Source organism: Notothenia rossii (assembly GCF_949606895.1).
Source record: "Notothenia rossii genome assembly, chromosome: 3".
NCBI lineage: Eukaryota > Metazoa > Chordata > Actinopteri > Perciformes > Nototheniidae > Notothenia > Notothenia rossii.
In genome coordinates this window covers 88345008-88488556 of record NC_136901.1, presented here as the reverse complement: position 1 = coordinate 88488556, position 143549 = coordinate 88345008, and the positions used below count along the sequence as shown (strand labels likewise).

At 40.0% G+C, this 143549-nt stretch overlaps 11 protein-coding genes across 14 annotated transcripts in view; 6 read left to right on the top strand and 5 right to left on the bottom strand.

The window, feature by feature from the left end:
• Positions 1-15391, bottom strand: part of afg2a (AFG2 AAA ATPase homolog A) — a 128139-nt gene extending 112748 nt beyond the window's left edge. Inside the window, exons 1-10 of the mRNA XM_079669511.1 lie at positions 15155-15391; positions 14044-14168; positions 13703-13860; positions 12317-12375; positions 11505-12149; positions 11082-11211; positions 10900-10956; positions 10357-10480; positions 7384-7485; positions 6867-7020 (exon numbers count right to left, since the gene is read on the bottom strand). Coding sequence (XP_079525637.1) covers positions 6867-7020; positions 7384-7485; positions 10357-10480; positions 10900-10956; positions 11082-11211; positions 11505-12149; positions 12317-12375; positions 13703-13860; positions 14044-14168; positions 15155-15329 — 1729 coding nt within the window. The 5' untranslated portion in view covers positions 15330-15391. The remainder of the gene's footprint in view (positions 1-6866; positions 7021-7383; positions 7486-10356; positions 10481-10899; positions 10957-11081; positions 11212-11504; positions 12150-12316; positions 12376-13702; positions 13861-14043; positions 14169-15154) is intronic.
• Positions 15392-16207: 816 nt separating this feature from the next.
• On the top strand, positions 16208-29794 carry nudt6 (nudix (nucleoside diphosphate linked moiety X)-type motif 6). Its single transcript, XM_079669946.1, has 5 exons — positions 16208-16535; positions 17672-17875; positions 23495-23550; positions 27892-27946; positions 28769-29794. Exons 1-5 carry the CDS (start codon positions 16298-16300, stop codon positions 29149-29151), a joined length of 936 nt encoding a protein of 311 aa, XP_079526072.1. The 5' UTR covers positions 16208-16297; the 3' UTR covers positions 29152-29794.
• A 141-nt stretch (positions 29795-29935) lies between these two features.
• fgf2 (fibroblast growth factor 2) lies at positions 29936-41221 on the bottom strand. Its single transcript, XM_079669947.1, has 3 exons — positions 39133-41221; positions 35262-35365; positions 29936-30890 (listed from the first exon to the last, which is right to left on the bottom strand). Exons 1-3 carry the CDS (start codon positions 39308-39310, stop codon positions 30633-30635), a joined length of 540 nt encoding a protein of 179 aa, XP_079526073.1. The 5' UTR covers positions 39311-41221; the 3' UTR covers positions 29936-30632.
• Positions 41222-42694: 1473 nt separating this feature from the next.
• On the bottom strand, positions 42695-45593 carry bbs12 (Bardet-Biedl syndrome 12). Its single transcript, XM_079669945.1, has 2 exons — positions 45444-45593; positions 42695-44762 (listed from the first exon to the last, which is right to left on the bottom strand). Exon 2 carries the CDS (start codon positions 44748-44750, stop codon positions 42828-42830), a length of 1923 nt encoding a protein of 640 aa, XP_079526071.1. The 5' UTR covers positions 44751-44762; positions 45444-45593; the 3' UTR covers positions 42695-42827.
• A 41-nt stretch (positions 45594-45634) lies between these two features.
• On the top strand, positions 45635-52585 carry cetn4 (centrin 4). Its single transcript, XM_079669948.1, has 5 exons — positions 45635-45764; positions 46499-46654; positions 47327-47455; positions 47651-47788; positions 52327-52585. Exons 1-5 carry the CDS (start codon positions 45762-45764, stop codon positions 52414-52416), a joined length of 516 nt encoding a protein of 171 aa, XP_079526074.1. The 5' UTR covers positions 45635-45761; the 3' UTR covers positions 52417-52585.
• A 4456-nt stretch (positions 52586-57041) lies between these two features.
• On the bottom strand, positions 57042-108609 carry LOC307033613 (uncharacterized protein). Of its 3 annotated transcripts, XM_079672151.1 has the most exons (5): positions 108493-108609; positions 100048-100238; positions 58388-58434; positions 57691-57718; positions 57042-57605 (listed from the first exon to the last, which is right to left on the bottom strand). In XM_079672151.1, the coding sequence occupies exons 1-4, from the start codon at positions 108566-108568 to the stop codon at positions 57715-57717; spliced, it is 318 nt and encodes a 105-aa protein (XP_079528277.1). In that variant the 5' UTR covers positions 108569-108609; the 3' UTR covers positions 57042-57605; positions 57691-57714. The 3 variants fall into 3 exon arrangements, 1 of the variants encoding a protein (XP_079528277.1); XR_013806573.1 differs by lacking the exons at positions 57042-57605; positions 57691-57718; positions 58388-58434; positions 108493-108609 and adding an exon at positions 101166-101668 and having other exon boundaries at positions 98751-100238; XR_013806574.1 differs by lacking the exons at positions 57042-57605; positions 57691-57718; positions 58388-58434; positions 108493-108609 and adding an exon at positions 100564-100704 and having other exon boundaries at positions 98751-100238.
• LOC307031299 (uncharacterized protein) lies at positions 63163-66900 on the top strand. Of its 2 annotated transcripts, XM_079668264.1 has the most exons (7): positions 63163-63554; positions 63682-63760; positions 63849-63890; positions 65980-66081; positions 66192-66227; positions 66333-66413; positions 66546-66900. In XM_079668264.1, the coding sequence occupies exons 3-7, from the start codon at positions 63861-63863 to the stop codon at positions 66567-66569; spliced, it is 273 nt and encodes a 90-aa protein (XP_079524390.1). In that variant the 5' UTR covers positions 63163-63554; positions 63682-63760; positions 63849-63860; the 3' UTR covers positions 66570-66900. The 2 variants fall into 2 exon arrangements, with proteins under 2 accessions (XP_079524390.1, XP_079524389.1); XM_079668263.1 differs by lacking the exon at positions 63163-63554 and having other exon boundaries at positions 63587-63760.
• On the top strand, positions 86882-88436 carry LOC307030924 (uncharacterized protein). Its single transcript, XM_079667561.1, has 3 exons — positions 86882-87206; positions 87489-87536; positions 87975-88436. Exons 1-3 carry the CDS (start codon positions 87042-87044, stop codon positions 88188-88190), a joined length of 429 nt encoding a protein of 142 aa, XP_079523687.1. The 5' UTR covers positions 86882-87041; the 3' UTR covers positions 88191-88436.
• LOC307033900 (uncharacterized protein) lies at positions 90483-98700 on the top strand. The gene is made up of 4 exons (XM_079672538.1): positions 90483-90868; positions 96943-97036; positions 97144-97238; positions 97573-98700. Exons 1-4 carry the CDS (start codon positions 90676-90678, stop codon positions 97887-97889), a joined length of 699 nt encoding a protein of 232 aa, XP_079528664.1. The 5' UTR covers positions 90483-90675; the 3' UTR covers positions 97890-98700.
• On the top strand, positions 103275-104699 carry LOC307033951 (uncharacterized protein). The gene is made up of 4 exons (XM_079672585.1): positions 103275-103444; positions 103534-103572; positions 103872-104018; positions 104119-104699. The coding sequence occupies exons 1-4, from the start codon at positions 103331-103333 to the stop codon at positions 104224-104226; spliced, it is 408 nt and encodes a 135-aa protein (XP_079528711.1). The 5' UTR covers positions 103275-103330; the 3' UTR covers positions 104227-104699.
• A 991-nt stretch (positions 108610-109600) lies between the features above and the next one.
• adad1 (adenosine deaminase domain containing 1 (testis-specific)) lies at positions 109601-120583 on the bottom strand. The gene is made up of 12 exons (XM_079672014.1): positions 120541-120583; positions 120257-120394; positions 119031-119189; positions 118843-118914; positions 117837-117962; positions 117399-117522; positions 116399-116569; positions 115091-115166; positions 114780-114936; positions 112462-112696; positions 111633-111765; positions 109601-110303 (listed from the first exon to the last, which is right to left on the bottom strand). The coding sequence occupies exons 2-12, from the start codon at positions 120276-120278 to the stop codon at positions 110190-110192; spliced, it is 1389 nt and encodes a 462-aa protein (XP_079528140.1). The 5' UTR covers positions 120279-120394; positions 120541-120583; the 3' UTR covers positions 109601-110189.
• Between the last annotated feature and the right edge of the window lie 22966 nt (positions 120584-143549).

Sequence of the window (143549 nt, the reverse complement as noted above, 5' to 3'; positions counted from 1 at the left end):
AATGGAAACGTAGCATAAAGTGAGCCTGGCCTAACGAGGCCGAACTATACCGTACTAAGCCGAGCAAGGCCCTGCAGTGGAAAATGGCCATTAGTGAAGATGTTGGGCTTTGCTCAGCTTTTATGCTGATTTTGGTTTATTAAATTGCAAAAGAAAAACATTATTGTATACCAATTAGCTTTGCAGACCTGCATCATACAATCACATCTGGAGTAAGCATTTGAAGTCAATTAGGTTTCATAGTGGAGAATCACAAATGTTTCTCAGATGTTTTTTCATAACTTGCTGCATCATTAGACCCTTAACCTGAAAAGCAACATAATCGTAAAGCTCTAATGCTAACAAACAAATAAAACCTGACTGAGACGATGTCCAGTAGCAGAGTGCGTGCAGCCACAGGTCTGACAGAGCGCAGTCACAATGACGAGGAGCTGCATCAGAAACACAGGAAGGCCTTCAGAAAGCTTTATAAACAGAGTTACTGGCGTGCAGGCTGTACATTTTTCTGCTGTGACTAACAGAGTCCAGCACATCATCTTAATGTGTGCATAAATCTGTCAACCTGCAGAAAGCATGATGAAAGCCATGTCCACTTCACACACGGTAACTGAGACAGATGGAGTTCAGAGGAAGAGGAGGATGAGGAGGAGGAGGAGGAGGGAGTCTTAAACAAGTTGAGCATCGACAACACACTTACTGAGATACGTGATTTGATTGTTACGATATTTACGAATAAAATAGAAATAGAAACGGAACATGATAGGAACCGTGCAGAGTAGTCTATATACAGTAATTGGAGTATTGATGATATATGAGAGTTGCAAACAGATGAATGTTAAGTATGTTCTTTCAAAATAAATATACGACACTTCAGGAAGGAAAGGGAAAACCACAATAGGGCCTCTTTAAAATGCTGACATCGATTCAAATATGGTATAATAAAATGAAGAAGAATTCAGAGGAGTATTTCTATCTGCCTTCACGCTGACATTCACCCCTCGCAGCTGAGCCTGTTTACCCCCCAGCAGTAGAACATGTTCTCACTAGAGGCCTTCCTTTGAGGTTACTACAGTTCATCTAAAGGGTCTGAACCTTCTATCTGCAGCAGTGAGAAGTGAAGCAGTGATTCAATCTAATCATACACTTTGAATTGAGTTTTGAGATTAAAAACTACGCTGCCAACACGTTTAATACGGCAACTATGTATTCACTGAACATTATCAAACCAATCAGACGTTATATCAGTCGGTGCTGAATCTGTCTCTGCGGTCCTGCCTGACTCATCGTACTACTTCCCTGATGGCTCCCACAGGATTGTTGACATCCTCGTGGATTAGTCTTCTTATTACAGACACATGCATTCCCAAACATTTGGTCTACCTACGCTGTAAAATGTATTATCTCTTTGATTTACACACGGCATCTATTGCACGTCTGTCCGTCCAGGGAGAGGGATCCCTCCTCTGTTGCTCTCCCTGAGGTTTCTCCCATGTTCCCCTTTAAACTGTGGGGTTTTTCCTTTTTTGGAAGTGTTTCCTTGTACGATGTGAGGGTCTAAGGCACATGTGTCAAACTCAAGGCCCGGGGGCCAAATCAGGCTGGTGGATTTCATTTCTGCCCGCAGGATAATTTCTAATTACTGTTAGATCTGGCCCGCCGGTATATTGCACGCACACCTTCACTCCGAGGGTCTCCTCAGCTCAGAGCCTGACCCCAAACATTGATGACCTTGCACCCAAGATGAGATGCCAAGTATCTGAACTAGCATCACAGAGCAGCAACCTGAGTTTACATGGATGTTTCCTTCTGCACTTTCTTTCTCACAACAACAGGGCATGTTTGGTTTGTTCTTTGAGGGGAAATAGTTTTGTTAAAGCTGTTGTTGGCCTGTGGAGAAATGTAATCATAAGAAATGACTCTGGAAAAGCTGCAGATAGAGCCATAAGAAATGAATGAACTGATTATTTAATGTTTAATGTTGTTTTTATAGGTAATAATTGAAGCTTTGTTAGTTCCAGGTTTAATATGTGCAATAAGTTCATTTCAATAAGTTTTGCAATAAACATTGAACCAGTCCGGCCCTCGACTAGTACCCGTTTTTTTACTTTGGCCCACTGTATTTGAGTTTGACACCCCTGGTCTAAGGACAGAGGGTGTCGTATTGTCATACTGATATTCTGTACAAACTGTGAAGTCCACTGAGAAAAATGTAACATTTGTGATATTGGGCTATATAAATAAAAATTGATTGATTGATTGATATATTCAGAGGGCATCTAGCGCAGTGGTTTCAAAATCATTCAGAAAAAGGTTAAGAAAGTAACAAAAAGTTCTGCTACACAAAAGTACTTTTTACTTTATTGGAAAATCTTGTCAAATACTTTGGAAAAATGTACTCCACGGGACGGAAAAAGTAAACAATACGAGAAAGTCTGCGACATTTCTTTGGTGGGTGATGAGAGGGAATAAGAAGGCTTAAGAAATGTAGGAAAATATTTACCTTAACAAAACATCAGGCCATTTCCTAACTTCTGTGTAAAAGACTGGCTTTACCTCTTTAGGCAAAACCACTCATTGATTGAATTTCTATCAACAGGCGTGTGGCTCGGTGGACTAGTGCGTTGGTGTTCGGAGGAGCACAGGTTCAAACCCCACTGCTGTCAGCATGTTGTTGTGTCCCTGAGACACTTCACCCCAAATGGCTCCTGTGGGGATTGTCCACAGTATTGAGTATGCAAGTCGCTTTGGATACAAGCGTCTAACAAATGTAATGTAACAGTTATTTTAAGTACTTAAATATGTGTAGGGAATATTTTAAGCTTTATGACATGTATTTTTATCTTTTAGGGAACAAAACCTAACATGCAATTCAATGTATGGACAGCTAGCTGTGAAACTAAACTAAAGTAGGTTTTTGTTATTATTAGATCATTGAAAACTGTGGTTTATTCATTTTTACAGCAAAGTGATCTATACAGATGTATTTTGCAGAAAAGTAAACGTAAACAGGATGTCACATTCTTAAGCCACATTCCTGTGTTTTCCTCTCCAGGTTTAAAATCCTACCTTGGAGGGATCACAGCGTTCAACCTGGATCCCCTCGCTCAGTGCACATGATGTGAAGCGCAGATTGTCTTAATAATTTGTGCGCTCAGCAGAGGCTTACAGGGGATTTGAGGAGCCCTGAATGAAACAGACTTTAATAGATCTTGAAGGAGTGTGCATTACATTACGTTCTAAACCGGCCGATCCGTGATCAACTGCAATTAAGTTCTGATTATGTAACACATCTGTCGGCAAGAAGTTGTGTCTGGAGGCTCCTTACAACTCAGAGAGGACAAACAAAACTTCCTGAATGACATCAAACTTTCCATGCACATAAGAAGAAAAAAACGCAAAGAAAAGCCACTGCTTTTCCTCCAGAGATGAAACCGTTATTGAAATGCTCTCAGATCTATAAGCAGGTTGGTATTGTACTAAAAGCAGGATGTGAAACCCTACATTCTTCTCGTGTGTGCGTGCATCAGAAGTCTTTTTGTGCGCATGCTTCTCTGCAGCTGTGCAGGGTTTGTATCTATGTGCGTGACCCTAGTGTGTTGCAGCCGTCACATTTATCTCCCCCCCGCCCCCCCTATTTTTCTTTTTCAGGAAACGGTGCGTCGGAGCATACGTTCCCCCAGCCGCTCATTGTTACCTGAGCAGCAGAAGGAAACAACTGCAGTTCCTACTCGACGTGTCAGTGTGCCTCTTCAGCTTCCTCTCAATGCAGGCAGAGAAGGAAAAAACAGATATCAACTTCTCTGTGTGTGTGTGTGTGTGTGTGTGTGTGTGTGTGTGTGTGTGTGTGTGTGTGTGTGTGTGTGTGTGTGTGTATGTGTGTGTGTGTGATCATTACTATACTTGTGGGGACCTAAATCTGTGAACACAGTCACGTATTGGGACATAATGGAGGTCCCCATAAGGGGAATCATTAATTTTAGGGTAAATAATAGGTTAGGGTTAGTATAAGGATAAGGGTTAGGCATGTGTTGGTTATGGTTAAGGCTAGGATAAGTCTCCAGGAAATGCATGTATGTCAATGTAATGTCCCCTAAGTGATGTATACATGGTAGGTGTGTGTGTGTGTGTGTGTGTGTGTGTGTGTGTGTGTGTGTGTGTGTTTGTGTGTGTGTGTGTGTGTGTGTGTGTGTGTGTGTGTGTGTGTGTGTGTCGGTGTGTGTGTGTGTGTGTCCTATCATTACTATACTTGTGGGGACCTAAATCTGTTTACAAAGTCACGTGTGGGGACTCGCCTCCCTTATGGGGACATAATGGAGGTCCCCATGAGGGGAATCATTAATTTTAGGGTGAATAATAGGTTAGGGTTACGATTAGGGTAAGGGTCAGGCATGTGTTGGTTATGGTTAAGGTTAGGATAAGTCTTCAGGAAATGCATGTAAGTCAATGTAGTGTCCCCTGAAGTGATGTATACATGGTAGATGTGTGTCGGTGTGTGTGTGTGTGTGTGCTTGCATGCGTGTGTGCGTGTGTGTGTCGGTGTGTGTGTATTAGTGTGTGTGTATCGTGTGTGTGTGTGTGTGTGTGTGTGTGTGAGCATCTGTTTATGTGAGGCCATACAATGTGCAGTAGTATAAGGATTTGGTGCAGGTGGATCCTTACACACAAGTCAATTTGAATATTATTTAATTATATTTCAATTTCCTGTCCACCTATCAGAGTAAACACTAACGCCACTGTGGCAAAGTGTATCGTCTGAAGTGCTGAGACCTGACCTTGCTTTGTCATCCATTCAAACAAAGCAGACACAAAGGTGCATCTTGGAGAGATGAAGTCATCCAACATCCTGCTTCCCTCGCCAGAAAGACAAAAATATGCATCCATTGTGTTGTGGATTATTTCAGAAAATGAGCTCAGATGCAAATAAAAATGCATCATACTATAGCACGATAGTCTTCTCTTTCATAGTTTCTGAAGCTCAATGCAACCGGTAGAAGAAAGGGGTTAATGTTAAGGTGTAAATGAAGTCTAATGAAGCTTGGCATGATACAAGTAAAGCAAAAGGTGACATATCTTAAGCTTGCATTAACCAAAGCCTACCTACCCAAAATAATTGTAACTTTAAGACAAGGGAACAGGATATGAACGATTAGCGTCTTATCTTCGAGTTAAAAGAAGTATTTCTGTGGAAAATGCATAATTTAGTAAGTTCAGTTTAGTTACTGATAATCACAGTATCGTTAAACTGAGCATTACTGTTGTTATATGCCACATGTTATTTAATGAATAGGTTTGTAATATGAACACTGAAAGCTTTACTACCTACATGTTTCTTTGACTAATCTCAAGCTAACAGTCAAGCTTGTTTCGTTAGCAGAGACACGTAGCGTAACATAAATATCATACATAGAGTATACACTTTCTTTTAAACCTCTTAAAAACGTGTGTTCTGATATATCGTTCATCTAAAGATTGATTTTATGTAAATGTTTCTAAAGGCTGTGGTAAGTATAGCTAAGATAGTAAGCTAAATGGCTAGGTTAACAATTAGGTGTTAGACTGCTAATGCTAATATCCTAGAAAGACATTTACTGTGTGAATGAAACCAGACTACAAGCAAGCTGCATTTCAAGTGGATGCCAACTCTGAAGCTGTGTTTGTATTCCATTTCAGATTTCTCTCCTCAGTTTGTATTTCATCTGTGCTTTATGTCCGCGCCGAACGAGCCGACAGAAAGAAACAAAGCATTAAATGCGATCTGATTCTGTTCGTTCTCCTGCGGCGTGCTTGCGAGGGCCTGTGTTTGTTTAGTCATTTGGGTTTGGAGGCTTTTGAGGGAAGTGAGCGGAGTGAATCAGGGTTTTGGGGGGAGGCTGTTGTCTCCCTCTGGGGCGCGAGGAGGTTTCTCAGAAAACACTGCCAGTCACGTCTGACCCTTTGCGGACGGTAAATCACGCTCTCCGCCGGAGCGCTTCCGCACAGCAGCCTCCTCAGCTGGAAATGCAATATGCCACGTACCGCAGGACTGAGACCACCCAGGAGGCGCACGGGGTCACACACAGAAAAAACAAATGTGCGTGTGCTCGTTCAATCCCACACACACACCCACAATCGAGCACATTCACATACACACATACATTATATAAGCTCAGGATGTGAGGTGGATTGGTTTGTGGCATCAGGGGTGAGGGGGCAAAGGAATTTCACAACAAGTGGTGGTTTCAGTGGTTTCTCTCACTGGGATCTGAACACCACAGAAACACACAGCTTCCTTTATGGCAAATATCAAAGAATGGCTGACCTTCTGTGTAGCAGGCATGTCAGACTCTCCGAGAAAACATCTAAAAAACTGTTAAAAACTAATTTAGGAAGGGATAAGTCACCAGGGATTGTGGTTTGGGTTAAAAGCAGAGGTTGAGTCAGATGTACCTAAAGCTCAATAACAAACTGTTGTTGGTACGCAGTTTGCTCGTCGGTTGGCGTCCACGAGTCAAACCGAACTACTAAAAGATGATGAGCCTCTTCGGACCAGCTGGCATGTGCGACTTTGTTTTGGTTTCCTAAATGATGTTGGTTTCGGGAAGAGGGAAATCATTAAAAAGAACAGAACAACTGGTCAAAGTAGCTGTGGATGTTCTTGGTTGGTGCGGTATTTTTATGATATGGATTTTTAGACTTTCTCAGGATCTATCGATGCATTTCTGGGAAGAGAAAGGTTTGCCTTTGCAGGACATGTTGTACATCATGAGGAGAGAGGACTCAAGGCGGCAGACCACATTCAGACGGCCATAAAGGTAACAGGACAGGGAAACATGTTTTTTCCTCTGCATTTTGACTTCCTGTATGACAGTAGGAGAGTGTTTACTTGCCTGCTTCTTTGCAAACAGCTGCGAGGTCCGCTCCTACATATCCGTGAGCAGCGTCGGCCAGCTGCGTCACCTCCTCGCTGGTGGCGTTGCACGGCACGAAGCTCAGCTGCTTCTGCAGAATATCTGCACGCTCGGCAGCAGTAGGAACTCCCACCTGCCATAGTGAAATGAATAGAACAAGAAATTGTATTACAGACATTTGTATCTAAACTGAAATTGTAGTGGTACTCAATATGAACCCTGAGGAACCCCAAACCATGAATTAATGGAGTACAGCACTTCTCAGAGCTTTACAGAGACATTTTCAGTAGGTCTGATTGTTAATTTAATATTGTGAAAAAGCAAACATCCGAAAATGTGGATATTACTATTTAGTTTGACCAGATTCATTCACTATAAACAAACAGAAGGGCGTTAAAGGAGCACACGTTGCTATTTGTGGGTTATAACTGAAGAATAAGCTACATTTACAATAAAAGAAAGTCTTATGATTCCCCTAAAGTGTGGTTTTACGCACCTCCAGCTCCTTGTCGAAGCGTCCTGGGCGGCGCAGGGCGGGGTCGATGGCATGGGGCCGGTTTGTGGCCCCCAGAACTATCAGCTGACCTGAGTGACCCTCCTGCAAGGATAGGAAAAAAATCACAAATCAGTTGTATCCGAGAAAATGTGACGTTGGGCTGTGCATTCCTTAAGACAAAGTATTTACCAAGACATTTAACAAAATCATACAGTAAGCCTACAGTATGACCTTGGTCGGGGTTACACTAGGAATCTCCCGGTAAACTTGTATTTACTATAACCGTGAAATTAAATATTGATACTGTGGTAGATTCATTCATACATACACAGTAATACCACAGTATGTATTACCATTGAAGTTCAGGTGTGCTTGTCCACTCAAAAAGCTTTGGTAGCGCTCAGACTTGTTTAAACACCATCAAAAGTGTTATGAAACAGATGATGGATGCGGTCTGGTATATTTCACACAAACACTGCCAAATCTGCTGTGCTGGCTGAGATATACACCAGGAAATGACATGCAAACTGTTGAGTCATCGATATCAACTTTCTAGGAGCTAAGAGAAACAGCCTTGGGTCTAACTTGATGACCAAGCATGTGTGGCTTTATCCAGTCGATTTCCATAAGCACAGCCTCAGAGAATATCTGCCCTCGGCCCGGTGTTAAACCCGTGTTTCTCGGGGTGGTCTGCATGCAACATGAGAAATATTTGTTCCACCTTTCGACACCGCAGGGAGAATTGAAACAAAAATAAATTACAGTGCGAGAAAGAATGCAGAGGAGCAGGAAGTGCTTTATCCACATTCCCAAAACCAATCAGTGCTGGTGACCTTGGATCATCTGTGTGTGCGTGTGCGTTGTGCGTGTGTGTGTGTGTGTGTGTGTGTGTGTGTGTGTGTGTGTGTGAGATATCACCAATCCTTCATGCACTGCGGTCATGGGGATGTGCTTTGCCGATAAAGTTATGCCAAATTGGCAGGTCATGGCAACCTGAGGTGATTTATTTCCCAGGCTCCTGTTGTGTGTGTGTGTGTGTGTGTGTGTGTGTGTGTGTGTGTGTGTGTGTGTGTGTGTGTGTGTGTGTGTGTGTGTGTGTGTGTGTGTGTGTGTGTGTGTGTGTGTGTGTGTGTGTGTGTGTGTGTGTGTGTGTGTGTGTGTGTGTGTGTGTGCGTGCACGCGCGCATGTGCGTGTGGGGGAACCATCTTTTTCCTCATCATCAGGCACTGACAGAGCGCTTGGAGGACTAACAACACCCCAGAGAATCAACCCACAGTGTGTGAAGGCCGGCCAGCAGGCAGAGATGGCTTCTGCATGACGGTCTGCGTTTCCACTGAGAGCATTTCCTGACAGAGCAATCTGCTAGGAGCGCTGGGTTCTTCAGTCATGTGTGTTCAGAACAAGCTTTGCTCAATTTAAAGCAGATCTCCAGAGAAAGAAAAATGTATATTTCGTGCTATAACACTGGCTAAAGTATACAAAAAGAAACACATAGAAGGAAGTGGCCATCACTACTTGAGGTGGGACCAAGTCATTGTTTTGCAAGTCCGAGTCAAGTCTCAAGTCTTTGCGCTCAAGTCCAAGTCAAGTCTCAAGTCAGGATGGGTAAGTTCAAGTCAAGTCCAAGTACTAAACTTTGACAAAACGAGTCTTAAACAAGTCATTATGTGCTTTTCACCAAATGTAATGACATCGATCAACAGAATAATACTTAATAATCAAACTTCCCTTTATTAGTCACATTAATAATTTAATAATCCATTTTCTCTCTGCTGGTAAAGCAACTATTTTGAGAGGGATCAGTAAGGTAAGGCTACCATGACGGTTTGATTCAGAAGGAGTTTAATGTATAAGATCCCTGGTGTTGAGGTGACCAGAATGTTTATTTCCACTGTGTACAACATGTTATAAGGGACCCACAATCTATCTTTATGCAAGGGCTAATGTGCAGCGAGGCGCTCTCTATGGGGGAAAGAACACCTGCATCTAGATCCCTCTGCAGGTGGTACTAAGTATATTTTGATGCTAATACTTTTGTACTTTTACTTGTAACATTTTGAATGCAGGACTTTTTATTGTAACCGAGTATTCCTACACTCTGGTACTTTTACTCAAGTACAAGATCTGAACTTCTCCCACCTCTGGCAATAAATCCTGAGTGGGTACCAAAACAAAACCCTGCTCTGAAGGTTATTTTCACTTTACAAATCCTGCACTCAGCTTTACTTTTTCCAATATCATTGAAATGCTGCTTCTTTTTTCGGTTTTCGCTCACTTCTTGACTTTTTCCGACGCGCTTGCATTTAAATCCGTCTCCCCGTCGCTCTGTGCAGCTGGCCTGTACCACTACACCTGCTGTGCCCCCAACCCTTCTTTCACATAATGGTATGATCCTAGTGTGTCCTCGCATATGATTGGCCGCATCGTGGCCCAGCTAAATAAAGTCCCGCCCCTGCCTGCAAGGATTCTCAGCAAGAGTAGGAGCGGCTGAAGATTCTGCTCTCCCTGACGAGAGCCTGCTCTTCTAGCGGCAGCTCGCGATCGGCGTGTTGGAGACCTCTGAATTAAAGTATCAAGTCAACTCAAGTCAGAAGGCTCAAGTCCAAGTCAAGTCCCGAGTCATTGGTGTTCAAGTCCAAGTCGAGTCGCAAGTGTTTTGTGATTTTGCCAATCGAGTCTCAAGTCATCAAATTCGTGACTCGAGTCGGACTCGAGTCACACCTCTGCTACTTAGTGTATAACGTATATATTAAGTGGAAACTTAGTTGACTCAGATAAGTTACCTTGGCATGAGAACACATTTAAACAACGTTGCATTGTACTTTAGGAGCATAGAGCTTGTTTCATAATCTGAATTTACTGAACATGTCATTTTGTAACTCAAATATGGATTTTTTTTAAAGATATCACGGGAGAGCAGGGCTCATTAAAAAAAAGTGGTCAATTGCAGGAGGGTCAAAAAGCAAACTCACTGAACCAATCCCGTCCATCAGAGTCAGCAGAGAAGCAACGACTCGTTTCTCCACCTCGTTTTGCGCTCCGTCTCTCTTCGGACACAGAGCGTCCAGCTCATCGATGAAGATTATCGCAGGTTGTCTGGAAATCAAATGAAAATGAGAGAAAAGCCGCCAACAAGACTGTAAAATGCTAAATCACAAGCTGATCATGAAGACTTTATTTTAGGTGCAGAGCTTTGAATCATAAATCAAATGTCATTGGTCGTGCTCTTTGAATGTGTTTAATATTTGGTTTGAGCACATTCATCTTTAGCTATTGTTTATTATTGGCGTACTGCAATTAATATATGGTAAGTATTGTGGCTTAATTTGCTAGTTTATTGCACAAAAATAAATGATTACTCTATTAGTGGTGGTACAAGTGGTGGATCTTTACAATTAAGATTCAAAATGAACATGTTTAAAGACAGCGGTGAACACAAAGAAAGCATTAGGTTGCATATAAGGAAAACACACTATGCTAGAGGTAATAATGGGATTAACCATTTAAAACTTTACCTCTGAGACGCCTCAGTGAATATCTGCCTTAGCCTTGCCTCCGTTTCACCATAAAATCTGCAAAGACATGAAACAACATCATTATTGAATCTGGGTGACTATACAATTCCATCACTTTGGTCAGGTTTGCATTACAATTCAAATTCATTCAGGGAAGTGATACTTGAGCAATTTGACCGTACTTGCTAACAATTTCGGGGCCGTTGATGACCGTCATGTGAGCTCCAATCTCATTGGCTATGGCTCGTGCAATCATAGTCTTCCCGGTGCCTGGGGGACCGTATAGTAAGACTCCTCGGGGAGGTGGGATACCTGCAGAGAAAACAGCTTGCAATTAAATCTTGTTTTAAGTTGAAGTAAGACCCAGTAGAAATCCTGCTTTACTGAAGATACTCTATTTTTAGAGCTACTGTCATATTTGTATTGTACTACTTACTTTTTTGTGCATTTCCTTTTTTTAAATTAATCTATACTTTCTCCTTTGTACAAATGATTCCTTTTATTGTGATTATGCATGCACCATTTTAAGTTTGAAAATGTCCTCATTATACACCAAAGCAAACTCCTTGTATGTGTAAGCCTGATGCTGATTCTGAAACACGTACCATATTTGGAGAATAACTCTGGATGTTTCAGAGGAAGCTCGATGGTCTCTCTGATGACGTCCAGCTGGCTGCTGAGCCCTCCAATCATGCAGTATTTGACCTTTGACCTTTGAGCTTCAGCATCCGGGTCCTCCTGCCCTGCTCGGTCTCTGAAGCTGACTTTAGTGGAGCAGGAGAGGCAGTAGAAGGTGTCCGAACTCTGAGCTCCACCAGGGGGAGCTGTGGGGACACTATCAGCCTGCTGTGAGCTCTCCAGACTGTAAGACCCCTCTGCAGGAGAATCATGGGAGGACGGGGTGCAGGGAGCAGTGGGGGGGGAGAGGGGGGAGGAGAGGGAGGAGAGGTGGGCAGGTCGTCGTGGGGTGCTGGCTGCAGGACCCGACTCTCCATTTGAGCTTGGGGCCCCGTCAGAGCCGTTATCGTCCACAGTGAGCAGGCTGAGCTGCAGGGAGAGGTCGGCTGAGGTGGAGTCCAGCACTGAGTCCATCACGGAGGACTCCTCTGGGTCAGGGGGGGTTCCTGAGGGGGGAGATGGTCTGTGGAGGGAGAGTCCATCATCCCCTCTTACGGTCTCCACCCGGAGATTGCATGACCGGCCGAAGTAGGTCAAGGGGACGACATTTCCTGGCAGGAGGATATTCCCAACTGGGACAAGACGGACAAACCAGTAGAGTTATTTCACCGAAAAAAACTGAACATAGACAGCAATTCAAAACCAGGACACAATATTCATTTTTCGCCATATTGGAAAATGGTTCCAAATGATTTACGACATATCACAAATCACGTAATAGTGTGAAAAAGAGACTTACCCAGAGACCTCAGTAAGAAGTTCTTGAACTCATCTGTCTCTAGTGTCTCATCTTTTGACCTGAAAGAAAGTTATAGGCATGTGAGAATTAACCATTAAGACATTTGTAATGATTTTAACCTTTATAAATTACAGATTATAAAACAATATAAATAAATATGTCATATCATGTTAAATAAAAACAGATTTGTGTGGATGAAGATTGTTACAAATATATGTATTTTGTGGTTAAATGCAATCCGGACAATACTAATTATTATTATTTGAAAGTTTTGCTTTTGAACTGCAGTTAGGACATTTCCCCAGCAGATGGCAGCATTTACCTGAGATACACAACATAACGCTGATTTGATACAAACTAAAGGCATTTTCAGAGATATGGAATTATGGTTGATACTCTTATACATTATTACAATGATGTATTAACATAGAACTTATTCAACCATTTGTATTGTGATTTCAAATGGGCTTAAATAACACTTTCATAAATACAATAAATAATGCAGCATTATGATTTGTGGATATGTGATTGGTGCATACAGTATGTATGGAAGCCCATTTCCGCCACTTAAAAAAAAAAGGTCATAATTATGAGATAAAAAAGTCGAAATTATGAGATAAAAAGCCATTTATCAAGAAGTGCACATGATTTCTGGAAAACCCGTCAATGCATCCACTGATTGCGATTCCAAATGGCTTAAGCTTGTCGTAACCATCAATGTGCCATACATAGTCTGGACCACAGCTGTGGTAGATGCGCCTTCGCAGTCTGTTTCTTAACCTCAACACCTTCACCATCCAATAACTGTAGCAGTATTCGCACTGTTTCTCTGTCAGTCACAATTCCATGTAACCAACATCTTTGGTGCATCCATCTGTAACCATGACACTGACCAGATGTTTCCAGTTGCTGTTCAATGAAGATTGCCACCTCAGCCACATCGCTTTTATTCTTTCAACGCCAGAGCTGCTTCTTGCTTAAACTCCTTTCAAGGGTGCGTTTGCTAAGTACAACTCCATGTAAATCAGCAAGTAAATTAAGTATTTCATCTGTTGTAAATCCACGTTTAAAGTAGTCCTCAATGTACGCACAATCCATTTCCGTGTCAAGATAAATAGGAGAAGTCGAGCCAAAGAGCAGCTGGTTTGTCTGTTGTGACAAAGTATCTCATAATGACTTTTTATCTAATTATTTCGAATTTCCTATCTCATAATATAGTTGTTTGAAGTAGTGTTGTAAAAGAGTGCATTAGTATTAGATAAGTGTGTCTAATGAACTAGCAACTGAGAATAAGATACCTATAATGTTGTATAACTAAGTATAGTGTGAACATGACATTTTTAATATAATGTGTATTTTAGTCAGTGAGAGCCAGATGCAGGTTACCGGTTGGAGAGGACCACCTCCACAGCCTGAAGCACAGGACCTGTGATGGGGTGCAGCATCACCTCTCCACCTGACTTCACCCTGAGGTTATTCTGAGCACATTTCTGGAGACCAACTTTACCACTAGGAAACGTGACAACCGGCCATCCTAAACACACCTGGAAGGCAGAAGAAAAGAGACAAATAATAGCAACATCATTCACATCAAGTCAAAAGCTCAGAAATAAGTAGAACTGAAGGCATGCAAAACTGCATTACCCTTTTACTATGTTAGTCGTTGGATTTTAAAGATACAATTGTTCGCAAATATCTGATATAGAAACTGATGAGAGGAGAGAGACCTCTTGTTGTCCGGTGGGACTCGTCAGCAGCACCGGCCTCCCGATGCAAACACTGGCTGACTTCATTGAGTTCAGGCTGAGTTGGACTAAAGTCGATCTGCAACTCTTGGGTGTTTTGTCATCAGCTGGGAGGAAAGATAACACATATATAAAGTAAATACACAAATAAAAGTTCGACATTCAAACGTAATTCATACAAACTAAAGCACTAGTTACTGCTCTGACAATGGTGAAGAAAATGCTAAGTTAGCATTTGAGTTGTGGTCTTGCGGACAAGAAACAACCTATTTTGTGGGTAAAGGGTTTAGCGATTCATTCATTGTTGTCTGTAAGCATCGGGACAAAGATGTTAACAGCTTTTAAGATCTTAACGATTTTGTCTGGCTGTATTCATCCCCCCTTTTCATACTTGCCAAAGGGGGATTTACCTAATAAAGGAAGGGGAAGACAAAATAAAGTCCCCTTTTGTACAGAAATGAGTCTTACTGGAAAGAAAGTTTGATTTGTGTAGTCTTATGTGTATGACACAACATTGACACTGACAGCATTCCTTTGCTGATAAAAAAATACACACAGAGGGTATTGGTGCAGTGGGTTGTGCGTTGGTGTTCGGAACAGGTTCAAACCCCACTGCAGTCAGCATGTCGTTGTGTCTGGGCAAGACACTTCACCCCAAATTGCTCCTGTGGGGATTGCCCACAGTACTGAGTATGTAAGTCGCTTTGGATAAAAGCATCTAACAAGTAACATGTCATGTAATGTAATGTATTTCATCCTAGAAAGACTTGGAAGAAACATGACATGTATGTCACTAAATATGCATGCAAACACTCAAATATCCCCAAACCTGAAAGCCGGTGTGGCCTCAGTCAGTGTCTCATTTTAAACCAATCTGCTTGAGCTAAAACTCAGAAATATGTCTCTATCGTCTCCTACTGACAGCACTTTACAGTTAAACAACATCAGCATCCAGCAGCATCTCTGAGGGCAACAGGGACCATAGCGGTTCTTTATCTGCAGATTGTTAACCTGCTGATGCATTCACACATGCTAACGTTTCACCTTTATCAAACTACTATTGGACTCTTGTGTTAATGTCCAGGAGTCTTACCTTTATCAATGAAATCGTTGACAATGAATGAGTTGCAGTTCAAACTTTTGCAGCTTCCTCCATCGCTACGGGATGTCTGCAGGATGGAGGTGTCACTGGAACCCTCGTTCGGTAGCAGGGAGCTGTCCCCCTCACTCACTCTTTTAGATTTGCTTTTATTTTTCTTTGAAGACATTTTAATATTGGAAAGATCCCCCACGTGAGCACACAGACATGTGTAAACACCGAGCGCTGATGTAAACTTCCTGGTTAGAGTTTAGTCCCGCCTTCTTTTACCGTAAACACCCGAAATGCACAGAAAGGCACCTTTGACTATACATTTGACTTTTTATTTATTGGATTGTAACGTGAAAGTACGAGATTTAATAACAACATTAGGGATTTATTTCCCCTTTAAACCTTGGTTTGTATTGGTTGAATAAACTACAAGATCCTGAAACTAGAAAAAAAAAGTTGTGCCATATTCAATAGAACATTTTTATAATTGAAGGTTGTATTTGTTGCCAATAAGTATAAACACGTTATTCAATTTGTTTAAATCTATAAAATACATTATACAGATGCAGTCTTTCATTCGGCATATATTAAAAAAACGCGTTTCCGAGTAAAAAAAAAATAATTAAACCAAAAAAGTAATGCCAAATTCAATAGAAATATTATATAATTTAAAGGTTTATATGTTGCCAGGAAGTAGAAACACATAATTCAATATTTTTGAAGACACTTGAAACATTATAACGATGGAGTCTTACATTCGGCTTATATGTTTCCATAATGGTTAAAGTATCAATTTGGATTGAAATGACTGGCCATCAGTAGGTATCATGTAGCACATCATACATTTTTATTCTGGGACAGGATTGTTTTAAGTTTTTTTATTTATTTTTGTAATGTTCTTTATATGTTTGTTTGTATGTATAGTGTAAATGACCCACATCTTGTATCTTGGCTAAATTGTCGGAATTGTGAATGAATCGAATGCAGTTATTCACATTACCAAAGCAGCTAATCGAAGCATTACGGTTATTATGCAACTTCCGGGGCGGACCTTTACGTAACTGTACCTTACGGAACACACATGCCGGTTAAAAGAACAACTACTATTCTCTCCCATTAAACACTTGTTTATGTTAGAATAGTATAATGGCTGCTTGTGCCTTTGCTTCAAGGTTTTTCCCGCTGGTAAGGGGAAGAGTGTGCTGCAGAGCTTCATCTCGTGCACGCCCAGCTTTCCGTACGTTCTCGTGTACTGCAGCTCGTCCTCAAGGGTCCGGGGCTCTGACCGGGAGAAAGGACCGGTTCGGTGGAGTGACAGTGAACCTGTCTGACAGCTGTTTACCGGAGGACATCAGTGAGAAATCATTCAGTAGATTACTGAAAGGTAAAGTATGAATGAAACTCGTCCACATGTCATCAACTCGGAAATCTGCAGCAAACAGAGGGTGTCGTATTGTCATACTGATATTCTGTACAAACTGTGAAGTCCACTGAGACAAATGTCACATGTGACATTGGGCTATATAAATATACATTGATTGATTGATTGATTGATAAACTAGAATAGTGAGCTAGCCTTATAATAGTACTTCCTGGGACTTTATAAAGAAGGCTGCATTATCAGAAATATTGCTATAGAGTTTCCATTGTGCTTTATGCTTAAATGTCCCTTATATCTCAGCTAATTTTTTATTTCCTGTGCATCTGCAGGTCAATGTTTGATTTATACACTAGTTGTTGTGAGAGATGTCGATTTTTAGATCTTTCCACATACGAAACAAACTGTCATAATAATAATACAGTAGTTGTTTAGTAATAGAAATACAAGAAATGTTGATAATGTATTTTACAAGTTCCCAAGGTGGAGTCTTTGAATGGCTAGTTGTGTCTTATTAGTAGGGCTGCTTGATTTAGACTATAATAATTACAATTATATGAACTGATATTGTGATTGGGATATAATATTTTTGAAATATTATTCACATTATCATTAAATAAATAAAAAAAATGATTAAGCCCATGAAATACAGTTTGTAGGCGAGGACTTCTCTGCAGCACAACAACACTTCATTCAGATATTATAATTTGTCTTCACCCAATATTGTGCTTCCCGCACTAGTCCTAAATAACATTTGAAATTATTGTGCAGCCTTAAATAATAACAGTCCAAAACCTAAACCTAATTAATTAGGGATCAGATAAAAAAAGATACATGTTTAATTAGACTAACTGGAAGCAGCTAAATACATTTTTATTTGTTTTGCTTATAAATGACATGTGTTAACTTTTGAAATAAGTGCAAGTGGCTCTTTTCCTAAATTGGTTAAATGTTTCCTTTCCCTTCAGGCTCCTCCCACTAAAGTGTCTCTGCTGTTTGTCATCTTCTCTCTTCCCATTTTCCATTTGTCCCCAGAATAAGATTAGGCATCAATCCTACTTCCTGTCTGTTTTTATAGCAGCGACATCTTCAATAATGCATTTTAAAGTGTGTGTAACTTTGTGAACTTGTGACCTCTGCAGATTCTTTGGTCCAGTGGAAATCGGAGGGAAAAGTCGCAGTGTGGCTCCGAGTTCCCATCTCCCTGAGCCGATGTGCCGCCGCCGCCTCTGAGCACGGCTTCTCCTTCCACCACGCCAAACACGACCACACGGTGCTCTCCCTCTGGCTGGGGGAGGGAGAGAGCCGGCTGCCGGGGTTTGCTACCCACCAGATCGGAGTGGCAGGTAGAGATTTATAGCCTAAAAGTTTATCCTTCCATGTCAAGTCAAAGTTAACTTTACTGTCAATCGTTCAGTTTGTGTGTACAGGCAGAGAGATCGAAATACCGTTTCCCACAATCCCGAATACAAAAATACAAACATATATATACAAATAGGTATATCTTATATATACACAATCAACAGACACATGTATACATTATGCACAGATTAAGACATAAATAAAAGCACAATCAATATATACAAAATAACAGTCACTTCAATATCTTTGGGAAATGTACATAGTGCAAGATTGTCCATAGCAATGAAAAAAAGTGTCTTGCTGGATTTGAGTGTCTGAGTGTGTGTGGGGTGGTGTTAAAGTCCAGACGGGGGCAGGGGGGAGGGAATGCAGCCTCCTGACTTTAGAAATAGTAGTTTGACAAATATGAATGTTACCCAAAGGTCCACTTACACTCTTTTCATTGAGCTTTTAGCTGAATCTCACAGTCTTTATCAGAGAGATGCAGCAAAAAGGCCTGAACAAAGATGAATTCACCTTGAGTGACATGTTCTTGTCAAACCAATGTATCTTGATTGAGCTGTTTGTGCTTCCAAGTTCTGAATGTCTGTGCAAACAGTCATAGCTGCTTGTTGTTATTTAGATCCAAGATTTGATGTATAGTACTTAGAATACCCTTTTTGACAAAATAAACAGCGGTGTGACTATATAAACAGAAAATGAACCAACAATAGTGAAAATAATCTGCGCTTAAAAATCTCTCAATTAACTGCCATATTAAAGGTGGGTAGGTAAGAATGGAGAAACCAGCTCAAGTACGCTAGAATTTGAAAGTACGCACGAGGCAGCCAGAAAAAATCTGCCCCTTCCTTCAGACTTCCTTACAGAGCCCCTCCTCCAACACACACGGACGCGCACATTACCAATGAGGGCACGAGATAAGTTTGTGCACAGATGGAAGGCTGACAGGCAGGTAGGCCATCCAGTTACTTTAGCCGGGCCGGCTCAGATGATTGGTCGTGCTTTTTACAGTACTACGGCTTCCAGAGATTACATTTTTTAATGTATTTATTGTCAAAGCATTTAATGTATTCATTGCTATCAGGATGTTAAGAGCGAGTCCTTTAAAATAAGAGAAAATAGACATTCAATGGACATGAAAACAGAGAAAGAAATGCAAAATTAGGATAAAAAGATGGAAAATCCAACACAATTGATAAAAACCTTGAAAATAAGAACACACATTGGGCAATTGACCTTTCATTGTTCAGTATCTAAAGTATTTACCTCCCTTTTCCTGAGTCTCATTTAGAAAAACAAATGTCTAACCTTAGGTCAGAAATCTATGATGTTTTCGCACTTAGTATCTGTTGCAACTTCAAAATCGTTTAAAAGGAGCCAAATCAATCTGTGGTAAACTATGACCTGCATTGGGTTTTCAAACAGGAACCATCAGTGGATCAGAGGTTTGTTTTTGTGTCAGCCTGTTGTGTATTTTTCAACGTTGCCCCTTTGCACTTTCATAGACAGAAATCCATCAGGCGTGAATGTGGCAGAGGATTAACAGAGGGAGGAGTTACAGGCCTGAAGTGTGTGAGTTTCTGATCATCCAGCAGAGGGCAGAGTGTCTTTATAACTCTTAAGAGAGGATGAACTTCAAGCATGTCAGAACATGTCCAGAGCATCCTTCAGCACAGAAGAGGTCCAGAATTTCCATTTGTTGTCGCCAATAATGAAACTAAGGCTAGGAATTTTAAATATGCAGCTGTTTGGATAATACTGATACTTGTTTGCCCGGTTACTTGCAGCCTGTTGTTGTTAAATAGACAAGAGGACCACACATAATGAAAAATCAATTGAGACATAACTGCGTTGACACGGGAGAAGTCATCCAGAGACTTTAGAGTTTTAACATTCTGTATTACTTCAACGAGACCAATGTGGGTGTTCATATTGCTGAAATTGAGGCCAATACTCCTATAACTGGACTGTACTCACCATTATCACTTTAGAGTCGGTTTTAAAGGGGCTCTGCTAGAAAAGGCTTAACAATGACGTGCAGTGAGGTAAAGCCAAAGGATATGAATCTCAGAGGAACTCAAATGTAAACAGTAGCTATTTTTACATACTGATAATTAAAAGTTCATATTGCAGGATTACATATGCAGGTTGACTTGTGCTGCTGTGTTTACCTTGGGATGAAACATTGTTAGGGTAACTGGAGAGTCTGAAATAAAGTAATAAGTCAAATAAAATGTCAGAAATTAGGATTTCTTTCTTCACTTCGCCAGCTCTGTTGTGATTGGTCAACCACTTAGAGATGTCACACTTCTAAGACACATATAATATGTTGGAGCGCTAGCCAATAGAAGCACAAGTGTTACATAGTGAAGCTCCCTCTGTGGGGGACACAGGGTTCTGTAGCCTTTGCAAACCATTTGCATGCACATAAACCTATATAACACACTACAGGGAAAGCTTAATAGAGCCTCTTTAAAGACTGATTTTGGCTGATGTATACTTGAGTCAGCATCAGTGTTTATAATGGTTCATCACCTGGTGACTCACGATAACTTTAATAATTGCATTTTGGAAAGCTTCACTCTTTGTCATGCCGTCTCCCCACCCTACAGCGATGTGTCCGACACAACCTAAACAGCAATCAGTCCTTACCTAATTCAATTTTGCATGGAAGCCTCGGGAACCAAAATCAAGGTCTTAGACGTCACAATACTTGTTTCGATTTGTATTCTGTAGTGAAACTCAGCTCAAGTGTGATCCAATTTCTACATCTGACCTCATCCTGACCTACACAGCACCCTACAATGAATGTAAAAACTGAAAAGCAGTAGAAGAAGCCTACGTGAAATATCGATTAAGAGAAGACATCAAACTTTGACTCAGAAGCCACGTGTATTATCATTTATCTACCACAGAACCCACAGCTCCTGTGACGGTGGCTTCTGGGCTTTCTGTCTCATTATTCATAATCCCTTTTTTCTCCTATGCTTCCTATGAGCACTTTGTTTCCTAGACTGAACGCTACATAATGATAGCCTCCCTCAGCTGGCACAGGGATCGGGAATGACATCAGTTTCCACTTGAAAGTCCAAGTCAGGATTTCAAGACGACCCATCCCTATTTACACATCTGTGACATTCATTTAAAGAGGCCGGTCCGGGTCAGTCAGACGGACCAACCAGAAAACAAATACTGTAGTCTGGTTTACTCTCCTCTTTCAGAGCTGTCATCATCAACGGCACATAGCTGTCTCTCTGAGTCACTACCTGCTGAAAAAAGCTGCTCAAACAGGAGAGAATCTGGTGAAGTGGGATATCCACATTATTCACAAGTCAAGCTGAGTCACAGAGACTCTGTTTGGACTCAAAAAAGTAAAGGAACATATTTTATTTAATCTTAGTCCTTTCCTTTTCCAGACATCAAAATACTGTGCTCTTGTTAGTTTATTAGATTTGTAATTTTAGAAAATGAACACTTTTGTCCCTATTTATTCTAAATGTACAGTGTTGTTAAAGCAGCCATAGTCAATATTTTATGGCAGTGCTTCTCAAAGTGTGGTCCGCGGACCACTGGTGGTCCGTGAGCGCCCCTTAGTGGTCTGTGAGTATATTGGTAAGATTTCACATTTGAAATTAATTAATTAAAGTTTTACGCACTCTCGCGGGAATATCTCCGCAATGGGGCGAGGTTAAGTTTCACTTTTGATTGTATGATATAGCCCAGCGCAACACCTTCATCACACATGTTGCCACTTGCTTGTACCTTTTTCAGGCCATTTGTAATCTGTTCTAGAAAAACGATGTGTTTTTTTTATATTTGTGGGGTTAGGTGGTCCGCGAGAGTTTTTTGTATTGGTTAAGTGGTCCTTGGTATGAAAAAGTTTGAGAAACACTGTTTTATATCACCAATGGATCACATGAATCAAAAAGAATTCACGGAAATTCGGAATCCACAGTCATTTTCAGGTGCCGTTTACACGAGGACAAAACGGGTTGTATCTGCTACTTTTCTCTCGCGTACTAGTACTAGGACTTTTTAGTAGTTCGCTCACACGAGGCCGACACGCAAACGCGGAAACGGACCCAGCAAACGATAACGGGTCCCAAGGTGGATAGATCTGCAAACGGAACGCTCTGGGCGGCAAACGGCTCCGTGTGTACGCCCTATACGATAATTTTCTGATTACGATGAAATAGCCCCGCCTCCCTCTCCCCACCTCTCCTGCTCAGAGATCAGCTGCTGGGCTCTCAGAAGAGGGGGAGGAAAAGAGAGGATCCATTTATTATTATTATTATTATATAGAGTCGTTATCAATTTGTTTTAAAGCTCATTAAATAACAAAGAAGACCTCTGACCGGCACTTTTCTGATTTTGTACGGAAGATTTAAACTTTAACGGACATGTTAACCGGCGGAAAAAAATGTTAACGGAAACTCTGCCGCACGGTTCCCTCGTCCCTTGGGAGAGGTGGGTGTTTTTCATCTGCTGGTGGACTACCGGAGAGATTTACAGCAGGAGCACAAGCCGTCCACCGCAGAGAATAAACAGAAGGGCAACCATGGCAACCATGCTCCGGGGTCTTCTTCGCTGCTTGTGGTGTATTTTGTGGCGGCAGCAGCGCCACTTACAGGCCCGGCATATGTACTACAGCGTTTCCAGCGGGTCGAGCGGTCTCGTGCGAACGGGCACGTTAATTGAGCCGAATGCGTGTGAACGGAAGACTTTTTTTGAAAACGAATTCGGTGCTTAAACGCAAGCGTCCCCGTTTCGTCCTCGTGTAAATTGGGCCTCAGCTTCACGTAGCATTTTAGCTTAGAACTTAACTATTGTGGTAAAGCATAAAATGTCCACCCTGTTATGCTCATTTTTAGTGGAACTGATCATTTGTTTTACATTTAGAAAATATGGTTAATATATCTATCAAATATATGTTTCTGTTGTCACCAAGTGCTAGCTTGATTATCATCACACATGTAGCAATAGCCAAGTTTAGCATAAAATGTCCACCCTGTTACCGTCCACCCTGTTTCTATTTTTCACAGTAACAGGGTGGATACACAGTAACTGGGGATGGTAAAAAAAAAAAAATGTAAGCATAATATCCTGAGCTTGACCAACATATTTTTCTTATACTTTAACAAGCCATCATTCGGATTAAATAAATAAAACATGGAAAATTATGTTTTTTATTTTTGAATACCCTAGCTGAAATGGCACCGAATGCTAGGAATGACCCGGCCCACAGCTTTACTAATCTAATATTTGATTGCACTCCAGATAAAGGTCCAAGTGGCACTTTTATTGGAGTTTAATTTCTGTTAAAGCCACTTAAGTTTGAGAAGTGGAATACACTTAAATTCTGTATAAATTATGAGCAATGTCAGTGTTTGTCGGTGGACTTAATTGATCTTTAACAAAAGAGTTGTGAAAAGTAAACCTTAATTGGACGAGGCCGGTTTTCACCAGAGGGTCTTACTTAATAATAAATAATAATTGACTTCTCCTAATTAGTCTCCTGTTTAAAGTAACTACGTCAGTGCAACATTTGGACCAGTGTTTGCAAAATATGTGAAATTTAATATCATGGATTGTTTGTTTTCCAGGTGCAGTTGTTGATGAATCCAATGGAAAAGTCCTTGTGGTCCAAGACAGAAACAAGGTATGTGTGGCTTTATTATAAAGCATTGCTCTAAATTATAATAATTAAAAACGGTATATATTATATTATTGCTGTATAGTTCCCTAATGTTCTTCAGGAAACATTACAAAATCCAGAAAACATTACATTTCTAAACAGGAATTTATTTATATACTGTATAAACATTTGCCATTATGACACATTTCACAAAATAAAATCATGACGTGTTTTGGTTAGTTGGAAATATATTTTGGCAGCTAGTTTACCAAATATTGCCTAGTTGAGTCAGAAAGCAATGGAAACGGATCCTTCCATCCACAGTGAAGAATAAACCGATCAGGTGCTGCTAAAGATGTCTGTTTGTTTAGTGAGATGTATGTTGCCTCTGTGGCTGGAAATCCTCTCACATCTCACACTTAACATTGCTCCACACAACATTAGTTGACCTGAAGCTAACACTCTGTTTACGTGAGCTGAATGCACTCAAACAACTTCATGAGTGTGTGCCTCCCTCAGCTCTCAGAGAGCTCTGCTGTAGTGCTCAACAGACCCGCTTTAAAAACACAGTTTGTACACAGATCTGTTTGCATTCAAAAACAAGATTGCACCATGATGCTGCGATTTCAAAACGAATTATGTTTAAAGATGTCTCAGCTCACTTGACTTGATGTAAACAAGGCAATAAGTAACGTTCACATCAACAGGGTGTCCGTGGGGTCTTAAAAAGTATTAAAAGTTGATAAATCCATTTAGCGAAAATGAAGGCTATTAAAAAGTATTAAACGGCATTTTCCAAGGTATTACATTTTGTAGCTTGTTTTCAATAAATATTATCTGAACAGGACATCGCACGCTCACTGCTTGATAGCGCGCAAAGGTCAGTTTACGCCGGTTGTTAAACAACATCGTTATGGGGAAATGCAGGTCTGCGTCCAAATGGTTGGAAGATAAGGAGGAAGGACAATCAATACTGTATATAGTCAATGTGAGGTAAAGTGTGTCGCCAAGGTAACTGGTTAAACTCAAAGTGGCGATGAGGTCTTAAAATGTGTGGAAAGGGTCTTAAAAAAGGTCTTAAAAGGTCTTACATGTGACTTCAGGATTCCTGCATATACCCTGATCAAGTGTACATGTTGTTACCTAATAAGTATAAATGCTGGAAAAGTGTTCTAGTTAAGGCAGCTGCTTCTGTCCTAAATGCAAACATACTTTGTAATGTGACCCCACACCACCATTACTGCTAAAGTACCAGGAAATGGTTGCATTAAACGTCACACAAGTCCTGGTATTGTGCAAACCCATGTTATATAAGATACACCAGTATTTCAATCAGCTGAGATGGTTTTGATGTAAGAATACATATTTATTGCCAGGAATACACATATGAATGTAATGGAGCTTTGGCGATTAGGCCCCGTTGTGCAGGAGTATCATTCTGGAGGGGAGAACCGATCCGATGAAACCCCCCCCCCCGGGCTCTAGACACTGGTGGTGGTGAATGGATAATTGGGTTTGGTCTGAAGGGGAGGGGCTTCGCTTGAGCCTGGATTCAGAGGGACAGGAAGTGAACAGGGGTGGAGGAGGGTTGCGAAGAGTCACCTGAAATGACAGCTGTCAGAGGGGAGAGCAGATTTAAAAGGTTTGGCAGAGCGCTATGATAGGCTTGTGAGAATAGAGCGAAGTGATTGGTTAAGCTGGGGAGTGACGCCCCCGATCACTTATTGAGAGGAGAGAGAGTAGTAACATGGAAATAGTAAACGAATGAGTAAAGAAGGTCTTCCTGGTTGAACTTGCGCTGAGCTTCATTTAGGTTTGATGCACTGTGGAAATGCCGTAATTGTTGCTCCCTTCGCCCAAGAACAAGTTACAACAAGCCACCATTAGAGACCAAAATAAAAAGCTAATTGAAGTTTTAAATGCCCCTTAATGCTAGCACAGGGATTCAAGCCTGTGTAAGGTTAAAACTTGAGGGTACCTAGAGATATCACAAAAGTCTCCCATATTTCCAATTATTGCGTCACTGCCATTTACAGCACACATACAGATATCTGTGTAAGAAGTGTATGTGAAAATAACAGTGGACGTACATTGATTAGTACATTATAGATTTAATTTAAGGTCATGTATAAGTATTCTTAGCTAAGGCCCGTGTTTTAGGACATTGTAAAAAAAAATTATGAGCAAAGTTTTATTGATTGTTTTGACTGCTGATTTAAGTTAACAGTGTATTTGAAGATAAAATAACATTAAGCTTTGGGCAACTGGATTTTTTTCTTTTATACTCGACTGAATCCAAGCATTCAAGACACAATTCTATCGCTTCATAGATAATTAAATATAATCCTTGGTTGCAAAACTGTTTACCAAACGGCCTGTTAAACATACGTATAGCAACATGAACACATTTGTCATCATCCATTGTCAAAGAACTAACAACTGGCCTCTAGGGATACAACATGTACCCTGATTTATTCCAGCCTATATTATTTGTCATTACTCTATTGTTGTTCATGTCTTATACTAATAAATAACTCTTTGAGGATTCCCCAAATGATTCTCTAACACTGTGTCGTATTGATGGTGGTTAGAAATAAAAAAGACACACATTTTAAAACCAAATACATCTGACAATATAATCTGAGTTCAAGATCCATTTGAAGCTGTTATGCTGTCTCTCAGAAAGTTCAGGTTACAGTAAAACCACTATAACATCTGAGTCCTTTGACCAATATAGTGCACATTAGAATTGACTTTATTTAAGTGGGCCTGTTTGCTGACAACATGCAGCAATGCGTCCCAGCTGGGAATCCTAAAAGCTTCTAATGGGGAAGCAGTTAGTGGCCTGGAAGTGTGGGAAGTATTTAATCTCTTCCTCTCCTCGTTCATCGGGATGTTTACTGGAAATGTGCTGCACAAGAGTCTGGCAGTTCAGAGCTCACGAGGGGGTACGAACTTCTGGAAACTAAAGATATTATCACTCACAACAAGGGACAGATCCCCAGTGAACTGAAGGTCGTTTACCGACTTGGGGAGTAACAGAAAACATGTAACAATATTACGTAATTAGCATTCAATTTTTTTTAAATATATTCCCTAACAGTTACAAAAACATTGATCCAACCAAAAAAATAGGGATTACTTGCAGGATTACAATCTTACAATGCACTCATTGAATTATATATAAACTGCTGCCAGCATGTGCTTAATGAAAGGCAGGTTTCTTCTTTTCTAAGGTTACATTGTTCGGTTTTCTTGCATAATACACTTAAGTAAAACACATTTTAGTGATATTTCTTTCCTCTTGTATTTATTTTTCATTCCATTTAAAATGGAGGTAATCCAAAACGAGTGGAAAGGGGTCAGGTTACATTACTAAAAGGGGTCCTATTATCTTTAACTTTGGTGTTTTATCCTTTGCAGACCATGCACATGCACAAAAACCTATGTAGCAAACTACAGGAAAAGGAAAACCCCAAAAAGAATCAAACGGTGACACTCAGATTAGTTTACTGATTTCCATTATTTTACAGGTTGTAAGTAATTGTAACAGAATACACTTTTAAACCTTCCCAACCCTGTTTTCTTTCTTACTCTGAAAATGACTACCAAGGTGCCCCTGAGCAAGGCACTGTTCCCTACACTGCTCCTACAGTAGGACGGGTCAAATGCAGAATTCCCCTCTTTGGGACAATTAAGGGCACAAGAAAAAAAATATATCAAAAAACACCACACTGATTAGAGTTACACAAAATCTCTTTATTTCTTCCTTTCCAGCCCATTCATAGAAACAGCTTCAAAAATATAGCATTCTGTTGACAATACACTCAAATAAAAGCTGTAGTGCACGTGTGTTCAAGGAACAAGGAAAGATGAAATAGCATTTCTAAATGGGGAAAAAAGCACTGCATACAAATGTCTTTGATAACTACAAAAATATATATATATATACACAACACTGACATCATAACTTAACCAGCAGCATACTGTTATTAAATATCGAGGGTAAGTGGTGAAACAGCTTTTGAAGACACACTTCACCGCAGCAAATGTAAAAGCCTCCAGAGTGAGGCACTAAATATAAAACATCAAATGAAAGGATGCTCTTATTAAACATCTCTCTACATGTATAATTATTAGTTTCGATACATACGAAGATACTTTCACAAAGTCTGCTGCTTGCTGTGATTCTATATAACAAAAAAAAACGTGGTGCCATTGAACACTTGCAGGAAACAAGTGACTTTAAACTGGACGGCACCAGAAGAAGTTTAACACAAAACAAGATACTGATATGACTCTAAGATACATTTACAGCAGTGCCTTCTATCAAAATTGATGTTGATTTTTATTTCTGTATTTCAGACAATGAATGCTTGGAAGTTCCCCGGCGGCTTGTCTGATCTAGCAGAAAATATTGGTGAGTGTCACAAAACTAATACAGTACATCTACAGCTAAAGCCTTCGATTTTAGATGATGATACATTCATTTGAACCGTACAAAACAAGGCACATGATATATATATATATTTATATCTGTTTCTCCAAATTCACCTCTAAAGCAGCTTTGGTATTATATACATGACCCAACACAAAAAGCAGCGTTTGTCTTTACAAAAAATATATATTTTCCCTTTTCCCCCACATCTTAACATCAGGTGACTCTGACAAGGGAACGTGAATATATTCCTTTAAGTCAAGATCTTTACAATTCCTCCACGTACATTTAGTAATATTGTAAAGGTGCCCTAAACTGTGTTTCATTACTTTATTATAGGTCTCAGATAAATACAAAACATGTCTCTGAAGTGTTTGGTTACAAACACCAAACAGATCATTGCAGCATTACCCATAATCCCCTCTGTTTCAGCCCTGTTTCCAAAGTGCTGATTCTCTGTCTGTTACTTTAGATGACAATAAGGAGCCCCTCCCCACGACCCTCTGAGAGAGATTTGGTTAAAAATAACACAATGGTGCTCTAGGGGGAGATGCGGGGAGGGGGGGGTGGGTTACCTTGGTTGGTGATTGGCTAATGGTTACACAAGACAACACATCGTTATGACATCATAAAGTGGCCAAAATATAAAGGTTTTTATAGAAATGGATCAGGACAAAAAGAGAGAGAATATCTTTTCCTAAAACGTTCAGAGTCTCTTTCCACAGAGGGGAAACATGTTGATGCATAAGAGATGTGAAAAAGTGGATTTTGCATAATGGGTGACCTTTAATGAATCTTTCTCAGGTACTACTGCGGTCAGGGAAGTGTTCGAGGAAACTGGCGTTCGCTCAGAGTTCAGATCTCTGCTCAGCATCAGGCAGCAGCACCACCACCCCGGCGCCTTCGACATGTCGGACATGTACATCATCTGCCGACTCAGCCCTCTCACCTATGACATTAACTTTTGCACTCAAGAATGTCTGCGCTGCGAGTGGTTCCAGCTTGCAGAGCTAGCAAAGACCGAGCACACCACCCCCATAACCGCTCGTGTCGCCCAGCTACTGCTCCACGGCCTGGAGAGCGGCTTCCACAACATCGACCTCTCCATGGAGGTGATTCCTGCCGTCTACTCGGGGAAGTTTTACCAGCTGTATCACCGGCAGCTTCCTTCCACACTGAAATCCTAGCAACCCGATGGGGTTATGTTGACACATAGCTGTCAGTATTACTCATGTAAAGTGTATTTATGACTGGAAGGATGTTTGCAGTGTGTCTGTTCACAACTAAATATTTGGAACAATAGAGTGGTGCAAGAATGAGTCCTAAACCTGGACATTAGCATTGAGGAGTTAGCATTGAGCAGTTAGGATTTTGGGGTTCCTTCATCTGGTTTGGGATACAAGGACTAATACAAGCTTATGAGATGTTCACGTTTAGTTATACGAGAATCAGTAAATACCCCAGTGGTGAATGTCTCAAGCTTCTATGTGTCATAAAAGCAATAGTTGCTAACTAAACCACTAAATTAAACTACTAAACGCCATCGCGTCACACATTAGCGCATTTAGCTTAGCCCTGTTGACGTGAAGTCACGTGACAGTTATGAAGTTCCTTGATAGCCCAACGTTAGCTTTTTTACTTCTGGCGATTGCATTCAACTATTAAAACAATGATGCTAATATTATCCTGGATAAATCCCGATTATTTTTATGTTGAGATTTTGCCATGCTAACTTCCAGGTTGGACTACATACATATGTCATCACTGCACCACTCTATACCTGAACCACCATTTTATACGGTTCATATTTATAACACTTGTTTGGTAGCCTTACCTTATGGAAAAAGTGGCTCCAAGCAGCTCATTTCTTTTGTCAAAGGCACTATTTTTAAAGGTTGCTGTGTTTTTAACTTGCAGCAGGTCTTGCTAACGAGCTAACCACCAGTGTCAGCTGAACACATACTGGAAGGATCTAACATAAGGTTAGGCGTTGCAATATCAATATTGTCTGCCTTAATGCAATTACTGACTGGTCAAGTAACTCACAATAATATTTGTTGTTGAAGTGAACTGCCTTTCTGTCATTGAACTAGACATCATTTAAAACCATTGTCCTCGTGGGAATTTGGCAATACAGAAGGGAAACATAGTTTTATCCGGAAAAAAAAAACAAGCTCAGGAAACCTGTTCAGTTTCTGTGTGTGTGAGTGTGAATATTCTGAGTTGTGTAAAATGACACGATTAAAACTAGTGCTTGGGTTTTGATTTGAGTTGGTTTAGGGTGCTTAGTTTTTTTGACAAACTACAAAATCCTAAAATGTAGTAATTTAGTTCAGTCCCTAATCCCTAATCAGGTTATAATGGTGTAGGATTAGAATGCATGTTCTTTTTTTAACTTGTTTTAACACTATATATACGAACCTTATACCTTCATCTTACAGCTACGTTTAGACTGCAGGAGCTGAACAGTAGGAAAGGGTTGTTGCTTTAAGTCAAAGAAGATCTGTTTAGCCAAAATGAACACTGCCATACTCTATGGTACAATTCAGCAAGGTACCTGGTTTCAGTTGCATTACTGCAGCAGTTACTGTGAAGCAGCTAGGTGCAAATGTGGCCACAGTTTGAAAGTAAAAGCTGACTAAGAGCAGACGTGTTCAGGATACAACAGTCAGAAAGCATCACAGCTGTTTTGGGGCAATGTCGACGGAGCCACCTTGTCTTCATTGCCGTCACATCTTCTTCTAGCCTTGGCAGCCATTGGAAGAAACAGGATGGCCTTTTGACCTCGGCTAGTTTTGCTCCCGGGCTTGTACTGGCCGTTTCTCTTCAGGGCCACGTACATGTCGGGGTACTTCCTGGAGCGGTACGTGTTGTAGTTGTTGCTCTCGAGCCGCTCCAAGAAGTAGCATTCATCTGTCGCTCGTCTCTGGAGAGAAGACACAGAGAAATCACTTTCGTTTGATGTTCAGTGGACGGAAAGGAAGTATGCTATTTAACGAGTTAGTGGGGATTGAAGAGAGCTAGGATTAAATCTACACCTTTTTGCTTTTTGGACAACTTCCCATTGCAGGACACTCAAATGTCCTTGAGAACGGAGGAAAAATACTGTGAAACTAGCCTTTATTATTTCAACAAATGGAAACTGAAGTTAGGTCATACTGTCTGTACGATTGATATAAATGTTACTTTCCAAACCGCTTGTACCCCTCTCTTTTTATTATACAACTTTTATCAAACAGGTTATTTTGTTTGGATAACATTTGATTGAATTTGTGTAATATATATATATTGTTGGAAAGGGAGAATGTGTTATGCTGAAATGTTGTGATATTAAAGTGCCACATAAAACACCAAGCGCTTAATGTCACCTTTGTTTTGAAGAAAGCTGTTGGTTTCTTATACATTCTGTGAGCTGCACGTGTTTCAAACCAATAGAGTAAGTAAAGATATTTGCAGGAAAATACGCCGACCAGGGACATTATTACAGTTTAATTCAGGGTCTATTATTAAATAAAACATATAATATTGTTCATTGGAGGTGAACGGCTTGAAATGTTAAACAATAATGATTTAAACAAACGGAGAACATCGAAAAGTGAACAAATAAAGATGTCTTAGACAAACTATTCAATCTAAAAGATTTATCTCTCTCTGCTGGTATGATATCCATCACAAGTGCTCACAATATCCGCTCCTTGAACCTTCTAGAAAACATGAATTGTCTGGCCAAAATCGTTCTGTCTCGCTGGGCGTTAGCTGCCCAACACCCTGCTCAACAAGAGACTTTTGTTTTTACGTTTCTTTTTATTTGACTGACTCTACAGCTATTAGTCAAGAGGACATTTTTCTTTCAACGGCAACAACCACCCAGGGAACAATTCATTATACAAAGTTACAGCTTTGAATAAACATTTTGCAGAGTTTTATTTCAATTGGAAAACATAAGAAATGTCATAATCTATTATATTAGATCATCTTTTTAGTTTCTTTTTTTTATTGAACTATTCATTTATTCGGTTCTTTATTTTTTGCGGTTATTTTTTATCAAACGCTCAAGACATTTCTATTTTACATTTACTATCATACATACATGATACAAGTGTATTTATTAAAACATTTGAAGGTAATGGTGGAAAAAAATATAGAAAATGAGTTAATCTTGTACAAATCCTATAGGCAGAACAAATGTTTGACTAATGTGTGAGTCGTCAATTATATCAACAAAGAACATTTTAATAAAAAGGTATATAACTAAAACATGTGCACAATACCAATCAAGGTGATACATTAGAGGGTAAAAACTGTCATTTCAATATTCCAACTTTTTTTTCACACCACAAATGGTAATAAGAAGAGAGTTAATATTTTTCTGGGTTTCAAATGTTTTTCTACGACCGAGTCAAAGCAGGAAGGAGAACTGGGTGGCAGCTGCTGGAGCTTCTCATTAGGGAGGAAATGCTTCTTGCCAATTACATGGCCTGTGGACAAGTCTTCACAACCACCGAACCACATCAGTCACACACTTCAAACTTCACACTTCCACTGCCGCCTGCTGTGAGCAACAACTCTGGGGCAGCAGACCAGCAGCCGTTCAGAAGGTTGACTGCTTCTCATGCAGTCAGAACATCCTTCAGATCCATTTAGTTTGACAGTAGGTAATTAAACAAAAAACTGTGTTTCCAATTCTTCTTTTGCTTATGTAAGATGCTTGATCAGTGAACAATTAAACAGTTAAAGTTAGTTTTACTTCTGGTCAGTCCGACAATCTGCGAGTTTAATTGAAATATTTACATTTCAAAGAAAACATACTTCAAATGATTTGCTTCATGTCTTCCTATTTAGGGCTGTGTCACTTAGTGAGCTACTGTATGTCTGGTCAATAAAACAGCAGACTGCGTTTACCTTAAACTCAAGCTTTTTCAAAAGTAGCATCTTCTCTCTAACTTTTTTATTTTGCTGATGAGTTTCTTTGTTTTTCCAAGTATTCATTTATAATTGTCAAACCTATCCATCTTTTCTTTTTCACCATGCTTTTGAAACTCCTCTCATTTACAAATGTCATTATCAGAATAAAATCCATTCCCAATTTACCCAGTCAATTGTTGGATGCAGCTCCTTAAACGTATCTGTGTTTCTGTGTCTCGTCTCTCAGACTAAGTTCTGCTAAGTCCCTTGCCTTCCCAAACCCCCCCCCCTGGCTGTCAGGTTGCCCGTGGAGATCCTAAAGAATTCACACTTAATCCTGCAAATATTAGAGGCCACATTCTTCCACAAACACACCAGCAGCAAATAGACTTTTGGAGAAGTCTGCATCCTATTTTCTACTTTAATGAGCCTGATTTTTCACGAAGGAGTTGAACATTAATGGAGTAACATCAACCATTAACCCACTTGCAATCATTTTAATGATCATAGTGTCATAATGTCATCTGAATGATACCTTCTAACTGAAGTGGGTACTTGAATAGAGGTTTGTTCAGCAGATCCAAATTAAGGTCTTGCACATCATGTATTTGTTTATTTGCCTTTTTGGACTTTGTGGGTACAAAATCCCAAGTCATGTTACATCATGTGATTTAAGACGTAAGCACTCAAACTCAAACTTGCAAGCAACCATGATCAGTGACATGATGTTGTTGGCCAAGGCAATGTTAATGCCAAGAAAACACTTTAAAACGTTTTAAAAAACTGCACTTGAACCCATATTCTGATCATTGGCCCAGGGTCTGTTTAATGTTTTGACAAACTTTTTTGATGCTCAGTGCTAAATATGACAAACGTGTGTCAACTTAATTATTTCCCCCGAGGGAGGATTTCTTGGCGGGTGGCTGTTAAGTACTTGCTGTTACTTTCCATAACAGTCTAAATGCTGCATGTGACGAACGCAGAAGACATTTACTGTGGGGGTTTAATATGTCAAAAGAACTGATGGTACAAATTGTTGCCTTTATATCAAAAATCATCAGAGTTGGGAATTAGTGGAGTACAAATACTTCGTTACTGTACTTAAGTACATTTTTCTGGTATCAGTACTTTACTTCACTACTTATTTTTCTGACGACTTTTTACTTTTTACATTTTTAACACAAATACCTGTACTTTCTACTTCTTACATTTTCAAAACAAGCTTGTTACTTTAGTTTTAATCTGTGTTTGGTGGCGTGATCATTATTATTTAGAGTCATTAAGCTCTTTCACACCAAGTACTGTTCCCAGGAATAGTTGCCGGAACTTAGTTCCCCGGAACTCTTTAGATCCGGAACTATCTAGTAGATCGCGTTCACACCGGAATAAGTCCCTGAGGGAGGATTAGGCAAATGAAGCCACTGACGTCACTTCTTCTTCTTCTGCTTTGGGTTTACTGGCAGGCCACAAACAACTTCACGGCGTATACTGCCACCGTGCCCACGTTTTATTTTGTGTTGCCATAAATTAGTCTCTCTCCGTTGGTGAGCTGGACTAATGCTAATGCTAATAATGCTAATGCGAGCAAATAAAATGGCGGCTTCACAAAACGGGGCGTGATTTGCAATTCGCCCAGCCAATCAGAAATTGCAAACCACGGCCCGTAAAACTCTGAAAGGTTTTGTGAAGACGCCATTTTATTTGCTCGCATTAGCATTATTAACATTAGCTCAGCGCACCAACGGAGAGAGACTAACTTATGGCAACACAAAATAAAACTTGGGAGCGATGGAGTGATGAGGAGGTGTCTGCACTTCTGGCGATTTACCCGGGGCAGTACCCGTGAAGTGGTTTGCGGCCTGCCAGTAAACCCAAAGCAGAAGAAGAAGAAGTTACGTCAGCGGCTTCATTTGCCTAATCCTCCCTCAGGGACTTATTCCGGTGTGAACGCAATCTACTAGGACAGTTCCGGGACTAAAGAGTCCGGCGGGACTAAGTACCGGGAACTAAGTATGGCAAATTACTTGGTGTGAAAGCGGCTATTATTGTTCTTTTAATATAAAGGGAGGTCAGTTACTCTTTAAAACAGTTGGTAGTTATGGGTACTTTTTACTTAAGTAAATTTCAAAGCCCATACTTCTTTACTTTTACTTAAGTAAAGAAGTTTAGTCAGTACTTCTACTTTTACAAGAGTATTTTTGAGTATCTGTACTTCTAATTGAGTAAAGGATGTTGGTACTTTTGCCACCTCTGCAAATTGTTTTAATCCCCATACAGAGAAATACCATTTGATGATTTGTAGGGACTGTATACCTTATAATCGCAGCACACTTTACAGAAAGGAAACAATTTAGTTTTTAAGTTCAGTAGGATGTTGGTGCAGCTCACTCACCGCTCCAAACAGTCGTCCATCTCTGTTCATGGCCAGATAGCGATTCGCACACACTCCTTTGATGACCACTTCGCCCACTGAGGTCGCCTGGAGTTGAAGTTTTACTGAGGAAGAAACAAATGTTAGTTTGAACCAATACAGACATATTTAGTAGTTTGCTTGTGGGATGTTTAATTAAAGGGAAAAGAGTAAGGGCTGTGCAGCAATTTTATAAAAATCCAAAACCAAATCCTATTGATGTTTATGGTTACCACAGAGCCAGCAACTCGCAACGCACATCAGATCAAGGATGCAATGTGAGGCATTTCAATATGTCATGTTTTCTACAGGAGTAAACACGAGTAACAAGTAAGGCCTTAAAGACAGCCTGTTCTAACATCTTGCAGGGCACAGTTGAATTTGAGGAAAGATCTGTGACTAGCTAGATAGCACAAGACAGAAATAACAAAGACAGATAATGATTCAACCTAAATCTGCATTAGTTAATGTACTGTAAGGTGGCAGTGAAACAGTGACAAGCTGATCACTCATGCACACACCATATCACCAAATGATAAAGTTGTCAAGGCTAAGTACAAGCTAGCAAATACATTCCTGCAGACATTGTTTGTCCAGTCTGTGTTTTCCTGATAAACACATTTCCAATAGTAACTTTAATTTTAGCTCTGTTTCTATTGGAGGCAGTAAATCAGATGGGAAAGCAAAATAATAGGCTAAAGAACATAAATTAAGCTAACCGATCATTCATTTTGATAACCAGCAACTCATTTGCAATTCTCCTAAGTTCCTTCTTCATTTGATACAATCCAAAAAAAAATTCTTGCAGCTGAACCACCATAAACACAAGCAAAATTAATCTCAACCTTAAAAGTAGCAGTACCGTACGAATCACTTAAAGCGGACTTAGCAGAGTACCTGTTGCCTCGCACACGTATCAAAATCATCTCCACATTTCTTTAAAGAGAATGCTCGCCAACACAGCATACTTTGCAGGAAGCCAAACCACAAAAAAAGGAAGCAGGGGCCCCATAAGGTAAATGAGAAGGTCTGTCCAGAATGATTCTCTAGATGCACATCTGTCTACAGTTAAGCTTGCTGCCTGGATAATCAATGTCTCAGATCAAAGAGGTGTTCTTCCCAGAAGAAAATGAATAATTAGTGCGAGTGTGCTGCCGTGTGTTTAGTGTTTCTAGGAATGTTACGTCCCATTAATGTGAATACAGAAAAAACCTCCCCTTTAATTGTGACAGTTAAATGCACGCTAAAGGGTCATGGCAATGTTTTCTCTCAGTGATTGTGATGTTATGTTAAATGTTTGTGTTTCATGTATTGTGTCTGGCAAGGGTGTAACTTTGGTTTGAGAAGTGGGGGGGGGGGACACAAAACAGTGGGTCCTCCGCAATGAAACATTGTTTTCGATTGAATTCCATTTCCTGCCTTTCTACAAATATATATTAGGGACTATGGTGTTAACTAATCCAAGGAAAATGTGTGGTGTATATAATGAGTGTGCAAACTTATCTATCCATGAACCTGTTTTATTTGTGATGACCTCACATCCTATAGGGGGGTCCGAGGGCATGCACCCCCGGTAAGATTGTTGTCTTTGAATTGAAGTTAAAGGCATCAATCTGGTGCACAAATTAAGAGATTTATGGATACAGCTCTCAACACTCATATGAAACAGAACTGTATATATTTCAATACTCCAAAAACCATTAGAATATGCTCACAACCAATAACACATCATTGATATACCCCTCTCTCCTATCTTTATCTTACCTAGTCTGCTTTTTTCTTTTTATTTATGCATATTTTACTATTCACTCCACTTTCAAACTGTGTTTTTAATTTTTTACTGACATTGGGATTATTTTTTTACTTATTTTGATCAACAATATTAAATAAATGGAAATATTTGTTTAGACCAAACCGTTTGAGACCCACTGAGATAACTTAGACTAAAGTTTACAATATAATCACTCAGCGAGTCCTTTACCTCCCTGAGCTGACGTTATCTCAGCCTCTCAGTCCGACAGGAGAGGACTCGCCCTCTCCTTATTGTTGAAACAGCTTTTAACCTCTGTTAGCTCCGAGCTAGCAACAGATGCTAACAACAACCCCCGTAACTCTCTCTGTCTCTCCCTGTCTCTCTCTGTCTCTCTCTCTCTCATACAAAATGCGCTCCTGCTACACACACACAGACGGTCCTCCGTGAAGATGACCACTTGTGTAAAAAAAAAAACACATTCGAAAAGTGGAGGGGGGACACAAACGGGATTTTGAAAAGTGTGGGGGACATGTCCCCCCTGTCCCCAGTGGAAATTACGCCCATGGTGTCTGGATATGTGTCTATGTTGGTGTTGGACATGGAGCTGCTGTGATGCAAGTCAAATTTCAGACTTGATCTGACCAATGATAATAGTACCAGGTATTATTCTATCGTATCGTACAGTCTATGTACAATGTGGGTCGACTGTATCTGTAATTCATATAAGGGCAACAGTACTCTACATGTGGAATACTTTTCTCACAAAACTTTGACATGGGAAGAACACATGATGGACAAGACATAAAATACAAATATGGACCTGAAAATAGGCAGAATAATTTGTACCATTATTATAGTCTGTAATTTGTCTGCTTATTATATCTTATGTCAAACCTGATGAAATGAATGTGGTGAAAGATTAGCTCAGTTTTTAGGGGATTTGTTTAGTGTTACAATAAATGTAATTGAGCTTGTTAATGTTTCTATGTATTTAGTGCCTGTGCCCCTATCTAAAGCTTTGGATTGCTTATTGGGGTGTCCCATTTCCCTTCCTGACTGTTTGTGACTAAAATGAATTGAATTGAATCCTTGAATACATGTCTCACGAACATTACCAATTTGTACTGGAAGGTATGTTATGCTATCCAAAAGTTGGCGGGTCAATCACCTCCCTAACAATAGGAGCATTGATGAAAGTCAGCTCAGCTTAACTGTAAAAAAGCATTGCTGGGAAAAGCCAAATGATGAATACTGACTCCTGTTGTGTGACTCATTGGGGATATGTATTACTTACACTTTGATACTGATTATTTGCTATCCAGAAAAACAGGAAGTGTCTTTAAAAGTCAATTTAGTCTCACTGAATGTAATTCAATTATTCTAAAAATAGTGCATGTGTCCTTGAGCTGGTTTCAGATCTGGCACCTGTTTGAAAGGTCACAATGTGTTTTGGGCAATGCACTTCTAAATATGTTTTCCTCGGAAAAACCTTCTTTTTTTTTTAACGTCCCATCTCCTCCCCTCCCACTTACTGATGCAACCCAAAAGTAATCAGTGATACAGGAGCACAGATTGTTTCAAGTTCAATCAAGGACAACTTTAGAAAAGTTAAAACTTCTCTCAATTTATAAGTGAGTGAAAACTAAGAGTGATGGGGGTTATAATTATTATTGAGTTTTCACAGTATCATTTTTAGATATATTAGTGGTATAAGTTCATTGTCGTCAAACACTGACAGGGAGCTGTAGATCAGGAAATGACTAATTCCGGCTTTTAACTCCATGTTGTTCTGAGTGACGTAAACTCCACAGTAAGCAGTGTAAATGGCTTTGACTCAACCTGGGGATCTACATTTACTAAAAACATCCTGCATTTTCCATTAAACTTCCCTTTGATTAAGGTCTGCAGTTATTAAACTTTCCATTCGTAGGCCTACACACGCTTTAGTGTTTACAAGTGGAGAGTAAACCTCAGCAAGTTGGAAAACTCACATCGTTCCTCCATGATGATCTGACTTCCTTGTTGCAAATTAAAAAAAGGGCATAAAGAAGCTTTGTGTGCGGTGCAGAGCAAAGACGAAGAGGGACTGGAAGTACTTACTGTGGGGGTCGGTCTTCTCCCGGATTCCATCCACACCCCCTTCAGGCTTTATCCTCAAGAAGAAGCCCCCGTTCTTGCAGTACAGCCTTTTGGGGTCCTTGAAGCTCCCGGGAGGAAAGCCGCCGCCGCCTCCGTCATCAGGTGTGGAGGGAAGTGTTGTGATTTCTCCCGTGGCCATATCCTCCTCTTGCCTTGCTTCCCGGCGACTGCTTCGTCTCCTTCTTCAGCAGCTCAGGAGCCCCAATGTGGCCTCCCACCTCCCACTAACTGTTCCCTCCTCCACAGAGCTCCACAAACACTGATTCAGGTTAAACCCAGAGGTCAGTTTGCCTAAAGGACCCCCCTCTCAGGACAACCGGTGCCCTTTGAGTCCTGAGAATGTGAGACAGAAAGACTCCTTAATGCCTTTACTTGCAAGCGTCCAAATGTGTAGCTTGTAGATCGGGCAGCTGCTTTGCCAGTGTACTTTGAGCACACTGGTAGGGGGGGGATTGCATGCAGATTCCCCCTTCGCTTCCACTCTTCTTGCAATGAAGTGTTTAAATCAGGGCAGCTGGCTTAGATCTGTGTGCAAGGCTTTCCCCTTCGGGCCTCAGTTCGCATGCGCCCTAGGAGCACCAACACACACTCGCTCACGCCCACTAAAGGCTCACTTTTCTTACCAACCAACCCAGAAGGAGTCGTGAAAGGAGATGAGGGCAAGGAGGGGGGGGGGGACGTGCAACTTGGACTGTGCCACTGAGACCCTTCAGAGCGCCAAGAGCAGCATGTGAACCGAACCAGTGTTTCCATTCATGCAGCCTGAGAGTTGAATAAGGTCTATTCATAGGTGCAAAACAACAATGTGAAGGAGAGTTGCCAGGAGACTCCGACGAGCTAGCCTGTGTCTTGAATGATTAGTTAGTGACGGGAATTATGTGTGCAAGGTTTTGTTTTATTTTTATTTTAGGACCATCCATTTGCCAAAACAATCACTGGTCAGGCCTTCTGGGTAATGGTAACCACAACTCGTGGATGGGTGAAAGTCAGCTGTACTGTTGGTTCAACTGGTCAGTGTGGAGGAAATTCCACACAAAAACAACCTGTGAACAAATCATAGAAGTTTAAAGCAAAGTTTTGTTATTTAATAAAGTCAATAAAAGTCAAAGCATCAGAGTTCATCTATTTCAGCTGAAAGGACAGAGTCTTTGCACCAACAAGTTTGCACAAGATCTGACAACATACAACAGAAAATACAAACACTTTATACACTCAAAAGCAAGGAAAGGGGAAGGTCTCAGCGAGGCAGTCTGCATTACAGGAAGTGTTTGCCAGATGGGTTGAAACGTGCATACATGTTAATTACAAACCAATGGTCGAAGAGACAGCCTTCTGTCTGTTCTAAGGAAGTGAGAATTAGAAGCTAGATGTGAATTCAAACGGCGGGAAAATCTAACCAGAGAAGGAAGTTATAATTAAATGAGACTTACAGTAATGATACATTTACTACAACAGTCAGTAAAACATCTGACATCCAGTCAGGACAATCAAATGACTACAACTTGGATATTTGTAAAGGAGTCTTTTATGGGACTGTATCAATCGAGAATCTCTCTATTCTTATTTTTGGTTTGCCAGTTATTTCTTTCTAAAAAAATACATGCATGACACATTCTTGTATTGTGTTGGTACCTGTTCTCAAACGAAGGCCACATACAAGCTCCTCAGGCTTTCTGGTGCAGGAAAACATTACTTTAAAATGATAATTTGTGAATACCAATACCTCCATACCACATGTAGCACATCAAAAATAAAACTTTCCTTAAGTTCTTTTCAAAATCTTGGAATAGTAATTGTTCGTCAATGAATAAGGTACCCAAGCCAAATGAAATGAACAATCTATGGTCTCATCTTGAATATATGAAATTAAACTGGATCATCGTACACACCTCGTAAACTTTATTTAGGTAATCTAGGATTTTTGCATGCATCAGTCCAGGTTTTTCTCCATGCATATGAAGCATGAAGCAGCCAGTAATGTGAAAGCCTGAATTAGATGTGTCAGACTTCACTACCGATTTCCTCATCAATGTTGTGTCTGTGATGTTATGTCATACCCCCCCCTTCTCAATCGTACACCCCTGCTGAGCAATGCCCTGAGTCAAGGTTGTTATGGTTCCACCGTAAAGCATTTGCAAACTTTTTATTAGACTGAACTATTTTTAGGATGCAATTAGACTCTCAGAGGAAAGGGAAGGACTCACGTGCCGCTTTAGCTGACACCTTTGAAATACAACGCGCATAATAGGAAAGAGTCCAAAGGTAACCGAGAGAGTGCTTCTCTTTTACGTGAATGATCTTTGTTTTAAATGTTCCAATTAGTAGACATTTCTTCTGTGGAATAACAGTTTGTTTATAACTTATTATTTTTATTGTATTTGATCTTTTCTCGTTTTATATGAATATTTGAATTTTATATTATTTGTGCATTCTTACACTAACTTATTATGTTTGAATAAATATTTGTATTTAAATGTATCTTTTTATTGCACAATTTACTTTAACTTCTTGTGCTAATATAACTAATAGTATTTTACCTTTTTTACATCCTCACATTTTTATAAATATTTTACATATTTATTTTTTCGTTATCTTATTTTTATTTCCTTCAAAAATGGAGCAACTGTCATGAAAAATGTTCCCTTAGAAAAATAAAGTGTTGTGAATCTGATTGTAAAATAAGCCTTGATTCATGGGTGAATCAACGTAAGGCATCAAGTGCCAAGGATTGCAAGGGTCTGTAATATTCCTGTGACCTCCCAATGATCTTTTAGGAAGGTAAACTGATGGTTTCTAGAATACATTTTTTTTTTTTTTTTAAATAACCTTGTTATGACATTTATTTCACTTCCTTCAAGGAAATGACCTAATAACACTTAACCAAAAACATTGACTCTGCCTGGAGCTGTTCCTTCCCCTACAAACATTACTATTATGACAGAGCAGGTCATTAAACCTCCAGTCTCAGGGTATAAGGTGAGCAGTGTTATCCAAGCAGTAGGAACGGTAACAACACTAAAAACACGCCGGTAAGAGGGGGGAATTATATGGTTGTGTTGGACATGCACTATTTCTTTTGGGAACTAACCATGAAGACAAAAAGGTGTGTTCACAGTCATGTAATGTAAGCGAATTCAGGCCTGGTTGATAATACATATAAACTGACTTTTATTGTATTTCCTGTGAAAGGAGTACATTGAGAAATCTGACATATCTACTGACTGTACTTCATATCGTTTTTTTTTTTATTTCAAGATGCTGTTCTCCAATTTCTTCCGAATACCTAGAGGTCAGGATTCAAATCATTAAAGAAGTCATCAGATGCTTTCGTGAACATGCATGAATTAGGAATATTCATGATTTTCACCATTCAGAATCTCTTTCTCAGTCTCAGTTTGGATTAAAGAGTCACATGAACTCAAGTGTCATATAATAATTTGTCTCCCCCAAGTGGTAGCACATGTGAAGTTTTTTTTTATTTTTTTAAATGTTGTTCTTTGACTATTTATTGATGACAAGAAAATAAAGAATATGAAAACACTTTATTTGACTTTTCCTTTTGTACCATTCATACAAAAATACATTACAAACAAGTTAAATACATATATGTTTCCAATTTGGAAATGTGTAGGACAGCCAACCCTTCAAAAATGAAATCACAACAGCATCAGCTTTTCTTGTGTATCACCAGATGTTTGGTCAATGCCTGTGATGACCTCCGCATCAGTCTGCAAGACCAGGATGACCAGATCTAGAGCTTTCCTCCATGATTCCTGCTTCACACTCAGATTATCATAGATCTTTACTGCGGGTGCTTTGCTCGATTTAATCGGAAATGGAACTCCACTATCCTCCTCTTCACCTTCCAAGGAAAGCTGTGAGAATTTTGCATCAAGACTTTCGTTATTGTTCTGCAGTTGTTGGCGTGCTGCCGTCATGGCTTTGACTTTTGAGAACCTTCCGGTGTTAGCCATTACGGTGGATATGTAATCTAATAAACCATCTGCAATGAGGTTCAACACTTGGCCTCTGTAAGGGTTAGCGGCTGAGTCCCTGTTCCTCTCTCTGTGATGTTTGACATGTGTCTCTGCTTCCCTTTGAAGGTGGTGAACACAAAGCATTTCTGTCACTCCAGCACCAGGCAGGAGGACTTTGTCTTCCAGCATGTGGTGTACACGATAAGCACAGGCCCAGAACCGGTCCTCCATGGCCTGCAGCTTGCCATGTACGCAGCTCGAGAGAATCACTGTGACCAACTCACTGTTTTCTACAGTGGAAATATTCACAGTAATTAAAGGTTTCCCATCATAGCTGCTGAGGTCCCTCCATATTTCAGCCTTAACACCAACACCGATACAGTGCCTACTCAATTGTGTGCCGTATGTCACCGGAACAGCTCCCGTTGCTTTAGCAAAGGCTCTCAAAACGGAAGCCTTCACTTTTTCCACCGCAAGTATATGATGTCTATAACAGCTCTGAATCACTTCCTCACGAACCAGCCCGCTGACAAGTATCAGGTTCACTCCCAGGTTCAACAGAAGTGCCACGATCTTTTCCATCCACTCTTTGTCTTTGCTTGAACTTGTAAAGTCGGACTGGTTGCTCACGCACTGTACACCTGTTAGCTTTTTAAAGCCAAGATGGCGATAGGTGTCTGATAAATCTCCATTAATTAGAGCAACTCTTAAGGACTGTTCTTTTAAGTGATGTGCAACTGAAGCCTGTTCATCAGAAACAAGGACGATGCAGCCTGGTAAAACACATGCATGCTCCTCTGGTAAACCAGGAAGCACACAAGTCATCACTTTAGTGACATCAAATGTGGAACAGCTGATGTTTTCTGGATGATTTTTTGACTGTACTCGGCTAGCTTCTACTACTAAATTCATCGCATCGACACAACCATGACTCAATCCCTTTGCGATGTGTGCAATGTCAGGGAGCTTAGGGTCAGGTTGCGTTACTGTTGAGACATTTTCTGATCTGGCCTCGTAAAAATGTCTGCTGAGTTTTATTTTTCTTTGTCTACAGCCATTTAGAGTCTTAAGAACAACTGTTGATGTCTCTTGCAGGTTGCGTGATGCTTGGGAAGCTTCCACATTGGGTTTCTTTGACAGTTGAAATCCTAAAGCATGTGATTTTGCATTGAAGCTCTCAGATGGCTCAACATCGAGACCCTCAGTGGAGACGCTGCTTTTCCTGCAAACATCGACGCATATATCCATCCCTTCAGACAAAGCAGAGAGGATGTGAGGGACTGGAATCCCTCTTTGAAGGCACTCCAGAGCAGCACGACTCCACGCTCCGGCGAGAAACAGCAGGCATCCCGACCCTGTGTGATAGACCTTCTGGTGGGCCTGGATAGTCTCGTGAACCAGCTGACCCACGGCACAGCTCAGCTCCAGATTCTCAAAGATGCGAAAACAGGAGCACACCAGAGCTGACTCCCCGCTCGCTTCATCCTGGATGAACTTATACTTTTTATTGGGGCCCAAAGAGGAGTGTGTGATTCCTGCCAGCGCTGCGAGCTTCTGAAGTCCAACATGTTGTCGGTGGTTTATAATGGTGCTTCCAAGCATTACTTGAGGTGTCTGAATTGTAAAAGGAAAATAAATATTGATTACAAACTAAAAGTATTGTATTGAGTTTGGTTACCATTGTGTGTGTTAAGTCTTACTAACATTAATATGTAGTGGAAGGTAACCAAGTAGTTTATTTTATATTAACATAAGTTTGAGGCATGGCACTATATGCTATAGTACTTTGTAATTTACTTAATTACATTTCAGTGGGGAATATTATACTCAACTAAGTCTATATTTGGCATCTAACCCTAACTCTTGTAACCTGAAAAGTTATAATATTACATACAAAACATGTGATAAGCTTATACAATATGGTGCATCATTATATATTAAATGAAGCAGCAGTCACTTTAGAAGTGTGAATAGAACAATAATATAATATGCATACAAAACACATGTTATCCTGCATTATGTTAGATACTTAAGATAAACTTAGCTGGTAATACTTGGTGAACTTTAACATTTTGAATGCAGGACTAGCTATTAAGTGTGCATTAAGGTAGCTTATTTCTACAACAAACCTGCAAGACAGGCAGAAGCTTGCATGCTGAGCTAACAAGCTAATACTTTACTTCGAAAACAATACGTAACTTCTAAATTAACACTGCCAAAAACGAAGCAAAACGACTTATGTCTGCACATGAAGATTTAGCTAAACAAGCTTCATCTATAAAAGAGTATGTTTACCTTAATTTAATGACATAGGATAGTTGTTTCTGTTCCCACTGACCAGCTGCTCCGGGGGAAAAGATTAAGCACTGCGCATGCGTATGGTTTCTTGGTTGCCAGGCGACAAGAAACGATCTCAACCATTGGAGGACACTGTAAAATCCCGCCCATTACCGTTTGCAATTGGCTATTTTAATTACGTCACCCTGCTATAATGGTTTCTATTGGCTATCTCACATGTCATTCAACATAAGACCGTTGCTGCGTGCCTGCTTTGTTGACATCCGGTTATAATACACAACTTTTTCGACTTTCCCGGCTGAAACATTCATTTAAATGGTATGTTCATATACATGTTTGGTACAATGTATTTCATTTTCAGAAAATGTCGGGAGTTACCCTGAAATGCTGACGGACAGTGATATAAAGCCGTTCAACCGTGTTTGTTGGTTAGCTTCATGGAAGCTAAAGTTAGCTAACTAGCATGATAGCAACACACACTTCTTATGGCTCTTTCTGCTGCTCCTGCAGAATTAGTTACTATCAGAGGTGGAAGAGGCACTCAGATCTTGTACTTGAGCAACAAAGTTACAAGTAAAAGTCTTGCAATCAAAATGTTTTGCAGATTGGTCCATTTCAGAATCATATTAAATGTTTTGATTATAATTATTGATGTGTTAATGTGTGTATCTAGCTGGTAAAGGTGGAAATAATGTTTTATGTATTGATTTTCTGCAGGGTAGCTTGTGAATTTCTACTAACTAAAGTCGTATGTAACGGTTGATTATGTTTTATTATTATAAAAGCAAAGTAAGTAAGGTACTACGTTAATGTAGTGGAGTAAAAGTACAATATTTGCCTTTGAATTGTAGTAGATTAGAAGTACAAAGTAGCATAAAACTATATATATATATATATATATATATATATATATATATATATATATATATATATATATATATATTACTTTAATGTAACAGCACTTGAGTAAATGTACTTAGTTACTTTACACAACTAGTTACTATCTTATAGAAAGAAGCAACCACCTCTCAATGTGTGTTTTTTCTTCTTAGGCTTCAGGTTACCGAAAACCAACCTCTTCGTCTGGTCCAAGGAAAAAGGCAGTTCCCAAAATGGAACTGAACGAGGAACAAAAGCAAGAAATTAAAGAAGCTTTCGACCTCTTCGACACAGATGGCACTGGAACAATAGATGTGAAAGAGCTGAAGGTGGGTTCCTGGTCTAATAGAGATGGCAGGACGTGTATGTCTGCAGAGATAGAAGAACTAGGATTATTAACTTTAAGGTGGGGTATGTAATTTATTTCAGAAACACTTGTTATATTCCATGGAATGCTCTTAACATCCCGGGCGATAGCAATGAATACATTAAATGCTTTGACAATAAATACATACAAAAATATCATCTGTGGAATTTGAAAGTATGCAGCCGAAAAAAATCTGCCCCTTCCTTCAGACTACCTTACAGAGCCCCTCCTCCAACACACACAAACACACACATGACCAATGAGGGCACGAGATAAGTTTGTGCACAGATGGAAGGCTGACAGGCAGGTAGGCCATCCAGTTATTTTAGCCGGGCCGGCTCAGATGATTGGTCGTGCTTTTTACAGCGCCACGGCTTCCACAGATTACATTTTTTAATGAATTTATTGTCAAAGCATTTAATATATTCATTGCTATCGGGATTTTAAGAGCATTCCATGGAATATAACAAAAAGTGTTTCTGAAGTGAATTACATACCCCACCTTTAAGTACAGTACTTGAGTAGATGCACTTTGTTACTATCCAACACCGGCAGAAAATGTACGTGTTGATGAACAAATCCCCGGATAATGGGGACACAGCCGCCTCAGATTTCCCCTGTTTCTGTTCCACAGGTTGCCATGAGGGCGCTGGGCTTTGAACCAAAGAAAGAAGAGATCAAGAACATGATCGCAGACATTGATAAAGAGGGCTCTGGAACAATTGACTTCAATGACTTTCTCACTATGATGACAGTAAAAATGGTAGTGTAACACACCTGCCTAATATCCTGGGAACGTTCTTAGAAATGAAAATGTGTCATAAAAAGTGTCTAGATTTCAAAAAAGTTATTAATAGGTGTTGTTTTGATGACATTTGGTTGCCAGTTCCAGTAAATGGGAGACGGCTTGAATCAACGCTGTAAAATATTAATCATCATTATGTTTTCATGATACTAGAATGAAAAAGACTCCAAAGAAGAAATATTGAAGGCTTTCCGGCTGTTTGACGACGACGGCACAGGAAAAATATCATTCAAAAATCTCAAGAGAGTTGCCAAAGAGCTGGGTGAAAACCTCACAGATGAGGAATTACAGGTATTGTATTTTTATTTTTTACTATGTATAATGTTTTTGGTAGTCCATCCACATAGGCATGTCACGATAAATAATTTTGTTGGACGATAAATGTTCCTGGAAATTATTGCGATAAAAGATAATATTGTCGGCACCATTGTAAGACCATTTTAGACCACTGACATAATGATAATATATCATAATAATTCTAGTACATCCTTTCAAACAGAACTTTTTATTGAACATTCAACATTGCAAATGAAATGTGAAATAATATTAAAATATATAAATGATATATAATAAATAAAACAAATTAATTAAATTATAATAAATTAATTAAATCACACACAACCAAAACAATAAATTAAATAGAATCAGGCTGGAAAACAGAGCTCTCAATCCATCTATCTATCCATCTATATATATATATATATATATAAATCAATCAATAAATCAATATGAGCACACATTGTCTCACAATCAAAAAACATCTCCTTAAAACAACAGTCATGTGTACAGTCCACTGTCCATACAAAGGCCCAGATGCCTCAACAGGCCATATCCAAATCTGTTTTTCGAAGTTTTCGAGCAAGGAACACCAACATGTTTGCATTGTCGGGCAAATGCATCTTTGATTGTAAACTGTCGGGAAGGTGGGGGCTCTCCATCTCCAGCTGCCGTGTTTGCTACCAGCTGGGAAAACGGAATGGAGTGGTTGTGTTTTAGGTGTAGTTTAAAATGCGTGGTATTGCCTGCTTTTGTCGCTACCTTTTTTAAAGAAATGCGACACACCGCCCGGCTCATTCAAGTCCGTAGGTTCGCCTCGTTGATTTCGCTTGAATCCAAAATACTGCCACACCGGAGAATCGAGATGTGTCGTTAGGTTTTGTAACCAATTCCATTTCACTTTAAATTCCCCGCGAGTAAGTCACACGTTGTCTCCCGCTTGTCGCTATATTATTAATTTGGCTGCTACGCTGCTGTACGTGCACGCGGAGTGTCCTGACCTGGCTGTGTGTCAGCCCCGCCCCTCACAGCGCGCATGGCCGGCAGCCACAGCTCGTCTGGCAGCCACAGCGCTCCTAGCTAAAATGCTGGTCACATCCTTATGTAAGCAAACACGCATGTAAACGGCAATTTATCGAGCTCAGAAAAGTTATCGAGTCCATTTTTATTTATCGTACCGTACGATAAGTCAATTTATCGATTATCGCGACAGGCCTACATCCACACAGACATGCCCCTTCAAGAAGATGTGTTGTACTGAAGCACTCAAAGCCCTTCTTTCTTTCTTTAGACAGAGTTAGGTTTTTATGTATTTAAGTAAGTTATAACCTTTTGTCAGGGTGTCCGCGGGGTCTTAAAAAGTATTAAATGGCATTTTCCAAGGTATTACATTTTGTTTGCGTCCAAATGGTTGGAAGATAAGGAGGAAGGACAATCCATACTGTATATAGTCAATGTGAGGTAAAGTGCATCGCCAAGGTAACCGGTTAAAACTCAAAGTGGCGATGAGGTCTTAAAATGTATGGAAAGGGTCTTAAAAAAGTTCTTAAAAAAGGTCTTACATTTGACTTCAGGATTCCTGCATATACCCTGTTTGTATTAATAGTTTGTTTTACAATTCTCGATGCAGGTTTCTTGAAAGAGAGTCTGTTTTCCTCACACTGCGCTCATGTCTGAGGACTGAGAGTAGTTTCAGCAATAATCCTACTTTCACATTTTGTTCCATTGCAAAGAACATTTGCTCTATGTATCTTTCATTTATAGAAATGGTTGCTGCAGACACGAGCCAAAGAAAAAATATAATTTGTTTTCTGATAAAGTACGACGTTGCGTTACTATGCAAACATTCATGAAATGTTTTAGTTGTAGCAGGAAGCCTTAAAACATGGCCTCCATGCCGATAAAGACTAGAAAAATCCCCCCTTCACCACCCACTAACTGGCTCAGTTTCTCATATTATTTAATCCCATATACACACTTCATAATCAGGCCAAGCCTAAAACTGCTGTGAAAACTTCCGACTACAACATTACATTACATGTCACTTGTGAGTCTCTTTTATCCAAAGTGACTTACATACTCAATACTGTGGCCAATCCCCACAGGAGCAATTTGGGGTGAAGTGTCTCAGGGACACAACGACATGCTGACTGCAGTGGGGTTTGAACCTTTGACCCTCTGATCCCAACACCAACGCACTACTCCACTGCGCCACACGCCTCCAACTACAACAAATACATTTATAACAGAGGGAAAATCCTTTGGCAATTATTAGTTTCTGACTCCCCAAAAGTTACCGATTGATTTCCTACTAGCTCATGGTCAAGGCTTTCTAAAATGTTAGTTTCAACAAAACTCGGTTATAATCCCTGTATGTTACATAAGAGAAAAAAACTGTTTTATTTTATACGTGTGACGGTGTGTATGTTCTTCTCCAAGGGCCACAGCATTATAACAGAACAAGATGTTTTCTTTTCTGGAAGGAGACTTCAGGTTGTCTCGGAGTATAAGTACTTAGGAGTACACATTGACACAAACCTCAGTTTCAAAACCCATATCAAAAAGGTCGGCAATAAAGTGAAGTTCAATCTGTCAAATTTCAGATACATTAGAAACTTCCTATCAACTGCAGCAGCTAAGCTATACCTTCACTCAATGGTCCTCTCTCACATCAACTACTGTCTGATAAGCTGGTCTAATGCACACTCTACAGCTCTGGAATCACTATATAAACAAGCACTCAAAACACTAGACAAAAAGCCATTCCGGTATCATTATCGTCACATTGTTAGAAAAGTATAATCTGTTCAGCTGGGAAAATCTCGTAGTTTACAAAAATGTCTGTTTAGTTTATAAGATCACTCGTGGGTTGGCTCCTCCTCCTCCTCTGGCTGGCTTCATCAGCCCATCTCAACCAGGGCTACTAGAGGTGCGGCTAGGGGAGACGGCACCATCCCATTTAGGACAAGTGCAAAGTTTCATTCCACGCATCCCATCAATGGAATTCAATACCACAACCAATAATAGAGTCCTCATCCTACTACACATTCAAGCACAGTGTTAAAAAGTGGCTCATTAATAATTAACAGTGTCAGCACTGATATGTAGGTGTTAGTATGAGTGTATTGTGAATGTTTTATTCATTATCATGACTTGTTCTTATCTAATAATAATAAAGGGTTTCATTTATAAAGCACTTCATATTTGACTTCAAATCCCGAAGTGCCACAAGCAGTCAGCATGAACAGTATAAAACATTACACAACATGGTCAAATTAATCAAAAGCAATAAAAAGCAATCAATACAAATAAAAGGGGGGTAATAAATAAGAGGTCTAGGGAATCTGTATTCAGTGATGTAGTCTATTTATTTATTTTTTGGTATAACAATGTTGTGGTATTTTAATTCTTGCTTTTAGGATGCCTATCACTATCACCATCTGGCAAAGGGACTATCAGTGAAAACTAGCCTTTTGGCTAATTCGAGTACTTTTACATGTTTTTTACATGTTGATTAATGTACACTGTCCCTTGTTTTAAATGAATTAATTCAATTCAATACGCCACAACTAATGAATGAGTTTCCCTTCCCTTTACTAAGCCTGTCTGGAGCCTCCTAATCAAAACTCTATGCACTAAATGTAGAGAGGCGAAGTCCCGCCCATCTACTTCTGACCCATGGGACCTTATTTCGGAAAAAATATGTATTGAAGTCAATGGAGAGAGAAAGATTATCTTTCGATCCCGTTTGAATTGTGCCACAAATTACACATATGATGTTTGTCAATTTAAAAGATAATTTTGCAAGTCAAAAAAATAAAACTGTGAAGTAACACTTTTTTTTGTGTGAAACCGCTCAATGAACTACATCTCCCGTCTCGCACCACACACCAAGACGGCCGTCACGTTGGCACATTTCACTTCTTTCTTTCAGAATGAGGAGAAAAGTATTAAAAGAGGTGAAATCACTCCAAGTCTGGGCATGTTGAGAGCTGTACACACACACAAGGGGAGTTAGTCGGTTCTGTAAGAGCCAGCATGCGGGACCGGGATTCTGGGATTTGTAGTCTTTCTTGTTGCGTATTTTTCATAGTCTTATATTTCAACAGTTTTACGACAAACTGTGACTTTTTTGACATGGAAATGGTTTTTTAAGATTGACAAACACCATATTAGTAATTCGTGGCACAATTCAAACTGGATCGAGAGATAATCTTTCTCTCTCCATTGACTTCAATACATATTCTTTCCGAAATAAGGTCCCATGGAGGTCCCCCGTCTCTCTATAGGATTTATCACGAAGTAAGAGCTGATTTCACTTAAAGACGAATGTATAACGTACATCACACAGATCTTTACAGCTAAGACTTAGTTCCCCTTCTGTTCTTACACGTTATATCAAAATAGCAGTTATATCAAAATAGCAGTTTTAGGCTATGTCTGAGGAGCGTGGGCTCTGACACTGAGAGGTCTCAGTGAGTCAGTGAGTGCTCGCTGTGTGTCATGTGATGCATCAAGCGTAACTTTTTCAGACTTTATTTCTTCCTTTTTAGGAAATGATCGACGAGGCAGACCAGGACGGTGACGGTGAGATCAACGAGATGGATTTCATGAAGATAATGAAGAAGACCAATCTTTACTGAGCGTGTTACGGCCTTCCTCTGAGATTCACTTTTGAGTCTAAAACCCTTTTTACAGAAGCTCTTTTTCTCGGGACAGATTTGTCTAGTTTGTGAATAAATATTTTAACATACTGTATCTTTCCACAGCTTTTTCTACAATGCAAGGCAATAAAATGTATTTCATAACATGTTCATTTCGTCAGTGTTGTGTTTAAATTGAACCTCCCTCAGATTCATATTGTCTGCATTTACAGACAGACAGACCTCGGGGAACAGACAGTGAAAGTTGTGTGACTCAGCTTGTGTTGACTAGCTTCGATTATTTTACTGTAGACACAAATGACAAACTAGACTTGGGATGAGTAACTCTAACTAAAGTCACTCTCACTTCAGCTTTTCTGTTACTGAACAAAGTCTGCGGTACAACTCTCTAATGTGATCGCGTTATAGGAAAGCGCTCCTGCTGATAATTATTATCTACAGAAGAAGACTTTTACTTTATTTGCTTTGAGTGAACACACTGGCTCTCTTTTAAACCGAGCAATACACACAAGAGTTAGGCTGCAAAACCAGTGCAATATCTAACTCTGCAAAACGCATATATGTATTTTATTAGTACGAATTCACCACTGTGTATTTTATCATGCACATTTCTACATATTATTTTACATATTAAATATTGATTTAGTCTTTGTTAAGACAGACTTTAGTTTTGTAGCACAATGTGCATGTTAACTCTAAACTCCTATGTTTATATACATATTCTAATTCCCTTTTATTCGCTTTTTCCCCCCCCTGTTTATATGCGTATTTTGTTTCTTTTCTTTTATTGTGGAATGGAGCAGCCTTAATAAAACCCAATGCCCCCCCTTCAGGATAAATGAAGTATTCTGATCACTCCTATACACCGATACTGCAAACACCATACTTTTGTAAATAAACAGGATATTGTAGTGACGTGTTTTTCCGTCTGACGGCTGTCTATTATTTTGAGGATGCTTTCCACTGATTATGAAAGTTCTGACAACTGTTTTTTGAAAGTGGAGGAACATTGAGTGGAACATATAAAAAGCGTTGGCTAAAGTTCTTTTTTAATATATATTCCGAAAAACAAATAAAAATGCAAGCAATGTAGATTTCGAAAATAACTTGTTTCACAAATCCTACCTCGTACTTAGAGATATATCTGAGCATGCAAGACTCTTAAAGTCTTCACGTTTATATGGATTCCTTATATTTTTCATCTGACGAGCTGAGACTTAATATTGCTTGAGATGAGCCAAATCAAAAGTCCAGTATTTGCAAAACTCATTTTATGTTAGCCCCTCTGACTCAGATCCATCCACCTTCTGACAGTTCAAAGTACAGCAGGTGAAACAGAAAGAGCTGAAACTCTCAGAGTGGACACAAACAAATACGCACCGTAATGAATTATGATGATGCAACCCTAACTATATTTAAAGGGGTCCTATTCTGCTCATTTTCAGGTTCATATGTGTATTGTGACACGTCTCCATGTTCAACAAGCGCTTTATTTGTTCTGTTTCACCCTTTGTCGGTAACCAGAGGCCAGTCTGCTCTGATTGGTTAGCTGGCCGGCTCTGTTGTGATAGGTCAACAATTGCCCCGCCCCTTAGCCTTTCACGTACAATGTGTTGGAGCGCTAGCCAATAGAAGTGTGATTGTTACATAGTGATGTCACTCTCCAATAGAGGCATTTCAGGCAGGAGGGAGGGGGAGGGGGGGGGGGAGTTTGTGGGAGAGAAACTCCCTCTGGAGGGAACTTTTGGGATGTTAGCCTTTGCAGACCATACAGGAAAACCCTCATATAAAACACTTCAGTGAAATAGGGAAATCCCCAAAAAGCAGAACAGGGCCCTTTTCATTCAGTTGATATCGGGGAAACCAAAGACAATTTTCAACATTGTGGACGATAAAGTTACTCAAGCTCTAGAGATGTCCCGCCTCTTAGTCTATCACGTATGTGTTGGAGCGCTAGAATTTAGAAGAATAAAATTGGGAGGGAAGAGACCCTCTTTAATGGTCACACATGCAGAGCACACAGCACACACAGTGAAATGTGTCCTCTGCGTTTAACCCATCTTAGTACCAGGAGTCTAGTACTAGGAGCAGCTAGCTAGCCAATAGAAGTGTGATTGAGCCCCTTAGCCTATCACGTACAACGTGTTGCAGAGCTAGCCAATGGAAGTGCAGCTGTTCCATAGTGATGTCACTATCCAATAAAGGACTCCAATAGAGGCATTTCAGGCAGGGGGGGGAAGGACATTTGGGATGTTAGCCTTTGCAGACCATTTACATACACTAAAACCTAAAACACTACAGTGAAAGGGAAAAACCCCAAAAGCATATTAGGGCCTCTTTAATTCATGTTGATATCGGGGAAAAGCAAGGCACGCACAACCAAAATCAGTCGGTAAAAGCAGAATTTGAACATTGTTTCTGTGCTCCTACAATATTCTTTTTATTTACTGTTTGGTGCAACATTTCAATCAACCAGATATTCAACATTGTGGACGATAAAGTTACAAACTAAATAACTAACTAAATAACTAAATACTTCAACAGCTGTGCAGCACAAAGATCGGAAGACCTTCATTTAATAAGAAACATATTTCAGTTTTGAGAATAATTCATCACCAAGCAGCGAGAGAGTGCTTTAGCTGCACCAAGCAGTCATTTTGGAAGAGTAGGTGTTGTTAACGCGCTGGATCTCTGATTTTAAAACATAACTTTCCAATTAGAGTTTGATGTTTTGGTACCCGGCAGTTTCATGGCCTTTAATATCCTCTCAGCCCCTCAGCTGTTATTCCCCTGCAGCTGTGGTTTAAGCTAACAGTCGTCTCATACTCCCACTGCTCTGCCGCTGCTTTACTTTTCCCATAAAATGATCAATTTCCAAAACACCAATTCGCTGCAAGTGTGGTCGTTGCTGGTAAAAGATGATTTTGTTATTAGTTCTAAAAGGTCAAGGATGTGTCACCATGGTGTAGACAACCTATTCACAAGCCCCCTTTGAGTAAGAGGAGCTCAGACGAACTAAAAACCCTCATTGCGTAGAAGCAGAAGAGTCGCTGCAGCCGGGGTATGTTGGCTTTTAAGAAATATTTATTATGAATAGATTTAAAACACATCTGACTGTTAAAATGGTAGATATATAACTTTTACAGTATGGGGGGGAAGCATGTGCTTGTGGGTATCTGTTGTTTATTCCGATCTGTAAAAATAACTATTGTTTTGCTTGTTTGTTTATATAAACCTTTGTAACCCCAGGGCTAAAATGACTTTAATGCGACAGGAGGTGTTGCTATATATTGTGTCTAATCCTTCATACGTTATTGTTGCACACCTGGCACGTTCACATGTCTCGCATTGTAACGCTCGACCTGCTGTTCCACCCACATTCAAAACCTTTGAGAGGATGAGGTGTGCACACATTTTGAAAATACCTTTGGTTTAGAAGGATGTTTTTAAAAACATCCTCTTAGACTTTAGTACAAACCAAAATATATATGACAATGTATGATAAGTGTGGGGGAAACACCCAATATAACACCTTGAGTTGGTCTACGTTTTAAAACAACCCTGTGTGTTTTAGTGGACAGCTTTAATCATGCTTATAGTATGAGGATATTTAACATGCATGAGGAGGTATCAGACACTTACATGTATCCGCTTTGTAGGAGTTGCTTCATAGTTTTTAAGAAGGATCTCTTAGGACTCCGTTTTTTAAATGCATTTGGATGAAAACTCGTATTTTTGAAGTCTCTAATAACTTAAATCAGGCAGCAATGTGTTCTGTGTCAGTGTCAGCCTTTTTTTGAATAGTCTGGTTCGACAGGTTCATTTGGCTGCAGCGCAATGGCTTTCATCTTCACTTCTCATTACACTACAGTGGACTAAATCGATTTTTAAAATAATTATATCAACCAATATTGCATTAAAGGGGTTCCAACAACTTGACGAACCAAATAAAAACCAAGGAAAATCATTATATTTGTAACAAAATGAAGTAAAGACAGATTTAATCATCTGACAGCCGTCTTTATTTTTTCAACCCTTCCCACCGCAGGGACCTGTTCATCTAGCTTTGTTAAATGTACGGAGACTTTAATCAGGCTCTGGCAGGTCGACATCATTTCTAGAAAAATAGCTGAAAGTAACTTCAAGGACATTTCGGCTTGAAATCCGACATGCAACCAAAGCTTTTACACGCGTGTCTAGATAAAGAAACTGTGGGTGTGCTCACACTTTCAGGTGACGGATTAAACACTTTTTTTTGTGATCAGATAACATTAATAAGTCACTTCAAAATAACAGCATTCAATTCAGCAACTTTAGGTATTTTCTGATAACAATTCATTTGTTAAAACTACATTTGATAGATTAATATAGAAGACAAACAAGCCGGCAGTCACACTTGCTTGGATTATTATTTTATAAATTCACTTTAACACGATTTAGTAGACTAACTTTTATCACAGTACATTTAACTCTCATACGCGCAAAAATAAATAATAATAATAATCTACACTGCATTCAAATTCTGCCCCCCCCCCTCTTTTCTAACCCTAACCCTTTTCTTCGTTTTTTGTTTTACTCTCTGTCAAAGCGTCTTTGAGTTTAACAAAAAAACGCTATATAAGTGTCATGTATTATACAACAAACAACAACAACAACAATAATAATAATGGGAGTTTCCCATCCTGCAGCTGTCCCCAGTTTTAGTTGTTATTCAAATAGTTGGATTTTGGTAGATCATTTGACCAATATTCATGTCGAATGATCCGAGTCCTACGATTAGATTTTAAGTATTTATTAGATGGTTGTATTTCTGTAATGACGACAGTGACAATTCATCAAGCATTAAAACCCATCAGTGTCATTCCTGCTGCGGTGACAGGGGAGCGGACCAGAGGAGGCGATCCCCCACCCACTCCCTGTGGTTCTTCCGGTGCACTTACGGTAATATCAAACTCCCTTTTCTAAATCACTGAAAATCTCCTCGTTCCAGCTCTACAAGTGCTTCTGAAATAACGAAGCATTTTATGTTCACGTATGCAGAATTAATCTAACAAATAAACTATCATGCAATATGACAGATACGTGAACCGATTGCATTTTCACCTCGCACCCACTCAACCCTGACATGCAAACCGGTCCCGAAGAGGAGACCGCAGGAAGTCATAACACTGCAGGTGGGAGGAGGAAGTGAACGACATCATCATTTGTAATTAATTTGACAACACAAACGCCGTATAAAGTAATATGTTTTACCTCATGCTGTTAGCTTTCAACGTCTCAACTGTAGGAAACAGAAAAGACAGATGATTAATATTCATTTGAAATCAACACACACACACACACACACACACACACACACACACACACACACACACACACACACACACACACACACACACACACACACACACACACACACACACACATCATGTATACATCACTTCAGGGGACATTACATTGACTTACATGCATTTCCTGGAGACTTATCCTAACCTTAACCATAACCAAGTCTTCGCCCTAAAAGTAATGATTCCACTTATGGGGACCTCCATTTTGTCCCCATAAGGGAGGCGAGTCCCCACACGTGACTGTATAAAAACAGATTTAGGTCCCCACAAGTATTGTAATACTAGGCCACACACACACACACACACACACACACACACACACACACACACACACACACTTGTAAATATTACAGTAACAGACATGCATTTTATTTGTTTGTTTGTGGTAAGGCATGGTAAACACACCCTGAACTACTAACTAATACTTTGAGTCAAAACCAACATAGTGTGCAATGATAGCAGGGGTTATGAAAGTTAGATACAGTACAAAAACACTTACCAATAAACAAGAAATGATTTGACCTATACAGTAGGTCCAGCTGTCCTGAATAAATTATATAAGAAACGTAACACTTACGGTATTAACTCACAACAATACTCACCTCATGAATATTCTAGTAGCCGCTCTATTTGTCACCGGGATTGAGATCTGTTGAAAATAAAGAGAAGTCTATAAAACCTGTAATACTATTTTATTTTACGACAAAATATCTTTATTAGCGGAAGCATTTTACTTCCTCTTTCAGAGGTTTTATATGTTGTAGTAAACAAATTGTTTTATATCAGGCGCAGTGCAACATTCCAAATGGGAACCTCGCAAAGTAAAGCCATTTAGTTCCTTGACAAAAAACGAAATGACTAATCTCATAGAATCTATATACAAATTGTGAGGGGGGGGTTCTCGCAAATGTACCGCATTTATCCGGGAGCACGGTCGTTTTTTTCCTTAAACATACGACTTAATTCTGTGAATATTACTCCCCCCTCCTTGCTTCGTAATTAATACTTTCTTACCTACAAAGGCACTGGAACTTGAATTCATGTGTCTTTGCTTTTAAATGCGATTTTATAATATGTTTCTTAATGCTCTTAATGTCTTTCATTTGTGTAAAGCACTTTGAATTGCCTTGTGTTGAAAGGTGCTGTATAAATAAACGTGCCTTGCCTAATACACCGTCGAGGTGAATAGCCTACAGACCTTTGAAGGGAAAGATAATAAAACACAGAGGAATTAACTCGAGGAACAAGACCTTCGGAACACGACAGACACTTCCAACAAACCAAATGAGAAGTGTTTTATAACGTGTGACTGAAAAGAAAACGCTTCTCAGATTTTAAGTGGAAAACTTAAAAGAAATTCAGTTATAAAATGTCGCAACGCAGCAGTTCTCTGTGTTGCGACAGAAACTGTTCTTACCCACCCCCCCCCACACCCCGTGTGTCTGCAGCCTCTCATCAGTCACAGTTCTCTCTGCGTTTAACGCTCTGGCTGACCACAAAGCGACTCTCACTGTGAACATGTTTGCACCCTGACCGAGAGCTGTACTCATCACAGAAAGCAGGCCTCACATCAGAAACGTTTCACTCAATTCAGAGAAAAAAGATCGAGCTCTCAGATGCACATGAGACCACGTACTGAAACTTGGCAAAAGTGTTTTAAAGCTGCTTTACTTTCAAATAATTCAACCTGTAGACATGGCGTCTTTTTTTTTTAATATACAGAATTAGTTTGTATACAATATCCTGAAAAAGACTGCTGAACTTTTCTCTTTTATCAAGTGACTTTGAACCTGTTTTTAGTGCCTTTTTGATGACATGAAAGATTACATTTGTCCACCATTAAATAACTTTGTTTTAGCGTGTGGAGAGATAAACACCTAATAACTTAAAGACAGAAGAACACGTTGTTCAGGATGAGACAACATCTAGTTCTACTTTATAATAAGCCAACCATTTCCTAAAATGCTAATGTTCAGGTTCATACTTGTATTGTGTGCCTCTCATGTGACATGTTTGAATTCTTAACCCTCCTGTTGTCTTCGGGTCAAATCTGACCGATTTACTACTTTCATAATTCATCACTTTTTTGTTTTACATTCGATTGCATTAAGGCTTTATGATATCCTTCACAGTGGACATTTGAACATATAAGTTGCTGATCACCACTTTCATTGAATTTTGGATGATTTAGTCAACTTTGTAACACCCATGGTGTTCCCGGTCAAAAATGGCCGCCATAAAGAAAAGGAATTAGTAACCATCCGGATCAGATAAAACACACACACACACACACACACACACACACACACACACACACACACACACACACACACACACACACACACACACACACACACACACACACACACACACACACACACACACACACACACACACACACACACACACACACACACACACACACACACACACACACACACACACACACACACACACACACACACACACACAGTAGATGTGTTCCCCCCCTTATGTGCCCATCCCCCCATGTAAATCACACTTGGCACTCACAAACACGCACACAACAATTTGACACATTTCCCGCTCTTATCTGCCCACCCCCCCACATGGATCACACCTGGCACACCCAATACATGTTCAGTGTCTGTTCTTTGTATATTTACTGCAGTTGTTCATGTATGCCAGTAGTCTGATGCAATATGTACAGTTTGAAAGGATGTTAAATGAAATGTGGTGCTGATTAATGGTTTTTGTGTTTATGTAATAGCAGTTAAAACAGGACCGGTCAAATTTGACCGTGAACACCAAAGTAAGGGGGGGGGGGAAACTAAGACAATAGGAGGGTTAAGAGAAACTTCCTCTGGAGAGAACTTTGGGATTTTGCACAAAACCTATACAACACAACAACATTACAGCAAATGGAAACCCCCCCAAAGCATGACATGGCCCCTTTAAAGGTTTCACACGTTTAACTAATCGTTTAAAGGTTGTTGTGTGTTTTTTTTAAATGCCTTTGGTTGGTCTCTCCTCTCCTCCAGCATGTTATCTTTTTATTCTTTTAAGCTCAACTTCTCAGAAAGACCTTTCCAAGTTGTTGGTGTTAATAAACTCTTCTACTGTATATGAGTGTATTTTGATACACTACCAGACACTAGGATGTTTTCAGAAAGTATAATCTTCAATCAATGGACACCAATAAAGTTTAAATCTCTCAACAAAATGGAGCTGAAAGGCTGGTGGAGGATCAAGTCAATGTTTTGCTACTTAGTAACCCAAAAAATGGTCTTGTTAATGTCTTAAAACTATTCTATAAAACACTATCAAGTGATGTTAACCATTAAATACAAATCACCCTTAACAAAGTCATACGGAAAAACATTCGGTCTACATTGATGCATTATTGTATATCTATCTTTGCACACATTTTCATTCTGACACGCTGTCCCCTTTAACTCATAGTAAGGCTTATTCACACATGCTAACCGGCACACATGACCACAAACACACGCACACACACACACACCACAGATTATCAGATTATCAGGGGTTCCTTGATGGCAGCCAGAAGAGGAAAGTTCTTCAGAATTTGAAATCTACCTGAGGACATTTTCCCTTCTGCATGTGCATCACAGGAGACAGTCCTGATAAGAGGGGAGTGTTGAGGTGATGCACCTCTCAAACCACCCACCTTTTCCCTTTAGTCAAACAGAGAGAAAGGAGACGAAAGGGGTTTTCTCTCTCTATCTCACTTCCTCCCCGTGTACAGAGTGTGTGTGGAGTGAAGGTGTGCACCAACACTGACGCGGCAAACTTTGTGAGCGTTGTGTCCACTGACTAACAGGTGATGATTTCTGAATTTCCAAAATGTGTAATGCATAAAGGAGGAGATGACCGGTATCCTAGAACTATTCTGTGATGTTTCCATTCAATGCATTTCATTTAACCTTAAAACACAGATAGGATTTCATGATTTTATTTATATTTTCTCTGCACTAATTGTATCATTGTTACATTTCAGCAGTGACACCCCCAAGCTATTTTAATGTGAACACTTTGGCCATAAAACGGTTTCTGATTATTTTTGTTTCAAACTTCTACTGTATAGCTGCAAGAAGCAACGACACACATTGGCTAAGTTAGAGAGGCAAAGCTGTGAAGAATGCTGTCAGGAGTTACAGTTTTATACACTGTGCTTCAACCAAAATAAACAGCTAAGCAGTAAGGGAAAAGCAAAAACAAACACCCATGAGTTGTGCCTAATAAACTCCTGTTTTGCCCTACGTGTTTGGAAAGTCACATTTGCAGAAACAAGCTCCAAAACTAGAAGGGGTTATTACTGTCCACTAATTTCTTGAACATCAGAAACATGTCTTACTCCTACTGTCCTGGTACTGTAAATAGATGCTCTCTCTCAGTTTGCGTACTCCTGTACTTACATTTGCTATTTTGAGCGCACCAATGGGGAAATGAGCTACGAGGATCCTGATGGTGCACTCATAACGTTCAAAATGTTGAGTGTGGAACGCTGGAAACCTTGTACTCTGCGACCGCCATCTTGCTGTGCCTCTGTTCAAACATTGATGTATAATAAATAAACGTATTATAAAGGGAATGGGTACAGAGCAAGAAGGGGGCGGGGGGGGGGGGGGGGGGGGGGGGGGGGTACTTCATTCCTGAGAGAGCTGCTCAGTGGTGGGTAAAGGCAAACTGGACCGGCACTCACAATTCCCTGAATTATCCATCGGAAAACTCGGAGAATGCTCACTTTAGTTTTCCTTAAGTCTCGTCTTCAGTCTGATGCGTCAAGTCCGCTTGGGCCCAAAAAGACTCGATCCCACTGGCGTCCATTTGGGAAGAGACATCTGTAGAACAACTCCCAAGGACAGACACTTGAATAGCCCATTTTTAAATCATCATGTCCTAAAACGGCTAAAACCAGAATTCAAATATTTTTTTTTCTAAGTCCATGGGATCAAGTATTTTTGGGTCCAGACGACGTACCACCGTTTGGCCACTATGAACGTTTGCTTCAACACTAACTTCCTGGGGGCTTTGACCAGCCGCAATTGGGGTTACTAGGTCAAAACGGTGATTTAAAAATGTTAAAGCGCGTACCATTATACTAGTGTCAAAAGCAGCCTGAGCTCATTTCTAGTGGGTCAATTGAGCTGTCTGTAATGTAACTTTTGTACTAACTCAAAGTAAATAAATAATGCATTCATCAAGATTTCTCCATTGTAACATGGTTTCATTTTATGTTGGATTGAATCTGGTGGTTTAATTCGAGTTTTATTGTGAAATTGGTTTCAAACTGTCACTGACCAGTTAGAAACAGCATTTCCTAAACAGCATTTCATCCGACTTGATAACACAATCTTTTTCGCATACCCCTCACTTCTCCTTCTGGTTGAACATCAATACTTAAAAGTGTTTCCTGTTGTTGAAGCATGTTGTGTAGGTGGCCCTGATGCAATGAACACATTCAGGTTATCAATACCACACCTACGAACACGACCTATGACACGGTAAAGTTGTGGCTCCGCTGATTCAAAATGAAAATGGGAAGTGCCGTCTTCCTGTAGTTTCCTGTCGGGTGCACTCAAACATCTTTACATTCACACACATGCATCTTTAGGCCCCATGCACGCGCGGCTTGACGCCACTCTCGTATCACGTAGTGGTGACTGCCAGTGGAAAAGAAAAAGTCATTACTCACACACCCGTTTCTGCAGCTTTCCAAGACTCTGCGAGTGGTTTTCCTGTGTCCTCAGGGATAAGTATAAAAAGGTAAGCGAAACAACTATTTGCATTTCCAACAAATCTTTTGAAAAGCTTCTTTGGGTGATCTGGTGCCGTCTGCTCAAACTGAAAATATGAAGTTGGTTGTTTTTTGCCTTTTTGCATTCTTTTGCAGTTCTTTGGCCAGGACAGACCCAAAGAGATTATTAAAAGAAGCCCTGAGCCACTTGACTGACTTGAGAGACAATGTGGAGGTAGGTTCGTCTACATTTACTTTATTTTCCAACTTTGACCATTTTTGGTTTTCTTTACTAAGTGCTCTGTTTGTTTTGTGTCCTGCAGCTTAATACCCAGATGCTGAATACTCTACCGCAGAACATTGAGGTAAGACAAACTAACTTCTTATTATTGTAGACAGCACGGTCAACGCCACTATTAGTATTTGTGGTTGCTTACTCACTGTTGTTATTCTCCCACCTGCTGTGTGTTGTGTGCCGGCTGCTGTAGGAGTTATGACATGATGTGTGAAATCACACAATGTGCCTTAATGTGGAGTCAAAGGCTTCGCTTTCAGGTTTAAAAAAAAAAAAGATATTGATTTGTTTTACTTCACTTTTGAATTAAATACATTATTTATACTCTACATTACGGGCAACAGTCAGATATACACAGTGGTGGAAGAAGTACTCGTAGATGTTTTACTTAATTAAAAGTAGAAAGACTACAGTGTAAAAATAGTCTTTTACAAGTCCTGCATTTAAAATATAATTTACGCAAGGTACCACAAATATTTTTTCTTTTACAATTTCTTAATCATATCAAATTACTGGATTTTTTTTTTTTTTGATGCATTGTGTTCATCACAGCTTGAAAACGTGGATCGAATGTGATGACTTTATATACTGCTGCTTGATATCTTAACCTATAATTATACATTATAGTTTAATTACAAGTATATTTAAACATGTTAGCCAATAACTCAATCTGTAAAGTAACTAGAAACTCATTTTCTCAAATAAATGTAGTAAAAAAAGTACAATATTGGCTTCAAAGTAACCGAAAACTTATCTCAATATTTTGTCGAGTTCATTGAAATCCAAGCATTTACTTTTAAATTAAGACATGTTTGCATTTGATATGAAAAACATCAAATGAGTATTATTAACAGCAGTACAAATGTATTGTTTCTTGAGTTAAATGGTCATAAAGCATAGAAGGAAAATAAACGTGTACAAACTAGTCACTTTGCATTTTGGGGGAAGTGGATACACCTGCATTTAAAATATTGTAAAATCCCATTTACTGCGAACCCTATATTTTGAAGATGCACCAAAACAATCCCACGTAACATTTTGATTGTGTGTACTTCAGATAAAAGCTGCTACTTGTAAATTGAGAGCAGCCCTCCTTCTGATCAGGCTGCTGTGAGTCAGGTCGAGAGTTGCTCAGTGTTTTCTCACAGCTTCCGTTACTCTCATGTGAAATGTGATGAGTAATCAGAATCAAGCCATGACACTTCCTCACGAAACTTTCTCTAGCGTGCTACAAAACAATTGACTCAATTGTCAAACAAAAAAGGGAAAAAAAGAGCAAATGACGGCTAATCTTAAACCACAAATGATAAGGAAACGCAGAGTGGGTGTGAAGCAACAAAACCGTTTTTTTGTTACTATTCTAGAAAAACAACGAGAGCAATAACTGCACCAGATTTTGTGAAACCACCACCATAGAAAATTTACATGAAATAGCAGTAACAACGTTTAAGTCAGAAGTTCCTTACGGTATCTCCTGCTGAGATAATATCTTACTAATTAGCAGACACACTCATCTAAAACCAGGACATCACATCAAACACCGTTTTAAAAATAAGTTATCAACACCTTAAAAGATTACAAGAGGAAAACTGTATCGACAAAAGCATCCAAATATCTTTCAGGAACAGAAACAGATTTTTTTTGTATTATTTGAGTTGGTTAAGTTTCAGTTGAGGTAAAAGCGTTATGCATGTATCTGTTTGGAAAGTGCACCGATGGAGTCATGACATGAAACCAGAAACAAAAGCTTACTTGGAAATGTTTTGATGGAAGTTATGGCAAGATTTTCCCCTCACATGAATGCATGAAGAAGTGTATAATACTACATCATCACCTCTAGAATCTAAAAAAGATATGCTTGTATTAAAAACTACTACTTTTGAAGCCTATTTTTTACGATGTATTTGTAATATTTGACGGTGCAATTTTCCAGTTTTGGCTTTGATTTAAGCTCAAACTAAATCATAAATACTACCTAAAAGTATCTTGTCATTAGTATGGATTCTCTCTTTTTATGGTAGGCCTACTACTGTTTACAATTGTTCATATAATAAATAACCTGGCTTATGATTTTACAAGAGGCCACATTGGACACTAACATATGCTCGAACGGGATTTATTTTTTACTCACCGATTTATTTTCTCCCTCTCTCCAACAGGACAGCTGCTGTCCGTTGAAATGCTTCCAGGATAATCTGAAGAGTCATTTCAACACCACAGACATAAAGAAACTGTCCAAGGTCCTCAATAGACCCATCACTGTGAGTAAACTGGCACGAGGAGAAAGATATAAGAATAAGAATAAGTGTCAATGCAACATTTGCAGTAAAGTCCATTTTTATAACTATTGTATTTCTTTGATCTATTTCAGAAAAAACATCTTTGCTCCTCTGGAAGCGATACAATGGTAAGAGATCATGCTATTTTTTTTTTTACTCCTGGTTGCTGATGTCTTAGTGATTTAAAGTCAGGTGTTGGATGGTAAGTTAATTGTTCCTGTGTTTCCCTTTAGCCCCAATGCACAGACTGCGACTCGAATCCGAGGGAAAATGCAGGGACATTCTTCAGACGACTGGAGTCTCTTGTTCAAAGGGTAAGGGCATTTCCTTTCTTTTATCAGAACATGTATTTCACTTTATCATAAGGAAAAGGTGGCTGTAGCCTTCTTGTAGCAAAGACGTGAATATGAGTGCGGTAATAATTCAATATTTCTTTCCCTCTTCAGGCCATAAACCGACTGAGCGAGTGAGAAGAGCTGGAGATCTTCTTGTGACCGAGGACAAAGACACTACACAGAAAAGATGCTCACATGTTAAAGCCTTCTTAATATTTAATTTATTTAATATTTATTGAAATAGTGTTAGTGTTGAACCTACTTTGAAGATTGTATTCTCAGGGAAGCTGCTTTGCCGCCACCTAGTGGTCATGGCAGTTTGTATTTCACCGAAAGTGAAAGTTTATTTATATGCTGTAGTTCTCAAAGAATATTAACTATATGAAGTTTCTACTATGTACGAACTGCAGGGTTTTTTTATTTAACAAAGTGTACCATTTGAAAATAATAAATTAATTACAATACAGAGGTGGATTTTTGCTTGGTTTATTTGTAAGACGTCATTTATACTGCTGTTTGAAAAGCTTTGGGAAAGTGTTTGACACTCGTTTTTAGGGATATACACTGTAGTTTTGAAGAGGCCCTACTATGCTTTAGGGGTCTTCCCTTTCCTGTGTTATATAATATAGGTTTTTTATGCATGTATTGTAAATGGTCTGCAAAGCAGGGTATATGCAGGAATCCTGAAGTCACATGTGAAACCTTTTAAGACCCTTTCCGTACATTTTAAGACCTCATCGCCACTTCGAGTTTTAACCGGTTACCTTGGCGACACACTTTACCTCACATTGACTATATGCAGTATTGATTGTCCTTCCTCCTTATCTTCCAACCATTTGGACGCAGACTTGCATTTCCCCATAACGATGTTGTTTAACAACCGGCGTAAACGGGCCTTCGCGCGCTATCAAGCAGCGAGCGTGAGATGTCATGTTCAGATGACGTCAAATCCAACGGGATGCCATAAATAAACTACACAGAATCACACTACACACCTACGCAATGATTACATTAAGGCAGACTGTAGAATACAACCTCTTTGGACCATTTATATACTTATTGAAAACAAGCTACAAAAGGTAAAACCTTGGAAGATGCCGTTTAATACTTTTTAATAGCCTTAATTTTCACTACATTGATTTATCAACTTTTAATACTTTTTAAGACCCCGCGGACACCCTGGCAAAGGCAAAAACCCCTGTGTTCCCTTTATGTTAGGAGAATATCACTCGTCGTCACCGGCTTGATCTTGAATCTCAGGATCCATGTATCTGTGATCCTCTCCAGAATGGAAGGAGTCATCACATACAGAGCATCAACTAGTTCCTGAACAGTGTCCTTCACATGCTGATATCCAAGAGAGGGAGTTCCACAGCCACAAGATGGAGGAATAGAAAGCAGTATTCAATGTTTACTTCAGATTAGCTCCACGTCAGAAATGATCATGCTTGTCATATGTCTCTCTCCATAGAGGCTGAATCATCATGTTAATCACATAGCTATCATATGCCTCAAACAGTCCTGATGCTCTTCTAGGTAATCACACATCCTGTCATGTTCACAGCTACAGTTGGGATACCTTTGATATCATGTGGACTCTCATATTGGAAGAGCACATTCAGTATTTTCCCAACACCTCCAGAGGGAGTTTCTCTCCCACACACACCTCCAATGGAATCCTTATTTACGTATGGAACATAGTGACATCACTATTTAACACTCACGCCTCTATTGGCTAGCGCTCTGACACATTGTACTCTAACAAATAACACTTTAAAACTTTCCTTCACTGGGCAAGAATGATCCAGGTCAACTTAAACTCATTCCCATCTCAACTCATACACCACGTACTCTGAACTTAAACAAAAAATAAGCAAAACAAGGAAAACATCCGGTGTTTCACCAGAACTGAACCTGCATGGAATTCATTATATACTGTACAGTCGAAAATAAGCTTATCAACAGCCGTACAAAAATAAATAAATGACATTGAGTTTCAAACATGAACAAATAAAGTAAACTATGTATCTCACAATAGAGCTGGCCAGCTAACCAATCAGAGCAGACTGGGCTCTGGTTTCAGACAGAGGGTGAAAAGAGGTGCTGCAGCACAGGCAGTATGAGAAAAATAAAGAGCTTTTTGAACATTAAAGCATGGAGACATGTCCCAGGAGAGACACTAGATACTAATAAGACCATTAAAATGAGCATAATATGTCCGCTTTCAGTTTTAATCAGACACACTGTTCTTCATATTCAGCAGTAGGTGGCAATATACATCATGTCTGCTGATAGGAACACATGTCCTGAGTTATGAACACTTTTACACACTTACAAATCAAAGAAGAGGTGCCACCAAGATCCTATGTGTTGGATTAAAGCAATGCTCAACAATTGTGTTTAAGATGTTACAAAACTTATTATTATTATTTAATTGTTTAACTGTCGTGTGAGATAAAGTGTACCCTACCTGCCTTTACTAGTGAACACAGTCACATTAGGGCCTCATAATAAAACATTGGTTGAAAGGTTTTAATCTCCTTGTTAGTTTTTACTGTTTCTTGATTTGCCATAATGTTTGAATAAATTATCAAAATTACATTCCCTTAAAGGTAGGGTAGGTAAGAATGGAGAGACCAGCTCGAGTGCACTAGAATTTGAAAGTACGAAGCCGAAAAAATCTGCCCCTTCCTTCAGACTTCCTTACATAGCCCCTCCTCCAACACACACGAACGCACACATGACCAATGAGGGCACGAGATAAGTTTGTGCACAGATGGAAGGCTGACAGGCAGGTAGGCCATCCAGTTACTTTAGCCGGGCCGGCTCAGGTGACTGGTCGTGCTTTTTACAGCGCCACGGCTTCCAGAGATGATATTTTTTAATGTATTTATTGTCAAAGCATTTCATATATTCATTGCTATCAGGATGTTAAGAGCATTCCATGGAATATAACAAAACGTGTTTCTGAAGTGAATTACCTACCCCACCTTTAAGTGTTTGGCATTAAGTGTCCTTCACTGATTCCTTCTTAATAGTGACATGTGACACAGGCTTCATACCAAAGGATTTAAGGCCCAGATCATTTCTGATGATATTCAATTAGATAAAAACTAATACCATTCAATACTAAGGATAAATCACAAGGCTAATGATTGTCTTTTCTATATCAATCTGAATTGCCATTTCTTACCACTAGAAGTCAGAGTTTCAAGCTTTCAGGCAGTTCATATGTACAATATGTGACCAGCTACAAACTGAAAAGCAAGAGTTTCAATACAGCTTAAGGACTTTTTACATTCATTACAAATATGTTGTGATATGGTTCTGCTATGCTCTGTATTTCCATCGGTCTTGTTTATTTAACAATCAGGCTTGTGTCACCCTGAAGCTAGTTTCTTAAATGGATGTGGAACTAATTTGTGAAATTGTGATTTTGAAAGAAAGCTAACATCTTTAGTTAAATCTGTGATATTCACTGATGGCCTCTTTGCCTGTATAATGTTAGTTTCACAGTAGGAGGAAAACATACATAGCCTACAGGAAAGTGTGTAAGGTTATGGTTTCAAGTTTGCTTTGCACTTCAAGAGCTGAGCATCAGGGACCTCATTTAAAGGGATATACGCTCAAAAAATGGCGTACGCCAGTTTCTACGCAATGTTTGCGGTTTATAAAATACTAACTTTACGGTAAAATGTGCGGTCCTGCACGCAAACTCTAACCCATGCGTACGCACTAAGCACAACAACGGGAGAGATGAGAAACTGCGACACCGTTGGCAGAAGGAAGAATGGAGAGAAATATGTGGAAATAATACCATAAATAAAATGTTACCTGATTTATCATATATGAAGAATTCATTTTCAAACATTGATCAAAGCCAATCTTAAAATGATTTAACAAAGGCCTGTTTGAGACTCCTCACTGCACACAAAAACATAACTGGGAGAAATAAATAAATACGGATATGTTATTTAAAACCAGCTCGAATATGTTGTGTTAATGTTATGAAATGTTTCCTCATAAATGATGCGGTAAGCAGGAAAGAATTACGTTTAATACATGTTTAATCGTGTTTTATGCCGTTTGCCAAGACTTGATAAGTCACTCATAAAACACAGGAGGTATGGAAACTTAGAGCACCATAGCCGTGGGAACATGTTTGAAATGGGGGGTGCTGTGGGGATGACACCAGGGACGGTTCAGACCAATTTGCTGCCCTAGGCAAGATTTTAGCTGGCAATGAAAAACCTCTATCACCAATACACTACAAAAAGAGAAATGTATTGACATGGTGGACAGCTTACATAAAAAGGCTTCAAATGTATTTAGTATTGCATGAACATGTTTTAATTGGAGGGTGGACTTCACATCCTCTAGGCTAGGGGGGTCCTGGGGTGCCCCCCCGGGACGTTTTTTTTAACATTTCAAAGTAAAATGCTTCAATCTGGTGCACTTTGAGCGCCCAATTACTAGAGACTGATCTAGGGGGTACAACTTTTGCCTTTTATTAATCAAATAAGTATGTGAACATTTCCAATAACCTACCATAGCCAATAACAAATAAATGTAGGCTAGCGTATTTTATTTTTGTTGTTCATTTATATCTTATTTGACCAGTTAACATTTATTTATTTATGCATATTTTTAAATCTCTCCAGTTTTAAACGATATTTTTAGTTTACTGTCCTATAGTATACATTGGAATGATTTCAAACCTGTTTGTATTTATCCTAATAATTATAAAGGTGTGCCTTGGAAATATCTGTTTACATAAATTGTGATCAAAACGTTTGAGACCCACTGAGATAACTTAGACTAAAGTGAGCTATCTAAACCCTCAGAGTCCTTTACCTCACTGAGCCTCTCAGACAGGACAGAACTCTCCCTCCACATTATTGTAGAAACAGCTTCTTATATACGTTAGCGCAGCAGAAGCTAACAACAATCCCCGCCGGTACCGGTGCACCCCCTCTCTCTCTCTCTCTCTCTCTCTCTCTCTCTCTCTCTCTCTCTCTCTCTCTCTCTCTCTCTGGCTGTGAGCTGCGGGCGCCTGATAAGCCAACATCCCCCACTTTCATCACTTACAGCGCCCATCGTACAGGGTAAATGGAAAATGTTACCGGGGTGAAAAGGGTGTTACTTACTTTACTTAATTATGAATGTTGTTACATCAAGGCTGATTTTTTTTTAAAATTATATTTGTATTATCTTTGTATTTACTCTTGTGGAAGTGCAGATCCCCTGTCCTCCACCAGGGGGTGCAGCACCCTCAGCACCCCTACTTCCCACGGCCCTGTAGAGCACCATATGTTTGGTAGATTTGGCAGTTATTTGATATAACTCAACACATTAGTTGTATTTCCTTTAACAGGTGGATATAGAGTTGCTGCAGTGGAGACGCACAGCTGATAACTGGAACACAAACCACGCCTGGACTTGCCCTATTGCCTCACTTTGAGTCACACGCACAAATGGGCCGAGTCAACCAGTTTACAGATCCTGCTTTCTTTTTTCGACACTGCTTGAAATGAGGGTCACAGACCACATGTGAGGCACAACCAGAGATGGGGTCGTTACTAAAAAAAATGTAATATATTACACTACTTCGTTACTCTCTCCATAAAGTAACTTGTTACTTTACTCGCCGAGCACGTACGAACTGCGCATGCGTGAGTGGCAATAACTCTCCTTTCCAGCAGGCGGCGGTAGTGTGTATTCGCCATTCAAAAGAGGCAACAACCGGAAGACAGAGAAGAAGAACAGACTGCGTGATATAAACAAACAACAAATAGCGTGTGCATTAGCTTCACCTTAGCATGTGTTCTTTGCAGGTGTTGAGGTTTGACAGGGGCCCTTTCTCATTTCATCAAATCCCCCTCCTCGACTCCTCGGTCCTCCGGTAGTGACCCGGAAATGAATTTCAGCGCGCCATGTTGAAGGACATTTAATTTCTCTAAATGCACTTCGAGGACCGAGGATCGAGCGTTGAGGAGGCTCTCTGGAGGAGCTACAGTTGCAAGAACAAGTATGTGAACCCTTTGGAATTACCTGGATTTCTGCATAAGTTGGTCATAAAATGGAGGAAGCCACTGCTGTCCAGAAAAAACATTGCTGCACGTTTGAAGTTTGCAAAAGAGCACCTGGATGTTCCACAGCAGTACTGGCAAAATATTCTGTGGACAGATGAAACCAAAGTTGAGTTGTTTGGAAGGAACACACAACGCTATGTGTGGAGAAAAAAAGGCACAGCACACCAACATCAAAACCTCATCCCAACTGTGAAGTATGGTGGAGGGAGCATCATGGTTTGGGGCTGCTTTGCTGCCTCAGGGCCTGGACAGATTGCCATCATCGACGGAAAAATGAATTCTCAAGTTTATCAAGACATTTTGCTGGAGAACTTAAGGGCATCTGTCCACCAACTGAAGCTCAACAGAAGATGGGTGATGCAACAGCACAACGACCCAAAGCACAGAAGTAAATCAACAGAATGGCTTCAACAGAAGAAAATAGGCCTTCTGGAGCGGCCCAGTCAGAGTCCTGACCTCAACCCAATTGAGATGCTGTGGCATGACCTCAAGAGAGCGATTCACACCAGACATCCCAAGAATATTGCTGAACTGAAACAGTTTTGTAAAGAGCAATGGTCCAAAATTCCTCCTGACCGTTGTTCAGGTCTGATATGCAACTATAGGAAACGTTTGGTTGAGGTTATTGCTGCCAAAGGAGGGTCAACCAGTTATTCAATCCAAGGGTTCACATACTTTTTCCACCCTGCACTGTGAATGTTTACATGGTGTGTTCAATAAAAACATAAAAACATATAATTGTTTGTGTGGTTTTAGCTTAACATACTTTTTCTTGCAACTGTATAACCGAGGATACACTGATGGGTCCTCCACGGCTCCTTCGCGGATGCACTTCCGGGAGCAGAGATGTTACAAAGAGTCGTGACGCACGGCCGGACTTATCTCAGCCAATCACAGCTCTGCATGCATCCCCTTGATATTATTTTATTAACTGCTTTCATCGCGACGCGATGTTTACAGTGAGAACAGCTGTGAGGTCTGTGCAGAAAGCAGAGCAGTGTGTAAAATATATATCACTCAGTATAACAGGCCTACTCTCTTTATGTGCTTTAGTTTAGTAGATATCTACAAACAAAGAGTCGATATTTTTCTAAAACCATTTAGTGCTTCACATAATAAATACACAACGGCTGTAGCCTGTTTTAGGAGCTGTAGGTGCGTGTGTGTGTGTGTGTGTGTGTGTGATGTAGGTGTGTAGGTGTGTGTATGGTACAGTGTGTGCGTAGATGCAGCGAACAGACAGGTCTCAGTTGGTTTGGTGTCCTCTGCTTACTTGTAAATAAAACTTTTGGCCCGTAATGTATTTTCCTCATTGTAGCGACCAGAGAGGGGGGGTATATCCAGTCTCTGATAGTGTTACGTTATTATGAGAGTGCTCTGTTTGATTCTGAAATTGTATATATTTATATAAGTGTGTGTGTGTGTGTGTCCGCATCTGTAGCCTGTTATTGTCTCATTATACCGCACTGTGAATGAATTAAAAGTAAATATATAAGTCGTCATGAACACATCTGTCCATCAGACAGAGTGCTGCTGTGCCTCCTGTAATCATTAATGGACGTCTCTTTAAAATGACCGCTCAGAGGAAAGGAGTTCTCATTTCTCTAACCGCCTGCTGCTACCCCTCCTCTCTCCTCGGCTCCTCCGCTCGCATCTCCTGTTGGCGGGACTAAGTCTCGAGGATAGGAGTCGAGGAGGGGAGTTGAGGAGGGGAGTTAGAGAAATGAGAAAGGGCCGTGGTGTTTACAGCAGTGTATAACAGCTTCTGGCCTGGACACAGTTTGCACCTCACCGTCACATTCCTGTCTATTATTCGGACGAACTCAAAATAATGGGCATACCTCCGCTCCACCCCTCGAAAGTTATCGCTGACTCAGCCATGTTTATGCAGCACTGCACGTGGAGATGTGGACGCGCAAATCGCGCAGATTACGTTCATATAAACCTGCGGCGGAAACCCCTCTTGTTTTAAGTATCCGGGCGTTTGCGTGACCAAGGGCTTCTCAGATTTGTTTAAGTGCAATTTCTCCACTGTTGGTTCGACTGACTCAAGACCTCCAACGTTGGTCTCTCCTACCTCTACTGTATCTCTGGCTGGCAGAATACATTGCATTAAAATGAATGTGCTCCCCCAATTTCTATATCTTTTTCAGTGTATACCAGTTTTCATTCCGAGACATTTCTTCCATTCACTTGATCGCTCAATTTCTCAGTTTATATGGAAGAAGAAAACACCCCGAAAAAACATTCTTCAAAAAACCAAGGAAGTGGGTGGCTTAGCATCAATATGGGAGATCAATGGGATTGTGTCTGTAAAACAACTTTACATTGATGGAACATTTGTATCTTTTGATCAGCTAGCCCGTAAATCCAATCTACCTAAGTCCCACTTCTTTAGATATTTACAAGTCCGAGATTTTATTCGTAATCGTTTTCCAAGTTTCCCCGCTATTCCTCCTTCTACCTGAGTTGACACTCTCTTAAGTATTAACCCTAACCTCAAGGGTACCATTTCAAAGCTAAACAATACTCTTTTCACATGCCACCCTCTGCCCTCTGATAACTTTCGCACTAATTGGTCAGAGGACCTCAATATAGAGATAGGGACTGAGGTATGGCAGTCTATTTTGAAACGTGTCCACACATCATCCATTTGTGCCCGCCACGGGGTTTTACAATCTAAAGTGGTCCATAGAGTGCACTGGTCCAAAAGTAAACTAGCTCGCATCTATCCTGGCACTGATCCTAACTGTCATAAATGTCACCTAGGACCAGCTAATCTCGCCCACATGTTTTGGACTTGCCCCACCCTATTTCAGTTTTGGAAGTCTGTCTTTGACTCACTCTCAGCTATCACGTCTGTTACCATCCATCCCTCACCCTTAATTGGCCTGTTTGGTGTCTTACCCGTTGATCATTTACTGCCATCCTATTTCGCTGAACTTGTAGCTTTCCTCACATTGCTGGCTAGGCGTGTTATTTTGATGCATTGGAAGGGTCCCTCTCATACACATTGGATAAAGGATGCCCCATACTTTGTGAAATTGGAAAAAATTAAACACTGTATTAGGGGCTCAGACTTAAAGTGGACCTATCATGCTATATTTGAATAATATAGTGTAGGACCATACCTATATAAGGCATATTTATACTTTTTATTTTTCAAAATACCAAACAGATCATGCATTTTAGCCATTCCTCATTTCGCTCAATTTAACACTGTCTTTGCATGGGCTGATTCTGTGAGAACAGCACCATCTACAGGCCTGGCATATGTACTACAGCGTCTCCAGCGCTTTCCAATGGCAATGTCCGTGGCTGTCTCCTCCTGATTGATGGAGTTGGCCCAATAGCCCTGGTGCCACTTCTCTGACGTCATAGAAGTATTCAAATCTGGATCAGTCTGTATCAGATCCGTTGCAGCCCCTTTTTAAGAGATTTGGGTATGGAGGAAAATAGAGAGGGTTGTGTTTTCTGACTCTTGGTGAGTTCCCTGGAACACCGGGGACACATATTCATGTATAAAAGAAGTACAAAAGTTCATTTTGCATGATAGGTCACCTTTAAAGTTCACAAAAATGTGGCTACCCTTCTTAGAAGATGTTAAGTCCCTCCAGTTGGAGCCTGTCCCCATTGGCTGAGTCGCCCCCCTGTACCGCAGCAGTTCACAGGAATGCTCACAAAATTACTTGCAGGTTTTAATTTTTTTTGTATTTTTTATTTCATTATTACATTATTGTCTAATTGTAACTGATGTAGTTTCTTGGGGTTGTGTTGTTAGCAATCAGAGGGTAAGTGTAATGTATTGTATTGCTGCTGTCTTTGTGTATTGAAAATCTCAACCAAAAAAATATATTTAAAAAAAAAAGAATTCAGATTGAACATAGTAAAAAACTGTAAATGATAGTGTCCGTCTACAAATTATTTTTTACTTATAGTGAAAACCACCCTTGGATGATGGGTTAGTAGAGTAAAAGCTTTAGGAATCCAAAGTACAACATATAATAAGTACCCTGTATCAAGATTGATGCAAAAAAAGTGATATTTTACCTTTTTAGAGAGGTTTAGAAAAAAAAAACACTTCTGGGGTCATTTGGGTGGATTTGACCTATCTCTGGCCCCCCTTGGTCGATTTTGATGATTGACATCTCTTTTTAACCGCTAGAGCCAATGGAATCAAGGGAAAGTCCACCCTCGATTCACCCTGAAGCAATTATACTCAGGCCCCTTGAGAGGCGAGTTAATATCAAATCCAGCTGTCCGTATTCACCTTCAATATTCAGCACTTTAAATCACAAACACCAGGTGGATTTACAATGTGTGAGGTATGGTTAGCTTCTGTGGTGAGAGAGCATAACCACAGAAACACTTGAACAAGCAACTGTGCAGAAACTACTACTTCTGACTCTCACAATGACAGGTGCGAGAATGTTTTTCAGCAGGTGTACTCATACAAACTGCGGACTTCCCAGATGTCAAGGGGGCTTTTTTAAGCAACACAAGCAAACTCATAAACTTTACAGAGAAATAGCTCACACCTGCAAACAAAAAAGTTTGTAATTGTTGCAAAGCATGATAAATTGCATCAAGTGGTTTTAACAGTGGCAAACCGTGTCTATCACAGCTGGACCTTCTGTAGACACACACACACACACACCCGCATTGTAATGTATCAGTGGATGTTTGCTGGAACTACTTGTAAACAGCTTGTTTCCTGAGTCACACACACAGCGTTGAGACCGGTAAGGTAGAGACCGGTCTCAAGTCAGCACCAATGCAGACTCGCTGTTTGAGGGCTTGATAACCCACTCCCCCTCCACACTCGTTGGTTTGGAACAGCACTTAAAGTGGCGGACCCTCCGCGCGAACGGAGGGGTAGAGTGTAGGGGTAGGGTGGCGGGCGTGGTTTGGGATTGGGCCATAGAATACCTTGGTTGAAGGATATTCTTCCCAGAGACCAAGCAAAATATCTGATTGGTTGCATTTCTTTTCTAACACAAAACCACTGAAATGCGTAGTGACAAACAAATCAACGTAACACTGTAATATTACAGATCAACAACACAGATACAATCTCATTTATTCATATAATTAAATCGATTGTTTTATCCGAGTGTTCCAGTGTATTCTCTGAAAACCTTGAAGGCCCTGACGGTTCGCCACTGGGTTTTAAGGGAGGTGAGCAGCATGTGCTTAAAGGGTATCTTATAGTAAAGCAAAGAAGATGGACGACACTGTACAATGTCTTTATTTATTTCCGTAAGATGTATATTTTAATTGGTTAAAAATAATTATATTTTGATCTTAGGTTTCTGTGCCAGGTGTTTAAAATGAAGAGCAGTCCAGCCAAATCCTCAGGTATTTGAAAGATTGGAAAATGACATCTCCAAAGTAAAACGGGTTCCAAAATTGAGATTCCAGTCATCGTTAAGACATTTTAATATTAGTAACAATATTGATCCTGCTTATTGTTAGAACAAAAGTCTATGTTTTACAGTCAACCGTAAAATAATAATATTTGTATTTATACTGTGACCTTATGTAGCAAACTACTCCCATATCAATGATTCTGTAAGGGACGTCTGATTTAGGTTTTATGAAATGTTGCCGAGTCATTGTGATTAACAAAGATGCCACCATTAGTATGTAACTGTCTGTCTAACTGTATGACCAAACAATGAAATTGTCATTTAATCCCCTAAATTCTGACAAACATTTCCAACTAAACGCCATTATGCTGTGACCAAAGAATGAGTTCCGTACACAGGGAGCATATTGCAGAACTGATGCATATTCACTCCAAAAACAGCTTGCTCTGCTATTTTGTGGAGAATAGATTTTGGAACTATCTTTTTCGTAGTTGAAACCAAACCGATGTTTTGCACGGATGAGTATGAGCACACAACCAATTAGCTGTGGGTCTGACACCATGAAGACACCATGAAAGTCACGTTTGAGTAAAGTCCTCGTGGCTTTGTGTGTGTCTTTGTACAGGAGTAAGAGTCTTTGAACCGGAGTATGAGCACACAGACAAGCAGTTTGAGAATGTCTCTGTGGCTGTGTGTTTGTCTTTGTACATGTCAAGGGTTAAGAGTGCAGTGGAATGGTTACAAAATGCGAGAGGTGCAGTTCTGCAAAAGCAAAATAGTCTCAAATGTGCCTCAATCGATTTGTCAGCCGTGGTGACTGCAGGTTCATCATCACCACTTCATCATGCTGCCCAAATGTGGACATTTTGTCTCTAGAAACTGCCATGATGAAATCATTTCCTCATGTCTGTAACAGATAGGGATGATATAAGCATGATGATTTCAACACATGTGGTAAAACAAAAAATCCACATTTTCCGTCTTATAAATATTTTCCTGCAGTTCAGCTAGGGCTGCTCGATTATGGCAAAAATCATAATCACGATTATTTTTTGGTAAATATTGATATCACGATTATTAAATACGATTATTCATTGACTTTGAAAACATTAATTTATTGAACTTTAAAAACCAAAAACACCTTTTCAACTTCCCCACGGCATTTGTCCTATAGGGCAGGGAGTACAGATCTGGTGAAATGATGCCGAGATGGCATTGCGCAACGCTTGTTCATAGTGTTAACCAGTCGTCCATAGTGTTAACCAGTCGTCCGTAGTGTTAACCAGTCGTCCACAGTGTTAACCAGTCGTCCATAGTGTTAACCAGTCGTCCACAGTGTTAACCAGTCGTCCACAGTGTTAACCAGTCGTCCACAGTGTTAACCAGTCGTCCACAGTGTTAACCAGTCGCCCACAGTGTTAACCAGTTGCTTAAACCCCTGGTTGCTAACCGTGCTAACTGGGCACATGTCTTTAGCTGTGTAGAATGTGATGGATCTCTTCTATCTTTGTGTCTTTGCGAGCTGGTTGAGTTGGCCGTTGCACTGTAAAGCGTGTCCTTAATTGATTACTGTGATGTGGTGGATGAAGTCGAGGGGGCACGCTCGTGGACTTACAACGGGGGGAGCCTTGCTGCGGGGAAACTGTGGACCTCTGTCGCCTGTCAGCGCAACTGAAATGATGACGTTTAAAAAAAGCGGGCCGGGCCGGCAGTCTGTGATTCTCCAGAACTCACAGACAGATGGCCAGTCCGCCCCTGCTGCACTGTACTTTCTTTTGTCCCACGTCAGACTCCTTAAACCCAAATATTTCCAAACAGCGGAATTTTTTTTATCTTTCTTGTTCACAAGTTGCTCTTGTTCTGCCATCTTCGCTCGCGATGATCTCACACAACTAATGTCACTCACAACCTGGCCGAGAGGGCAAAATCACAATCCAGTTTAAAATATGCTTAATTGCACAGCCCTAAATTCAGCTTAGGTTAATACAAGCATCACCGGTCTACATTAGAGAAGTCAAGTGGTATCTTCCATCCTGACCACAGTCTACTGATAGCTACTTCCAGCAGGTTAACATGTCACAAAGCTCAAATCATCTCCAACTGGTTTCTTCAACATGACGATGAGTTCACTTTAATCAAACGGCCTCCACAGTCCCCAGATCTAAATCTAATAGAGCATCTTTGGGATGTGGTGGAACGACAGATTTGCATTATGAATGTGCAGCCGACCAATCTGCCGTAACTGCGTGATGCTATGATGTCAATATGGACCAACATTCTCTGAGGAATGTTTCCAGCACCTTGTTGACTCTATTCCACGAATAATTAAGGCAGTTCTGAAGGTAAAAAGGGGTTCACTCCGGAACTAGCAAGGTGTACCTAATAAAGTGGCCGGTGAGTGTATATGAACAGGTGTAAACATTGAAGGCACAAAATCTCAGTTCACTTTTAACCTCTAATAACAATTGCACAATAGATTCGCACTTTGTCTCAACTCTTTTATGACAAGCTACAGCGTGCACTGCAGCTGACGGAAAAAAGTTTAACAGTTTAAAAGTTACATCACACCACACACACACACACACACACACACACACACACACACACACACACACACACACACACACACACACACACACACACACACACACACACACACACACACACACACACACACACACACACACACACACACACATTTTCACCTTAATGTATCTTATCAGTAGATAAAATATGGCTTCTGGTGATGATTTGTTTTTTTTACTTTTATTTCTATTCTATTTGTATTTACTTGCACTTTTAACTATTGTATCTGTTGTATTGTGTTGCTCTGTTGGAGGAGCCTGTGACCTAAGATGTTCATTGATATATCTACATTGTAGCTATGTACGAATAACAATAAAAGCCTTGAATCTTGAGATAAATGAATGTTCTGTAAGTGTTGTCAATAATTTAAATAAATAACAATAATCCATGATTGATCGTTATTAATCCCTGCAGTCATGATTAAAACATGAAACAGGATTCATCATGATTACTCACAAGATTGAACTTGTATTTCGGGATTACACCGTGTGGTGTTGTAACAAAGACATGCGTGACAAGAAAAATCAGTTTTCTTTTAAACACTTAGCTAAAGCATCGACAACGTCATGTCCTTGAGAGCGCTTTGGTCTGTATAGTTGCGCCACAGAGGGCATAATCTTGATTGTTAGTCATGCTGCTTTCGTACTGCGAGCATACAGTGAGGATCTCATATCTTTAAAAATAAACTTGCTAGAGCATGCTTAAAAGAAAAAATAACATTCCTCTGGTTTCACCTCGTCTAAAGAACATGTGTCATGGATTCGTTGTGGGTTTCAGCAAGGTCGTTATGGATGTTTACTGATGTCCAGTGGCCTCAAATCAGTGAAATGTGTGAAGCTTATGCCGGTTCTTACAGCCGTCTACACTACAGGCATCGAAAAATGCTTTCAACGCTTCGCCCATTCACTTGAATGGGGTGACGTAGAAGATTTTTAATCTTCGCCGAACTGCATTGTGGGGAGCATGGCATGGCTTTGCAAGCATCACGCATCTATCGGCATCAAAAGTTGAACAATGTTCAACTTTTGAGGCTCGATGCTTGGCATCAGCCAATCAAATCCCGTTTATGCAAATCCCGCCAGTGCAAGCGCTAGCCAATCAAACCGCGTGCAAGCTGGGAGAGCCAGACCGCAGTTCATTTCCTCATATTCCAAACGAGAAATTACGGTAGCAAATCACCCGGTTCTTTACGACCAGAACTATTTACCGGGATACAAACCGGAGGAACCAGGCATGGAGGGAGGTGGCAGAGACAGTGGGTGGAACTGGTAGGTTTTCGCCTGTTTGGACATTTTATATCCAGTTTACTTCGTTTTAACATTGCTATTGCTTTGTATGTCGGGGGCGGGAGATTCATGTGATTGGTTGTTGGTCGCGTTGCTCGCAAAAAATCGCCAAGCTTCAGACACGCCCAGCTTCAAGATTTTTTGACGCCTGTAGTGTAGACGGGCCGTTACGCTTTCGTTGCCTTTTCTACTGCTAAGCAATCAATGGTAAACATCTGTGCTAGTATTACGGGAGGAATAGTGTAAACCCAGCAGACTCTGGACAGTTTCATCTCACAGGCCATACGACTGTTAACACCTGAACTTTTGAGAGAACATCCATAACAATCATGTTTGTAACTTATCAATATTCCAATTACTTGTACATAGACTAGTCTGCACTTCTATTATATTCAATTTTATTTGTATTTACTTGCACTATTATGCCTAAGATTTTCCTTATCATGACTACACTTAAGGAATGACAATAAAAGCCTTGAACCTTGGATCGAACTTGGTAATGTTATCCATTAGCTCCGTTTTCAATGGTGAGCGTTAACGCGTTACCGTTGTATTTGTATATTTGTTTTTGAATCTAGAAAAAAAACTGCTTAATGTTTGTTACTAATCGGAAGACAACAATGAGATGCCGATTGCATTTCATTCAGATACGAGAGACTAACTCCTTGTTTTGATGTTATTCAATCCAATTTATCTCAACTCAAGTTAGTATTAAATGCAGACAAATCCAAACTCATGATAATCTCAAATGGCAAACAGGGAACCTCTATTCTCCCCAAGATGTGTACTGTTCAAGCGACTGACATTGAAAGGGTCACTACATACAAATATCTGGGTTTTATTATTGATCAGAACTTATCCTTCAAGTCACACACTGACAATGTTGTTTCAAAGCTAAAAATACAATTAGGTTTCTTTTGGACAGGTGTCTATGGACAATTTGCTCTAGTATTTATTTCAGCACATGCAATGGACAATCTGCACTAATGTACATTCTCTAAATATTGAAGTGACTGTTTTGTATATATTGATTGTTGTGTTTTTATTTAAAGGTGGGGTAGGTAATTCACTTCAGAAACACTTTCTGTTATATTCCATGGAATGCTCTTAACATCCCGAAAGCAATGAACATATTAAATGCTTTGACAATAAATACATAAAAAATGTCATCTGTGGAAGCCGTGGCGCTGTAAAAAGCACGACCAATCATCTGAGCCGGCCCGGCTAAAGTAACTGGATGGCCTACCTGCCTGTCAGCCTTCCATCTGTGCACAAACTTATCTCGTGCCCTCATTGGTCATGTGCGCGTTCGTGTGTGTTGGAGGAGGGGCTCTGTGAGGAGGGGCTCTGTAAGGAAGTCTGAAGGAAGGGGCAGATATTTTTTCGGCTGCATACTATAAAATTCTAGTGCACACGAGCTGGTTTCTCCATTCTTACCTACCCTACCTTTAAGTCTTAATGTGTGCACATGTAAAAATGTGTCTTTCACTGTGTACATGCATATACATTTTATATTCTATATACATTGTTTTTGTATTCGGGATTGTGGGAAACAGTATTTCGATCTCTCTGTCTGCACACGCAAACTGGAAGATTGACATTAAAGTTGACTTTTTCAGAAACAAATCCTGTCTCTCCTTTCAGACAAGGAAACATTTGATCTCTGCAACGTTTTTACCACTCTTGGATTACCTGCTTTATATGAATGCCTCTGACCAGTGCCTGAAGAGTTTGGATACTGTGTTCCTTTGTGCATTACGTTTGGTTACTGTATGTGGATATCGTGTACACCAGTGCACTTTGTATGCTGCTGCTAATTGGCCATCTTTGTCAGGCTTTCCCATTGGTTGGGTTTTATATATAACTCTCTGCTTGGGCTGATTCCCTCTTATATGTGTACAAGTCTATATGGTCTGCACTCCCAAGATTTTAATCAGATGCTGGTTCCTAAAGTGAGAACAGAACTGGGTAAAAAAGCTTTCAAATATGCTGCCCCCACTCTTTGGAATAATGTTTGGTGCTGAAACTCTCCGATGTAATCACTATGGGGGAATTCAAGTCCATCTTAAAAAGGACAGAGAACAAGAATCCATTGGTCGATGTGATTGCTATATCCCATAATTGAAGTCGTTTTAAATTGTGCCAGTTCTTAATGATTTATTTTATTTGCATATTGATTGGTTAATGTGTCATTTCATTTGTGTTTTACGACTGCCTTTATTGTCTGTGTTTCATCTGTTGTAACTTTGTTCATGCTGCCCTTCTAGGCCAGGTCGCTCTTGAAAAAGAGACTTTAATGTCAATAAGACTTTTTACCTGTTTAAATAAAATATATATATTAAGCTTAGGCCTAACATATAATACACAACTTCCTTTCTTTCTTTCTTTCTTTGACACGGCCAGAATCTGTGGTGGAATTGAGATGAGTGCACCTTCTCACACAGATCGATGTGTATACCTTTTTCTCTTTGGGTATTAAACTCTAGAAATGTATGAACGGTTGAGCTCTTTTTAAGTGATTTATGATAAGCTCTATATGAAGAGAAAATGAAATCAACATTTGAAAATCAGTTTTCATGAGATGATGAAACACTAATTAACTGATGGAAAAAAACAGAAGTTCCCAAACATGGACAGCATGGTTTTCATGTCCTGTTCTATAGGTGTGGAACAAATTGTGCCAGTTCTTAATGATTTATTTTATTTGCATATTAATTGTTTAATGTGCCATATCATTTGTGTTTTACGACTGCCTTTATTGTCTGTGTTTTATCTGTTGTAATTCTTGTTGTAGTTCATGCTGCCCTTCTAGGCCAGGTCGCTCTTGAAATAGAGATTTTAATTTTGGATTGAGATTTTAAGAGAGACTTTAATGTCAATAAGACTTTTTACCTGTTTAAATAAAGGATATATATTAAGCTTAGGCCTAACATATAATAAACAACTTCCTTTCTTTCTTTCTTTCTTTCTTTCTTTCTTTCTTTCTTTCTTTCTTTCTTTGACACGGCCAGAATCTGTGGTGGAATTGAGATGAGTGCACCTTCTCACACAGATCGAAGTATATACCTTTTTCTCTTTGGGTATTAAACGCTAGAAATGTATGAACGGTTGAGCTCTTTTTAAGTGGTTTATGATAAGCTCTATATGAAAAGAAAATGAAATCAACATTTGAAAATCAGTTTTCATGAGATGATGAAACACTAATGAACTGATGGAAAAAAACAGAAGTTCCCAAACATGGACAGCATGGTTTTCATGTCTTGTTCTGTAGGTGTGGAACAAATGAGTCGGTACTTTTTTTTGTAAAGAAACCTGCAACAAGGAAAACACTCATGGTGCCCTCAAGGGGCAATGATTAGCATTTGGTTCTATCCTTAGCTCTGCTATCACACACTATTGAAATCTACCCCGATGGAAGCATTAATACCATGCGGGAGACGACAGAGCCCTACAAGACTTTTGCAAAATTAAGAAAACTTGTCAGAGATAGTATGACGAACTAAATAACAGAATAGCGGTATTGCACTGTGAAAACATTCATCAACACTAGGCATGGCATTACACAGCGTGGGAGCAAACCATCTAGCATCTATAACACCTCCAACACAATCTCAAAGATCAACAGGATAAAAAAACAGGAAATAAGCAAACAATTACATGCGAGTTGAACTCTACATGTTGCATGCACAGCAACAAGTGCCTTTGGGTTGGGTTGAAGATAATCGTGTTATAACTCATAAAGATGTTGCAAGTGCGAAAAACAACAAAGTAAATGCAATAATCTTTTTTGACCAGTCATAAAGGTAGACGTTTGCACCTTATCAAAGTGTGGGCACCTCAGAGTGAGAGATGGAAATAGCAGGGATGCCCACAGAGCAACACATTCCATGGATAGAAATTTCCCCACCCTCTTCACTCACGTCAAAAGTCCTGTCACTTTATTTTTCTTAGGGTGACTCCTGGAAAAAAAACTCAAAACTGAAACCTAACCAGTGAGGTAACACCAGTGAAGCAATAGCAGGGAAGATTAACTGACGGCCGACACAGAGGCAGGGTGACAGGCTGGTGAGGCTACCTGGGATTCTTGTGGGGAATCCCCTTAATATCGTGGGCGTTAGAGAAACCCTTCCCTCGCTGCTGCTGCTGCTGCTACGCAAGTCTCTCAAAATAGATTTATCTTAGGTGATATCGTTCATGTCTGTCTATTTTTACCTGCTGATACTTTAACTATTAACTGCATCATTCTTACTGGGATGCAAACACACAAAGTTATAATTCAATCAATGCATTACTCACCAATAGTATATATCATTTTAAAAACAGTAATTTGTACTTATTGAATGTTTGGTATTTTATTGTTTCTTTAATAATGGGGTGATATGACATGTATATTCATTTACTTGCAGTACCCAAATCATTCTGTAATGCATACGGTTTGTTAGGGATGTCAGAGAACTAAACGTTTATTATGATATTGATGAAAGTAATATAATTACTACATGGGTGTTTGATGAGGACAGTTATGCTAAAAGTTGTAAATTAGATATTAAAGAAACTATGGACTATTAAAGGTTTTAAAAAAAACAACAGGATTTAAAATGGTAAACATTTGCATTTCAGGTATTTGTAGACATTCCTTCTGTATGAGACTGATTTGTTTAAATGTAATAATATTAAACATAAGTTCAAACTAGCAGCAGCCACGACTCAAGACATAACCCTAAGTCATACAGATATAGACAAATGTATAGATATTAGTTTCGTTACTTGCAAGCAAACAAGTAATACCAACAAATGTTTCTTAAGGAAGGAAAGCAACCCTCTTATATCTTATTATTCTCATTGTCACTGATACTCTGTAAAAAGAATAAAATATAATTACGAATGAAACTGAAATAAAGCTACAACTAATAACATTTACAAAAATAAACAAATGTCACATCCAGTTCAAATGTAAGAAGCTTCATTTAAGGATACTGTCTGTTTGAATGTGGACACACCTCCCACTGTATCAGTATTCACCATCAGAGAAAGCCACAGTTTTTGTTATTGCACTTGGGTTTTCACCATGTAGTTGATAAGGGGAAAATGCAACATGATTAATAGGAAAAAAATAAGACAACCCCTAACCAGATCATACCTTTAACCGGCCTACACATTTTTGGTCAGAAGAACCCTATAAAAACCAACTTAACCAACCAGAGGACACCACAAGTCACTGACAGACAACAGCTACTGCACAGCAAACTGCCATCAACCTTTCAGAAATTCAACATGCAGCAGTATCTCAGAATCGCCCTCTGGATCGTTGTCCTCACAGGCTGCCTTCAAGCAAAACCTGTCACTCCTGGACCCAACGCCATTGAAACATGTCGGAGTTTCGAATTCGATCCCTTAGAAGGCTTTGAAAGTCTAAGGGATGTCAATGACGTCGATTGTGTAAGTTACTTCGCCACAAACTGGCTTCCATCACCTAGTTTCCATTTACATTAGCATCACTTCAGTCACATGGCAATACTAATGTTGAGGTACAATGTTGTAGAATGTTTTTATAATTTGTTTGCTATGACGTTTTTTTTGTGTTGCATTTCTTGTAATTTGGGGCTATAATAGATTTTGATTTAAGAAATATATTTGGAAAACTGATCACTGGTTCTCATAAATGAAATTCTTCAACTGAGATTTAATAGTAACACTGTCTTTTTCTCCAACTTGTTTTAGCGCCAGAGCAATGCTACTTTCCCTTCACTGAGAGGCATGGACAAGCCGGTAAGAGATCTTTCATCATCAGGTTTAAGTGCTCTTTCAGGAAGTTGGTGCAGCTTTCCCATAGTGCACAAACCAAACCTGCCCCACAGGCAATCCTACTGTAAACCAGTTTTCTCAAAATAGCTCAATCCATTTATTTAACAATGTTTGCATGTGATTTAAAGAAACAGTACGAGTCCCCACTTACTTTAAGCTAATCATGGGCGAGATCAAAATCTAATATCATGATTGTTTTGGACAAAGCTGGATGTAATGACTAAGCAGATAGAGACTAACAATAGAACAGTTTTGGTGAACTCAGAAATGACATCACTGTACTGTGATGCAGCCAAGGAAAACACTCAACTAAGCCTAACCTCTGCTATCAGATGAATGGAAAAAGCCGTTCTGTTGATTTTTAACTCCACAAAATTGTAACGTAATGTTTGTCTTTCTCAGGCCGACTGTGTTCAAGCTAGGGTGTGCTGCATAGAGGGGCTGAGAGACGCCATGTTGCACTGTATTGATGAGAACAAGCGCATTCAAGACACTCTGGAAGCTTTGGAAGAAGGCTTCAATAATGTGAGTATTGACTTTCTTGTAATGCCAATTCATTTGTTAAAAGTGGATTATGTGGATAATGAAATACTAAACCGGCCTTCTCTCCTCAGATGAGCCTTCCCGAATGCAAGAGACCCAAAACATCCACGTTTGAGGACTTTGTGAACAGAACTCAGAAATTTGTTCAATCTGTCTATAGCGCACAAACTTCCAAACTGTGAATCTACAGACGTGTTTCCTCTAATTTATCATTATTTATTATTACTAAATGCACTAAATTGAACCGGATTTTTTCTCCCTGTTAAGTAACACTTCAAGAAGTTCTCAAGTTATTTATATATTTATTTATTATGCAAGTGATGTGCCACATCTATGTATATGATATGTGAAAATTTGGTAATAAAATGTTAACTTAAATACAACAACGATTCTTTGTTTTCTTTACCAGTTTGAATGCATTTGCTTATGGGAACATGTAAGTCAACTCGAAAAGATAATGGTGGTGATCTTTATAGTGTCAGAACAGGGAAAGCATGTCCACTTGTAAAGTGAAGCTGGAAATGTGTTAAACTTTCATCTTTGGTAAGTTGGTTCTGTGAATGTCAGTGTTCATAAAAACAATGTTTCATTTTAATGTGGATAACCCATTTTAAATATATTTTACTATCCACTTGTATAGCGTATTCAAAAGACCCAAAATCAAAAGGGCAGTTTGCTAATGAGCAACTACTGATGAGTTCATCTGTTTTTATTTCAACGCCACAAAAAGTCACTACTTCTTATCGAGTGAAGAGTGACACAAGTGCAGTGAAAACTAAAATATGCTTTCATGAAACTTGGTTAAGCAGCAAAACACAGATAAATCCAGGGTAATATATAATCATTAAATAACATTATTTTCAATACAAATGACCCTTAAACCTGAAATACCCTTAACTTCAGACTAAAAGCACCCTTCACTAATATTGGGAAATGTTCTGATCCTATTTCAAATCAAGACAAAAACACTGTTTGTGTTCTAAAAAAACAAAACAATGTTTACATTCTGTAAAGAGTTGTGTTCCTGTAGTAGCCTAAATATAACAGTAGGGGGTAACGTATCAGAACAAATGTGTAAAGCATTAGTCAGAGTGTGTGTGGCAGTGGAGGAGGAGGGAATACACCAACACTTAAAACTAAAATAGACCATGTGTAACTGGAAAGGTAACAAGGCGGTTGCGTGATGAAACTAATAAACCAATAAAGTAATAGAAAATCCATCACACACTGTTTGCATATTGTTTAGTGCATCTACTTCCTGAAGGTCGTACTCAAATAAGCCAAATAATCAAATCTTATGTTTAACTGAATGTGTTGTAAAATGTAAAATCATTCAAGCTGTTAAGTCTTATTTAAAAAGTTTCCCTATATTAAAAGGTTATTTTACCGCAACATTGAGGAACATTTGGTCAATATTCGCCACTGATAACGGGGCGATGCATGTAATATGTAATCCAGTGATAATGATCAGTCAGAGCATCAAGGGACGTGTCACAGTTCAATGACTCTATATGCAGGGGTGCACATAACTTTCTCAGTGAGGTACTCAGATGAGTACCTGGAGTCAGTGTTTGGTACTCCATATTCTGGCTCCACTCAAAGTTATGATGAAGCCCTCTGTATCACGAACATCAAGAGTGTGAACGTTGTGATCAGCTGTTTTAGCGCAGTTCTCCAGTGAAGGGGGGGGGGGGGGGGGGGGGAGTCTCCCTCCTCAGCCGGGTTGGCGTAATTTTGGCACAATCCCGTTGTACAGACCGACGTTAACAGCAGCCCTGTCTGTGCATAATGGAGACCGACTTTGTCGTCCGGTGATCTAACCGCCTTCTGGAAAAGCTTCACAAGTACGTCGGTACGCAAATGCGGGGGGGGGGGGGGGGGGGGGGGTAGGGGGTGCTATTGGGGCACGCGCGTGATCTGCGAGCGCCGGAGCATCGCAGCGGCGAAACTGAGGCTCCGTGGTAACACGAAGAGCCGTTTAGGAGCCAAATGATCCGGCTCACTACAAAGAGCCGGAATTCCCATCACTAATACGTAAAGACATAGTACATATAACTTAAAGGTGGGGTATTTAATTTATTTCAGAAACACTTGTTATATTCCATATTCCATGGAATGCTCTTAACATCCCGATAGCAATGAATACATTAAATGCTTTGACAATAAATACATAAATCATTTCATCTGTGGAAGCCGTGGCGCTGTAAAAACCACGACCAATCATCTGAGCCGGCCCGGCTAAAGTAACTGGATGGCCTACCTGCCTGTCAGCCTTCAATCTGTGCACACATTTATCTCGTTTGCTCATTGGCCATGTGCGCGTTCGTGTGTGTTGGAGGAGGGGCTCTGTATTTTCAAAGTCTTGCGCACTCGAGCTGCTTTCTCCCAAATTACCTACCCCAACTTTAAGGGACGGCTCGACCCTTTTACAGCCGACGTCATCAAAAAGTTGCGCGCGCATTTGGGCAACGGAAGTGGTGTTGTTTTCAAGCAGTTCTGAATGACAAAGACGAGGTAGCAACTGGTTAGCAAGTATTTACAAACTGTACCCAGCATCAACATGTCTGGTTGTTGCGTATACGGTTGTACGAATCGCTATTCCACCGGCGGACTAAAGTTTTATAGGATTCCGAGAGGACCACGACCATTTCAGAGCAACCGGCGGCGTCTGTGGCTGCAGGCGATTAAACGTGTGGACTGGAATGAGGACATAATAAAAAATGCTCGCGTCTGCAGCGCCCACTTTATATCAGGTAATGAGGTTATCTAGCCTACTCTTTGATTTTACGGGAGAGCCTTGTTTACATTAGTGATTGTCTGTATGATGTAGAATAATAATCAAATGCTCAGTGTTTCCCCTAGGTTTACTGCCTTGGCAGGGTGCTGCTCGGGTACCCCGAAAAATCTTTTTTACCCTCTGGAGCAGAGAGAGGAGCTGCCTGTGGATTATTGTTATTGACATCGTACAGTAACAAAGTATTTGTACATTAAAAAGTAATAAAGTACAGTGTTACACTGTACTTTATTACTTTAATTCAAACTGTATTTCCTTCTTATCATGTAGCCTACACTTCTTCCTTTCATTGATACATTTAAATCACCTGACTACAGCATATAACATACCTGCTGCAACCCTGTGCTGCTGCTGCTTCTCTCTGCCTCATCCTCTATTGCTGGAGGCAGCTCCACCTCATCTGATATCTGATATGAAAGCAATCGTGTTATGATCATATTGAGCTATTGGTGTGAGTCTAACATTAAACAAGCAGTCTGCTTGTCATACATTGCTGACGATATATTTTAAGTGGCAATTTGTTGAGTCACTGCCGCTAAATGCCGGTAGCATCAAATCCTGCATTAGCCTCACATCAACAAGTGACAGAACATCCAATTATCCTGAGCTAATTTACTGAACAAACCTGTTAAGCTTGGGTGCACATGAATCGCGTATGAACAATAAGTAAATCAGACTCGGTATTCTCTTCAGCATGTCTCCGGTAAGTTTATTCACAGACTGACAACAGTCAACGTAGTGACGTCACATTAGGGCGTACCTTCATACAAGAACAGAATAACAGTGCGACTGCTACCGTAGTACACAGACTAAGGGCGTCATCATAATAATACTTAACACCCCCACTCGCTCTTAGCTTACTGGGTTACCTGAGAACAAAACAAAATAAGGCTTCTTTTTCTTTTACCTTAACTATGTTAACTCTTTGCCCTTCTAGGTGCCAAACATATCCTGAGCAAACCTCTTTAGCTTTATTTTGGTGGCTGGTTTTGTCATCACATCAGCGATCATTTGCTCAGTAGGACAGTATTCCAAAATTACCTTTCCACTATTTACAGTCTCCCTTATGAAATGGTACTTAATATCAATGTGCTTGCACCTTTGCCTGTTTACTGGGTTTCTGGCTAGTGCTATAGTACCTTGGTTGTCTTCGTACACCTTTGTTTGTGCATATTTGTATTTGTCTATACCTCTGAGTAATTGTTCTAAGTAGATGTATTCCTGTATGGCTGATGCTAAGGCCATGTACTCTGCCTCGCAGGTAGATAGTGCAACCGTAGGTTGTTTCCTTGCCTTCCATGAGATCAAGGAGCTTCCTTCACTGAGACTGGCACAATATCCTGATGTACTACGTCTGTCTGTTACGTCTGATGCCCAGTCAGCATCACTGTACACTCTCAGACCTAGTCTATCTGTGTCATTTCTCTTAAAGCATAACCCCTGTTCTGCTGTACCTTTAAGGTATCTGAACACATGTTTTACTGTGTTCCAGTGCTCTTCAGTTGGTTCAGCAAAGTGCTGAGATAGTTTACTGACCACAAAACATATATCTGGTCGAGTGCATGTGGACAAGTAGATTAAACTTCCTACTGCCTCCCTGTACTTTCTTGGCTCTTTAATGTTTTCAGCGTCTGCTGTGTATTCTAGTTTTGGCTCACATGGTGTGTCTCTGGACTTGCAATCCTGCATTTCAAATCTCTCCAGTATTTTGCTCACATATCTCTTTTGAGACATTTTGACTTGACCTTCTGTTTGCTCAAAATCTATACCTAAGAAATATTTCAACTTTCCCAGGTTTTTCATTTTGAACCTTTCAGTGAGCATCCCCTTTACACTTTCCAATACACCCTCGTTGCTGGCTGCTATAATGAGATCGTCAACCCATATTATTAGGATTCCCTTTTCGCTGTGCTTTTCTCTTGTATACACACAGTGATCAGCGGGGTTTTGTACAAAACCATTTTCAGTCAAACATGTATGTAACATAGCATTCCAGTTTCTGCCTGACTGCTTTAAACCATAGAGAGATTTGTGCAACTTGCATACTAACTCTTCACCTGTTTTTGACTGTTTCTCATAACCTTCTGGTTGTGTCATATATATTTCACAATCAATGGGTGCATGTAAATAGGCTGTTTTAACATCCATTTGGTGTAAGATTAAGTTCTCCTGTGCTGCCTTTTGCATGAGTACTCTTACACTTGTCATATCAGCTGTGGGTGAGAATGTCTCATCATAGTCGATTCCTGGTTTCTGACTGTAGCCTTTAGCTACAAATCGCGCCTTGTACTTGTCTGACCCATCAATGTCACTCTTGAGTGCGTAGACCCATCTACCCCCCACTGCCCGTTTGCCTGGTGGTAATTGGGTGAGGTTGAAGGTCTCGTTCTCCTCCAGTGATCTCATCTCCTCGTTCATGAAATTTTTCCACTGCCTTGATTTGGGTGACGCTATGGCGTCCTGGAAGGTTTGAGGAATGTCGCATACTGCTCTGTAACAAAAATCCATGCATGTTTGCAGTTTGTCCTCCGTATCGTCAGTCTCAAACTCCTGTAGGTGAGCTGGTCTCCTCCTGGTTCTGGGTGGGTTTTTTCTGTTTGGAGTCTCGGTGACTTTACCCGGCTGTGTACGTTCAGTCTGTTCAGGTAAAGTCCCAGAAGCACCACTTTGAGTATCTTGACCTGGCACATTTCCCACATCACATTCATCAACAACATTTTCATCGCTGTCCTTGACCCTGGGATGTACATCACTATCACCATATTCATTGTATGACTCTGGTGTTTGTGTTTCCTTTTCTTTATCCCCCTTTGTTGTGAATTTTACCAATCTGTGCTTTTGGACCCTCTCTGTGTCTGGATAATACACCAGGTAAGCTGGGCTATTTTTATCATAGCCTATGAAAACACCTTGCTCACACCTAGGGTCGAGCTTTCCCTTCTCTTGTTTGTAAGCAAAACACACTGACCCAAATTTCTGAAGTTTGGATATATTTGGTTCTTTGCCTGTGAACAGCTCGTATGGCGTTTTCTTTGTGCGCCTACTGTAACACCTGTTCCTTACATAAGCTGCTGTCTGTATGGCGTAGTTCCATAGTTTATTTGGTAACTTGCTTTCTATCAGTAAGCATCTGCCCATATCATAGAGAGTTCGCCAACCTCTCTCTGCTGTACCATTTTGGTGGGGTGAATAGGGTGCAGACGTCTCGTGTCTAATCCTATTTTTGGTTAACAGTGCCTGGAAGTCTCGGCTTGTAAACTCAGTGCCGTTATCTGAACGGATACACTTAACTTCTCCGTAAGGTGCTATGTCTGCTAAGAACCTTTCTGTGGCCTGCACTGTATCACTCTTGGACCTTAGAAAATACACAAAAATAGTACCAGAGTAGTCGTCTGTAAAAGACTGTGTATATCTGTGCCCTTCTATGCTTGGTGTTGACATGGGACCGGCTCTTTGACTGCACTTCCTCTTATCTCCATGCCTTTCACTACACCTTGTAAATTTTGTACATCTTCGTAATTGCAATGACCCAAAATTTCATGCCAAGTTTGCATGTCGTGACACCCTTTACATTGGTCAACATTCCCCTCAACAGTTGGTAAGTAATACAAATTTACACTTTCATGGATGTCAAACCTGCTGCCGTCTTTGGTAACCATGTGACTGTCCCCTTTCTTGAAGGTGATTGTCGCCCCTCCGTTTGTTGCTCTTGCCACCGAAAAGATGTCATGTGGGTATGAGGGCATGTACAGTGCATCCCGTAGCTGTGCTCTGTGTTGTCGTCCGGCGTCGTCTAATAGACATATCACCGCCGTTCCTCTTCTCTGTGCTGTTCCATTGCACTTGGTCCCGTCAGCTAACTCCACTGAATGAGACTCGGGCTGGAATGAATCGTCGAAGCTTTTAAACTTTCCGATGTCGTTCACGATGTGGGATGTCGCTCCTGCGTCCACCATGATGCCTTTCATCTTCACGTTGTCTGGTGGTTTCCCGCTCTTTGTGTGCTTGGCCTTGAAGAGATGGTCTTGGTCGCCATTCTGTTCCTCTGCGACTTTTCTGGCACCATCTTCTCCCCCCTTTTTCTTACAGAGTGATTCATCGTGTGTATTCCTTTTGCAGTAACCGCACCACACTTTTCGAAAACATTTTCTTGATATGTGTCCTTTTATTCCACACTTGTAGCACGTCACATTGGCATCTTCATCTCTTCTGTTGCTAGCGTGTGTCTTGGTGCCTCGGCCTTGCCTTGCACATGTTTTCATCACATTATCTGTGGATTCTGCTGTGTTCATTTTCTCCGACTCTTCATAGACCCTTAATCTTCTTCTAAAGTCTGTGAACGTAACGTTATCTTCGTTCTGTGTTACAGGGACGGCGAATGGCTTGAAGGAGTCTGGTAACCCATTTAGTATCATGGCTATGGTCAGTCCATCACTCATGGTCTCGCCTGCATCTCTCAGGGCTGTAATCACGTTCTCTGCCCTTATCATGTAGTTGGTAACACTCTCGTTGTCTGCCATGTGCAGCCTCGTTAACGACGTGTATAAGTTTATTATCCTCGGCTTGCTTTTCCCTGAATAATGTTCTTTCAGTATTTTCAGAGCCTTCCTGCCGTCATCTGCGGCCTCATGTCTTATTAGCGACAGGCTCTTATCATCTATCAGCCTTATTAGCTCAGCATAGCAATCAGCATTCTTCCTTCTATCTGCATCTAGCTGTTCTTGATCAGCACCGGTGGGCTCATGTAAGATAGTCTCTTTTAGCCTCAGAGTATGTAAGCAGCCTAGGAATCTTGTTTCCCAAAGGTCATACTTATCTTCACATCCTTTGAATAAGAGCTGCGGTGCCAGGAGACCTGTTGCTCTGCTTGCCATTTTTGCGCGCCAACTTTACCGCGAGGGCTACTAGCTTGCTAATATACTTCACTTGCTAAGCTAGCTTGTTAGCTTAATTGGCTAACGCGTAATACGTCGCGTAACACTTCTTCCGATAATCTAACTCACTTATCTCCAAGTCGGTTTGTGTCCAACTCTGCCTGGGCCCATAACCTGTTAAGCTTGGGTGCACATGAATCGCGTATGAACAATAAGTAAATCAGACTCGGTATTCTCTTCAGCATGTCTCCGGTAAGTTTATTCACAGACTGACAACAGTCAACGTAGTGACGTCACATTAGGACGTACCTTCATACAAGAACAGAATAACAGTGCGACTGCTACCGTAGTACACAGACTAAGGGCGTCATCATAATAATACTTAACAAAACCAACTCACATTTCCTGTCTTTTTTTTCACCCAACTCATTAGACTATTCTTCTGCTGGTATTTCATTGTTTTTTTCTGTCAAATTCAATACTGTAGTTCAAAACCGCGGTAGCTGCTCACCACCTGTGAGCTATTTTTAGAATGCGCACGCTACGTTCGTTGTCGCGTTCGAGCTCGTCCACCTGGGCAGGCTGTTTGTGTCCTTCTCCCGTGACGATAACGGCTTGCGGTTAAAAAATAATAATAAACGAATTTGAAACTGGGGGGGGGGACACAAACGGGCAGACAGTAGAGCTGTTGTTCTCCTCCTTTCCTCCGCTCTTGTCTCTGATTGTGAGTGTGTGCATTCGCGCGTGTGTGTGGGTGGGGGGTGGGGAAAGGAGCGGAGCCCCGCCCTTCAGAAACAGAGCGTAGGGAGAATGTGAATACGCAAGGCAGTGGACACTGAAACATGCACATTGGATAAATAACATAGGCGTTTAGTTTATTTAATAAAAGAGCACATGTCCAATGTGAAACGTGACCGTAGATAGATTACTTCAGTTGCAATTTGGTGCTATATATATATTATATATATTTTAAATAATAATACAAAATTAAAAAAAGACCTTGAATTTCAGGCAGGGCGCGGGGCTCCGTTGGCAGGGCGCAGCGCCCCGCCAAGACAATGGTAGGGGAAACACTGCAGCTAAAGTTTGATAAGCTGGCGTTAGATTTGCCTAGTAGCTTGCTAGGCTAAACAAACGTGTTTGTGTTTTATTTTTGCAGGCAAGGCATCATTGGACTCTAGTAATCCTGATTTTGTGCCATCTGTGTTCATGTACACAAAACAAAGCCAGAACCCAAATGCAAAGATGGACAGGTAAGATTAGAGTTGACATCCTCTCAGTCGAGCATAAGCTTTGGTGCCTACAGCTGCTGTTCTGAGATATGGATTAGTCTAACTATAAATTTCTGCTGTTACTGTAGGTACCATAGGAAAAGGAGGAGAGCTGACACTGCAGCAAATCAACGTGTTACTTCTGAAACTCCAGAACAAGAATGCAGCATGGATCATTGTCCTGGTATGAATATATGAATATATCATCTTACAATTAACTGATTGATTGTCAGGGTTCCCACCCTCACTGAAAGAGTCAATGTGCTCCTAGTGTGTGTGTGCTCCTGCCAGGCCCACTGCTCCAATTACTATGTATTTCTGTGTGTGACGTGTACACTGGCCCCTGGATGGGTCAAATGCAGAGGAAAAATCTCCTCCTGGGATCGATAATGTATCTTCTCTTCTGTCATGGAAAAGTTTTGAAAATTCATTGGTAAAAATGTGTGAGAACCCCTGAATTGTGAACTTGTTTGCATTGGTTGCAGCACATGCTAATTTTTCACTTTTCTATATTAAAGCTGAAGAGGATATCCCAGTTCCAAAGAGAGAGTACGATGATCTGAACCTGAGATACAGTCAACTTCAGGAGGAATATGTCAACCTGCGACAGGAGTTTGACACACTACGAGCAGAAAATGTAAAGCTGAAAGAAGAGCTGCAAAAATCTACATTCTCCTACACCACTGTTAAGTGCAATATTGGACAATTGATTTTTCTCACAGGACTGACCTCTGTGGTCTTTGAGTGGCTGATTACAAAAATGATGGGCAGCGTAGAAAGAATTCACAACAAACTTACAGTAGAGGACCACCTATTGATTATATTGATGAAATGAAGGTTGGGCCTATGTAATACTGACTTGGCTTATAGATTTCAGGTATCAAAAACTACCTTATCAAATATTTTGCGGAGCTGGGTCCCTGCTATGGCCTTGGTCCTCAAGCCACTCATTAAATGGCCAAGTAAGGGTGCAGTACTTAAAAATATGCCAAAAATAGTCAAGCGCAACTTTAGAAGATGCCGGTGCATAATAGATTGCACAGAAATGTTTATAGCTAGACCCAGTAATCTGACTTCCAGGGCCCAGACATGGTCAAACTATAAACACAACAACACCATTAAATATTTGATCGGCATCACTCCAGCTGGTGCAATTTCCTTTCTGTCTCCTGGGTGGGGTGGACGGGTTTCAGACAAGCAGATCACTAAGGAGTCAGGTTTCCTCAAACTTTTGGAGCCTAGGGATGAGGTTTTAGCAGACAGAGGATTTCTCATCAGAGATGAGCTTGCGGCCTATGGTGCAACCCTTCGTATCCCTCATTTCACAAAAGGAAAGAAGCAGCTTTCTGCACAGGAAGTGGACACATCTAGACAACTTTCTCGTGTGAGGATCCATGTAGAGCGAGTTATTGGTCGGTGGAAAAACTTTAAGATTTTACAAACATGTATTCCTTTGTCGCAGGTTGACATACTAGATGATGTTGTTATTGTATGTGGTGCCCTCACAAACCTCTGTAAGAGTGTTGTTCCCAAATGAGTTACACATAACCATGTATGACTTATAAATTGATTTTACATTTGTAAAACATGTATATAGGCCTACTGTACTTAAAACTTAATGCATTTTAATAAACCTCCCCACATTGGCTGCCACTGGTGTGTCTAATGGTCCTTCCCCCCCAGATTATCTCAACAATTCAGAGTGCAGTATCACATTTATTTGTAATGCTGTTACTAACAGAGTTTCATTCCATTCAGGTGCCATTAAAGTGCCACTAAACATTAACAACATAGAAAGTAGGAGTATGTACAATATATTAGAATCAAACTGGTTCTGTATGTTGTAAACAGTAAATAATAATTTTAGGTCGCAAATTATCTCTATGGATACATATATAGCATTACAGAATAAAACTTAAAATATCTTGTTGCACTGAAGTGCATCTAGACACAGCTGTCAATAACAACATCAAATGTAAAGAAAAGGCTGATGATGAATTCATTGTTTCAACTGTAATGCAACTTTAACAACCAGGGAAAGACAATCCATAACCGACATCTAACACCATATCTGGTCTCCTATCACAATACAATACATTATATTGCCCACTCCTACATGAAGGCATTCCAGCCTCAACTCTCAGACATTCCCTACATAACCATGTTGCTGGCTTCCTTTTTATGTGTGCACAACTGTAGTGAATGTGGTTGTTGCATTTGACACAGATTATCATTTTACCAAAATCTGGTCTTTCACAGTATTCGCAGGCTCTCTGTGACACCAAGACAGGATCATGTCTTCTTGTCAGTAATTCAGGCAACACACTCGAGCTAAAGAACTCATGTGCTTTTGGCAAAGCCTCCTGCAGAAACTCTTCATTTCTTAGGATACGTTGCACAATGAACTTCTCCTTAGTCCACAACACAAAGTCACAGTAGCTAACACCACACACAAACATGTGAAGTTGAGTTTGATAGTAGTATGTGTGTGAATGTTTCAAAGAGAATGACTTGTCCAGACAAAACTGCTTGTCTTCTGTACATCCTTGAAGGCTATTCCTGTATTTGTAGGGACATTTGATCTCTACCACCCCTTTGCCACAGCAGGTACATCTTGCTATCCCATCTGGCGATGATCCAAGGTGTGACTCAGAGTGAGTCACACCTTGAGCCACACTGATGTTGAAATCTGGATGGCTTTGGGACATAAATGCAGTGTAGGCTTGTCTTGCCGTTTCCTCCATGTTTTGACCCCAGAGCACAGATGGGACATTTAACTCTGTTTTGTTGTACTGCATTATATCATTTAGGTATGTTTTGCTGATCTTGTCAGTTGTGGCTGCATGGTGAAATTTGGTGCTTGTGATCCGACCAGCCCTATAGGTCTGCCACTCATTTGACCTTGACTGTTTCCGTGTCACAAATTCCAGTTTCTCACATTGTTGAGGTTGTAGTGTAGTTTTTAGTTTGTGAAATGTATCCTCACATTTCACCTTAATTTCCTGTGGTGAGAGTTCCCGGAGTGTTGCATCAAATAAAGCAGTCAAGGGCTCAGGTAAGTCTGGATGCTCTTCTGAATCAGTGTCAGACGATGCAGTGTCCGTGTCACTGTTTTCCAGGCTCGTCAGCACTGCAGCACCTGGGTACACATCCAGCAGTTCCCGGATGTCATCATCTGTCAACACTGATAATAGAGCAACAAAAAGACACAATTAGTGTGCTGCATAATGTTCACATTTTAAGAATAATGACTAAATTATTCTAAAACCAGACCAGTTAAGCTGTAGATAAGAAACAATCGAATTTCTAGAATCAGTAATCTGAAGACAAAAGGACAGACATATTCAAACTAACATAACAAATGATACTGAAACTATTCTCTGCATCACCAAGTAACACCTTTCTCAGGCTACATTATTGTGTCAAGACACTGAGGAGAAATCCTGAGAATTAATGAAATGCACTATGGCAAAAGGAAACTTATCTAGGCTCTGTCAACTATTACATGCCTCTGGGTGTGATACTATTCTTCCTAGCAGATGTTGAAGCTGCTGGAAGTTGCCTGCCAAGCCTCTTTGGTTTGTGGAAGCTGATTTCCCTCAATGGAGCTGGTCTGACTTCTTTCCTGCTGATGTCTTTCCACTTGCACAATCCAGAAGTAACCGCTGCTTTCTCTGTCCTTCCCATCCTAACATAGAGCTCAACTTTGAATAATATTGCAGCTGCATGGCTGCAGCATGACCCAAGCCTGAAAATTCACAAAATCATAATAAACATACTGGGCTTGAAAGTAACATTTGCTCTCAGACAAATCTCGGCTCTGGCTATGAAGTAGGTAAACATCTAACTTACTAGACATGTGAGTATCCTAAGCTTAATCAGGTTTTGAATGTAACTGAATGATATTGGCTGCTGACATTTTGAACCCTGTTGTCACTGTGTTGTTGTTCATGAACATGTTAGTTTCAAACCCTGGTTATGATGAGAAAGTTACAGGGCAAGGCATACGATTTTTGATATGGAAAGGAGAGTAATAGCCAGCTGAAAGGACAGTAACACACCCCTGAACTGTTACCTACAAGCCCACAACACCAAATAATAGGCTACTTACCCCGCCATACAGGTGCAATTCGCTGTGAGGACGTAGTTTTCTCGTTGGTTGATTATGACCCAAGCTTCATACATCGTTGTCTTGTGTCCTTGTCTTTGACTAGGGAGAATTTCTGATCTCAAAATACAAAACTCTGAGTCTATGTCATGGTATTTGACGTTCTGTACATGACCACAGACAACGTGTTCGTAAGCATCCACTGATCTATAGGCTCGTAATTTCTCTCTGGTCTACACGCTCGGTTTCTCAATTAAATAGGTATATATATCTGGCCACTGTATATTCGGCCACTTGCTAACGTCTTCAACCCACTCATCAATAGAACACGGATCTGGAAGTCGGACACCATTTGTCAAAGTCAACTTGTTAAGGTAACATTCACGATCTTTAGTTGATAATCCCCTTGCGTAGCTTGACAAGCTGTTTATCTCTGCCATCCTTCTGTTGCCACAATGCGCGCGCATACGTTCTACGTCATCATTGTGTACAAACACAAAAAGGGTCTATTCAAAATTCGAATCACGTGACATGATGTGACGTCAGAGTACATTCATATGGAACATAGTAAAAAAATAAAATAATTCCAATCTCAGACTAAAAAAAACCCATTACTGTTAGTAAAAATCACCCTTGAATGATGGGATAGTAGACAAAAAAACTTTAGGGATCAAAACCACAAGATATCATAAGAAGGGTATGCATCATTAATAGGTTGTTGGAGCCATTTTCATTTAGTTATTGTCTGAATGTTAGGCTTAATAATAATAATAATAATAATAATAATAATAATAATAATAATAATAATAAGTAGATTAAACTCTTAATTAATCAGTTATTTTTGTGAGTCACACTAAAATATATTAATTTAAGGCTCAGTTATGTGTTATGAAATATGCATCAGTATCACGTGCATGGCTATATGCCTATATATGGTAGGTTAATAGGACACGGCTGATGGTGATGAGACGGGGAAGCGGAAAAGTCTTTTGACCGTGTTCTTTTTGAGACCAATAACTTTTATTTACTATGAAGCGAAGAAATGTATCCTCCTGTTTCTATGCCGTCTGGACCAATGAATAAAGCTCATCTAATTCAACTACGTCTCCGCTACATTTGTTTGGAAACAAAGAGTGGCGCGTCAAAACCCACAACCCCCGACAGAGGTGGCTATTAAATGTAGACTAGGATTAAAACGCCGCCACAAATGTTAAGAAGCCTTGAGGCGCTGTTTCTTGCAAGATGTTGCATCTGGGCTCGGGCTCAAGAGGTTTTAAGCTGTTAAGTCTTATTTTAAAAGTTTCCCTATGACCATTAAAAGGTTTTCTAACCGCAACATTTGGTCAATATTCGCCACTGATAACGGGGCGATGCATGTTTCAGGGTTCTTACACCTTTTCCAAAGTCAAATTCAAGCACTTTTCAAGAATTTTCAAGGATTTCAAGCACCCGTACGAATCCTGATGTATGTAATGCAGTGATTATGGTCAGTCAAGTGATGTGTCACAGTTCAATAACCATATAGTGGTTAAAGTTATTTTCTTGATGTGAAGTCTTTATATTTTGTGATTTGTAGAACTTGCATTACATTTTTTGTACCAACTGTACGTTATTGTTCTTTCCATTTGTTCCACTTCTCTTTCTAACTCAATGATTGAAGTGCATTTAGTTTGCTGGACTAATTTAAACAAATAAACAAAATCATGCTGATCACAAGGGCACACAGCATTCACTCATCACAGCAGGTTTTTCAAGTTACTTTTAGTGAGCTATTTAATTGTGAATCACATACAGCCATGTGTGAATCATTTGACACTACATCTCATTAATTGTGAATAACAGAAGTAGAGCTTAGAGAGCAAGAGCAAGCAGAGAATACAAACACAAACGCACCGCCCACAAACACAGAGCCAACCTACTTTCAAAAGTTGAATGCTGTGCTAGAATAGGGATTTTACCATGTTGTAGTAGCATTACAACAAAAAAAATTCCAAGTGTCATCTGAAGGAAAAACAACGCTGTATGCATTAGGTGATACACAACATTTTCAGCCCACCCTTTCCACCCCACAGCTATATAAATGAATACAGGCAGGGGGGTGAAGTAAACCAATACAACACTGTCACTAGACAACTTGCTTATCACTCTGCCAAGCCTTCAAACTGAACATGGAGCACTTCATTAGGATTGCCTTTTGGATAACTTTAATCTTCTGCCAACAAGCAAACTCGGCACCCATTGCAGACTACCGTATCCAAGAGATGAAGAGAAACGTTACATGTGTAAGTGATTTTAAGGGTAACGTGAAGTTTCTCACATATTTCTGATATAATAATAATAATAATAATAATAATGTTATTTCTGTCCACAGGATGAAGATTCAAGGTTCTATGCTCCAACAAATGTGAAGGTAAGGGCATTTTTTATTCTTTTTTTGTTTAATTCTTTCAAATGTATTGATGTATTCCAAGAGTAATAACAATAAAAAATAAAAAAAGGTGATGTTGGGACTCCCCAGCATCAAAGAAGTGTCAGTGTAAAGATGAGCTTTTGTTAACCACATGTAAAGGTTCTCTAGTACAGGAAACGAGCTTGTCAGGTGTTGATGCGTTACACACAGCTTGTATTTGCTCTATTCTCTGAGTGTGGCCACAAGTCAGCCTGAGTCAGAGCAGTGAAAGAAAGCTAAAACATCTCTCTCACACACAGACACACTGCATTACCGATGCTCTGGATTGCATGAGGAGAGAACTCAGTGGAACAGCCAAGACGGAATGTGAAGACTCTAATGAGTACATGGCCGACTCCATCGATGCCTTGGGCTTCCTGGTCGACAAACGCTCAAGAAATTACCTGGTAAGTACTTCAGCGTGCTGTGGTGTCAAACCAAGTGCCAATGATGAAAATAATTGTGACCACAAGAAACAATATTCTTAAAATCGTCTTTTCTGTATAGGGACTGACCCACTCCCACGAATGTGCCTGTGAGGGATACGGAAAAAAGCCTTTCGTTGAGTTTGCGGAGGCATTGAAATCTTTACTTCAACGTGTTTATTCCTCGTGATCATGAAATGCAAAGAATGGACAACTACATGCTGTGATCTGACATGGTCGACCATTGGTTCTGAAGCAGAAGGACTGTTCGTGATTATATCTGAGTATCTAAAAGATTTATGTAGTCAAACAACATCTACACGAGTGATCTCCGGTAAATCTGTTTTTAGAGATGCGATGACTCTGAACACTGCTCTGAAATATTTATATTTATAGCCATATCATTGCAATCTGAAGAAACGGCTACGCATACTGTTTTACTTTTACTACCAATAATTTATGCATTTCTTAAATTGAGTTTATTTATCTTTAATTTCTACACGATCTGCTGTAAACTGGATTTCAAAGTTCTCAATTTTCAGCAATGACAACGGATTTGATAAACACACTCCTATAAAGCTTTGAATTTATATTTAAGTATTTATTATTATTTATTTGATGTATGTCAAAAGATATTGTGTATGTATAAAAATGTCCTAGTAATAAAAGATGTTGTGCAAACTGCTCGTTTAGCCCTTTGTTACTTATTGGAGACTTAATTGAATAAGAATCTGTTATTAACATACGCGTATTGTATAGTCAGAGGCAGATTTCCCCTCTTAACTTCAGCACGCAATGGAAGTGGGAAGGGAGGAGATGTGCGGCCTCTGTGGGAGGCTGAGCTTCCTCTACGTCAGGGGCAAATAAACGCAGTCCATGAGAAGAATGAATGTGGAAAATCAAGTCAGTGAGTCATTCATTGTCAAGTCATTTCAGGAGCTAATGCAGACAGTCCCAGAGAGCAAAGGTTTTTTAAAGTTACCTATTGATCAGATAGTTGTCAGGTCCTCCAACAAATCTACACTTCATCATCTCCATCATCATTAGCAGGATTTATCTGTCTGTTACACAGAAGAAGAATATTTTGAAGCAAGTGCACTTAACTGCGACACGACAAAGGTTGATTGTCATGGCCTTCAACAAAATATATTTATTAAGGCTTTGGAATGAACTCCCCCAGAAACTGAGAGCATCTGTCTCAGTGGAGATTTTTAAGGGGTAGCTAAAGACTCACCTTTTCCGACAGGGTGTCTGAGGAGGTGACTCTGTAGCCATCATTCATTGATGTTTTATCCTATCTTTCACTTGCTGTGTTTTATGCCTTTTATTCTACATGTATAGTTGTATTGTGTACTTTATGTAAAGCACTTTGTACATTCAAGTTGAAAAGGGTGCAAAATAAATAAAGTTGTACTTACTTATTAATTTTTTTCTCATCTGAAGATTGTATCACCAGAATATTATTGTGAATGGGTTTTAACACAGATCATATGATAAGTATAATGTATGGAAGTCAACTAAAGCTGTTAAGCTGAGGAAAGGATTGTTCATACTTTGGATGGCTCATTTGGGCAAGTTTGAACTCCCTTTTTGACTTAAATATTTGCTCAGGACGACTTGACTCCATATTTACTTTACATAGCTTAACAAAAAAAACTCTTCAGGGTTGTTTTGAAAGTACGTACCTGCTATTGAGGTTTAGTTTAATGTATGGTTCTATGTTAAAATGATGTAATGACTAGGGATGGGGTATCGTTTGAAAAGTATCGATTCTGATTCTTATCGATTCCGGTTCTTATCAATTCCCCGTTTCGATTCCAAAATTGTAAAAGAAAGAGGTCAAACATTTAGATAACAAAAATATCTTTATTCTTTTAAGCTTTAACTGACATTTTTAAAAATAAAAAAATATACATGCAATACAAATGTATTGCACAATAGCTTTGCTTTATTTGAACTGAGCTATGCCTTTGGCAAGCTATTAACAGGCATTACACTGTGCCTTGTCTTTTTCTTTTTGAGTGTAGTGGAGCATCACTTTAGAGCGTTTACCGCGATCCATCTTTGGTGTTATGAAGTGACTGAGCTTGTGAACTGTCTACGGAAGGGCGGGGGGAGCCTCGCTGCGGGGCAACTGTGGACCTCTGTCGCCTGTCAGCATAACTTACATGATGCCGTTTAAAAAAATTAAGGGCGGTGCCGGCCGCCAGCGGACCGAGCCGCCGTCAACGGCCCGCTGACGACCGGCCGTTCTGTGATTCTCCAGAACACACAGATGGCCAGTCCGCTATGTATTCAACCGGGTCACCGCAGCGCAGACGGACCCGGTGGAATACAGGATCTACCGCGTTTAGGAACCGTTAAGCAGAACCGAAAGATTATTTTGTACTGGTACCCGGCATTTTCTTATCGGTTCTCATATGGAACCGAGTTTTGGTTCCCAACCCTAGTAATGACCTTGTGTTTAATGATACTGCCAAAGTAAACCAACCACCGATCCGTAAATAATTCCCAATGCATGACTCAGTGATGTACACTGGACAATGGACACCTTTAGAATGAGTCAGCAGGGTCAGGTCGTTGTGATTCAAATACAAAACACTACACTACAGGTTTTCAGTAATTCAAAAAGTAGGAATGTTGGCTTCCCACGATGACAACATGATTGTCTAGACTTCTAAAAATGTGTAGCCCGCTTTAATTACATGTTCCTAAATCAGAGTTCCTGCAAGTTTCACCAACTCAAATTTAAAACCTTTTTAAGACCACTTTGAATAGATTTTAAGAACTGTAAAACATAAAAAAGGCACACATGTTGAAAACCCGACCCCAGAAGGGCGGTCTGGCGGGATTCTCCCCCAGGAGATTTTTAGAAATACCAACATACAAACTACGCATTCTGGTACACTGAGAAGAAAATAAATACATTTATTACTACCCGACATTTTAATAATATTTTATGCCATTGTTTGTTTTTCACTTTGTTCTGACATCTTGCTGCGAGAAGAGTAAAGAGGAGATAGTCTGTGTGACTTACTTTAAATTGTGGGTAAGGGTAGATAGCCCTCATTGTTCTGTGACCTGTCAATCATCAAACCGGGGGTCATATTTCATTATGTGTTCATTTGTTTCTGAATTTGTACCCATGAATGTATAAAGAAGAGTTCAACCAAAAAGTTATTCTCCGTGGGGACTTCCGGCAAAAATCTTGATTCTGATCTGAAGTTTTCAAAACCGTTTACGGTTTTTCTTCACTCACACATCTCGAAACGGGTCCGCGACCCAACAGTTGAGAACCACTGTTCTAAATCATATTTAAGACCTTTCTTATTTTTTTGATCATATTTAAGACTTTTTAAGCCCTTAAATTCTGATTATCAAATGTAAGACTCCGCAGGAACCGTGTAAATGTTGTGCTTGTGGTTCCGAATTGAAGTGAACTATACAACAGAGAGCAGAAGATACAGGTGAAGAAAACACTGTTTTAAGAAGTATTTTGATGCAAAGGTTTGTTAATTAGCATGTAGCACAATATGAAAGTGAAAGCAGAGCACTTTTTATTAAAAAAAAAAATAGGAACATATTGAATTATGATGACTATTTGTGATCTCAATATTGACCAAAATAACCATGATCATTATTTGGGTTATAAACTTGCAGCGGGCGCCCAGAGGCAGTTTGAGATCTTAATCCAGCCACAATTTACGAGAATGCAGCACATTACTACTGTCACACATCCTCAGTATAGGTGCACGGCTTTCTAAGAGCTCTGGTCTGAAATGTTTTCAAGGTGTAACCACATCAAGAGAGTTGCATATCCTGTTTATCTCTAAAACTACTAGCATCACCTCAGCGGCAGAAAAAAAGGCTGTGCTCACATACATGTTCACACTATATGAATCTGCTTCTCTGTGGAACAATATTACAACTTAAATAAGTGTCAGTCATATTGTCTATATCCCAGTGACATTCGACAACACCAGGCCCTTCCTGACCTATAACTGACCACATACAAAGATGAATAGGAATTGCATTGATCTGCACAAGTGCACACATTAAGCATTATAGTTTGTGATTTAATTAAATATAGAAGATTCAGGCAAGATCAAACTACTACAATATTGTTTTTAGGATACTTCCCCCGTCTGATTTACAGAGTAGCCAATGTTTTTCTTTATCAAAATGTTACCTTCTAACTTAAAAACAACAACTATGCAATGCTTCAGCAGGACGTGAACTCTGTGGATCTGCACATACAGAGCAGAACCTGATCACTATCCACATGAAACTAATCCTATTATAATTGTAATAAATGGCCAAAGTAACATAAAACCTAACAGTGTGTGTTAAGATGCCATAAGGGTTGGTTGCACTGCATTAAAGATCAGACTCTGCATATCATGTCATGTGTAAGCAACAACATATATAAAAGAGACAAATAAAAATGTACATGCACCTGACAGGCTTGATCCTTTGGGAAAAAGTTCCCAGTAATTCCTTCTGTTGCCCAAACCAATGGGAAGTAAACCCATCTCTCCATTCACAAAGACTGATCAACACTTAAAGAGTAGAAGATCCACTGCATTGCACACGCAGGAAACCAAAGCATTTCCTGTATGTGTATAATAACCGAGTGAAACAGTTTGCATCAACATCGGGGTCAACAGGTTTGAATTCAGGGACAAGCCACACATTAGACGGCCCCTTGAAAAGATAGGAAATCATCACTTCCTAATAAAATGCAGTATTAAAAAGAAATGCAAATAATTCTCTAAATATTCCCGTTTTCTAGGTGAATTGCAACAAAGCAGCAGTGGTGGGTTAGCAATGGGCCCGAAGGTGCAGGGGGCCAATAAGACTTAGCCTCTGATGTGCCGTTTACACGAGAACGCAAACGGGTTGTATCCGCTACTTTTCTCTCGTTGGTATAGCCCGTTCGTTCACACGAGGTCGTAACGGACACGCGGAAACGGACCCTGCAAACCATAACGAGTCCCAAGGTGGATAGATCTGCGGACGGAACGCTCTGGGGGGCAAACGGCTCTGTGTGTACGTCCTATACGATCATTTCCTGATAACGATGAAGCCATAGCCCCGCCTCTCCCCACCTCTGCTGCTCGTTAGTGCCAAATCTACAGCTCCTCTACCACAACCATCAGCAACAAGTGGACATGGAGAACTACATGTTGCTCAATCCACCGCGGGGCATATACAGAAGGTCAACCATGGCAACCATGCTCGGGGGTCTTCTTCGCTGCTTTTGGTGTATTTTGTGGCGCCACTTACAGGCCCGGAAAAAGTACTACAGCGTCTCCAGCGCTTCCGTGTGAACGGGAGACTTTTGATATCGTATTTGGTTCGTTTGCGTGTAAATGGGGTCTGAGTGAAGTTGATGTTATTTACTTTGCTTTCTTCTTTTAGCATAGTCAAAGGGCTTCGTCATTCATGTCAATAACAGAGCCCCAAAAACACACCGTTAATTGAATGTTTGGAGATATAGAGAAACAAGTGTTTTTTGGTCATGTAAGTGTTCCTGCTAAATTAACACGTGCCAAACACAAACATTTGAACTATGGTTTGGTTTTATTTATTTGTTCCATCATTGAGCATTAGCCATGGCTCACTTAGGCACACATACTGTTCAGCAGCAAGGGATAAGTCAAAAAGAGGTTGTTCTCACAAAACAGTAATTTAAGACAAACTTTAAATGTTTATGCAACAACCATAACTTACTCATTATACTAAATTACAATTCAAGTAAAATCTTGATTCAGAAAGTAATATTGAACATGCACATTTCCAACACATTGGCAAAATGTAATTTTTGTAAATCACTTATCACCATGCACATAAGGAAGCACAACTATTTCCCAGATAAAAGCGTTAGGGCTGTAACAATTAGTTTGCCTCTACAAATGGCTACGTTACAAACTTTTAAAGCATTCGTATTCCTTTTGTGAAAATCAAAACTAAATCTGACGGTAAAACACCAAAGACAAATTCAACTAACCCAAAATAGCTCTTCAACATTAACAGTGATTGACTTTAATCCCTTTGGAAATCACATTAGCATTACGGTAAAGTCACACAGCAACCATGTGAACATTAATTCTTCAACACAGGTTTTGTTCTCTCGAGATAATGTGTTTGTCTTCACATTCTGAAGTTATCACTCGCAGACACCTTGACCGGCCAGGCACCGTAGCCTTGCTGCAGCAGGTACGCCTTCAGCACGTTCTTTGCCTCCTGATACGCCTTGGCCATCGTCTGCGGTGACATAACACAAGTATAAAAAAAACAAATTCTGCAGAACACTTCTCTCAAAACAAATTCACAAAATCCATTCCAAATATCAATTTAGAGTTCAAGGTAGAATGGAGAAGCTCGAGTGCGCTAGAATTTGAAAGTTCGAAGCCGAAAAAAATCTGCCTCTTCCTTCAGACTTCCTCACAGAGCCCCTCCTCCAACACACACGAACGCACACATGACCAATGAGGGCACGAGATAAGTTTGTGCACAGATGGAAGGCTGACAGGCAGGTAGGCCATCCAGTTATTTTAGCAGGGCCGGCTCAGATGATTGGTCGTGCTTTTTACAGCGCCACGGCTTCCAGAGATGACATTTTTTTATGTATTTATTGTCAAAGCATTTAATGTATTCATTGCTATCGGGATGTTAAGAGCATTCCATGGAATATAACAAGTGTTTCTGAAGTTAATTACCTACTACACCTTTAAGCCATGCAAGTGTGTGGATTAATCTGAACATAAACAGTCTGCTTTCCATACTAAATATAGTTAAACAGAGGATAACTGTAGGAACATTATGCTTTTTGGAGTTTGCCCTTTCCTATAGTCGGGTATGTAGGATTGTGTGCATGTAAATAATCTGCAAAGGATAACCCGAAAGTTCCCACCAGAGGGAGTTATCTCCCACACACTCCACACCTGCCTGAAACTCCTCCATTGGACTCCTTTGATTACTTCTTCCGTAACATAATGTGGTTATGTTACTCTAAGTGGTTGACCAATCACAACAGAGCCGGCCAGCTAACCAATCAAAGCAGACTGGGCTCTGGTTTCAGACAGAGGGTGAAAAGAGGTGCTGCAGCACAGGCAGTATGAGAACAATAAAGAGCTTTTTGAACATTAAAGCATGGAGACATGTCACAGTAGAGACAAAATACACATATGAACCTGAAAATGAGCAGAATAGGTCTTCTTTAATGCTATATTACAATTGTGACTTTGAAAAAAAAATGTGTCGACTAAAAAAAGAAAGAAAAACTCCAACTCTGCGCTGCGTGTGATTCGCGTCGGTAGGAAAACCCGTCACACTTCATTCAGAGCTGTGTCCGGTCATTAAGTGAATTCTGTCGGGCAGGAAATCCAAAGGGTGGGATCCTTCTGACACACACATACAAACTCCTTACCGGAGCTTCTGCTGTTGATACCGCTAGTTTTACTTTCGTGTAAAATGTAATTTATATTTTAAAGGTTAATTATTAGTTTCATTTTTTATGTGAAGCACAATATACCATGCTGTTATAATAACGTTAGTTCTCAGCCTTTGAATCTGAAACCATTTGAGTGTTACCTTGGCCTTGCTGTAGGAGCTCACTGCCAGCAGCTCCGGCCTCTGGGCCACTTTGGCCACCATCTTGAAGCGGTGCGTCATCGCCGCTTTGCACAGGCGGCTAGCGAGAGCACTGCCACTCTTGAAGGGAGACCTACGACAAGATAATCCATGTAAAGTAAAACATTCGATGTAATCCCAGACAAGGCTAACACATAGTGGAATCAGAAAGAAGATTGCTACACAGCTCATAGACAAGGGGACTTTTCAAACTGAGGAACACTCACAAGATTTCCAGGCTGCGTTGCTTCTAATTTCAAAATAAATAAAATCACCCAGTTATCACTTTTTTTTTCTGGTTCATTACACCGTGACAGTAAGCTCCGACGTGACATTTTATATTCAATAATTGCAATCCAATCTAAACGTTTTTAGCACAGAAAACCCCATCACACCCAACCCCTTTGTGAGCAAATATGACAGAATAGCCTCATGCACATTTTTGTCACCACACTTGACACCCAACTGTCAATTAGGGATGCCAGCGATTATTCGTTAGTCTCCATAACCGAAGATTATTATTTAAAAATTCGATTTTATTTATATATATTTTTATTATCATTTATGTTCTTTTTTTTCCTGGCTTAGTTTCAACCAAAACATAGACTAATGCTAATAATAATTGTAAATGGCCATTGGTCACACCACCAGTTTGTTTGTCGCTATAAAAAAAAAAAATTCTCTCCCGGCGGCGACGGATAATCGATTAATATTCGCCAGGGCTGTCCGATTTTGATCACGGTCAGTTTCTGGCATCCCTACTGTCAATATCCTATTAAGTGATCCTTACTCTGCTATGGCCCTGCCCTCCAGGCCATCCACCACCTCCAGGGTTCTGTCTCCTTCGCTCCAGTTGACACCGTAGGTGAACTGCCTTCCGTCGGAGCTGTTGGTGGCCACAGAGGGCACCAGGCTGATGTGGGGTCTCATCATGCAGTAGAACATGGGCAGCAGGGAGGTGACGCCCTCCACACGCTGGCTCACAGAGATCTTCATGCCACGGACGTCAGTGCAGCAAGCGTCACCTATAAGATTTATGATTTTAAAAGTAAATATATTTTAGCAAATACACATGTTAAAAGGTCACCTATTATGCAAAATCCACTTTTTGATGTCTCTTCTACATCAACACGTGTCCCCTCTGTGTAAAGAGATTCTGAAAGTTTCAGGAAAAAAGGATTCTCTCTTTTTGTCCGGATCCATTCATATAAAAACCTGTCTGAAAATGAGCTGATCAGATTTTGGCCACTTTATGATGTCATAATGATGTTTTGCTTGTGTAACCAGTAGCCAATCGCCAATCAGCAATCTCCCCCCCCCCCCCCACCTGAATCTCCTCATAGAGCACCATTAGGCGCTTTCACACCGCAGTACTTTTCCCACAAAGGTTCATCAGAACTTAGTTAATGAGAACTCTTTAGTTCTCATGAACTAAGTACAGACCGCGTTCACACCGGAATAAGTCCCTGAGGGAGGATTAGGCAATGAAGCCGCTGACGTCACTACTTCTTCTTCTGCTTTGGGTTTACTTGCAGGCCGCAAACCACTTCACAACATATACTGCCACTTAGTCGCCGGCCGGAAGTCCCCGGAGTTGGGGACTGGCTTCAGTAGAAGCTGCTGGGACTCCCAGCAGCTTCTACTGAAGCCTTCAAAGTAAATCGCCAGAACGCCGACACCTCCTCATCTCCACCGCTCCCATGTTTTCTTTTGTGTTGCCATAAGTTAGTCTCTCTGCGTCTGTGTGCTGGGCTAATGCTAATAATGCTAATGCAAGGATAATAAAATGGCGGCTTCACAAGACTTTTTGGGAGTTTGACGGGGCGTGGTTTGCAATCTGCCCAGCCAATCAGACACAGGAACCTTTTTCTCCCACGAAAGTCCCTGCTCTCTAGCAGGGACGGAAAAAGGGGGTAAAAAGGTTCTGATGAACTCATTTTAGTTCCGGCTCTTTTTGGTGTGAACGCGACATTTCGGAACTATATCGGAACTAAAGTGGGAAAAGTACTGCGGTGTGAACGCGCCTATTGTGTTCTTTGTAACCGAAATCTCTCTCAGAGGGGCGTGGGGAGGGGCTCCTTATTTTCATCTAAAGTAACAGACAGAGAATCAGCACTTTTGAAACAGGGCTGAAACAGAGGGGATTATGGGTAATGCTGCAATGATCTGTTTGGTGTTTGGAGCCAAACATTTCAGAGACATGTTTTGTATATATCTGAGACCTATAATATATTGATGAAAGACAGCGTCATAGGGGACCTTTAAGTCATACTTCAACCCCTTTCTATAACTTGAGAATGTTGTATTATTGAACTCAATCAATCCTTATTCTATCAAAGTGTTAAATAAGAAGACGGGTATTTTTTGGTGTCTGCATTTAAGATGATTGTGGGTTTAAAAAAAGGGTACTCAGGGGGCCAGAGGTGTGATTAGTGAAGATAGTTAGGAAATGAAATGTAAGGTTTCTAATTTTAACAGTAGAGTATAATGTGCTGCAGCAGTTAGTTTGTAAAGCTGTGTGTGTGTGTGTGTGTGTGTGTGTGTGTGTGTGTGTGTGTGTGTGTGTGTGTGTGTGTGTGTGTGTGTGTGTGTGTGTGTGTGTGATGTAATAGTGTCACCCATCAGTGATGATGAATTGAATCTATCATGTAGGTGTTTTTTGCATATTCATACGTAGCCATTACAACTATCCTGGAGTTTCCAGTTTTCAAAGAGGAGTGCCATGGAAGATATTAACAATATTGACTGTTTGTAAACTTGAGTAGGTTATTTCTACACCTGTTCTTGTTCTTGGTCAACCAGAGGATTTAATAGATGGGGAATGTGTTTGCAGTCTGAATATAGACTGCATGAATCATTACATACTGTAAGGGCCCATTATTAGATCTACGGTTTCCTTGAGAAAATGCAGGGCTCTATGTCACTATGGAGAAGTATGTACTCTACGCTACTTTCAAAGACTTTGTAAGGCATTACAAGTTCCATACTTCTTTTACAGTAAAAGCTTTTCACATTTAAATGTCGTTTAATGGGACATTTTAAGGTTTTATGCAAGAGGGTAGCTGTCTTTGCTGGTTGTTAGGCAACCACGAAAGGATCACAACTTGCCTATAAGGATGCTTTGCACATAGACGGGCTCAATGAAGTGGCTGAGCAGGGCTCCCTGGTATCCTAGCACCTGCCACTGAGTGAGCTTGTCTGTGGTGGACATGCTAACCACTTTGGAGGCAGAGTGATCAAAAGCTGACGAGAAAACAGAGAACACCTGAAAAAAAAAAATGAAAAAAAGTTTTGTAGTCAACAGTTGCATTTCCGTTTATATTATAAGCCCATGACGCATTTAGCAATATACAACTTTACTTGTGTTGCATTTATCATTAAAGAAAGTCCTTGTGGATGGAAAAGTCAAAGTTGATCACCTTCCCCTCCACTGACAGGTGTAGGCTGATCTCGTTGTTGGCTTGCCACGCCGAAATAGAGAGTGGGTTCAGACGCCTGGGAACAGAGCACAGAGCTGAGGAAGAGCACTGGATAACATCTTATTCTATTGAAGCTTTTTATTTAGGCTGTTAAGACAAACTGAGTAATAAACACAGCCCGGTTGAGGTTGAGATTTAGGGCTGCTCGATTATGGCAAAAATCATAATCTCGATTATTTGGGTCAATAATTGATATCACTGTTATTAAAAACGATTATCCATTTACTTTGAAAACATCCATTAATTGAAAAAAAAAAAAAAAAAAAGTGAACAGTATGTTTTAACAGTTGATTACCCTGAACTTTAAGTATAATTCAACTGAAAACCCAATACAAAAAAATTATTTAAATAATCGTTTTTTTTCTCGATGTTTTTTTCATAATTGCGATTAAAATACAAATAATTGAGCAGCCCTAGGTTGAGTGGAAAACGACTTCCAATAATGTACCCCTTACTTGCAACCTTGATTCTATAGCATCACTTCGTTTAAAGTACCTATTGAGAAACAGCAGTGAGCACCTCAAACAAACAGAAAAGAACCAGAAGTGACCGAGCCGACTTTTGCATCGCCTCACATTGCCTTCGTCTTAGACCAACAGTCTCAAAAGGTGCCGAGTGATCAAACACTCAAAGTAGGTCTGAACGATTAATCAATTTTAAATCGAAATTTGAAATGATGCAATTATCAAATCGCAAAGCCTGCGATTTTTTTTGTATTTCATTTTCATTCTTTTTTATTTGTTGTTCTTCTTGTGTGTCAGTCATCCACACCAATCAGAAGTGCTGTGCTCCACATGCCAGACATTATTAACCAATCAGAAGTGGCCCATGATAGAAGGTGATAGACAGATTGATCCAATCACCTGCCAAGTATTTTTGAAAGTGCCTGCCCCTTTCCAAATGGCTTCCAATGGAGCTTTCCTCGATGGTTTGGTGAAACCATCTGAGTCAGGTTAGTAATGCTCCATCACATGTTTCTATTACAGGGTGAATCTGAAACTGAAGCTTGACTTTAAAGCAACCCAACGGAAGTTCCATGTAATTTTAGTTCTTTCACTCGTAGCTCTGGCTGCGGGGTGCTAGAGACGGGAGCATGTTGATACGACCTTCCTAGCCGGAGATATGGCCGCATTTTACAATAAACTTCCGTTGGGGTCGCTTAAAAACAAATATCGCAAATCGAATCACAATATCTGTCAGAAAAATCGAAATTAGATTATTTGCCCAAATCGTGCAGCCCTAACTCACAGTTTGGACGGGACCTGAGCGGCTCCCTTTGGCAGCTGGTTCACGTAGAGGTGGAGGCTGACGCCGCTGTTCAGGGTGAGGAGGCCGCTGCTGCTGCTCCGCTGGAAGATCGACTTGTCCTTCATACTGGCCGATTTGCCGAAGAACATCAGCAGGTGCCGGTAAAAAAACCTGGCAGCACAACATTAGATTAGAGCAACATCGGAGAAATGTGAAGTGAAAGTGTCAAGGGCTGAAGACCTTCATTGTTAAAAAGGAAAAGGGTTCACCGTGGGTTCCCACATAAATAATCCGTTAAAATAATCTGAACGTGAGCCATTTCCAAAACAGCAACATTGTTAAAAAAAGGAATATTCCCAGAACTTCTATTTGAAATACAATGTACTCAACCAAAGCATTACACATAAACCAACATGTTTCCCTATTAACACATACCTGATGTGACACCAGCGCGTAATAATGACATGCTAAATGTTGGTAAGTAAATCCATCAATCTCTACTGGCGTTCAAATGATTGCATATTTAGTACAATAATATAAGTGGTAATAAGTCGTGGGAAATATTAGGCATCTTTAAACCTGTTGGAATTCTATTTTGTTATTTTACAACTATAGATGACAATTTAAATAACACACAAACAATAATCAACACTAATATAATGTCTCTACTGACAACACCACATCTTCAGATGACACCATGCACGATATAGTATATGACACACTTACTAACCACACTGGAAAATTAGGTATTCATCAAATGAGTGTTCTGCTGTGTGACACATTTTACAACAGTCAGTATTTGAAGGGGTTTAACCTGAATTGTTTTGGTCATTCACGGGAGTTGAAATATAGTTTTGTTCAGCGGTTGATTAGATCAAGATATTGTATATAAAGTAAATAATCTCCTGTAATCAAATACTTGCATCATAGGAAATCCTTTCTTGCCAATGACACGACCCAAACCACATAATGCACACCCAGGCTCATGGCTATATCTTACCTCATAAGAGATCGCCTTGCAGTAACCACTGAATGTGAATCATGCACAACACGTCCAGTCAACGAGGTACTCTCTTTGGTATTAAAGTTTCCAGTGCCTAGAGCGACCACATCATATCCGCCGGCTAAAGGGAGAGGGATTTTGTAAAAAAGGTTAATGCATACATGTGTGAGATTTATATTCTGAACAGAGCTAATGGAGCTATAAAAACATCTGTACTCCTAATGAGCAGGTCTGTAGTATTAGATTTAGTACACATAAGACCGTTGACAAAGTACCATGAGCAAATAAATGCAATAAATACAGATTTTGTGAAGATTATAAAAATGTTCACAGCAATGAAATATAAACAGCTCTTATTGCTTCCAATATTATGGTTCATTCACACATTTAAAATAAAGGTTTGATTTAACTGTGCGTTTGTGAGAGGTCCCTTACAAGTCTGTATGATGAACGCTGCTGTGGTGCCAGCGCAGGCAGTGAACTCTGGGTGGCTGTTCATCAGTTTAGTGAGCTGATCCTTGACAGCGTTGGGAATCCGGTGGTTTAAAGGACTTGTTCTTTCTGAACAGCATGACATATAAGACACCACGTATACAAAAGTTAGATAGAAATGTGCATATCTACTGGAGCAGCATTCAATGAATTTCCCCTTTTTGCTTCAAAAAGCATGTATTTAAATATGTCAAGATTCATATTTGTTTTTTTGGCAATACTACAGAGCAAAGGTTTTTTAAATGAAATAAAACAGGGATTTTGAGTGCTAACTTTTAACTTTATCGAACACAGCCATTCTAAAAGATACAGCCAGACTAACCAACACGTTTTTCAGGCCAAACAGTAGAGGGGTTCTTCAACAGACGCAAGTCACCTGACCTCCATATCAACAGGTTAGAACCATGGATGCATAATAAGAACTGGATACAGCGTGGGAGGCGGGGTCTCGTTCTTTCCTATGAGAGTTGCTCATTGGCGCATGAAGACAAAATGGCCCAACGTCAGATTACCCATCATGCCTAGCTGTCAGAGCAGAAGAACCCGTATGTGCGCTCGCTCACAGAGCATGGCACCTTAAGCCCCGCCCCCCACTCTCGGCTCAGTAGAATGCATGGAGACAGAAAATAAATCTAGATTCGGCTTTTAGTGCATTTTAAAACTTTAAGGACCGAATGATTCTAATAAGGGCTATAAAATAGTTCATAGTAGTTTAACAAAAAAGTATCCGTTGATTTACAGACGTCTCTTTCCCAATGTTAGTCAATGGGGAAAAGTCTTTCTGGGCCCAGTGACGTCACGGACTGATATGGAAATTGTAGTACCGCCCTTTGGACACAACCCCTCAAATTCAACTTCAATATTTCATTTAAGAGAGATCAAGACCTGAACAAAATATGCCACTTATATATATATAATGCCCGTCGAATAGAATCCAGAATTACAGTACCATGATCGGCTTTACAAGGATAAAGGTCAGAGATGGAGGGCTCCTCTTTTACTGGCAGTGTTGGAGGGGCATCTAAGAAAAACAAACAGACATGAGAATGAATGAAGATGAGATCCGTTACTACACTTTGGCGTTCCAGGAACTGTATGCTACAGAAATACTTTGTTAGATCAGTATTAGACATTTACCTGCTCCTTCAGGGAAGTCAGACAAGGTGGGCAGCAGGTCCGTCAGAGCGAGCTGTGCCGCTTTCAGTCGAGCCTCCTTCTTTGATATTCCAACACCAGTCTTGTACTCAAACCCATCAATCACCACGCAAAAGGCAAAATAAAGCCCTGGTAAATTGCCTGAGAAACAACAGAAGAATGGATTGGAGAGAAGTCCTCTTGCTGTCTTTTACAAAAGAAACTAGTACGCAGTCAGATTTGGGAATCATGTGAAGATCTGAGCTAGAGTCATAAAACCAGATTAGAATTTGAACCTAGGCAATATATGAATAGTTTGCTTTGTCATTGTATAATCAAACAAAAGGCTTTCATTGACAATAATCAGTGATGCAAACACAGGTATGGTGAAAAAAGAGAGAACTATTCGAAGCAGGACAAAAACAGCGTAATATACAAAAGACAAAGTCTTTTGACAAAGGCCTGTGCTATAATGCTTCAATTAACTGGCTATTTTTTATAATATACTCAGATCAATAGGAGACAGAGATGTTAAGTTATAAATCAAGGGTTTTTATTATTATTTACAGCAGGGGTGGGGAAACTTTTTCATCCTCCGAGGGCCGTACAAATTATTGAACTCGTGTTGTGTTCAAGGAACCTTTCCTTGGTCAGGAAAAACCGGCACTCGCTTGTTTAATTATTTAGCGATATAGATTTCTTCTTCTTTTCTGAAGTGAGAAGTTGTCCGTCAGTCGGACGGACTAACGGACGGACTGACGGACCCCCCCCCCCCCCCCCGCAAAACGAAAACTCTTCGGTTCTCAACGAATTACACAAGTCACCCAAAACAACTTTAAAAAAGCGGGTGGCGCCGAAAAACGACTAATTTGCATCACTGAATAATAAAACAATTCATCCCACAGGCCATAAGAATGTTAAACACCTGAAGTTTTGAAAGAACATACATAACATTCATCTGTTTGCAACTCACATATATCATATAGCAATATTCGAATTACTGTATATAGACTCTTCTGCACAGTTTCTATCATATTCTGTTTCTATTACTGTATATTCAATTGTATTTTTATTTACTTGAACTATTTTATACGTTTTATTGTGTTGCACTGTTGGAGGAGCCTGTGACCTAAGATTTTCATTGTCACATGACAATGAAAATGAATGAAACAAGTGGTCTCTGAAGTATATCTGAAGGCTCACAAACATGTCGAGTGGTGTATTTGTACCTGGAGTCACTGTCTCCTTCATCTCCAAGTGGAACTGCAAAACATGGGCAAGCTGATGGATCAAAGAGATCGCGTTTGTCTCACCTTGCTTGTATATTTCAATCAGTGTTTTAGGTGAAGCTGTTGGTTTGGCATAACCTTTGTTGGTGAAATAAGAACAGGGCAGAAAGAGCAGATTTAAAAAAAAACTACAGTACAGATTTGTTCATTTTGATAAAAACCGATGGGTCAAAGATGTTGCTACGGTCATTAAGGTTACAAGCAAATGAGATTCTTATACTCACCATTTTTATACGAACCCTTCCCTTGTTTGTAAGAAGTATATTTGCTTGACGTTGCGGCAGGGTTGGATGGTTCAGTCTGTCTTGATTCCTCAGGTATATTCTCCATGAGCATTTGTGCAAAGCTGGTACCTCTGGAACCTTGAAATGACCCACGGGCTTGAAACATCCTGAAAGCTTTAACTGCTGAAAAGAAAAGACAAAGACAAATTATACTGGCAAGAACGGACATGCTAGCTAGACATGCTAGCTAGACATGCATGGCTCCTAAAAAGGGTTCAAGAGCGTCCAATTACTGAACAAAGGTGGAAGAAGTACTCAGAACTTGTACTAAAATGAAAGTAGAAATACAAAAGTGTAAGAATATGTTACAAAGTAAAAGTCCTGTATTCAAAAGGTTACTGAAGTTAAAGTGCAAGTATTACGTTACTGTAGCCAAAGGGACTTGCTATGATGTCCATTAAGCTAACACTCAACACGTTAAACTTTAATTTACAGTTCCTTTAACTCTATCTACTATTGTAAATCACTGTTAAAAGTAAGGCATTGTGTCACATTAACATATCTCTCAAGTTTGTAAGCGGGGTTAAAAAAAAAAAAAAAAAAAAAAAAACACATGCTATTTGACCTCGTGCAGTTGTTAAGCTAACTGTCGAAATTAAACCTCTCCACACGCAAATTTGCGGCGAACTCTCACTATTACGCTTATGTTTGAAGTTAAAAAACAAACAGAAACATATCCTTTTTTTCTATCCGTTTGTATTATGTTTTAACCGGTTTTAACGGATTAAAAGTGTCCTCTCACCGTTGACGTGAAACTCGATACCTGCCTGCTGCGTGGCGTTTGGAGCATGGTTTAGAGACGTGCAGAGATCATTTGCTAAGATGATGACCTACGCGGTTTGGAAAATTGAGGACGCTGTTTTTATTAGAATTTTGTATCAGTGTTTCAGGTCGAAACTACAGGTTGCACGATTAGACTGTTAACAAAAGTTGCACGTTGATCTCTCTCCAGAAGTCGTTCGTTGTTGCAAAAGCTTTAAAGCCATTTATTCGGGACTTGGCAACTTTTAGATGGAGCCTATGCATGGTTTTAGGCCAAGTAGAGTTTTCATCCAGAACCATGAAGGTGCTTTTGTGGTTTTAAATACAAGTGAGGTTTGTAAGATGTTTGGTAAGAACATTGATAACCCTCTCTGAATGAATTGCAGTGGTGGAAAGTAACTAAGTATTGTATTTAACTAGGTTACAATGTTGAGGTACTCGAGTATTTCAATGTTCTATGCCTCTTTACAGCCTATTTCTAGTCGCACAATTTGGAGGGAAATATTGTACTTTTTGCTCCACTTTATTAATTTAGGTTACTAGTTAACTTTCTCTGCTGATTCAGATTCTCAATGAAAATGATGCATTTCTAATAGAATTTAGCAAGCTACAGCAGATTCTCAGCAAAGAGCGTTTTTTAGTTTGCCAGATTAAGCACTTGTAAATGCATTGCCAATGGAGAAGGACATTTATAACAGCAGCATTTTAGACCTGCAGATGTGTAAACATCTTAATATGTCAGCAACTAGATTGAGAAAATAGGGCAGAAGTAAAACCATTGTAACAAACTACGTTTTTGTAGTACACTGAAATGTGCTTAATTTCCTTTGTTCTCTCGAAATCTGTAGCCTTTGTCTTTTAGACTGCAACATTCAGGGCACCTTTAAGGCCCAAGATATGTGCGTTAGGTTTTGCTCCGATGGAACTCAGTGTAAGTTATGAAACATTGAAGTGGGAGGTAAACAGAAAGGGGCTTCCTTTCTCACCTCCCCCCGCCACTGACACGTTGACAATTGTGGTATGGCGGTGCACAGGAGCAGCTTCCTCCTCTTAGACAAAACCTACATTCCAGTCACAGTACTATTTTTGAATATCTGCAGACTTGCATGCAACCTGTGTCAGCATGAACTCATTTTAGTTACCTTCAGTGAAGTCATTTTTATTTTGGTCCTTTGAGTAATACTCCAGAAATTTCCCCACATCAGGATCCTAAAAATACACTCACTTACTGTATGTTGTCACCTATGTTTTTTTGTTTTTTTTTACTCTCCCGCTTTTTTAATTTATGCAAAATGACAAATGCAAAATGACCAGGCAGGTCAGGGGACAGTTGCTAGTATTTACACAATAGAAACAACAGACACTGTATCCAGCTGATCATAGGTTATTTTTGCTTTGCTTTGTTACTTAGATTACGTTTAAACATAGGATTAAAATAAAGAGTTTAAAACGACTTTAAATGAACTTTGTGTGTGTCTACAGAAGGTCCACTTGTGATAGACACGGTTCACCACTGTTGTATAGGCTACTGTTATACAAAAATATAGTTAAGAAACTCACTTAATATGTACCCTATAGCCTATGTTTAATTTGGGCAATATCTGTGCAATATCTGACTTGTCATTAACATTAAAGATTTAATCTGGCACCGCCACAAAAACACAATGATGTCATGTATGAGTTGTTATTTTGTCCCTTCAAATGCGGTACCTTCTTAGTCATGGTTTCCTCATTTATCTGTCATTTATTTCACCGTCATATGCTGGCGAGGGCAAATGTGGGAGTGGGACAGTTTCTTTTCTCGTTTCTGCCTGCAGGGACAATGGAAATGGGTCACTAATGTCACCTGAGTTACCACATGTTCTATTTTTGGGATATAATCTGCATAATTTAGAGCTGAAGGAAAACTTTTGCATACCCAAGATTATAAAATGTTGCCAATAAGAGAGTTTTTGGAGTGGAGTATTTCTGGCAACTTGACAGTGATAACAAGACTTCAGAAAGTTACATATACTGTCCCCCTATTTCCTGTTTTTATACTAAGCTAACCAATTGCTGTTGGCTATACCTTAGCCTACTGTGTAAAATGTGAGGGGTATTGATCCTTTTATCCTACTGGAGATAGGTTCTGTAGAAAGTGAATAAACAAATGAATGAACAAAGTATAATACAACTAAAATGTCCCAAATTGGGATCAATAAAGTACTATCTTATCTTATCTTAAATTGGCTGATGTTATAGGACCACTGCACACAGGTGGATGACCAGGGGGAAAATACGTAAATAAGTTGAAATGAATAAGATTTAAAGTGCAGCTCCTTATTTAACAGTTGTTCCTGCAATATTGTTAAAGATGTATCACAATGATTAAGCTTAAGGGGTGCATGGACCTGCATTAGACAGCAACAATCTGAGAACACTACTTTAAGGTTTATGTCCACTGCTTTATGATTACAAAATATTCAATTGGTATTGTGTGCTGGTTACGTCATTGCATCTTTTTCCAACCCTATTGCTGTCTAAAGTGTCATTATGGCATAAAGAGGTGCATTGAGTGTGAGGGGGCGGCTGTGGTTAGGGGCTTGACGGTCAATGTGGACAGGCAACAGCAAGAAATGAAACCTACGTATTTTAAAGGGTCGTTATGAAAGGCTACTGTCGCCAGTTTTAATTTCCCCCCTTGAACTTTCACTGGGGGCAATGAGAAGCAACTATGAGAGCGTAAAAGTGAAACGGAACAAGCTACCCACAGTCAACAAGCAGTGAAGGTCACCACAGGAAAAAGTATGCTTTTACACTCCCACAGAGGGACAGAGCTTGAATTATTTTTATGATCAGTCACACTTGAAAAGGGAAAGGACATGGTCTGAAATGAGTTAGCAAGCTCCACTTCCTGTTAATCTTCACATAAGCAGCTAATATAAAGGAAAAAGTTACGTCACTTGACTTTGAGCATGTGGCCTCAACCACAAACCAGTGTTCCCACTAATGAAGCTGTTATCTTGTCTTTATGTGTGGAGATTTCGGCAGTTCATTTATGCTTCACATGTTTGCACCGTTTGCACAAACTATTTATATTTTGGGAATGGTCACTTTAAATATGTGTTTTTTAAATATATTTTGGGTTTAGCTGATACTATAACAAACTTTTCTTATAAAGTACAAAATGAGTTAATAATAACGTTTTAATTTGATCTGAACTGTTTCAGAATCAGCCAAGATAACGATATATGTAGGATGAAAGTGTTTGGAAATAGACACAACATGCATGTTTCCACATTATGTGTTAAATATCATGAAGGCGTAATTACTTAAAATAAGAGTTGAAAAGGTTATCAGTCTAATTTGCAGGTGTAAGATTAGGATACGGAAAGATTACAAGAGTCTTTATCGGAAATGAAACCCTCATGAATGGAAATATTTGATGTTATTAATAACTTGATGCATCCTCTCACCAATTTGGAAAAGCTGAACCACAACAGAAAGACATTAAAGGGATTTCCCCCAAAGCGTGAGATGTTCAGGACCTCACCATTAATATCAAATAGGCGGAAAGCTCTTTTTTTTTATAAATTGCAAAAGAAAGAATATATAGGCACTACAAATTAGAACAAGAGTACTTGCATGCCAGAGGTCATGATACAGGATCTGATGTCAATTAGAGATAAGCACAAACACTTGCTCATGCATCATGTATATCTATATCAACCTGCAGTTGCAGAGTTATTTTTGCTACCACCCACGACAGCAGATTAAGAGACTGATAACACTTTACCAATTTGACAATATCACTGTTTAAGTCTTCCAAATACCATCGAGATATGCATTTTTTTAAGGAACAGTATATCTATCACCTAACATTTGATGTGTCTGTATTTTAAAGGCTATTTGTATAGGTCACAGTTCATCTACCACTGATTTTCACTTTCCCAACACTAGAGGGCAGTGTAAGAATGGACATACACTAAAGTCTGAAGCACCAACTGATGGTTACTTCACACTTTATGATTCATGTTTAATATGTGGATGTTTTTAGTGTTAAGTGCTTTTTTTAATGAGGGAAATTAAAGTGAGAAGATAATGAGTCAGGGTTGGGTAGGTGAAATAAAAAATATATTGTTCCCCACATTAAAGACTGCCACATACTACAAAAGTTAAAACAATTCCCCTCGGTTTTCGGTTCACTTTAAGTTACTGTCATTTTGTAAAATGAAAAGAGAAATGGACATTTTAAAATAAAATAACACAGTGAGGATCTAAATAAGTATTCAAACTTTTTTTTTTTACTAAACAAGAGTAATACTTCACATTTTGTTTAGTATCGCACAAACCTTTAGAATGTATTTGGCTACAATAAATGCTATTCACAGTATTTTGTATACCCAGTGAGTGCATGTTGGACCTCACAGTTTCTCTAAAGTGAACATAATAGACTGCCTATAGTTTCTGATTTATGATGGGAAATAAAACATCCCGCTCTCAGGCCATAAGACACGATGTCCCGATACATGTCTCTCCGAGTATACACATAATGGGCTGTAGAGAGCCACACTAACAGCTTTACTGGCCAGAGTGCCCCCAGACCATCAGAAACCAGAGCCCAGTGCCCCATGGCTAACGCTCTGACAGCCCCCCACCATTGATAAATAACAGCAGCTCTGCTTTAGCCTGCTGGTGCAGTCGCGTTCAGCTGCAGCTCTCCAATGCGTCTCCACAGCCAAGATTGAATCTTCCCCATTCATTAGACTAAGTGGATGAGGCTCTCTAATAGGGGCTCCCTTCCCCTCAATAATTGCTGTTGATTGGCGTAAATTAGACACTAGTTGCCAGACGAGTGATTCTCGACGACGATAATCCGATTCCCAACTCAAACTAATAGGATTTTAACTCTGGCTTTGGCCTAATGTCCGTCTGCAAACCCTGGCTATGGCCCTATGCTCCATCTCGCCGACGTCCTCTGGATCATATCTGGGCTGGAGACGCAGTGGTGTGTGGACTCAGAAGGGTTGGGGGTCGGGTCATCTATGTCTTTGGCCCCATGCTCTCTGTGACTCATCCCCTGCACGACATTCTTGGCATCAATTGGTCATTCATGTGTGTCACTTACATCGTGAGGGGAACATGCGTGTGAATGAGACTGGAGTCTGCTGCAGCGGATGTTGGATGTCTTCAGTTGACATGTAGCTCCAGTTTAGGCCTGGATACTGAATGATGAGACCTTTGAGATTCTTTCATGGGCAATCAATTAATCTTTGCTAACAGACACTTGAATCCCCAAAAGTCCATGTCTTGTTCTGGAGGCAGTGATCTTCCGTGGATGGATACACAGTTGAAATGACCCATGGTAACTACTCTGACTTCAACATTAGAAAAAGCTGACCTAAAAATCACTTCACCGGAAATATAATGTTCCCAAATTTGTCTGAAACCTTTGTTGGTGTTCTAACACAAGTAAAAAGCAAACAAAGCAAACAGTACATACAGATTTATGAATTGTACAAGTCCAGACAGTTATTGCTTTAGTTAAAAAGAGTAATGTCAAATAACACTTGCATTTGGAAACAATGAAATCAGTCTTTCACCATTGAAGAACTGACAAATGGCATGTAGACCCAATGTTGATCCTATTTTAGTAACCATTCTTGTAACAATGCGCCCTTAACAAGAAGTGTATAAGAGGAGCACCCTGAATGTTCCTTTGTCATTCAGTTGATAAGGGAACGGTGCTACTACTAAGGCCCGAGGACTAATGAATCTCCACTCCATTACCGCTGAATCGGACAGATTGCTCTCCCGGAGAAATGAATTGAGTTTTTTGTATTTGTGAGATCATTCTCCCTCCATTAACTGCTCTTTATCCCGTCTCTTCATCACAGGCAAATCAGGTTAGGCAGCTATGATTAGCTGGGGTGGCCTCCCTTTTTAAAAGGTAATTGGGTTTGGCGGCTCAGCTGATAGTGCCATTAGGACCAATAAAGGCTGGGCTTGGCTCATCGAGTGAAACAGATTCTTCAGCAGCAGATGGCAGACGGAGGGAGAGGGCTCTGATGCATAGAGGCCGAAAACAAAGTTTGTGTAAACGAAGTAGTTCGGGGGCATCCTCTTTTTGCCCCCTCATCTTCCCCCCAACCGGCTTAATATGTGTGTCCTTCAATAACGGCGATGGTGACATTTCCAGTGATTGCTTTTATTATGCTGAACACTGATTACAAAATGATTTGGCCATTAGAATGTGGTATTGGCTATTGGGATAATTAATCACACAGAAATGTTTTAATGGGGTACTCGGGGCTATGATGTCACCAAGGACCTGGGTAGGACTAATGCTTTCTAGGAAATCAGTCTGTGGGAATTGGCTTGGGAACTGGAAGGTCGTCGGTTCAAGTCCCAGAACGAACCAAGTATGAAGTGTAGAGTGGTATTTGAGGTACCCTTTAGCCTCTTGAGCAAGGCACCAGACTCCGAGGCGCTGTGTATAACCCATTTGCATTTAACCCACTAGGATGTGTAAAATATGTGTAAGGGTGCCGTGCTGTGTGACCATTAAATATCCATTAGAAAATATGAATGTTGTGTATTATGTTGCTACTTATCAATCACTGGAATTAAAGAGGATATGCTGTAGTATGCTATGCCTCTACTGTGACATGTCTCCATGCCTTACGGCTCCTACACACGGCGGCGTGCGTTGCCGCTTCAACGCTTCTGCCCATTCACTTTGAATGGGGTGACGTCACGATTCACCGAACTGCATTGTGGGAGCAAAGCGTAGCTTCTCTCGCGGTGCTCGCTGCAAAAGTAGAGCAATGTTCTACTTTTGCCGCCTCGAAGGAGGCGTCAGCCAATCGAATCATATGCCAGTACAAGCTCTAGCCAATCAAACTGCGTGCTTGTGTATCTGGGGCGGGAGATTCATGTGATTGGTTGTTGGTCGAGTTTCAGCCCCCCCGCCGGCAAGTGACAATGCACGCCGCCGTGTGTAGGAGCCGTTAATGTTCAAAAAGCTCTTTATTTTTCTCATACTGGCTGTGGTGCAGCACCTTTTTTCACCCTCTGTCTGAAACCAGAGCCCCGTCTGCTCTGATTGGTTAGCTGGCCGGCTCTGTTGAGATTGGTCAACCGCTTAGAGATGTCTTGCCCCAGGGCCGTCCCTGGCCAACATGAGGCCCCACGCAAAGTTATATGATGAGACCCTCTGTTTCGCGAGCGTCGACAGGGGGGGGGCTAGTGATGCTAGTGGAGCCTCGCAGCAGGGAAACCATGCCACGCCACACTAATTGCGCCGCATAAGCGCATAGGTGCACCGCATTTTCGGCTCAGTTGAGGCACCCTCCGCAAGATGAGGCCCCCTCCGCAAGGTGAGGCCCCACACAGTCTGCATGATCGGCCTGTAGGGAGGGACGGCCCTGCTTGCCCCTTACTTACAATGTGTTGGAGCGCTAGCCAATAGAAGCGTGAGTGTTAAATAGTAATGTCACTATATTAGGGAATTACAACACGGAGTCCAATGGAGGAAATTCAGGCAAGGGGGAGTGAATCCCTCTGGTGTAAACTTTGGGATTCAAGCCCTATGCAGACCACTTTCATGCACAGAAAAACCTATACAACACACTACAAGAAAGGGTAAGAACAAAAAGCATTATAGTGCCTCTTTAGGACTCCAAATTAGTCTCTAGAATTCTAACTGAATTCCTACCTGGTGGTTTATTAACAGTTTAAACAGAGGTTGATGAAGATCGAAGATGTCGAAAGAAGACGCGTAGTGCGACCAACAATCGATTCCCCCGTACTGTATCATCTCCTGTCATCTGGACTATAGGAAAGGTGAACTTGGCAATTCCGAGAAATCCTGCAAAGCCCCAGATAACCTTACTGCATCTGGGGCTTCGTCCTATAGGAAAAGGTGCATTAGTGGTGACAGGAGGACCGGTGGGGACTGGTGCTGATGGGAGATTTAGACGGCTGGAGGTGGGCTTGTGTATTATGTGGCCGGCCATTGCTGTGACTGTCTCCGTCTTATCTCTTCCACTGAGGGGGTCCGATCCCCAACCGCTCCTCTTATCTGCTGGTTAGACTTATTTCCTCCTTTTTATTCCCGGAATTTTCCCAGTTTAGTGATTTGATGCGTTGGTCCTGTGAAAGGAGACTCTGTAGCCTTTTTTTTTTCTTGTTTCAACCAGCTGCATTCATTTTAAGAAACCGTCCTTTTAGTATCATCTCCAAATCATCTGTGAGATTTGATTTCATGACATGCTACATTCATAATATGATCAACTGGGTTTCTGCTGACTTTAAAAGCCTTGACGTTGTTATTTTTGCTGCAAAATCAAACAAGTCAAGTCAATGAAAGGCTACTGCATATATTACTTTATTGATGTGTTTTCAGAGCCTTTTATCAGAAAGGTTTTTCCAAGCAAGCGAAAAACAAACTTGTATATAATGGAAATGCAATGATCTATTTTGCTTCTGTCTGTGTCCGTGCCTGCACACACATGGTGATATATTGCTGAAGTATAACCAGAGGGGTTGCGGTACATTTTCACCTGAGAGCTGCACATTTCCAGCCCTCCTAAATAAAACATTGTGTCGCCAGGCGCCGGTAAGTGTCCCTCAAAGAGCAGAGGGAGGAAGGGCGAGGGTAAAAAGCGTCCAGGTTAAGTTGTTTGAAAGGCCCCGGGTATTAAGAGGCATTTTACACTTAAGAAGTTGGTTTCGCTGGGTTTCTGTTTCCCCTCTTATTGATTGATGCTCAACTATCAATGCATAATAGAAAAGCACTCAGAGCAAATGCAGGGTTATGGCCTTGGGAGGGAGCCGGCAGACGAGACTGCAGCACCCCCCCACTCCAATGCCATTATTGGCCCATAAAGGATCCCTCGGGAAGGCCACGGTGTTCAGATCAGCACACACCAAATACCCAATTAAAAAAGGCTTTAAATTCCCTCCTCTTTCCTGGGCGAAAATCAATCTGAATTCAATCTATTCGGCTAGGATTCCGACAGAGCAGGTAATTGCCCATAATCGGTCAGCTAGGTGACAACAGCTTAAAGGGGAGACACTAATACAATCAGGTATTTGCTTTCAACGCCCGTCCTGGGCCCGGGCCTCGGCTGTCGAAAAACAGGTAGAGTGCAGTTTATGTAGCCATCAGACGAAGGCGTATATATAAAGTTACACAAGTCTTCTATTGTGGGGCGCTCGACAGCTGATAAAGAGATTCTGTAAAGTACTGTAGGAATGATACTTCCTAAATGACCCATCATAAAGCTGCAATAAATGTATTCAGTGAACATCTTCGAAAATAGCTCGTCAAGGAGCTGGAAATAAAACAGCCGACGTATTCTTCTATAAAAGGCTCACATTGTCGACATTAGCAATAATTTACACACAATCCTTGCAGTGATGTCAGGATTATTTCAGAGTAATTCTACGCTGCTTCTCAAGACATGGCATAGTTAATGGTAGCATTAGATAAGTAGGATACTTAATGGAGGAGTATTACTGTACATAACCCCACCCCACCTGGCTGGATGTTTTTCCGTGGCCTAATGCATGTGCTCTCATGCCGCCTTAATGTTTTCTGCTCTCAGGCAGCTCTCTGGAAAAGGATTTGTCATCTTTGAGACTGCTGACACCCTGTGTATGTTAATTAAAACAGAAATGGACTCAACGCAGAGCTGCTGTGGTGAGTTGACATTTTCAATATCAATACTTGTTTAAAACAATTATTTTAACTATTTCAAAAGTTCATGAGCGGCAAAAAAAACCATTGCATTATAAATTCCTGTAATGCTTTCTTGATGTAATATATATTTTTGTAGTAACAATTAAATACGAATGTACATTGACACCATACAACCATACCAATAATATTCAAGAAATGACCAGCTGACCACTTAACACATTTTGCTCAAATGTCATGCTAATTTGGATATTGAGGTAAAACAAATCAGTGTAATTTCAAAAAACATGAGCATCAATTACGAAAACAGGACCATGATCTGAACATAGACATTATATAAAACTTAATAATACCTATTCACACAGCATATAGGTTTATTTTTATTTACTCACATTTGTTAATTGCATTTTATATGCTTGTATTTCTTCGTATTTAATTTATTTAAAAAGGGACATAAACATTAATTAACATACAGTAAGTACTTGAGTCCATCATTTAGACATGCCAGATTTAACCGTATAGACTAGAGGCTAACTTCATCTGGCAGGTTGATGGCATTAAAAGAAAGAGCACACAAGCACAGAAAAAAGCAGCAGACCATTCTCGACCATCCAGGCCCTTAAGGTTACAAATAAAACACCATCAAACTACAGTATGGTATCAAGGATAAAAAACAATATGTTTCGATAAGAATAACTTGTACTAGGCAAGGCATGTTTGTTAATATATTGCTTTACAACAATGAAAAACATTGAGCATTAACACATATGTCTTTTAAAAACAGTCATTTAATAGCAAAGAGAATACAATTAAAATAAAACAAGCTTATATAGAATAACATAATACATGAATAAAAGTTACAGTGCAGTGTAATTAAAGCAGCTGCAAGATTAAAAGTCTTCAGCCTGGATTTAAAAATAGTACGAGTTGCAGCGGACCTGCAAGAGTTTGTTCCAGATGTTTGGAGCATAATAACTGAACGCTGCTTCTCCGTGTTTACTTCTACTACAGTGAGATGTTGGAAACTCAAGAAGCAGTGAAGACAAAGCAGAGCGCTGAACATTGTTATTTGTTTTCAGGGTAGCAGTGTCTGCCCTGCCGGCTTTAACTCTCGTTCGCCCGGCTGGTAACATGATGTCCGGGGGTCAGCAGGGGTCAAAGGGTCAGCGGCAGAAGGCTACGATTAATGGATCTCTCAATAAAACGGGGGCTAATATTACCAGCTCTCTCTGCCTCAGCCTGACTTCACCAAAGTGGAGAGGGAATTCCTCGTAGCAGACAGCGCGGGGCAAACAGCTTGGCTCTTGAAATTACTTTCTGTAATGGGCCCGGGCTCCGAAAGTGGAAGCGCACTTTTAATTGACCAATCAAAGGGAAACAAAGCAGCCAATCTTCAGACTTCTAGACGAAAGCCAATCGAATTTGTTTCATTTCCTGTCAGTCCCATCGGCGTTTAAATGCCGTTGCACAGTACATCAGCGCAGTTGATTATGAATATATCAGATAGCAAGCTGCTTTGAGAGCTTTTGACTTTGTTGCATTAATACGCACATTGAAAATCAATTTCTTCCCTTTAAAAGTATGGTATTAAAAATGTGGAATTGGATTATTGAAATATAATTCAGTGATACTTCTGGTCTTGTGTTTCATTGAGTTATACAAAAGAAAAACAGTATGAAGCTTCTGCAGTAAAATAACACACATGATGATACCTACGTTTGCTGTAAGGGTTTGTTTCAATTCAAGGTTTTAAACAATGTTATATTTTCTTATGTTCATGCCTATGTAAGAACCACATCTTTAATAAGAGAAAAAAGTGACTTAGGCTGAAAAAAGTAGTGTGAAAAAAAACCAATTTCTCCAAAAGCAAAATCAGCATGCAGCTTCTGCGTATAGTAATTTGCATAATACCAACGTTTTCTGTTAAGGCATGTTTCCAATCAAGATTTTAAACGTCACAAGATTCATATTTCCTTTAGTGTATATTATGTAAAAGGAAACTTGGTTAAAGCTACTGAGAGAAAAAACATGTATTGAATGAAAGAGAAAAAGAACAAGTGACAGAAGCCATTTCTTTCAAATCAGCATGCTGCTTCAAAATAACACAACTTTTACCTACTTTTCGCTGTAAGTGTATGTTGTTTTCAAAAGTCAGGAGATTTTTATCATTATCTTTAAAGTAGGCCTGTAGGATATTGTGTAAAACCCCTGGTTATAGCAACGGAGTAAGAAACATGTCTTGAATGAATGTAGAAGAAAATCTGAGTTAAGCAAAAAAAAGTCTGAGAAAAAAAAGCATTTGTTCTGAAGCCGTCACTGGCTACCATCAGTCATCGTGATCCTGCACAGCTGCTCTCAGATCAGTCACTGAACATGCGAGGCATCATTCGTCCATGAGGTGGCGTATAGCGCTCTCAGTTGCCAAGGCTCTCTGACTTCTCATCTCAAACAAAGATTTCAGCTGTGAAGACACCAGTCAGCATGAATGGCTGTCACAAAAATACCATCCTTTAGACACAGTTACCCAAAGGGCCAGTGGTGGTAGAAGTATTTAAGTATCTTCCTAAATAGCAGCACTTGCACAAAGTACAAATACTTTAAAGGTGATATTTTTGTTGTTAAGTAAAAGTATATGAGGATAATCAGGAAACTACACTTAATCATCACAATTAAAACTACATATTAACATGTAAGCAAAGTTGGTGTGTTGGCAGTGGTCAAAGTGAACTACAGTTGTATTGAATTATTTCATCATTGTAACTTTAATTTAAATAATTTGTATGATTATTTATCTTTTTTGTTTCATCGTCATTTATTTTACTGTGTTTTTGTCGTTATCAATTAGAGCAGTTTCATCCTAATCAATGCAAACATTTGAGAAGATTATCATTCGTTTTGCTTCTTATATGTTGAGTCTACAAATTAGAGCAATGTCTGTCAGACCAATGAAGTGCCTTAGAAGCAGGGTTGTTCAGATCCTTTACTCAAGTGAAATACTGCAATGTAGAAGGTTCTATAACACCACTTTTAAATGTGTTTTCAGCCAATAGTGAAGTAAATGTACTTAAAATGCAAGTATTCCTCTCACCAGTGTTATTGCTTCTTATTACAGTATTTAACTGTATAAGTAAATAGCATGTTTTTTGCTATTTATTCATCTTGTTTTTTCATAGTACTTAAAGTAATGTGCATAGACACATTCCACCATACTTCCCTCATAAAGCTCATATAGTAGAAGTGAAAGTACTACAACGAATACATAATGAAGTACAATAGCTGTAATGTGTACACAGTGGGCTTTAGTAAATATAATGTGTTACTTTCCACCCCAAAAACATTTGAATTCCAAACTTTTTTTTCACAGATTTAAAATCAATCCCTGAGAGCATTTCAGTACCACTCCGTACCAGCTCAACTAAGTGCCAAACTGTGAAAGATAATGTAAGATAATTGAATTTATAGGAGTATTTATTGCTACAGAAACCACATTTGACTCCACACTGTTGAAATGGTTTGGGCATTATTTCAATAGGTTATGCTGTACACAAATGTTTGCATTAACGTGTGAAAGCGAGGGTGAGAAGCATTTAAGAGTCTGCACATATCTGCAGTGTTTCAGAAGAACTTTGAAGCTGAGAGTGAGTCAATCTGTTGCCTTCACAAGGCCAAGCGGTGCGAGCAGCTTGTATTTGATTTCACAGAGAGGTGGTAAACATGCCGGTCTTTTCCACATCTCTGTTGTTCTGACACGCTCAGCTGAGACAGAGCAGCTCTAAAGTGTCAGCTTGAGGATGTGGGCACTGCAGGTCAGCTTTCACACACACAAACTTACACCTCTCCTGTTTCAGCTCACAATGTGGGTGCACGTTACTGCCAGGCTCCCCTTGCCGGCCCTGGATTAAACGCTGACGGGCTCTGTACATTCATCTTGGTTGGCTTAGAAAAGTGAAGCTGTTGGGAAAATAATCAGTAATGGAATATATTGAGGTACGTTTACTTACTGTACTTATGTTACAACGTTTTACAATCACGAGGTACTTGTTCTTTATCTGAGTGTTTCCATCTTATACCCCGCCCTTTATATTTCTACTCCACTACATTTTAGAAGTCAGTATTGTACATTTTACTCCACTAACATTATCTAACAGCTATACAAATTCAGATTGACTTCTTATTACAGGCTAAGTATAGCATAGGCCCATAGAGTCATTACAATCAGCTATTTTATAATAACTGTGATAAACACTTTAATGCACCAATAATCATAATCCAGTGATCTAATATATATGATTCTGAAATATGCCATAGCGCACAATTAGTACTTTTACTTTCTACTCAAGCCTTACTTTTATACATTTACTAAAGTAGGATAATAAATGCAGGACTTTTAATTGTACTCTAGTGTTTTTGCAATTTACTGCTTTAACTTGAGACAAATATTTAGTTTGATTTAGATTCGAGTACTTTTTCCACCACTGAAAATAATGCATTTACAGTTTGCACATGGCTGTAAATATTACATAGTATTTACTTAAAAGGTTTCTTATACACACAGGAGGAAGAAGTACTCATATCTTAAGTAAAAGTATAAATACCACAGTGTTCTGTTTCAAGTCCTGTCAAAGAGTACAGAAAGTAAAAACCCTCATTATGCAGATTGGCCCATTTTCTAACAATACTGTATAATATGTTTGATAATTATTGAGGCATTCATGTGTTTATCACAGCTGGTAAAGGAGCTATTTGTAATCACTTTGTATACTAAGTGATTATAAGTCTTATTGGAATGTTAATTATATTTTGTATTATTTACAACTTTCACCTACAAAATGTAGTGGAGTAAAAGTGAGAAGTAGCATATAAGTGACTACCGAAATGTTTTACTTATAAAGTACTTACTTAGTTACATTACACTACTGCGATTTACCTCTGAATTGTATAGTGTAGGGAAGTACGAATGAAGCGAACAATTCAAATACTCAAGTAAAGTACTAGTATCTCAACATTGTACTTAAAGGTAGGGTAGGTATGAATGGAGAAACCAGCTCGAGTGCGCTAGAATTTGAAAATACACAACCGGAAAAAATCTGCCTCTTCCTTCAGACTTCCTTACAGAGCCCCTCCTCCAACACACACGAACGCGCACATGACCAATGAGGGCACGAGATAAGTTTGTGCACAGATGGAAGGCTGACAGGCAGGTAGGCCATCCAGTTATTTTAGCCGGGCCGGCTCAGATGATTGGTCGTGCTTTTTACAGCGCCACGGCTTCCACAGATGACATTTTTTAAATGTATTTATTGTCAAAGCATTTAATATATTCATTGCTATCAGGATGTTAAAAGCATTCCATGGAATATAACAAAAAGTGTTTCTGAAATATATTACATACCCCACCTTGAAGTATAGTACTTGAGTAAATGCACTTAGTTACTTTAAATCACTGATAACATGCATAGCCTACCATTTTTCCGCTAATTATGTAAACCCCAAACCAACAAAACACTATTCCATCTGTTTCATGTCCATATCCATACATTAACAAACATGCTTTTATCTTAATTATTACGTCTTCAGTCCAATATATCCATGTGATATCAATATGTAGAGAGGAAGTGATAGGACAAAAAGTATACACTCTCTTAGGGCCTATCATTCAAAAAGATGTTTCCTTTGTCTGCTGAAATAATATATGGCTATTAGAGCTGATGAATCCCGGGAGGTGGCTTTTATTAACTCCATCTCATGTTGATAGGTGTGATGGCACCAGCGTTTCCTCGGAGTGGGACACTGCAGCTGCTACGGCACCGAGGGGCTTCATGTCCCCCCTATGGGAGCTAAACTAAGGCCCTGAGGATGTGAATGGGACCTCCCCTCCGTCTCCTCCCCCTACTCTTTCTTCCATAAAGCCCTGTCAGGCCCGAAGGCCACCCTGTTGTCACAAAGTAAATCAATGTTCCCGCCCCGCTCTGACGTCCCCTCACTGCTTGCCCATCAAGAGAAGTTGTCCACACATTGATATTCCCCCTCCTCGTCCTCCTCGCCCGGTCTTTATTATTTTAATTAATCAGGATCGCTGCACCTGTCTGTCAATTCTGCGGGTCCATTCCACGCGAAAAGTAATTAAAGTGGCTGGCAAGGCATGCTGGGGGTTTGGTTTGGGGCAGAGATGCTGGTGCAAACGTTGACAAGATGAATCAGATACAGATGCCAGAGCTTTCATTAAATCCGCTCCTCCCCTCTTTCTCGCTCAACACCTGAAGCCCTCTTTGTGCTCGCTCAACAGTGGCCAGGTAGGGAAAGAGTTAATAAAGCATGCGGCTGTGTTGTTTCTAATTGTGTGGATGAATAAATGATTGCTGGAGGACAGCGTGAATACTCATGTGATGAGGCCCGGATAATTGTAGCCTCAAAAATATCTGATATCTTTCAGATATTTAATACCTCTCAAAAACATTCAGGCGTGTAATCACACCTGAGCTCCATGTAGTTCAATATCATACCTACATTTTTAATTACACATACAGTATAATATATCATATTATTGTCATGTGGAAACATTGTGTTTTTGTGATTTGAAGTTCATGACGGACATTTCTGGGCATTGACAAGCTTCTTGGGAACTTTTAACCAACTAAAAATGACACTATGCCAACCCCAAGACATTTCAAAGGTTGTGCATACCACATTAGTTGGTAATACCAAATACATGTTTGCTGTGATGGTACTTTAAACTGCTAATTCAGGCTCACCTTAGAGCCCAAAGTCAAAGGTTTTTATAACTAAAGACAGGTTTTCAAGTTGATGTCGAAGGAAATAACGGTAGAAGTTGTCAAAAAATTGAACAATGCCTGGACTCACTATTGAGTTGTGCAGGAACAAATCATAACACCCGGAAATTAGTCAGCATTTTACAGATCCCGGTTCCCATGTCTCGCAGTCAAGCATCATCACACTAATCATTAGCCTCCTTTAGCTTAATGTGGCAACGTACATGTGAACATGATGTCGTTTGTTAATAGCCTAACGTTAGCCTTTACTTTTGGTGATTCAATTTACTGTAGGCTTCAAATGCTTTGGCAAAAAAAAGTCAATTGCTAAAAAAATCTGGGACAAGCTAGCTTCCAGATTGGGTCCATCACTTCAGAAAAGTGTTTCCAAGTCCAGTGTCAAACCTCAGAGTATGTTCTGCTGCTGTGAGCTCTGACAGTCCATTCTCCTCATAAGGCCTTCACCAGAGGTGGGAGGTAGTGGAGTACAAATACTTTGTTACTGTACTTAAGTAAATTCAGTATCAGTAGGCTACTTTACTCCACTACTTATTTTTCTGACGACTTTTTACTTTTACTTCTTACATTTTGAACTCAAATACCTGTACTTTCTACTTCTTACATGTTGAACACAAATAACTGTACTTTCTACTTCTTACATGTTGAACACAAATACCTGTACTTTCTACTTCTTACATTTTCCAAACAGGCTGGTTCCTTTAGTCTGAATGTGTGTTTGGTGGCGTGATCATTATTATTTAGAGTCATTGCGTGCCTATTGATTTGAACACGATCCGTGTATCCATCATTTCCTGGTCTTCTCTAAAGAAGAGGGACCAATGAAAACGTTGTCATGTTGCCGTTGGTCACCATGGAAACATTCATTAGCTAACAATGACATTATTGTTCTATTAATATAAAGGGAGGTCAGGGACTCTTTAAAACAGCTGCGAGTTATGGGTACTTTTTACTTAAGTACATTTCAAAGCCCACACTTCTTTACTTTGACTTGAGTAAAGAAGTTTAGTCAGTTCTACTTTTACCAGAGTATTTTTAAACACGAGTATCTGTACTTCCACTTGAGTAAAGGATGTGTGTACCTTTGCCCTCTCTGGCCTTCACCTCGCCGCCTCACTCCTTGTTCTTGTTCTGAAATCATTGCCCATGACTTGATTGCACTCATGCATTGGTCACCTGGCGCAATCACATCTTAAGTCATATCTCCGTTAGCTTTATGGCTCCATGTTTCAATAACCTCCGGCTTGTAAGCACCTTCAGGTTGACACAGAGGAAAAGAAACGTCTTTGTCGTTCGTATTAACACCGCCTTGTGGGGGCAACTTAGTGTCAATAAAGCGTTCTGCAGGCATGGCGACGGCGGGCAGCCATGGACAATCAGAGCGTCTGCAGGGGATCTGCGGGGATACATAACACGGCGGGGGCTATGGGAGGATACGCATCTAAGTGGGGACTTGGGGTCTTCCACAGCATTCTGGGTAATGATCTGCATTATGAAGCATCAGAGCACTTTACGAGGGTCCCTGAGAGGATGTCGGTGGTGGTGGGGGCTGTTCTCAAGCTCAGTCAAAATGAGACGCGACGCCACGTAACCTGCAGAACGAGGCCCCAGCCAAAGCTTTCCATTTGGAACTGTTAGCCTCCTGCATCCCCCCCCTCCATCACCCAGAGTCAGTGTCATCTTCACTGAAACAGGAGCAAAGTGCTTTAAAAGGGGAGATGGGAATAGACAAGGGGGAGGGTTCGGGGGAAATGTGATTATCATCAGAAAAATGCAATGAGACCAAGAGTGTTTAATGCACAAATGCACAAAAAGTGATATTTTATTACAGCTTGAAGGCTTTCAAAAATTACTGGAAAAGGCAGGAAAATGTGTCTGAGATGGAGACTCTGAAATGCCTGTTTAACAGCACGTAATTGGTTTAACCCTGATGTGTCCTGTCCTTTTCACGCGAAGATATGTTTCTCTGACCCTTGATTTGATTAAGTAAAACTTCATTTTGAGGGGAAAAACCACTTTGTTGCTATTACTGCTGCATTTTCCAGATGGATGAATGCGAAAAAACAGTAGGCTGCGCAAGACGTCATTTTTTGATGTCACTCTCAGCTGGTTTACTTGACTGACGGTCTATGTGTGTGTATGTGTGTGTGTGTGTGTGTGTGTGTGTGTGTGTGTGTGTGTGTGTGTGTGTGTGTGTGTGTGTGTGTGTGTGTGTGTGTGTGTGTGTGTGTGTGTGTGTGTGTGTGTGTGTGTGTGTGTGTGTGTGCGTGTCTCATTTTAAAGGAGAGAGTCTCATGTTCCCATCAAACATAATGCTGCAATGTGAGATAAAAGTGTTTAGAATGGCCATGAATTACATTGACCATAAGTGAGGAACATTTCCTGATTTCATTTGACTCTTAAATGTGACGGTTAACAACATCCGTTTCAAATTAGAGCAAAAAAACCTCTCCCATGCCCTTGTGACCGCATGTCAGTATTAACTCAAACCTGTATTTATCTCTTGTGACTTGATTTGATTTATTGGAATGAGATCAATTAGATATTATTATCACTAGCTATAATTTTTTTTAGGATTGTATTTAACATTTTAAAAGTTATTCAAGAGATATATTTTTCTATGCAAATTCCTTCTCTCTAATGTTGGTAGCCTTTTTGAAGTGTCCAGATACTCAATAAGGTAAAAGGTGATACATATAGTTTATTCTAATTCTTTTTTTGGTCATGAAAGTTGTGGTTTTTGAGATACAGCATAGTGTCAGACAGCTGCCATACTGTACATCGTTTTTTTGGTGATCCTTGCAAGTGCCCAGCTACATCTGCAATGGAGTATAAGACAAGACAGGTTAACTTATCTTATAATTGACAATGGGGTTGATACAGTGGCTTAAAATGTGTTTAAATCTGATGAAACATGAAGTAAGAAAAGTAAGAACTCAGAAAGTGTGTTGGCTTTGATGTAAAGACAGAAAGAGAATCATGGCTCTGCTTACTTTCAAATACACAGATAACCATCACGTCACGGTTTGAATATGTGACCACTGAAACTAGGCGAGCACATCTCACTGACTAACTAATGACACATGTTAACCCTCATGAAACAAACTGTACAGTCGTCTAAACAAATGTTTTGCCTTTTTAATAATCAAACCGAGTGTCACAATTAAAATCACGTCAAAAACAGTTAACAAAACGACCGTGCTCCCAAACTAAACCCCATTGAGGAATCACCAAAGTTAATCACACAGTTAATAGTGTTTACTCTGAGGCCTTTCCCTACAAAACAACAACATGTCAGAGTGCGTAATCAAATTGTAATTTAAAAACCTCCTTGAACCTCACTTTCACTCCAAAATGGATCCATGTCATTTTTGCTCTGAAGCCCTTTCACACTCTGATCCATCTGACAAATCTCCATCTCCCCTTTCCCTTTTTCTAGCACTAATAGGTAACATTATCCCATATTAATGGCGCCGGTGGCTATACGCTGTTACTAGCCAAGCAAACGGGTGACTACAGATCAGCGGGGTGAGGCGGGCAGATCATTAACCATAATTACCTCCAGCTAATCCACTTCCAAGCGGTACAAAATAAACAGCCAGGCCCATTAGAGGAGCTGACTGTCAGCCTGCAAGTGGCCTGTGGCTCCTTTGCCAATGATCTGAACCCTCAGGGGGATAAGAGAAGAGGGGGGGGGGGGTCCGCATGAGTGATGGTGAGCACTTCTCTCCCACCTGATTGAGGGGGGGGGGTTAAAACGTGGAAGGTGGCGGTGTTGTTGTGGCGTCGCTGGCTACATGCTGGCAGCACTGGTGCTTTTGTTTTGTTTCACCCCCCCCTCCTTGCCTCCCTTTCATGTACCCAGATGGTGTTCATTTTGACCTGCTCTGTGTTTGCACCCCTCCCCATTTTTTACGTCCCATTCATTCTCTGCCTGCAGGCGTTTTCCTTCTCTCTGTCTACACACGCACACACACACACACACACACACACACACACACACACACACACACACACACACACACACACACACACACACACACACACACACACACACACACACACACACACACACACACACACACACACACACACACACACACACACACACACACACACACACACACACACACACACACACAGACACACACACACACACACACACACACACCCATATAATTGTGTCATGGCACACGATTAAGCTCGTCTCAGCTTTTTCCCTTTTGTATGCAGATGATTTATTTGCACTGCCATTATAATCCGGTCTGAATGTCAAATGTACACTTCGTTTGTTCGTGGGGTGAATATTTAATAAGGTATTCAACAGTTGCTCAGGCCTCCTATACCTTATACACAAAACAAACATTTGATTTAGATTTTAAGCTTCTTTAATAATATTTAATCAGGACAGTTCAGAGGTGAACAATGACATGTATTATCTTATCTTGTAATTATCACTGTGTGGTAGTTACTCAGAAAAAAATGCCATGAATAATCTAACAATGCTTATTATCAATCAAATGCACCTTTGAAATCCTATCATTAGGGCAAAAGCAAATAGCATGAATAGGACTTGTAAAGGTTAACAATTTTTGATTAATTTTAGATAAAGGACAAATTACTTCTTAATCGGTTTAGTTTTTTCAGTCAATTCAATTCATGATGTTTGTAATAAGCAGGATAACACAACCAAGTAAAGTATTTTAACATTCATTTAGTTTAGATTGTTTTATACTCCTAAGTCATTAATTACCTATACATTTCGATATTTTAAAGACAAGTCTAAATTAACTTCATATGCTAAACAATATCTGTTTAAAATGACTGTTTCTTAACACAAACACTTTAACATATTTATGAAACTCCACATGGTGAAGTCATTTTTTTACAGAAACTCAGGGATATAATTAGATCTCACTCTCTCTTTTTCTGCCGTCAAGAAATACCTCCATTTGACATGTATGCACTAAGTACACTCTCACTAGGACAGACACAGAAAGTTGTGTATGTCCAGATAGCTCATTTCTGTTGCTGACTAATACAACACTAGTCACTGAAGCTATAGTTTTACATGTGGTGCGTCAGGTAGGTATTTCCTGGGGAAAACCCTAACAGGAAGTGACACATCTAATGTTTTTACATAGCAGCAACTGCGGTTTTACTGATAGTTTAAACAAAAGAAAGAGTGTAGGTGCGTTAGTATGAACTCATCCTGTATTGGCATGTCATATTCACACATCAGCAATATTTGCAGAAATGTTCATAATGCAGTTTAGAGGTTATATTTTCTGCCTCAACTGGATGTGAGCACAGCAAGCAGCGAGGCGGTCGTACTGGAAGAGATCCAAACAGATTTGTCTTCACTCTTGGCTCTCTTTCAGGTGCTTATTGCAGTTTTCCTTCGTGCTCTTGATGTCTGTGCATCTGATGAAATGGGGGCACTCATCCAAGTAGCAGCTTTCAGGCAGGAAGACGAGGGAAGACTCTGTTTGATGTTTGTGAACCTGCAGCAGCTTTCATCGTCCACACACTGACTGGTCAGCGGCTGATGAAGGACGCATTAATCTTCCGTTTGATACGAGCTGATTGCATTATTCCTGTTGTGGTTTTGGTTAACATGAGATGATTGGCTTTTAAAAGGATGCAACGCGTCAAACTAAAGCAAAGCTCACCACATCATCAGCAGCAGAGTAACTCGGAGAGAAAAGAGAAAGCAA

Bases quoted from the DNA above. Each gene is read 5' to 3' on its own strand.
- cetn4 (XM_079669948.1), top strand. The intron at 47,456-47,650 runs GTAGTGTAACAC...TCATGATACTAG, and splicing joins CTATGATGACAGTAAAAATG to AATGAAAAAGACTCCAAAGA. The intron at 47,789-52,326 runs GTATTGTATTTT...CTTCCTTTTTAG, and splicing joins TCACAGATGAGGAATTACAG to GAAATGATCGACGAGGCAGA.
- nudt6 (XM_079669946.1), top strand. From the start codon at position 16,298: ATGGCTGCTTGTGCCTTTGCTTCAAGGTTTTTCCCGCTGGTAAGGGGA. The intron at 17,876-23,494 runs GTAGAGATTTAT...TTTGTTTTCCAG, and splicing joins CCACCAGATCGGAGTGGCAG to GTGCAGTTGTTGATGAATCC. The intron at 23,551-27,891 runs GTATGTGTGGCT...TCTGTATTTCAG, and splicing joins TGGTCCAAGACAGAAACAAG to ACAATGAATGCTTGGAAGTT.
- LOC307031299 (XM_079668263.1), top strand. From the start codon at position 63,641: ATGAAGTTGGTTGTTTTTTGCCTTTTTGCATTCTTTTGCAGTTCTTTG. The intron at 63,761-63,848 runs GTAGGTTCGTCT...TGTGTCCTGCAG, and splicing joins ACTTGAGAGACAATGTGGAG to CTTAATACCCAGATGCTGAA. The intron at 66,414-66,545 runs GTAAGGGCATTT...TTCCCTCTTCAG, and splicing joins TGGAGTCTCTTGTTCAAAGG to GCCATAAACCGACTGAGCGA.
- LOC307033613 (XM_079672151.1), bottom strand. From the start codon at position 108,568: ATGGGTTTACTTCCCATTGGTTTGGGCAACAGAAGGAATTACTGGGAA. The intron at 100,239-108,492 runs GTGCATGTACAT...CTCTATTATCAG, and splicing joins CAAAGGATCAAGCCTGTCAG to TGTTGACAGATGATGACATC. The intron at 58,435-100,047 runs GTGAAATGTGAG...TATTTTCAACAG, and splicing joins TCTCACCACAGGAAATTAAG to ATCTCAATCCCGGTGACAAA.
- LOC307033900 (XM_079672538.1), top strand. From the start codon at position 90,676: ATGTCTGGTTGTTGCGTATACGGTTGTACGAATCGCTATTCCACCGGC. The intron at 90,869-96,942 runs GTAATGAGGTTA...TTATTTTTGCAG, and splicing joins CAGCGCCCACTTTATATCAG to GCAAGGCATCATTGGACTCT. The intron at 97,239-97,572 runs GTATGAATATAT...TCTATATTAAAG, and splicing joins CAGCATGGATCATTGTCCTG to CTGAAGAGGATATCCCAGTT.
- LOC307030924 (XM_079667561.1), top strand. From the start codon at position 87,042: ATGCAGCAGTATCTCAGAATCGCCCTCTGGATCGTTGTCCTCACAGGC. The intron at 87,207-87,488 runs GTAAGTTACTTC...AACTTGTTTTAG, and splicing joins ATGTCAATGACGTCGATTGT to CGCCAGAGCAATGCTACTTT. The intron at 87,537-87,974 runs GTAAGAGATCTT...TGTCTTTCTCAG, and splicing joins TGAGAGGCATGGACAAGCCG to GCCGACTGTGTTCAAGCTAG.
- LOC307033951 (XM_079672585.1), top strand. From the start codon at position 103,331: ATGGAGCACTTCATTAGGATTGCCTTTTGGATAACTTTAATCTTCTGC. The intron at 103,445-103,533 runs GTAAGTGATTTT...TTCTGTCCACAG, and splicing joins TGAAGAGAAACGTTACATGT to GATGAAGATTCAAGGTTCTA. The intron at 103,573-103,871 runs GTAAGGGCATTT...TCTCACACACAG, and splicing joins ATGCTCCAACAAATGTGAAG to ACACACTGCATTACCGATGC.
- adad1 (XM_079672014.1), bottom strand. From the start codon at position 120,278: ATGAAGGAGACAGTGACTCCAG. The intron at 117,523-117,836 runs GTAAGGGACCTC...CTCTCCCTTTAG, and splicing joins AGCGTTCATCATACAGACTT to CCGGCGGATATGATGTGGTC. The intron at 115,167-116,398 runs GTGAGTTAGGGC...CTCTGTTCCCAG, and splicing joins GCTCAGGTCCCGTCCAAACT to GCGTCTGAACCCACTCTCTA.
- bbs12 (XM_079669945.1), bottom strand. From the start codon at position 44,750: ATGCTTGGAAGCACCATTATAAACCACCGACAACATGTTGGACTTCAG.
- fgf2 (XM_079669947.1), bottom strand. From the start codon at position 39,310: ATGGCCACGGGAGAAATCACAACACTTCCCTCCACACCTGATGACGGA. The intron at 35,366-39,132 runs GTAAGTACTTCC...TTTCTTCCTCAG, and splicing joins GGAGAAGACCGACCCCCACA to TAAAACTTCAACTCCAGGCG. The intron at 30,891-35,261 runs GTGAGTGAGCTG...TCTTCTCTCCAG, and splicing joins ATGGACGACTGTTTGGAGCG to AGACGAGCGACAGATGAATG.